Source organism: Lampetra fluviatilis, chromosome 34 (assembly GCF_964198595.1).
Source record: "Lampetra fluviatilis chromosome 34, kcLamFluv1.1, whole genome shotgun sequence".
Classification (NCBI taxonomy): Eukaryota; Metazoa; Chordata; class Hyperoartia; order Petromyzontiformes; family Petromyzontidae; genus Lampetra; species Lampetra fluviatilis.
In genome coordinates this window covers 10998511-11135950 of record NC_136308.1, presented here as the reverse complement: position 1 = coordinate 11135950, position 137440 = coordinate 10998511, and the positions used below count along the sequence as shown (strand labels likewise).

The 137440-nt window shown below is 52.7% G+C and overlaps 2 protein-coding genes across 4 annotated transcripts; both read right to left on the bottom strand.

Annotated features, from left to right (window-relative positions):
- Positions 1–67419: 67419 nt before the first annotated feature.
- BRPF1 (bromodomain and PHD finger containing 1) lies at positions 67420–96651 on the bottom strand. The gene is given in 20 exon segments (XM_078872512.1): positions 67420–68656; positions 71320–71474; positions 72117–72238; positions 73072–73202; positions 73734–73869; positions 74182–74438; positions 76106–76260; positions 76262–76368; positions 77402–77614; positions 77771–78103; positions 79043–79190; positions 83791–83937; positions 85259–85387; positions 86508–86642; positions 87605–87761; positions 88684–88878; positions 90475–91051; positions 91832–92054; positions 92335–94238; positions 95495–96651. Coding segments are annotated over 19 exon segments (4545 nt in total). The 5' UTR covers positions 93373–94238; positions 95495–96651; the 3' UTR covers positions 67420–68469.
- Positions 96652–97738: 1087 nt separating this feature from the next.
- LHFPL4 (LHFPL tetraspan subfamily member 4) lies at positions 97739–129213 on the bottom strand. 3 transcript variants are annotated; one of them, XM_078872514.1, is made up of 6 exons: positions 129131–129200; positions 127777–127888; positions 127147–127582; positions 105389–105625; positions 104980–104994; positions 97739–103911 (listed from the first exon to the last, which is right to left on the bottom strand). In XM_078872514.1, exons 1-5 carry the CDS (start codon positions 129181–129183, stop codon positions 104981–104983), a joined length of 852 nt encoding a protein of 283 aa, XP_078728640.1. In that variant the 5' UTR covers positions 129184–129200; the 3' UTR covers positions 97739–103911; position 104980. The 3 variants fall into 3 exon arrangements, with proteins under 3 accessions (XP_078728640.1, XP_078728639.1, XP_078728642.1); XM_078872513.1 differs by lacking the exon at positions 104980–104994; XM_078872516.1 differs by lacking the exons at positions 104980–104994; positions 127777–127888 and having other exon boundaries at positions 129131–129213.
- Between the last annotated feature and the right edge of the window lie 8227 nt (positions 129214–137440).

Genomic DNA, 137440 nt, shown 5'->3' with positions numbered 1-137440 from the left:
ATGCGGGCTACATGACCCAGCCAACGCAGCCTTGCCTGCCAGAGGAGCTCACCGATGGACTTTGCCCAGATCTTTCAAAGATTTGTGAGCTCCTCACACAATCCAGCCTGGTTAAACCCAGGATGGATCGTAAGCAGGCCAGCCTAAATGTTTCCAACCGGCGAAGATGCTCCATTAGGGGGGGTCCACGTTTCGCAAGCGTAGAGAAGGGAGGGAATGACCGTGGACGAGAAGACCTGAAGCTTCGTGCGGAGCGACAGACCAGGTAGCTTCCACACAGCGTTACGCAACCGATGAAAAGATATTGCCGCTCGACTGATTTGGAGTGAGACCTCTGCTGTTAAACTGGAGCCGGTCATAAGCACACTGCCCAGGTATGGGAAACTCTCCACTCTCTCCACAACTTCCCCATCACCGATTGGAGTTGTGGGGGTGGAGTGTCCGATGGTACAAAATACCCAGGCAGGTGCTTAGTTTTGGTGGGGCTGATGGTAAGGCCCCATCTCTTAGTGGCACGCTCCAGTCTCAGCAGCAGCGTCTCCAACTCCTCTTCTGAATGAGCAGCTATTACCAAATCATCGGCATACATAACGTGGTTGACCAATAGGGAGCCATCCCTTGATCGCACCCGGGCGTCGATCAGCCTCCCATTATATCTGTACCAAATGGAAATTCCCCCGGTACAGCTATTGAAGGCTTCACGAACTACGCAGTCGAAATAGATGTTAAATAATGTGGGAGCCAGAGGACATCCCTGTCGCACCCCAAGGTGTACAGGGAAAGGCTCCGACTCCCGGCCACGTAGTTTTACCCGGGCCCGCTCACCATAATGAAGGTCCTTAATGATCGTGAGCAGAGGGTCAGGGACTCCGAAAGCACGAAGAACAACCCAGAGCCCATGCCTATTGATGGTATCATAGGCCTTGAGGGTCAATAAAGCAGAGATGTAGGTCTTGTTGGAATTCCTACACCTCTGCTGTAGCAGACGGACAGAAAATATGGCATCTGTGCAGGACCGCCCTTTCCTGAAACCGCATTGGGGTTCCGCAAGCCTCTCCTCAGCGTGCCTAGCAAGGCGATGTTGAATACTCCTTGCCAGGACCTTTTCCGGCACACTGAGGAGTGAGATGCCCCTGTAGTTGTTACAGTCTGTGCGGTCCCCCTTCTTAAAGAGGGGGACCACCAGGGCATTCTTCCAATCCTGCGGTACCCGTCCAGCGGTCCAGACTGTTGTTATGATGTCATATAGGGCAGTCTGTGCACAAACGCCACCCTCCCTCAGCATTTCGCTTGGGAGATCATCTTTTCTGGTCTCAGACTCCGGATCGCCTTAAGTACTTCCTCAACAGATGGCACCTCAGCCAGCCACTCACAGGGGGTGACCTCTTCCAATATTTGAGGCACGGCAGCCTCAGCAGGGTTATCCCCACTTTGTGCCATGATGTTTTCCTGGCTGAGATATTTTCCCTCCCCCAGGACCTCACAGAAATGCTCAGCAAATCTGCAAACCTGTTCCTGGGGGTCGGAGATTGGATCACCGTTTTTTCCCTTGATGATGGTAATAGGTGTGGCGCTGCAGGTTACTTTTTTGATGGAGTTAAATAGTGATTTGTGATCGCGGGCCACTGAGGCAGACTCCATCTCCTCAGCAACCCGCGACCACCATCCATCCTTGCAGCGCCTTACGGCTCTCCGAACCTCCAGCGAAGGCTGCGGTAAACCTCCTCATTCTCCGACGTGGGATGCTGTAGCCGATGAGAGTGGGCCTGTCGCTTTTCTCAATTAACCTGAACACCTCCTCCGTCAGCCAGGGTTCTGGGGGAGGTCTGGACCGCATACCCAAAGCAGCCATTGCAGCTGCATGAGTCAGTCTTAAACCTCGCCCATTTACCCTCGACATAAGGTGGAGTGGGGGACGATGCTAACCCCAGCTGCAAGCGATGATGAAATTCTCGCTTGCAACTTTCATCAGCTAACTGAGACCAGGCCACTTTTGGTTAAAATGGGGTCCTGGGTGTACACCCACCACCGGAGTGGAAGAATGGCAGGCGCATCTTACAGATGACTAGTCGATGGTCAGAGGGCAGATCAGCTCCACGGTAGGTCCTGGTGTCAAGGGACATGGGCTCGCATCCGCTGGTCCGTCACTATGTAGTCCAGCAGATGTTCTTGCTTGGACCCGGCATGCATCCATGATGTTGTGTGGATGCGCCGATGCCGGAAGAGCGTGTTGGTAATTACAAGCCCATGGGCTGCACAAAAATCTAGCAGCCTCCTACCGTTGTTATTGAGCTGATCTGGCCCATGCCTTCCAATCACTCCAGACCAGGTGCCAGCATCATGACCAACTCGGGCATTAAAGTCACCCAACAAGATGACTCTGTCCCGAGTGGCCACTTTAGCCAGCACCTGTGACAGGAGGTCATAGAAGGCATCTGACTCATCGGCCTTGCCTGCATCCCTCCACGGATGTTCGTCTTCGGTGGGGGCATAAGTAACCACGACCACCACTCCTCGCCTCCGGTTGATGGGAAGGCGAGCCCAAAGTAGCCTGGGGCTTACAGCTTCCCACACCTCACCGCCACGCTCCCATGCCCCCTTCATTCTTTTGTTCAGAAGAAGAGCCACACCCTGTTGTTTGGCAGTCTCCTGCCCCGAGTGGAGGACTGTCCACCCCTCATGGTGGCAGGAGCCAGAACCGGTCCACCGGACCTCCTGAATGCCACAGAGATCCAGGCGGTACCGGTCCAGCTCCCGACAAAGGAGTGGCAGCCTCTCCTCCGCAGTGAGCGTTCGAACATTCCACGTGGCCATCCGCAATGGTTTTTCGTTGTTTCTGGAGGAGCCCCGAGGGTGAAGATTCAATCTGCTGGCTCCGCCATATGGGGTTTGGCCAGGAGACGTCATAAAAGCCTGACCCCCGGGGCCTCTGGCACAAGCTTATTTGTTACAGCTTTTTGTTTATATCGTAGTTTAGTGGTAGTTAATTGAAGGTGGAGGGGTTACCAGCCCCTCGCACCCGTCCAGAGCCCCCGTTTAGCCACTGTGGTGGTCACAGACGCCATGAGGGGAGAGGCCAATGGCTCTCCCCCCACAGCACTGCCCACGACAGTGTTGCCCGTCCGGCACCGCGAGGAGGTAGGAGGTTGTTTTGCACACACACATACACACGCACACACACACGTGCACACACACACACGTGCACACACACACACGTGTAACACACACACACGTGCACATACACACACGTACACACACACACGTGCACACACACACGTGCACACACACACGTGCACACGATCTCGATCTTAATGCGAACCAGCAGCGCGCGTTTGCTGCGTCACGCCACGGCTTCGTTTGGCAATCACCGGTGGCGTGCGGCGTCGGTAGGACGCCGTGGGTTGGGGGCGGAAGAGGAGGAACAGGAACCCCACGACTCGTGGCCCATCGGCCACAACTGGACGGCTTCCCCCTTTCACTGTCTTCCCTGCCTGGTGCCGCTTTATGTTGGGGGAGGGGTGGGTCGGTGGGTTCAGCCGCCAGCGCCGTCATGAAGGACGAGTAAACATTGACCCCCCCCCCACCGGCGTCGTGGTAAAAATAATCCGGGCAACGCGACAGACTGAAGAACGGCCAGTTCCAGGTGACAGCGGGGAGGGGGGGGGGGTGACACGGGGGACAGCGGTTTGGCTACCGGGGGGTGGGCGGAACCATCGCCACAAATGGAACTCTTCAGGGACACTGCCGGCTATGGATGTGAACGCGTCTCCTCTGTACCGCACGCAACCCCAGGGGGGGGGGGGACGTGGGGCAGGGTTGCCACTTCCGAGTTCACAAAAACCGTGACGTCTCGTGGGCAAGAGGATATCGTACACAAGCGGAGGGGGGGGGGGGGTTGGGGGTTAGGGGGGGTAGGGGGTGTGGGGGGGGCTCGGCTCTCCCAGTCCCTGCGTGCGTTCACCTCGCCACCTCCGCACGCCGAGAGATTCGGGCGAAGGTTGCGGATTCTGGGACTCTGAAGTCGAGATTTATCATCTCAGGGAGGGAGGGGGGTGTGAGAGTCTGCCTCGTTCGTGTCGTCTCGGTTGCGTCGTTTTGTCCGATTGTTCGTGTCGTTTGTTCCGTCTGCGTTGGTGGTGTCGGTGTCGTTCCGTCTCGTGATTCACGAGCCGACTGTCCAGCAACTCTGTTCGTTGCGGGTGCCTCCGCATGCCGGGTTAAAAGTAATAAGAAGAATCGACACTCGTTCGCGGGGGTGAAAATACTCTATGCAACATACCTGGAGCCAAAAACTAATCAATGTAAATAATCGATAGTTAATCGATAAGTAATCGATGAATAATCGTTACCCCCGTTTTCTCCGGAGTAGAAGACACGATCCGGGAAGTAAGACACCACTCCAGATGTCTTCCCGGTGTAAATAAAGTAACACCGTACACAGCTACCGGAGTATAAGACGCACTCCCAAACTTTTGCTTTAACGTAGCGTGATGGGGGGGGGCAGGGGGGGGGTTATTGAGTGCGTCTGACAATCCCGAGATTATTCTCATCGTCTATCCCTGGGCTGCTGGGGGGGGGGGGGCTAGGAAGGGAGGGGGTGATGCTGTGAAGGAACGAGGTGGAGGCTTGTGCACCACACACACGCGTCCCGTGTATTTGTACATATCGCAGCGAGACGAGGTGCTGTTGATGACGACGGGAACAATCGAGCATTGCAAGGAACTAAAAGAGGATGTGGGGACGATTGACGACCTTGGGTGGTGGCCTCGGTTACTTTCACCAGTGATGGTGGGTGGGCGAGTGTGTGGACGGGTGGGTGAGCGGGTGGGCGAGCGGGTGGGCGAGCGAGCGGGTGGGCAAGTGGGTGGGCTAGTGGGTGGGTGGGCTAGTGGGTGGGTGGGCCAGTGGGTGAGAGAGTGGGTGGGTGGGCGAGTGGGTGGGTGGGCGAGTGGGCGAGCGGGTGGCCGAATGGGTGAGCGAGCGGGTGGGCGAGCGAGTGGGTGAGCGAGCGGGTGGGCGAGTGAGTGGGCGAGCCAGTGGGTGAGTCTGCGGGTGAGTGGGCGAGTGTGCAGTCGAGTTGGGCGGGCGAGTGGGTGGGCGAGTTGGGCGGGCGAATGGGTGAGTCTGCGGGCGAGTGGGTGAGTGTGCGGGCGAGTGGGTGAGCGAGTGGGTGAGTCTGTGGGCAAGTGGGTGAGTGTGTGGGTGAGTTGGGTGGGTGAGTGTGCGGGGAAGTGGGTGAGTGTGCGGGGAAGTGGGTGGGCGAGTGGGTGAGTCTGTGGGCGAGTGGGTGAGTGTGTGGATGAGTTGGGTGGGCGAGTGGGTGGGTGAGTGGGTGAGTGTGCGGGGAAGTAGGTGGGTGTACGGGAGGGTGAGTGGCCAAATAGGGAGCGGTTAGTGGTAGCGGTTAGCTCCGCACTGCGCCACGAACCCTGGCGACCTGATGTTCGACTCCCGCTCACGACCAACATCGGCGATGATTATCTGAACCCTTCCTGGGCCTCCCCTAGGTCGACTCGGCCTCAAGTGCGTACATGGTGTGGTGTCAGCATCGCTACTGGGGGAGACAAAGGCGGTCGGGCGTGGATCGAGTGGACAGGATAAAGAGACATTGCGTGGTTGAATATTATCCATAATACACGGACTCCTCTACTCACGAATATATGCGAATTACGACATTTCAGAGATACGAACAAACCTGTCCGTGTCCAGTTGCCTGTTCAGAACGAGAGTTGTAAGTTCAACCGCCGTGCAATAGATGACGGTGGTTGCATCTACATCTGCAGAACGTGAAGACCCAGTGACATCTACATCTGCAGAACGTGAAGAATTAGTGGCATCTACATCTGTAGAACATTAAGACCCAGTGGCATCTACATCTGCAGAAGATGAAGAACCAGTGGCATCTACATCTGTAGAACATGAAGAATTAGTGGCATCTATATCTGCAGAACGTGAAGAACCAGTGGCATCTACATTTGTAGAATATGAAGAACCAGTGGCATCTACATCTAAATGAGATTATATAACTTTTAATGCCATTCTCAGGTTAAGTGTACACGCCATACAACACGTTTGAAATCTACAGGCATAAAGTTGGACTTAAGAACGAATCGACATACGAACAGACATATGGAACCCAACTAGTTCCCAAGTAGAGGAGTCTCTGTAGATTTTGTTGGGTTTGAGCGTGTGAATATAAATGTGTCGTTAAACCCGCCACCACCCGACACAGCCAATTAGTAAGGTTTTGTCACATAAACAAAACGTGGCCAATTCGTTACCAGTACAGCACACAGCGGTTGTGTGTTGGAGAGTAAACCCACAACATTTACAATATGAGCACCGTGACGTTTCGACTGTAATTACAAATCGGCATCATCAGGCGGACAGCCACAGAGTTGTGGACAAGTCCTCCTCCTGCCCGGTTCTTAACTAGCGGGACATGACGTGAGGTCACCACTTGTGAGTCAGTGTTGCGAAGGCCAGGGCGGGGGTGGGCCGGGGGTGGTGTTTAATTTTTGCGTAAAAATTACAATGCTTCGTGCATGTGTGGAGTCTAGTAGGAGGAGATGATGAGATGTCAACCAGCTGGAGGCGGCATCGCCGGCCGGCAAAGTGAGTGCCGTACGCTTTGCACGGACCGACCAGGAGCAGAACTAAACTATTTTTTCAGTGTTATTGTATACCAGGTAAGCGCCTTGGCTCTCATAAAGCAGATGGCTAGACGCAGTGGCTGCTGATATCATCGCGAGTCAATGTGTTGCTGCACAAATAATACTCGAAACCCCGTGATGTTGATTTTAGAACGTGGAGGGGAGAAGCTGGAGACAATCAAATGCACGCGACCGCGGGGAGAGAGACACCGAAAACTCCAAATATACAGCAGGGTTCAAGGTGGGGATCGAACCCACGGCATCCTGCCTACCAGGCGAGGTAGTTAACATCTCCTAGCTACCGTGGCAGCGAGCGCGGGGGCACGAGGTGCCACCTCTCCCCCCGCTGGTGGCCAAAGCTACGAGCTGGACCCCCCCCCTTGACAACCACCATGATACTTGATTTCAACAAGGGCGTCAAAGAACAACCAAAAACTTGAGAACGCTGTTTACATTATTTTTTTAATGAAATTTATTTCATTTACGTTCCACGTTTAATTTCAATTCAGTTAAGAGCAGTAACGTAATGTTACAAAGAGGTAACTACGACTACGGAGCTGTGGTGGCTGCATTTTGTGAAGATGGAGCGCCTCCTACAGCATTAAATGTTCACGACCGTGAGCGTACGGAAGATGTGGTTAGGGCAAGAGGAGCCGCGATGTCTAATAATAGCCTCTAGGGTGCGACCGTGCGAGACAAACCAAATATTGGGGCCTCACCTTGCTGCACCCCCTGAGCTGATAATGTAGTCACTACACCACTGATAATGTAGTCACTACACCACTGATAATGTAGTCACTACACCATTGATAATGTAGTCACTACACCATTGATAATGTAGTCACTACACCACTGGTAATGTAGTCACTACACCACTGATAATGTAGTCACTACACCACTGATAATGTAGTTACTACACCACTGGTAATGTAGTTACTACACCATTGATAATGTAGTCACTACACCACTGGTAACGTAGTCACTACACCACTAATAATGTAGTCACTACACCACTGATAATGTAGTCACTACACCACTGATAATGTAGTTACTACACCACTGGTAACGTAGTCACTACACCACTGATAATGTAGTCACTACGCCACTGATAATGTAGTCACTACACCACTGATAATGTAGTCACTACACCACTGATAATGTAGTTACTACGCCACTAATAATGTAGTCACTACACCACTGATAATGTAGTCACTACACCACTGATAATGTAGTCACTACACCACTGATAATGTAGTCACTACACCACTGATAATGTAGTCACTACGCCACTGATAATGTAGTCACTACACCACTGATAATGTAGTCACTACACCACTGGTAATGTAGTTACTACACCACTGGTAATGTAGTTACTACACCATTGATAATGTAGTCACTACACCACTGGTAACGTAGTCACTACACCACTAATAATGTAGTCACTACACCACTGATAATGTAGTCACTACACCACTGGTAATGTAGTTACTACACCATTGATAATGTAGTCACTACACCACTGGTAACGTAGTCACTACACCACTAATAATGTAGTCACTACACCACTGATAATGTAGTCACTACACCACTGATAATGTAGTCACTACACCACTGATAATGTAGTCACTACACCACTGGTAATGTAGTTACTACACCACTGGTAATGTAGTTACTACACCATTGATAATGTAGTCACTACACCACTGGTAACGTAGTCACTACACCACTAATAATGTAGTCACTACACCACTGATAATGTAGTCACTACACCACTGGTAATGTAGTTACTACACCATTGATAATGTAGTCACTACACCACTGGTAACGTAGTCACTACACCACTAATAATGTAGTCACTACACCACTGATAATGTAGTCACTACGCCACTGATAATGTAGTCACTACACCACTGATAATGTAGTCACTACACCACAGATAATGTAGTTACTACGCCACTGATAATGTAGTCACTACACCACTGATAATGTAGTCACTACACCACTGATAATGTAGTCACTACACCACTGATAATGTAGTCACTACACCACTGATAATGTAGTCACTACGCCACTGATAATGTAGTCACTACACCACTGATAATGTAGTCACTACACCACTTGTAATGTAGTTACTACACCACTAATAATACACTGTGTAACAATTTGTTTTTGTTCTTGGGTAGTAAGCCCACCAGTTGATCTTAGTTCCAGCTGCATAAGTACATATATATCTGCATTTTTCTTAGATGGCATCAAGATGCTGCAAGCATCCGGCAGTCGCATTTTGCTATATCTGTGGCCAATTTTTCAAGACAAGAGCGAAAAAGTGCTCTGTGGAATGTTGTATATGTTGGGTGTGAAAATTTTGATGTGTTGTATGCGTGCGTGGGTGAAATTATTATGTTGTATATGTGGGTTATGAATATTCAGTGAAAATAATAATAATCAATCGAAATTTGGCCAAAGGTGTAATTATCCGGAAATACTTTAATCCATGTAATTACGCACATTTAATTATGCCAATTCGAGAGGTAATTGTAGTAATTATGCGAGTGGGTGTAATTATGATAATGCAAGTCGTTATGATAACCAGACCCCGCCTCGGTGACGAGGGTGGGTTATCGATCGGAATAAGGCAATTAATCGTATGCAGTTATGCAGGTGTGGTGTAAGTATACAAGATTAACTTAGATTAACTCGGCCTCGTTGTCTAGGTTCGTCTCATTCTCGCTTATTTAGGTCCCCGGTTCGCCCCGTTATCGCTTTAACATTTACTGAGTATGTGTTAGTGTGTTTATTAAGGTCACCAAGTTCAGATCTCAACGCAGAAGCAGATCTTATGCATAGACTTCAGGAAAGAATCACACAACCACTTCTGTATTAATCAATTTATTACTAATTCAACTTCGACTATGATATAGTATGCGAACTCTCAATCCCGGAACGTCAACACGGCATCAATACAGTATCATCAATGATTGTCTGATTTCACTTGACAACGGCACATGGATCCCGCGTAACGCGATGGTTGTTAGTGGGAGAGAGTCGTTAAAACATGCAAATACTATGCTAAGAAAACCTTAACGTTAATGAATGAAAGATACTTGAAAGATTATACGGCGATAAAACACAATCAAAACAGTTATTATTCTTAAAGGCACCAATCTCAACAGATACATCGCAGGTTATCTGACAACAGAGTGGCTCGGCGGAAGGAGGTGCCAAGAATCAATTCGTATTGATGGATCTGTTGGGAATTTATGCGATTAAGAGTACAGTCCACTAAATATTAAAGATAATACTCTTACAAATGACGGATGGCCATCACTCGGTCTCGAGTTTTTCTTCACAGCCACGGATGGCTTATGGGTTCGAGTGGGTTTGAGTGGTAAGAGTTGTCTTCAATAGTCAGTGTTCGGAGTCGGTTCTTTATGTCAAACAGACGCCTGGTGGTCGTGTGGTGAGGGGGCGGTGCGCGTCATACGTATTAGTCGCTCCTCTGTCGCCGTGGGGAATTGGTTGGATGCCTGTTGATACGCTGTCGTAGTTCGGAACCCGGTCGGTAGGTGGCGCCCGCAGCTCGCTCGCAGCGCACCGTCGTCCTCTCGTCACCAGACCGCGACCCTGGCTGCCAGCAGGGGCTTCTGACGCGGCAGGTTGAGCTGTCAAGCGGGCCTTGCCCGCCTGCAGAGGAGACGGGGAGCTGCTTGAGTCGAGCCCCGAGAGCCAGCTGAACTCGGCTGAGTCCCAGAAGCTGAAGAGTCGAGCCGACCCGTTAGTCGCAGCTCGGCTGGTGAGTTCGACCCTCTTGGTCGAACTCGGCTGATGAGTCGAGCCGACCCTTCCGGTCGAGCTCGCTCATGAGTCGACCCGTTGGTCGCCCTCGTGATGAGTTGACTCTCCTGGTCCAACTCGGCTGATGAGTCGAGCCGACCCTTCCGGTCGAGCTCGCTCATGAGTCGACCCGTTGGTCGCCCTCGTGATGAGTTGACTCTCCTGGTCCAACTGGTTTCCAATGCTCAGAGTCCTTTCTTTTATGCCGAAAAATCCCTTTGGGTCCTGCCCACAAGGCGGGGTTTCTTTTGATTTACTGTGTCAAGATCTGTCCGTGTGTAGGTGTGTTCATGTGTGTGTCCGTACGTCCGTGTGTCCTTGTGTGTATCACCCACGGCATTTTCCGTTGTCATACTCCCTCCATAAAATCCATGAGCAAGCAATCAGATGTTACAAATTGCCTCGAAGTCGTCTCTCTGTCTGGGTGCGATTCATCCCTTGTTTGGCCTTCTTCATGAACCAAAACACAGACGTTACAAATCGTCTCATAGGCGTCTTTGTCCGTGTTGCACCACCTGGAGGGAGGGGCACACTCCCCCCGACCCTCGCTGACGCATGAAGAAATGATTAAAAGTTTTAACATTTGTCCCTTACCATTTCCCAGTTATGATTCTATGTGTAACCTAAGGTCTGTCATTTCCCATCGTGGTGCTTGACTCAAGTGGAGGTGTTTCCCCGAGCGTATACACACTCATATCCCGCGCTGCGGGGATACAAAGACGGCCGGGATCTCCCTTTCTCTCCGACCCTGGATTTAACATCGCTCTTTTATTAGGTATTTTATTTCGACCTGGTGGTGATTTATCCCGTTATGCTTCGGGTCGAGTTGTATCAATAACTTTAGCCTACCCTGTTGTTAAACTCCGACTTTAACGTTATTTTAATAGCAATACAGAATAATTGAGCTTTTCGACTTAACTAGGCAAACACAAACTTTTGGTAACCCCCCCCCGCAGCCTCGCTGTTCAGCTGAGCCTGCAGCCTTGAGAGAGAGAGAGCAACACCCTTATTTTCGTCTCACTGTGGTCATCCAACCTTCTGCTCTGGGAGTGTGATTAATTTCAGGACAAGGCCCCCTCACGTTCAGACGTGCAGTGGTTGTTAATCAGCCCCCTCTCCTGTATACACAACCTTGAGCTGAGTTTATCTTGGCTTTTTCAGCTGCAGAGAACAAGGCGTGTTCCTCCTCCCTGTGTGCACGTGTTCCAATTAGCTCGAAATCCCTAACACACAATCAGTGATGACCCCCCCGGCCTTCTGTGGCCGTGATCCAGACAAAGGCGCCTCTGCTCCTTTCATTGCCCAATTATTTGCCCATGTGCTGAGGTCATAGATGGTTGGGCTTTTTGCTTTAACTGTCTGGCTGACTCTCCCACTGTCTCTGCCCTTGCACGGGTGACATGCCCGTTTATCAGGCCTTATCTATCCCTGAAGCAAGGTTGCAATTCTGCCATCTTAGCCCTCCTCCCGTTCATTACTACAACACCTGGTGTTTTGCAGTTTGCTGCGCTTTAGTGTTTTCATTCATTATATATCAATGATGGAAGAAGGCTAGAATACAACATTCCGCCCTTTTAAAAATGGCCAGTGGTCAAATGGCCACGGGTTATTTTTAAAAAAATGTATACCCTTCTTCCATCATGAACCATCAATTGTCCTCAAGTTTTGCTGCTATTTCCTTACAACGCGCGCGTACGTGTCACAACTTACATGGTTATATGTGACAAGAGAAAAAAAAATTCTAAAGGAAGGTAAAACGATAAGGGAGGGAGAAATTATTCTATTGACTACGTGTTATAGGAGATATCGTTAAAAATATAGTTTCTACGGTTATTCTTGGGTGGCATCATCAGGCCTTGGCTCCCTTCTAGCTTGGCAAGGTACGTTAGCAGGAGCGTGAGCAGGAGGGCTGCCATTTCCTGGAAAACATGTTACACATTATCGTAGTGTGATATGCCCATTAGTTTAGTTCCCCAGAGATTGGTGTTTTATTCTGAGTTAATTTTTATGTCCTAAGGTTAAGCGTTATTATGTTTCCACTTAAGCTTTCTGGAATTCGTACTCTTTAGTTTTTATTTTTATTTTTTTGGAAGGTCGTATAGGTAGGAAACATATAATAATAAAAAAGTATTGTTTGTTGGTTAATTATCTTTGTTAAGTTTCTACTTTTCGGTACGGAAAACGTTAAGAAAACGCGAAGTTTCAACCGTTATTTATTCTGCCCTTATCTGTATCTCTAGATGTCTTGGGAGGCTAGTCCATACATCTTTTGTCCATTTGGATGTCCATGACCTCTTTGTGACCGAACTCTCAACATTTTAACCGCCCTCCATGTTTCATGGATTCCTGGTGTTCTTGTGAGGAGAAGTGAGTTGTTTTCATTAATTAATTAAAAAAAAGGTGTATATATAGATTAAAAAAATTATTATTTTTTTTTGAATTGTTCTTAATTAAAAAAAATAGACACAATAATCCGGCCGTTTGAAAATTATCAGGGGTCGATTTGGCCACTGGCGAATTTTCAAACCACGTAAATGCCCCTTTTCTTGTGTTATGAATCTATAAGCCGCCCTCACTCTCGGCGGTTATTTCTTACGACGCGCGCCTATGTATCACAATCGTAACATGGTTACTTTTGAAATAAGCAAAAAAAATAAAACACCACGTTAAACATCGGTACTAATCCATAACGCATTCCTTCCAAAGCGCGCATGTATCACAATCTTAACAAGATTACATTTGAAATAAACAAAAAAATACCACAAAACTTTAACATCGATATCCCCAGTTGCATGGTTCTCATCCCTCATAACTCCGACGGATATTAATTTTTTTTTCTTTTTGTTAAATCCTGGGAAACGCTATGTAGCGGTTTCGAACGCATTTTTGCGTTAATTCCCTCCTGTTACATCCTGGCAATCTTTTTACCAAGTTCCAAGTGTCTGGTTTACCACTTATCACTTTGATCATTCGATCACGGTTTTCCGGTTCGTTTTTGTAATTTCCCCTCTCACTCTCTCGCGTCGTGGGAGTGTGGGGTGTAAAATTGTGCTGCACATAATCAGAATTCGCGCACACAACCAACTTCTGTACTCCGTCCTCACTGGCATTCGCTCTCTCTGCGATTACATGCACATTTGCCGAGTCAGTGTGTCGATTTAATTCTGTCCCTCGTAATGTTGCCCTCTTTGTTTTTACGAGTGTGTTGGATTCCAACACCATTCCCGATACGTCATGGACATTCGTCTCCATTTTAGCACTCCTATCCACATAAATTTTGGTTTCCCTTGGATATTTTCCATTCAAAGGCTCATGCCTGCGCTCCTCAGGGCGTGTCCCTGCTGTCGGTTTTTGTACTGTCCGATCACGCTTCAATGCAACCCTGTCCTTGTATTCGATCCGCGCGTCATTTACGGGAGTACTGTCCACGCCTTTGCCCGCCCTGTCACCTGCAGCCTGCCTGTATTTCTCATTGAGTTTCGGGTTTAATACCTCGGCGGGTGGGACGCGTGTTGGCCGCTCGCTCGCGCTCACTATGGGTAGTTCATCATGTCTTTGGACCGCATTCTGTGTTATTCCTCTATTCCCTCCTGGTATAGCCGGTGGAGGAATTGGTCGGAATTGGATCGATTGTGTTTGACCTCCCATCCTGCGATTACTCTGAATGTTCGCATCCATACCTCCGCGGTCTGTGTAACACCTTCCCGCTAGGTGGTTATCTCGCCATCTCTGTGCGTAATTTTGGCCTCGTGTGTGTCGTGGCATGGGGTGTTGGTATGGTTCTGTTCCGAACCTCCCCCTCCTGCGATTCCTCTGAATGTCCGGCTTTATGCCGCTCTCATTCTCGTGCCAACCTCTCTCTGGGTTATTTTGCCATGTGTGCGTGCGTGTTTGCTCCGCCCTGCATTGTGGGACTGCTCGGTGATTTTTATTCCTCTCTGAGAGGCTGGGTTCCTTATCCCTCTCCCTGTGTTCTGGATCCGAATTATGATTCTTAGCTCTGTATAACCATGCCATGTACGCCTTGCTCTCTATGCGGCGTAAGGATGTGGTTTCTGGATTCACAACCATTCTCACCCTTTCGGTAATCTCTGGGCTCAAGGATTCAAAAAACATAATTTTGAACATTTTATCTCCTTCGTGGTATTGATTCACATCGCCTGCGTAATACGCTCTTTTAAATTGCACGAGGTAGTCACGTGGATCTTGGTCCATGCCCTGGGTCATCGATTTTACAGCATAAAACCCCTCAGTGAGTGTCGAATATTCTCCAAACTTCCGAATCACTGCCAGGCTCAGTTGTTTAAAATCATTTCTAACCTTGTGTGGTAGTGACTTTACCCATGTAATAGAATCTTTATTTAAGCTTCGTTTCAACAAACTCGCTTTTTCATCCCGTCTCATCAACCCTCTAATCATTGCCTCCTCTTCCACTGTCGCGATATGTGTGTGGATATCCATAGTCTTATTGTGGGGGTCAAAATCGGGAATTCTGACTAGAGCCTTGTCCATCAATTTAAGGGTTTTACTGTTGAAAAAGTATTCCGAAAGTTGATCGCCGTCAGCGTCATCATCAAACAAGTTATCATCAGGCAATCTGTCACTTTTATCTGTTCTGCGTGGGGCGTGATTAAGCGGTGTGCATTTTCTGTGTGCGTGCCCAGTGCCGTGTCGCTCGTGTTGCCATTTCCCTTCAGTTTTTGCCTCTGCCCTTAGCGGAGCACGTCCTATCAACTTTACTTTAACATTTTGCTTCCCTCTATCTGTGAAGTTGTCAATCTCACATGTTTTTGTTTGCATATGTATCTCTCCATCCCTTCTCTCGAATGAGTGTGATTTAATGTTACTTCCATATTTATTCTGTGGACCCACGTCTGTGAGTTCCGCTGGTGTCGCGAGCCCTGATTTCTCCTCCCTTACGATGGTGTGAGGACATTTTTCCTCGTTTATTAGAGACGATTTCTCTCCTGTTCCCTTTCCGAATTTTCCTTTATTCCACCATCCCTGACTGTATGCCTGTGTGAGAAGGAATGAGTCCTGTCCTGCCTTTCCTGTAGTTTTTGCATCGTGTTCGCCTTTGTTACATTTTATCCAGTCAATTAGTTTCCCCCGAGGTGTGTTCGTGTTATCGATACAGCTCCCTCCCCATATGTCTCTCTGACTGTACTGCTTTGTAACAGATTGGTCGGTACGTTTTAATACGAGCTCCCCATACCCCGTCACCCATTCAAAAATTATTCTTAATCCTATCATCTCAAGTGGCAGGAGTTACTTTGACATTCCTTTTCAGAGTACTTATACACAATTGTATCACAGGATGCGTCAGTTCAACTCGAGCAAATAATTTCAGCCCAGCTGTCTTTGTTATACTCTGCTACTCTGGTATTTCCCTTCAGAGCGCGTTTTGTTTTGTTTTACGCCCGTTTACAATCACAAAGCAACGTCAGTTCACAACTCTTTGATTAACACAACAGTGATTCGTTCCTGAATTCATGCATAAACTGTCTGCGAGAAATCCCGGACGAGCCCCCATTATGTTGTATATGTTGGGTGTGAAAATTTTGATGTGTTGTATGCGTGCGTGGGTGAAATTATTATGTTGTATATGTGGGTTATGAATATTCAGTGAAAATAATAATAATCAATCGAAATTTGGCCAAAGGTGTAATTATCCGGAAATACTTTAATCCATGTAATTACGCACATTTAATTATGCCAATTCGAGAGGTAATTGTAGTAATTATGCGAGTGGGTGTAATTATGATAATGCAAGTCGTTATGATAACCAGACCCCGCCTCGGTGACGAGGGTGGGTTATCGATCGGAATAAGGCAATTAATCGTATGCAGTTATGCAGGTGTGGTGTAAGTATACAAGATTAACTTAGATTAACTCGGCCTCGTTGTCTAGGTTCGTCTCATTCTCGCTTATTTAGGTCCCCGGTTCGCCCCGTTATCGCTTTAACATTTACTGAGTATGTGTTAGTGTGTTTATTAAGGTCACCAAGTTCAGATCTCAACGCAGAAGCAGATCTTATGCATAGACTTCAGGAAAGAATCACACAACCACTTCTGTATTAATCAATTTATTACTAATTCAACTTCGACTATGATATAGTATGCGAACTCTCAATCCCGGAACGTCAACACGGCATCAATACAGTATCATCAATGATTGTCTGATTTCACTTGACAACGGCACATGGATCCCGCGTAACGCGATGGTTGTTAGTGGGAGAGAGTCGTTAAAACATGCAAATACTATGCTAAGAAAACCTTAACGTTAATGAATGAAAGATACTTGAAAGATTATACGGCGATAAAACACAATCAAAACAGTTATTATTCTTAAAGGCACCAATCTCAACAGATACATCGCAGGTTATCTGACAACAGAGTGGCTCGGCGGAAGGAGGTGCCAAGAATCAATTCGTATTGATGGATCTGTTGGGAATTTATGCGATTAAGAGTACAGTCCACTAAATATTAAAGATAATACTCTTACAAATGACGGATGGCCATCACTCGGTCTCGAGTTTTTCTTCACAGCCACGGATGGCTTATGGGTTCGAGTGGGTTTGAGTGGTAAGAGTTGTCTTCAATAGTCAGTGTTCGGAGTCGGTTCTTTATGTCAAACAGACGCCTGGTGGTCGTGTGGTGAGGGGGCGGTGCGCGTCATACGTATTAGTCGCTCCTCTGTCGCCGTGGGGAATTGGTTGGATGCCTGTTGATACGCTGTCGTAGTTCGGAACCCGGTCGGTAGGTGGCGCCCGCAGCTCGCTCGCAGCGCACCGTCGTCCTCTCGTCACCAGACCGCGACCCTGGCTGCCAGCAGGGGCTTCTGACGCGGCAGGTTGAGCTGTCAAGCGGGTCTTGCCCGCCTGCAGAGGAGACGGGGAGCTGCTTGAGTCGAGCCCCGAGAGCCAGCTGAACTCGGCTGAGTCCCAGAAGCTGAAGAGTCGAGCCGACCCGTTAGTCGCAGCTCGGCTGGTGAGTTCGACCCTCTTGGTCGAACTCGGCTGATGAGTCGAGCCGACCCTTCCGGTCGAGCTCGCTCATGAGTCGACCCGTTGGTCGCCCTCGTGATGAGTTGACTCTCCTGGTCCAACTCGGCTGATGAGTCGAGCCGACCCTTCCGGTCGAGCTCGCTCATGAGTCGACCCGTTGGTCGCCCTCGTGATGAGTTGACTCTCCTGGTCCAACTGGTTTCCAATGCTCAGAGTCCTTTCTTTTATGCCGAAAAATCCCTTTGGGTCCTGCCCACAAGGCGGGGTTTCTTTTGATTTACTGTGTCAGGATCTGTCCGTGTGTAGGTGTGTTCATGTGTGTGTCCGTACGTCCGTGTGTCCTTGTGTGTATCACCCACGGCATTTTCCGTTGTCATACTCCCTCCATAAAATCCATGAGCAAGCAATCAGATGTTACAAATTGCCTCGAAGTCGTCTCTCTGTCTGGGTGCGATTCATCCCTTGTTTGGCCTTCTTCATGAACCAAAACACAGACGTTACAAATCGTCTCATAGGCGTCTTTGTCCGTGTTGCACCACCTGGAGGGAGGGGCACACTCCCCCCGACCCTCGCTGACGCATGAAGAAATGATTAAAAGTTTTAACATTTGTCCCTTACCATTTCCCAGTTATGATTCTATGTGTAACCTAAGGTCTGTCATTTCCCATCGTGGTGCTTGACTCAAGTGGAGGTGTTTCCCCGAGCGTATACACACTCATATCCCGCGCTGCGGGGATACAAAGACGGCCGGGATCTCCCTTTCTCTCCGACCCTGGATTTAACATCGCTCTTTTATTAGGTATTTTATTTCGACCTGGTGGTGATTTATCCCGTTATGCTTCGGGTCGAGTTGTATCAATAACTTTAGCCTACCCTGTTGTTAAACTCCGACTTTAACGTTATTTTAATAGCAATACAGAATAATTGAGCTTTTCGACTTAACTAGGCAAACACGAACTTTTGGTAACCCCCCCCCGCAGCCTCGCTGTTCAGCTGAGCCTGCAGCCTTGAGAGAGAGAGAGCAACACCCTTATTTTCGTCTCACTGTGGTCATCCAACCTTCTGCTCTGGGAGTGTGATTAATTTCAGGACAAGGCCCCCTCACGTTCAGACGTGCAGTGGTTGTTAATCAGCCCCCTCTCCTGTATACACAACCTTGAGCTGAGTTTATCTTGGCTTTTTCAGCTGCAGAGAACAAGGCGTGTTCCTCCTCCCTGTGTGCACGTGTTCCAATTAGCTCGAAATCCCTAACACACAATCAGTGATGACCCCCCCGGCCTTCTGTGGCCGTGATCCAGACAAAGGCGCCTCTGCTCCTTTCATTGCCCAATTATTTGCCCATGTGCTGAGGTCATAGATGGTTGGGCTTTTTGCTTTAACTGTCTGGCTGACTCTCCCACTGTCTCTGCCCTTGCACGGGTGACATGCCCGTTTATCAGGCCTTATCTATCCCTGAAGCAAGGTTGCAATTCTGCCATCTTAGCCCTCCTCCCGTTCATTACTACAACACCTGGTGTTTTGCAGTTTGCTGCGCTTTAGTGTTTTCATTCATTATATATCAATGATGGAAGAAGGCTAGAATACAACATTCCGCCCTTTTAAAAATGGCCAGTGGTCAAATGGCCACGGGTTATTTTTAAAAAAATGTATACCCCTCTTCCATCATGAACCATCAATTGTCCTCAAGTTTTGCTGCTATTTCCTTACAACGCGCGCGTACGTGTCACAACTTACATGGTTATATGTGACAAGAGAAAAAAAAATTCTAAAGGAAGGTAAAACGATAAGGGAGGGAGAAATTATTCTATTGACTACGTGTTATAGGAGATATCGTTAAAAATATAGTTTCTACGGTTATTCTTGGGTGGCATCATCAGGCCTTGGCTCCCTTCTAGCTTGGCAAGGTACGTTAGCAGGAGCGTGAGCAGGAGGGCTGCCATTTCCTGGAAAACATGTTACACATTATCGTAGTGTGATATGCCCATTAGTTTAGTTCCCCAGAGATTGGTGTTTTATTCTGAGTTAATTTTTATGTCCTAAGGTTAAGCGTTATTATGTTTCCACTTAAGCTTTCTGGAATTCGTACTCTTTAGTTTTTATTTTTATTTTTTTGGAAGGTCGTATAGGTAGGAAACATATAATAATAAAAAAGTATTGTTTGTTGGTTAATTATCTTTGTTAAGTTTCTACTTTTCGGTACGGAAAACGTTAAGAAAACGCGAAGTTTCAACCGTTATTTATTCTGCCCTTATCTGTATCTCTAGATGTCTTGGGAGGCTAGTCCATACATCTTTTGTCCATTTGGATGTCCATGACCTCTTTGTGACCGAACTCTCAACATTTTAACCGCCCTCCATGTTTCATGGATTCCTGGTGTTCTTGTGAGGAGAAGTGAGTTGTTTTCATTAATTAATTAAAAAAAAGGTGTATATATAGATTAAAAAAATTATTATTTTTTTTTGAATTGTTCTTAATTAAAAAAAATAGACACAATAATCCGGCCGTTTGAAAATTATCAGGGGTCGATTTGGCCACTGGCGAATTTTCAAACCACGTAAATGCCCCTTTTCTTGTGTTATGAATCTATAAGCCGCCCTCACTCTCGGCGGTTATTTCTTACGACGCGCGCCTATGTATCACAATCGTAACATGGTTACTTTTGAAATAAGCAAAAAAAATAAAACACCACGTTAAACATCGGTACTAATCCATAACGAATTCCTTCCAAAGCGCGCATGTATCACAATCTTAACAAGATTACATTTGAAATAAACAAAAAAATACCACAAAACTTTAACATCGATATCCCCAGTTGCATGGTTCTCATCCCTCATAACTCCGACGGATATTAATTTTTTTTTCTTTTTGTTAAATCCTGGGAAACGCTATGTAGCGGTTTCGAACGCATTTTTGCGTTAATTCCCTCCTGTTACATCCTGGCAATCTTTTTACCAAGTTCCAAGTGTCTGGTTTACCACTTATCACTTTGATCATTCGATCACGGTTTTCCGGTTCGTTTTTGTAATTTCCCCTCTCACTCTCTCGCGTCGTGGGAGTGTGGGGTGTAAAATTGTGCTGCACATAATCAGAATTCGCGCACACAACCAACTTCTGTACTCCGTCCTCACTGGCATTCGCTCTCTCTGCGATTACATGCACATTTGCCGAGTCAGTGTGTCGATTTAATTCTGTCCCTCGTAATGTTGCCCTCTTTGTTTTTACGAGTGTGTTGGATTCCAACACCATTCCCGATACGTCATGGACATTCGTCTCCATTTTAGCACTCCTATCCACATAAATTTTGGTTTCCCTTGGATATTTTCCATTCAAAGGCTCATGCCTGCGCTCCTCAGGGCGTGTCCCTGCTGTCGGTTTTTGTACTGTCCGATCACGCTTCAATGCAACCCTGTCCTTGTATTCGATCCGCGCGTCATTTACGGGAGTACTGTCCACGCCTTTGCCCGCCCTGTCACCTGCAGCCTGCCTGTATTTCTCATTGAGTTTCGGGTTTAATACCTCGGCGGGTGGGACGCGTGTTGGCCGCTCGCTCGCGCTCACTATGGGTAGTTCATCATGTCTTTGGACCGCATTCTGTGTTATTCCTCTATTCCCTCCTGGTATAGCCGGTGGAGGAATTGGTCGGAATTGGATCGATTGTGTTTGACCTCCCATCCTGCGATTACTCTGAATGTTCGCATCCATACCTCCGCGGTCTGTGTAACACCTTCCCGCTAGGTGGTTATCTCGCCATCTCTGTGCGTAATTTTGGCCTCGTGTGTGTCGTGGCATGGGGTGTTGGTATGGTTCTGTTCCGAACCTCCCCCTCCTGCGATTCCTCTGAATGTCCGGCTTTATGCCGCTCTCATTCTCGTGCCAACCTCTCTCTGGGTTATTTTGCCATGTGTGCGTGCGTGTTTGCTCCGCCCTGCATTGTGGGACTGCTCGGTGATTTTTATTCCTCTCTGAGAGGCTGGGTTCCTTATCCCTCTCCCTGTGTTCTGGATCCGAATTATGATTCTTAGCTCTGTATAACCATGCCATGTACGCCTTGCTCTCTATGCGGCGTAAGGATGTGGTTTCTGGATTCACAACCATTCTCACCCTTTCGGTAATCTCTGGGCTCAAGGATTCAAAAAACATAATTTTGAACATTTTATCTCCTTCGTGGTATTGATTCACATCGCCTGCGTAATACGCTCTTTTAAATTGCACGAGGTAGTCACGTGGATCTTGGTCCATGCCCTGGGTCATCGATTTTACAGCATAAAACCCCTCAGTGAGTGTCGAATATTCTCCAAACTTCCGAATCACTGCCAGGCTCAGTTGTTTAAAATCATTTCTAACCTTGTGTGGTAGTGACTTTACCCATGTAATAGAATCTTTATTTAAGCTTCGTTTCAACAAACTCGCTTTTTCATCCCGTCTCATCAACCCTCTAATCATTGCCTCCTCTTCCACTGTCGCGATATGTGTGTGGATATCCATAGTCTTATTGTGGGGGTCAAAATCGGGAATTCTGACTAGAGCCTTGTCCATCAATTTAAGGGTTTTACTGTTGAAAAAGTATTCCGAAAGTTGATCGCCGTCAGCGTCATCATCAAACAAGTTATCATCAGGCAATCTGTCACTTTTATCTGTTCTGCGTGGGGCGTGATTAAGCGGTGTGCATTTTCTGTGTGCGTGCCCAGTGCCGTGTCGCTCGTGTTGCCATTTCCCTTCAGTTTTTGCCTCTGCCCTTAGCGGAGCACGTCCTATCAACTTTACTTTAACATTTTGCTTCCCTCTATCTGTGAAGTTGTCAATCTCACATGTTTTTGTTTGCATATGTATCTCTCCATCCCTTCTCTCGAATGAGTGTGATTTAATGTTACTTCCATATTTATTCTGTGGACCCACGTCTGTGAGTTCCGCTGGTGTCGCGAGCCCTGATTTCTCCTCCCTTACGATGGTGTGAGGACATTTTTCCTCGTTTATTAGAGACGATTTCTCTCCTGTTCCCTTTCCGAATTTTCCTTTATTCCACCATCCCTGACTGTATGCCTGTGTGAGAAGGAATGAGTCCTGTCCTGCCTTTCCTGTAGTTTTTGCATCGTGTTCGCCTTTGTTACATTTTATCCAGTCAATTAGTTTCCCCCGAGGTGTGTTCGTGTTATCGATACAGCTCCCTCCCCATATGTCTCTCTGACTGTACTGCTTTGTAACAGATTGGTCGGTACGTTTTAATACGAGCTCCCCATACCCCGTCACCCATTCAAAAATTATTCTTAATCCTATCATCTCAAGTGGCAGGAGTTACTTTGACATTCCTTTTCAGAGTACTTATACACAATTGTATCACAGGATGCGTCAGTTCAACTCGAGCAAATAATTTCAGCCCAGCTGTCTTTGTTATACTCTGCTACTCTGGTATTTCCCTTCAGAGCGCGTTTTGTTTTGTTTTACGCCCGTTTACAATCACAAAGCAACGTCAGTTCACAACTCTTTGATTAACACAACAGTGATTCGTTCCTGAATTCATGCATAAACTGTCTGCGAGAAATCCCGGACGAGCCCCCATTATGTTGTATATGTTGGGTGTGAAAATTTTGATGTGTTGTATGCGTGCGTGGGTGAAATTATTATGTTGTATATGTGGGTTATGAATATTCAGTGAAAATAATAATAATCAATCGAAATTTGGCCAAAGGTGTAATTATCCGGAAATACTTTAATCCATGTAATTACGCACATTTAATTATGCCAATTCGAGAGGTAATTGTAGTAATTATGCGAGTGGGTGTAATTATGATAATGCAAGTCGTTATGATAACCAGACCCCGCCTCGGTGACGAGGGTGGGTTATCGATCGGAATAAGGCAATTAATCGTATGCAGTTATGCAGGTGTGGTGTAAGTATACAAGATTAACTTAGATTAACTCGGCCTCGTTGTCTAGGTTCGTCTCATTCTCGCTTATTTAGGTCCCCGGTTCGCCCCGTTATCGCTTTAACATTTACTGAGTATGTGTTAGTGTGTTTATTAAGGTCACCAAGTTCAGATCTCAACGCAGAAGCAGATCTTATGCATAGACTTCAGGAAAGAATCACACAACCACTTCTGTATTAATCAATTTATTACTAATTCAACTTCGACTATGATATAGTATGCGAACTCTCAATCCCGGAACGTCAACACGGCATCAATACAGTATCATCAATGATTGTCTGATTTCACTTGACAACGGCACATGGATCCCGCGTAACGCGATGGTTGTTAGTGGGAGAGAGTCGTTAAAACATGCAAATACTATGCTAAGAAAACCTTAACGTTAATGAATGAAAGATACTTGAAAGATTATACGGCGATAAAACACAATCAAAACAGTTATTATTCTTAAAGGCACCAATCTCAACAGATACATCGCAGGTTATCTGACAACAGAGTGGCTCGGCGGAAGGAGGTGCCAAGAATCAATTCGTATTGATGGATCTGTTGGGAATTTATGCGATTAAGAGTACAGTCCACTAAATATTAAAGATAATACTCTTACAAATGACGGATGGCCATCACTCGGTCTCGAGTTTTTCTTCACAGCCACGGATGGCTTATGGGTTCGAGTGGGTTTGAGTGGTAAGAGTTGTCTTCAATAGTCAGTGTTCGGAGTCGGTTCTTTATGTCAAACAGACGCCTGGTGGTCGTGTGGTGAGGGGGCGGTGCGCGTCATACGTATTAGTCGCTCCTCTGTCGCCGTGGGGAATTGGTTGGATGCCTGTTGATACGCTGTCGTAGTTCGGAACCCGGTCGGTAGGTGGCGCCCGCAGCTCGCTCGCAGCGCACCGTCGTCCTCTCGTCACCAGACCGCGACCCTGGCTGCCAGCAGGGGCTTCTGACGCGGCAGGTTGAGCTGTCAAGCGGGTCTTGCCCGCCTGCAGAGGAGACGGGGAGCTGCTTGAGTCGAGCCCCGAGAGCCAGCTGAACTCGGCTGAGTCCCAGAAGCTGAAGAGTCGAGCCGACCCGTTAGTCGCAGCTCGGCTGGTGAGTTCGACCCTCTTGGTCGAACTCGGCTGATGAGTCGAGCCGACCCTTCCGGTCGAGCTCGCTCATGAGTCGACCCGTTGGTCGCCCTCGTGATGAGTTGACTCTCCTGGTCCAACTCGGCTGATGAGTCGAGCAGACCCTTCCGGTCGAGCTCGCTCATGAGTCGACCCGTTGGTCGCCCTCGTGATGAGTTGACTCTCCTGGTCCAACTGGTTTCCAATGCTCAGAGTCCTTTCTTTTATGCCGAAAAATCCCTTTGGGTCCTGCCCACAAGGCGGGGTTTCTTTTGATTTACTGTGTCAGGATCTGTCCGTGTGTAGGTGTGTTCATGTGTGTGTCCGTACGTCCGTGTGTCCTTGTGTGTATCACCCACGGCATTTTCCGTTGTCATACTCCCTCCATAAAATCCATGAGCAAGCAATCAGATGTTACAAATTGCCTCGAAGTCGTCTCTCTGTCTGGGTGCGATTCATCCCTTGTTTGGCCTTCTTCATGAACCAAAACACAGACGTTACAAATCGTCTCATAGGCGTCTTTGTCCGTGTTGCACCACCTGGAGGGAGGGGCACACTCCCCCCGACCCTCGCTGACGCATGAAGAAATGATTAAAAGTTTTAACATTTGTCCCTTACCATTTCCCAGTTATGATTCTATGTGTAACCTAAGGTCTGTCATTTCCCATCGTGGTGCTTGACTCAAGTGGAGGTGTTTCCCCGAGCGTATACACACTCATATCCCGCGCTGCGGGGATACAAAGACGGCCGGGATCTCCCTTTCTCTCCGACCCTGGATTTAACATCGCTCTTTTATTAGGTATTTTATTTCGACCTGGTGGTGATTTATCCCGTTATGCTTCGGGTCGAGTTGTATCAATAACTTTAGCCTACCCTGTTGTTAAACTCCGACTTTAACGTTATTTTAATAGCAATACAGAATAATTGAGCTTTTCGACTTAACTAGGCAAACACGAACTTTTGGTAACCCCCCCCCGCAGCCTCGCTGTTCAGCTGAGCCTGCAGCCTTGAGAGAGAGAGAGCAACACCCTTATTTTCGTCTCACTGTGGTCATCCAACCTTCTGCTCTGGGAGTGTGATTAATTTCAGGACAAGGCCCCCTCACGTTCAGACGTGCAGTGGTTGTTAATCAGCCCCCTCTCCTGTATACACAACCTTGAGCTGAGTTTATCTTGGCTTTTTCAGCTGCAGAGAACAAGGCGTGTTCCTCCTCCCTGTGTGCACGTGTTCCAATTAGCTCGAAATCCCTAACACACAATCAGTGATGACCCCCCCGGCCTTCTGTGGCCGTGATCCAGACAAAGGCGCCTCTGCTCCTTTCATTGCCCAATTATTTGCCCATGTGCTGAGGTCATAGATGGTTGGGCTTTTTGCTTTAACTGTCTGGCTGACTCTCCCACTGTCTCTGCCCTTGCACGGGTGACATGCCCGTTTATCAGGCCTTATCTATCCCTGAAGCAAGGTTGCAATTCTGCCATCTTAGCCCTCCTCCCGTTCATTACTACAACACCTGGTGTTTTGCAGTTTGCTGCGCTTTAGTGTTTTCATTCATTATATATCAATGATGGAAGAAGGCTAGAATACAACATTCCGCCCTTTTAAAAATGGCCAGTGGTCAAATGGCCACGGGTTATTTTTAAAAAAATGTATACCCCTCTTCCATCATGAACCATCAATTGTCCTCAAGTTTTGCTGCTATTTCCTTACAACGCGCGCGTACGTGTCACAACTTACATGGTTATATGTGACAAGAGAAAAAAAAATTCTAAAGGAAGGTAAAACGATAAGGGAGGGAGAAATTATTCTATTGACTACGTGTTATAGGAGATATCGTTAAAAATATAGTTTCTACGGTTATTCTTGGGTGGCATCATCAGGCCTTGGCTCCCTTCTAGCTTGGCAAGGTACGTTAGCAGGAGCGTGAGCAGGAGGGCTGCCATTTCCTGGAAAACATGTTACACATTATCGTAGTGTGATATGCCCATTAGTTTAGTTCCCCAGAGATTGGTGTTTTATTCTGAGTTAATTTTTATGTCCTAAGGTTAAGCGTTATTATGTTTCCACTTAAGCTTTCTGGAATTCGTACTCTTTAGTTTTTATTTTTATTTTTTTGGAAGGTCGTATAGGTAGGAAACATATAATAATAAAAAAGTATTGTTTGTTGGTTAATTATCTTTGTTAAGTTTCTACTTTTTGGTACGGAAAACGTTAAGAAAACGCGAAGTTTCAACCGTTATTTATTCTGCCCTTATCTGTATCTCTAGATGTCTTGGGAGGCTAGTCCATACATCTTTTGTCCATTTGGATGTCCATGACCTCTTTGTGACCGAACTCTCAACATTTTAACCGCCCTCCATGTTTCATGGATTCCTGGTGTTCTTGTGAGGAGAAGTGAGTTGTTTTCATTAATTAATTAAAAAAAAGGTGTATATATAGATTAAAAAAATTATTATTTTTTTTTGAATTGTTCTTAATTAAAAAAAATAGACACAATAATCCGGCCGTTTGAAAATTATCAGGGGTCGATTTGGCCACTGGCGAATTTTCAAACCACGTAAATGCCCCTTTTCTTGTGTTATGAATCTATAAGCCGCCCTCACTCTCGGCGGTTATTTCTTACGACGCGCGCCTATGTATCACAATCGTAACATGGTTACTTTTGAAATAAGCAAAAAAAATAAAACACCACGTTAAACATCGGTACTAATCCATAACGAATTCCTTCCAAAGCGCGCATGTATCACAATCTTAACAAGATTACATTTGAAATAAACAAAAAAATACCACAAAACTTTAACATCGATATCCCCAGTTACATGGTTCTCATCCCTCATAACTCCGACGGATATTAATTTTTTTTGTTTTTGTTAAATCCTGGGAAACGCTATGTAGCGGTTTCGAACGCATTTTTGCGTTAATTCCCTCCTGTTACATCCTGGCAATCTTTTTACCAAGTTCCAAGTGTCTGGTTTACCACTTATCACTTTGATCATTCGATCACGGTTTTCCGGTTCGTTTTTGTAATTTCCCCTCTCACTCTCTCGCGTCGTGGGAGTGTGGGGTGTAAAATTGTGCTGCACATAATCAGAATTCGCGCACACAACCAACTTCTGTACTCCGTCCTCACTGGCATTCGCTCTCTCTGCGATTACATGCACATTTGCCGAGTCAGTGTGTCGATTTAATTCTGTCCCTCGTAATGTTGCCCTCTTTGTTTTTACGAGTGTGTTGGATTCCAACACCATTCCCGATACGTCATGGACATTCGTCTCCATTTTAGCACTCCTATCCACATAAATTTTGGTTTCCCTTGGATATTTTCCATTCAAAGGCTCATGCCTGCGCTCCTCAGGGCGTGTCCCTGCTGTCGGTTTTTGTACTGTCCGATCACGCTTCAATGCAACCCTGTCCTTGTATTCGATCCGCGCGTCATTTACGGGAGTACTGTCCACGCCTTTGCCCGCCCTGTCACCTGCAGCCTGCCTGTATTTCTCATTGAGTTTCGGGTTTAATACCTCGGCGGGTGGGACGCGTGTTGGCCGCTCGCTCGCGCTCACTATGGGTAGTTCATCATGTCTTTGGACCGCATTCTGTGTTATTCCTCTATTCCCTCCTGGTATAGCCGGTGGAGGAATTGGTCGGAATTGGATCGATTGTGTTTGACCTCCCATCCTGCGATTACTCTGAATGTTCGCATCCATACCTCCGCGGTCTGTGTAACACCTTCCCGCTAGGTGGTTATCTCGCCATCTCTGTGCGTAATTTTGGCCTCGTGTGTGTCGTGGCATGGGGTGTTGGTATGGTTCTGTTCCGAACCTCCCCCTCCTGCGATTCCTCTGAATGTCCGGCTTTATGCCGCTCTCATTCTCGTGCCAACCTCTCTCTGGGTTATTTTGCCATGTGTGCGTGCGTGTTTGCTCCGCCCTGCATTGTGGGACTGCTCGGTGATTTTTATTCCTCTCTGAGAGGCTGGGTTCCTTATCCCTCTCCCTGTGTTCTGGATCCGAATTATGATTCTTAGCTCTGTATAACCATGCCATGTACGCCTTGCTCTCTATGCGGCGTAAGGATGTGGTTTCTGGATTCACAACCATTCTCACCCTTTCGGTAATCTCTGGGCTCAAGGATTCAAAAAACATAATTTTGAACATTTTATCTCCTTCGTGGTATTGATTCACATCGCCTGCGTAATACGCTCTTTTAAATTGCACGAGGTAGTCACGTGGATCTTGGTCCATGCCCTGGGTCATCGATTTTACAGCATAAAACCCCTCAGTGAGTGTCGAATATTCTCCAAACTTCCGAATCACTGCCAGGCTCAGTTGTTTAAAATCATTTCTAACCTTGTGTGGTAGTGACTTTACCCATGTAATAGAATCTTTATTTAAGCTTCGTTTCAACAAACTCGCTTTTTCATCCCGTCTCATCAACCCTCTAATCATTGCCTCCTCTTCCACTGTCGCGATATGTGTGTGGATATCCATAGTCTTATTGTGGGGGTCAAAATCGGGAATTCTGACTAGAGCCTTGTCCATCAATTTAAGGGTTTTACTGTTGAAAAAGTATTCCGAAAGTTGATCGCCGTCAGCGTCATCATCAAACAAGTTATCATCAGGCAATCTGTCACTTTTATCTGTTCTGCGTGGGGCGTGATTAAGCGGTGTGCATTTTCTGTGTGCGTGCCCAGTGCCGTGTCGCTCGTGTTGCCATTTCCCTTCAGTTTTTGCCTCTGCCCTTAGCGGAGCACGTCCTATCAACTTTACTTTAACATTTTGCTTCCCTCTATCTGTGAAGTTGTCAATCTCACATGTTTTTGTTTGCATATGTATCTCTCCATCCCTTCTCTCGAATGAGTGTGATTTAATGTTACTTCCATATTTATTCTGTGGACCCACGTCTGTGAGTTCCGCTGGTGTCGCGAGCCCTGATTTCTCCTCCCTTACGATGGTGTGAGGACATTTTTCCTCGTTTATTAGAGACGATTTCTCTCCTGTTCCCTTTCCGAATTTTCCTTTATTCCACCATCCCTGACTGTATGCCTGTGTGAGAAGGAATGAGTCCTGTCCTGCCTTTCCTGTAGTTTTTGCATCGTGTTCGCCTTTGTTACATTTTATCCAGTCAATTAGTTTCCCCCGAGGTGTGTTCGTGTTATCGATACAGCTCCCTCCCCATATGTCTCTCTGACTGTACTGCTTTGTAACAGATTGGTCGGTACGTTTTAATACGAGCTCCCCATACCCCGTCACCCATTCAAAAATTATTCTTAATCCTATCATCTCAAGTGGCAGGAGTTACTTTGACATTCCTTTTCAGAGTACTTATACACAATTGTATCACAGGATGCGTCAGTTCAACTCGAGCAAATAATTTCAGCCCAGCTGTCTTTGTTATACTCTGCTACTCTGGTATTTCCCTTCAGAGCGCGTTTTGTTTTGTTTTACGCCCGTTTACAATCACAAAGCAACGTCAGTTCACAACTCTTTGATTAACACAACAGTGATTCGTTCCTGAATTCATGCATAAACTGTCTGCGAGAAATCCCGGACGAGCCCCCATTATGTTGTATATGTTGGGTGTGAAAATTTTGATGTGTTGTATGCGTGCGTGGGTGAAATTATTATGTTGTATATGTGGGTTATGAATATTCAGTGAAAATAATAATAATCAATCGAAATTTGGCCAAAGGTGTAATTATCCGGAAATACTTTAATCCATGTAATTACGCACATTTAATTATGCCAATTCGAGAGGTAATTGTAGTAATTATGCGAGTGGGTGTAATTATGATAATGCAAGTCGTTATGATAACCAGACCCCGCCTCGGTGACGAGGGTGGGTTATCGATCGGAATAAGGCAATTAATCGTATGCAGTTATGCAGGTGTGGTGTAAGTATACAAGATTAACTTAGATTAACTCGGCCTCGTTGTCTAGGTTCGTCTCATTCTCGCTTATTTAGGTCCCCGGTTCGCCCCGTTATCGCTTTAACATTTACTGAGTATGTGTTAGTGTGTTTATTAAGGTCACCAAGTTCAGATCTCAACGCAGAAGCAGATCTTATGCATAGACTTCAGGAAAGAATCACACAACCACTTCTGTATTAATCAATTTATTACTAATTCAACTTCGACTATGATATAGTATGCGAACTCTCAATCCCGGAACGTCAACACGGCATCAATACAGTATCATCAATGATTGTCTGATTTCACTTGACAACGGCACATGGATCCCGCGTAACGCGATGGTTGTTAGTGGGAGAGAGTCGTTAAAACATGCAAATACTATGCTAAGAAAACCTTAACGTTAATGAATGAAAGATACTTGAAAGATTATACGGCGATAAAACACAATCAAAACAGTTATTATTCTTAAAGGCACCAATCTCAACAGATACATCGCAGGTTATCTGACAACAGAGTGGCTCGGCGGAAGGAGGTGCCAAGAATCAATTCGTATTGATGGATCTGTTGGGAATTTATGCGATTAAGAGTACAGTCCACTAAATATTAAAGATAATACTCTTACAAATGACGGATGGCCATCACTCGGTCTCGAGTTTTTCTTCACAGCCACGGATGGCTTATGGGTTCGAGTGGGTTTGAGTGGTAAGAGTTGTCTTCAATAGTCAGTGTTCGGAGTCGGTTCTTTATGTCAAACAGACGCCTGGTGGTCGTGTGGTGAGGGGGCGGTGCGCGTCATACGTATTAGTCGCTCCTCTGTCGCCGTGGGGAATTGGTTGGATGCCTGTTGATACGCTGTCGTAGTTCGGAACCCGGTCGGTAGGTGGCGCCCGCAGCTCGCTCGCAGCGCACCGTCGTCCTCTCGTCACCAGACCGCGACCCTGGCTGCCAGCAGGGGCTTCTGACGCGGCAGGTTGAGCTGTCAAGCGGGTCTTGCCCGCCTGCAGAGGAGACGGGGAGCTGCTTGAGTCGAGCCCCGAGAGCCAGCTGAACTCGGCTGAGTCCCAGAAGCTGAAGAGTCGAGCCGACCCGTTAGTCGCAGCTCGGCTGGTGAGTTCGACCCTCTTGGTCGAACTCGGCTGATGAGTCGAGCCGACCCTTCCGGTCGAGCTCGCTCATGAGTCGACCCGTTGGTCGCCCTCGTGATGAGTTGACTCTCCTGGTCCAACTCGGCTGATGAGTCGAGCAGACCCTTCCGGTCGAGCTCGCTCATGAGTCGACCCGTTGGTCGCCCTCGTGATGAGTTGACTCTCCTGGTCCAACTGGTTTCCAATGCTCAGAGTCCTTTCTTTTATGCCGAAAAATCCCTTTGGGTCCTGCCCACAAGGCGGGGTTTCTTTTGATTTACTGTGTCAGGATCTGTCCGTGTGTAGGTGTGTTCATGTGTGTGTCCGTACGTCCGTGTGTCCTTGTGTGTATCACCCACGGCATTTTCCGTTGTCATACTCCCTCCATAAAATCCATGAGCAAGCAATCAGATGTTACAAATTGCCTCGAAGTCGTCTCTCTGTCTGGGTGCGATTCATCCCTTGTTTGGCCTTCTTCATGAACCAAAACACAGACGTTACAAATCGTCTCATAGGCGTCTTTGTCCGTGTTGCACCACCTGGAGGGAGGGGCACACTCCCCCCGACCCTCGCTGACGCATGAAGAAATGATTAAAAGTTTTAACATTTGTCCCTTACCATTTCCCAGTTATGATTCTATGTGTAACCTAAGGTCTGTCATTTCCCATCGTGGTGCTTGACTCAAGTGGAGGTGTTTCCCCGAGCGTATACACACTCATATCCCGCGCTGCGGGGATACAAAGACGGCCGGGATCTCCCTTTCTCTCCGACCCTGGATTTAACATCGCTCTTTTATTAGGTATTTTATTTCGACCTGGTGGTGATTTATCCCGTTATGCTTCGGGTCGAGTTGTATCAATAACTTTAGCCTACCCTGTTGTTAAACTCCGACTTTAACGTTATTTTAATAGCAATACAGAATAATTGAGCTTTTCGACTTAACTAGGCAAACACGAACTTTTGGTAACCCCCCCCCGCAGCCTCGCTGTTCAGCTGAGCCTGCAGCCTTGAGAGAGAGAGAGCAACACCCTTATTTTCGTCTCACTGTGGTCATCCAACCTTCTGCTCTGGGAGTGTGATTAATTTCAGGACAAGGCCCCCTCACGTTCAGACGTGCAGTGGTTGTTAATCAGCCCCCTCTCCTGTATACACAACCTTGAGCTGAGTTTATCTTGGCTTTTTCAGCTGCAGAGAACAAGGCGTGTTCCTCCTCCCTGTGTGCACGTGTTCCAATTAGCTCGAAATCCCTAACACACAATCAGTGATGACCCCCCCGGCCTTCTGTGGCCGTGATCCAGACAAAGGCGCCTCTGCTCCTTTCATTGCCCAATTATTTGCCCATGTGCTGAGGTCATAGATGGTTGGGCTTTTTGCTTTAACTGTCTGGCTGACTCTCCCACTGTCTCTGCCCTTGCACGGGTGACATGCCCGTTTATCAGGCCTTATCTATCCCTGAAGCAAGGTTGCAATTCTGCCATCTTAGCCCTCCTCCCGTTCATTACTACAACACCTGGTGTTTTGCAGTTTGCTGCGCTTTAGTGTTTTCATTCATTATATATCAATGATGGAAGAAGGCTAGAATACAACAGGAAGCATCTGCTAAGATGTGTGAGGCATACAAGGCATATTTCGGCATGCCTGTCAGGCATCAAGACAAACCCTGGGCACCTCATTTCACCTGCGAGCAATGCAAAAAAACTCTGGAAGGTAAGATGGACAATTGTTGCTCGGAATTTTATGTTGTGAAATTTGTTTAACAAAAATTACATTGTAAAAGTTTTCCAATGTTATTGAAAAAATATATCATATATGAAACATGTTGCGAGAATCTCTTACACATTAGTCATGGGTGAAATAAATGTATTTTTGTAGGATGGTATAGAGGGGAAAAGAGAGCCATGAAGTTCGCTATCCCAAGAATTTGGCAAGAACCCACTGACCACTCAAGCAACTGCTACTTCTGCATGGTGGACCCTTCCAAACGTAGGACTGGCAAGAATGCACCTGCTATCACCTTCCTTCATCCATCACCCCGGTGCCACACTGCCATGAGCTCCCCGTACCCACTCCTCCGGAGAGAGAGCAGCCGTCTTTAGAAGAGAGCAGCAAGTCAGAGCGCAAGGAAGACATTGTAGATCCAGATGACAATTTGAGAGGTGGAGCTGAGGAGATAAACCCAGACCTCAACGACTTGATCAGAGATCTTTGTCTCACCAAGTCCAATGCCAGGATTTTGACATCTAGGCTCAAGCAGTAGAACTTGTTGGATAAAAGTGTGCAAGTCGCAAATAATTTTCAACCTTGTGATTGCCCAGGGGTAGTGGTGCCGGCGACGACGGCGGAGGTGACAGTGATGACGATGATGGCGGTGATGGAGTTGATGTCGAAGTGCGGAGGAGCTGCGATTCCGTCACTGGTAATCTGATGCCACCTGGCAGGGGATGAGAGAATCAGTTTAATTATTCAGTTTTCATGTATATTTAACTGTGGCATAATTATTTGTTACCGCGTGTGATTTCAATGTCTGATAGGCAACAAATATTGTGCCAAATGTAACCAGAATTGTGCTGTTCTGGTTATGCATTGGGTGGCGTGTCGAGACGTGAAGCATCCATTAAGAAATATTTTCAGCGAGCAGTGTACATTTGTGACGGCGAACGACCCTCGGGATCGGACATGACAAAACTACTCCTGAGAATCTGTTATCTTAATTTGAAGCTTTCGTGACTGCAATCTGTTATCCGATTGGTTGAGTAATCGGACCGGTAATCGGTAGATAAATCAATCACTCAAATCACTCAAATAAAACATACAATAAGATATCGCAGCTCTAGCAGTGAGTGATGCAGGGTGTAGTGGTGCTGAGCGGTGCGGGGTTTGGTGATGGTGAGCGGTGCGGGATGTGGTGGCGAGCTGTGCAGGGTGTGGTGATGGTGAGCGGTGTGGGGTGTGGTGGTGGTGAGCGGTGCAGGGTGTGGTGGCGAGTTGTAGCGAGTTGTGGCGAGTTGTGACGTGTCTTGGTGGTGAGTTGTGGGGAGTCGTGGTATGCCACCGCTCACCTCCCCGTACGTGGGACGTCTCTCTGTGCCACGTTCCGCGTGCGAACCACACAGCGAGCAGCACCGCCCCGACGAACGGGAGGAGGAGGAGCAGGAGTCATTGGAGGGATCCTAGGAGTGCGCGTGGGGGAGGGACATGGGGAAGAGAGCCAAGCAGAGCGGCTTAGGACAGACATTACGGACTCAACTCCCCAGGAACTTATACCCTGGGATTCATTTTCTAAATGCTGCTAGAAAGCCTCACTATATCTTCCTTCCTTTGGAGGGCCCTGCCAAGTTTCCGCAGGAAGGGGGCGGTAATTGCTCTGCACAATGCCAATTGATTAACTCGACTGACATTGCTATGGAACCTACGAACAGGTTTGTGAGTGCAAGACGCACGGGGGGGGGGGGGGGGGGGGGGGGCAGCGTTGATGGCAGTGGCTATCGTTAGTTGGAGGACACCAACAGGGCGACCTGAACACCGGAACCCGGTTCCGGCTAAAAGAATGATCACAACTCACCCCGCGCGGCATTTCCCGTAACCTGACAGGCGATTCAATCCCAAAATGTACTGATTACGAAGATAACGTGAAAGGAAACAATTAAATGGTCCCCGACAGAAGTCTTGGACGGGGGAGTAAGTGATATGGTCCGAGTCATTGTGTGGCTGCCTAATGGCTGAGCGATCGCGGTAGAGACAACACGAGTGGCTTACAGGCGAATTGGTATGGAGAGAGATGAGGGCGATGGCGACGCACGCCTGTAATATGGCACCGTGGAGGCAGCAGCAGCGAGGGTTGATGGGTCTCGCACAGATGGTGTCAAACTCCCTTCCCGTGGGCGTCGAGGAGGAACCCGTGCCCTGGCTCCTCAGGAGAAAGCGGTGCAGCAAGAACGTGGACTCCACTTGCTACGTCCGTACGGGATAGTGGTGTGCCCCTAGCATGCGTGGGGTTTCTCCTGGTGCACTGATTCGTTGGCTGCGGACCGCAAACACTTGGACAATTGAACCTTATGGCGGACCCCAGGGTCTCGAATAAACGGAAGTCAAAATCTTAATTAATTAATTAATGTCATTCCATCCCACCACGCACATAAACGCCGTGACCTACCAGGCGCAGATCATTCTGTTGTCATGTTCAAGCGCAGCAGCGAGGACGAATGCGCAGGAGAGCTGAACAAGGGAATGCACTCCATGCTCGGGTATGGGCAGGATCACAAGTCTTATCCAAAGCTGATCAAACTGCCTACACGACTCAAGTCCTTTATCACCACGGTATGCACTATACAGTGAAACTGCTCTCTTATCTTCATTGTTATTTGTGACCTATGTTGTATATGTTGGGTTATGAAATTTTGATGAAAATAATAAAAATTAATAATTTTCCGAAAAATGAGCAAATCGCATTAATTATGTTAATGTGTGAGTCAATATGCATAAATTATGATAATGTGAGTAATTATATGCATAAATTATGATAATCACGGAGATAATCGTAGTAATTTATGCGGATGCTTGCGATTATGTTAATGTGTGCAGTTATGATAATTAGGCTCAGCTTCGTTTATCCAGAGTTATCATTCAGGATAACACGATTATCATCGATTAAACGTTTACCGATTATCCTAGTGTGTGTTATGATATTTTAGGTCTCCATTTTCATATCTCGTCACAGGATACAGTTATCAAGAATAAGATAGTTTTGCATGGACTTGGAAGGAACACTCGATATGCTTCTGTGATAACAATTTTATTCTAACAAGCATGTGACATTCTATCATGCAGGTTAAACATGCGTCCATAATTCATGAGCAAGATTATGCAATTAACGAACATGGATAACTAAAAATACTTCTTCATTTGCGAGACTATGCATTTAACTAAAATGAATGAATAAACACTTATGCATTTGCGAGACTATGCATTTACTAAATTGAATAACTCAAAACTCTTATGCATTTGCGATATTGTGCATTTAACGAACTGAATGGCTAAAAACCCTCCTAACAATCGTAACCTCTACCTTTCCACCAGGCATCTCATTAGTTCGTTTTTGTATCGATCACAATCGGCGACTGGCCGAGTTTGAAAACAAGCATGACACACTTCATTTTGCGGTAATAAAAAGCACTTATTGTATCCCAGAGGCGAAAGTATATGTCAATAGATTCATCGGCAAGTATAAAATCCTTTTAACGGAATGTTTGATATAATGGTGGGTGAGGGCGTGTGTGTGGGAGAGCGAATCTGGCTCTGTTTTAATTAATGCTTCGGCGAGACTCTATGAACAAGGAAACTGGTTTGACAAGATTTTCTCTGTGCTTCCTTGAGTCTGTATGTGGGGAGCGATACGACCTCTGTCCGTGCGAGTTGCAGCCGAGACTTTCTCCGCGGTGAGGTGAGCGGCGGCGCTTGGCGGTACTTGGTAGCTGACGGCGCGATGGCGCCTCTCTGCAGCTCTGACGGTGGCGCTCGTTCGGAAGACTTTGACTCTCTTTCTCCACGGCGGGATGACGAGTCGGTTTTGGTTGATGCTGGTTGCTCGGTGTCGCTCGGTGTCGCTCGGTGTCGCTCGGTGTCGCTCGGTGTCGCTCGGTGTCGCTCGGTGGCGCTCGGTGGCGATCTCCGCCTTTCCTGCGGGTTGTTCGCTGGTCGTCACTCTGACGAGGAGCGATGCTTCGTTCGTGGCAGGGTGGACGTTGGCGTCTTTGTTGGCTTCACTCGCAGCTCGGCGACTCAGGGTAGCGATTCTTCTCAGGTGATGCAGACCTCGGCTTGTAGCGGCACGTCGCTACCCCGCGAACCTCGTCATTCTGGATGACGAAAACTTCTTGACGATCTCTGGTGGGGCCCGTGGCCCGGACGATCTCTGGTGGGGCCCGTGGCCCGGACGATCTCTGGTGGGGCCCGTGGCCCGGACGATCTCTGGTGGGGCCCGTGGCCCGGACGATCTGATGAGATGTAGGCCGGAGCTCGTGAAGATCTGTGGTGGAGCCGGAGCCCTTGACGAGAAGGGGTCCCGAGCCCCTGACGATCTGCTTTGGATGGATTTTTCCTTGGCTTATATCTGGAAATTCCACTCAGTTTCCCGAGTTGTTCAAAGGCTGTCATAAAACATTCCTGTGGGGGTGAACATCTGCGTCCGTGTGTGTGTCGTGTGCGTGTCCGTCCGTGTGTTTCGCGTGCGTGTTTGTCCGTGTGTTTATTAGCTTTGAAGACACAGCTGTGTGTCGTTCTGGAAGAAAGGGTGGGGGGGGGGCCTCATGACGGCGCCACCTAAGTTATCCATTAACCAGCCCGATGATTCGCGTCGAGTCGAGTTATATATAAAAAAAAAATATTCGAATCCATGTTTTTGTTACTGAATAATATTTGTCGCGAAAACCTACGCGTTAAGCGAGCTTAATTATTCCCTCCCTTGCTCGGGGATCATATCTTTTGTCTCACACAGCTTAAGTTGTTTTGGTTTGGAAGTTGAAATGCGACTTATTTTCTGCTTGGTTCCATTATGCCCAAGTTATGCCGAAACCGTGTTCACGATGTTTCATCGTGACCCGATCTCCCATGGAAATGTTATTTGCTCGCGTGTGCAATTTTTGCTGTCTGTGTTGCGGGGAGACAAAGACGGTTGTTTCCATGGTGGAAGCACCCGGCGCATGCGCTTATTTATTTATTCGAAGACGTGTGTTAATTTACTTTGAGCCATTGCCCCAACCTTTATTGGTGTCATTTCCTGGCTTTTGGTGTGCGAGTGTAGAGATCCTCTTCGGAAAAACAAAGACGGCCGTGTTGCGTTTGGTTAATTATGAGAGACTTCTCCGCCCTTAGCTCCTCTAAGATATCCACTTTAATTCCGTACTTATTATTTGACTTCTTGTGATTATTTAATCTGATATCCCGGCTAGGAATTTTGTTTTGGAGCGACCCAAGCCATAATTATTCTTTGATGCTTCGGCCCGGCCGCGTAGAAATTATTTAAAGTAAATAAGGTCAGTATTTAATTAACAATTGATGAATCGCGACTCTGGTGCAGACTGTAGTCTGGTTTCCAATTGGAGTGAGGATGGATACTGTTTGCTTACTCTTCATGGCTAAGTTGGTAACTTGTTCATCTAACATGGTTCAAAACCCGTTTGTGCTTTTTATCGTCAATGTTGTTTCCTTTGTTAAGAATATAATTATATATTTTGTGGCCTGGTTTTGTATTTATCAAAGGGTTTTTTTAACGAAAGGATGTTTCTTCCAGAACCCCCCCCCCGCCTGCAATTCCCCCCTCCCTTGTTCCTCTTGTGTGAAATTAGGGGAGTTTTTATTACCTTTATTGCCCTTTTTCATGTCCTCTAGTCTTTTGATATGGTGTATGCGCATCTGTGGAAGTGTGGGGGCGTGTTCGTTCCCACGTTGCCGCGTGTCTATTAAAAAAACGATATTATATATGTTAGCAGAATAATTCTTAAAAAATATATTTAAAAAAATAAAAAGGGGGCATATACACAACACCTACCAATGTCTGCAGCCAGGATCAATCGATGACAATCCTATTACCTGCAGATATTTAACAGATGATACAGTGGCGGCTCGTCAATAGAGGGCGCAGGGGCGCCGCCCCCATCAAGATTCAAGAATATACATATACAAAAATTATATAAAAATACATAAATAAAATATTTTTTTCATACCATGTGCCGGCTGGTAGTAAGAAAAGCATCAGCATTTAATAAAAACTGGCTTTAATCGGTCAACTATTTTCTATGTTTTTCAATGTGTTTCATGCGGGGCGCCGGACAAATGGATGTCTATGTGAGACTTTAAATTTTCGGACAGCATGTGACCTGAAGCTGGTTTCTAATTGGTTTCTTAAAGATTCTCCTCGGGGCGCAAGTCGTTGCGTCCCTGGCCAATCAGAATTGGATACATGTTATTTTATCCAATCTGATTGGTTCTCGTCACCTGTCATTCAAATTTACGCTCTGGGCCACTACTGCGAGTGCGCAGGCGACACCACTTCGACACTTGCTAGGCTGATCAAATTTTTTGTGTAAACAATGGCAGCAGTTCATCCAAATTCTGTAATTTATTTACAAAAAAACCCTTTCACAAGGCTTTCGCTGGAAGAAATAAAAAAGATAAAGGATCTCGGACCGGACCAACCCGATTTACAAATCCAGCAGCAGGCCAGTGACAGAGGACGAAGCTACACACGAAGCTTCACCCGCGCTTGTTATGAGAAACGGAGGTGGCTGGCTGGATGTGATGTTAGCAATTCTCTTTTTTGTTTTCCCTGTCTTTTATTTCAAAGTGTCGGCACTGAAGTTTTGTGGACAATGACGGGGGTAAGAGACCTCAAACATCTCTCTGACAAATGCAAACGTCATGAAAGTAGCTGCAGTCATATTGATAATAGCATGAAACTAACGTTTTTATGTTCAAGTAGGAAACATGCTTTTTGGTACTTTGGTCTGAAATGTATATAAAAGAGAAACATTTATGTTCAAGTAGGAAACATGCTTTTTGGTACTTTGGTCTGAAATGTATATAAAAGAGAAACATTTATGTTCAAGTAGGAAACATGCTTTTTGGTACTTCTTTTGGTCTGAAATGTAAATAAAGATCATCAAAATTTATATTCAAGTAGTCAAAATGGTTTTTGGTACTGCTTTATATTTATTTGCCCCCCTCAATAAAATAAAAAAAATGCGCCCCCCCAAAAATAAATATCACCAGCCGCCACTGAGATGATATGTGTGGCACCATTAATTCCTCCTGTTTGATAATACTTCTCTTGCCCGTATGCATCTGTGCAGATAGGTTTTTTTGCGGTTTTGCCATCGTCACCACATACCGCCCGTATCAATGCGGATAAGAGGAGCGGCGACCCACTACTCTGTAGAGTAACATCGGTATAACCGCTTGTTACAATATGAACAGCGCATTGAAAACGCGCACTATTTTACACTTTACAAAGTGTGTTCACAAATCCACACTGAGAAACACGATGATTGACAGAGGGGTGTAAATAATTTGTTCGATAGTGTATTTAAATAGAGGTACTGCAGGTAAGCAGTTTTCAGTTTTAAAGGCATCGTTTAACAAGACAACACTTGCCACCATCCTTAAAACCAATTGGTGAAAAAAAAGAGCAAACATTTTGTTTATATTATGTTAACTTTATGGTTCTTTCGGTAAAGTCACGTAGAAAGAAAATACATTAAATAATAATAGAATGCGACGTTTCGATTGCAACACAAGCAACCATCATCAGGTACGAATGAATGATAAAACAGCAAACTTATAAATATAATGCAATACAACGCAGAGAGTCGGCTAACACAAGAGTCAACATCCTATCTGGTTGATGAACCTTGTTTGAAGCTTTCGTGACTGCAGGAATCCACTCTTTGGTTCTTGCGGTAAAGTCACAAAATCAACTAAATCACGACGTCTCGAACGCAGCACAAGCGTCCGTCTTCAGGCGAAACGTCGCGACTTACTTTAGTTTATTTCTAGCGACGTGACTTTACCGCGAGAACCAAAGAGTTTGGTAGATGGACGTTCTTCCAAAGAATGCTAAATTTGCGAGAGAGACTAAACTTAGACACGGAGACACACAAGTAGAGAGAGAACACACAGTGAAGATACTTGACAGGCCGCTGCTGCTGCTGATTGAAGGCCTCTCCACACCGTGATGAACACATCGTAAACGACTGTTAGGCCCAAAACGCCGTGAGGCCAGCACTAAACAATGGCTTAAACTATTGTCACAAAAATATAATTATCTTCATATTTTTAGTTCCAAATAAATACGAAATGCTAAAGTTACTTCATTTGCGCTGCTTACAATGTCGTCCAGCAGAGCATCGCATGGTCAAGACCGAGTTTAAGGATAGAAGGCCAATTTGAAAAGATCATCAATAAGAGAGGCTTCATCGATCTCGTGAACATAATGTGTCGTGCAATCCGCCACCACCCGACACAGTCAATTAGCAAGGTTTGCCACGTAAAGGCGACTAAAGGTAATAACTGTACATGTCGTGGGTTTACTCTCCAACACACTATTTGGTGTTTAGTTTACGTGACAAACCTTACTCACTGGATGTGTCGGGTGGTGGCGGGCTTAACGACACATTCATATTCACGCGATCCAATCCACAAACCTCTACTATCGATAATATTGGTCGCGAAAACCTCCTCCGCTTTGTTAAACTTGAAAACCTCAGATCGCGGTCGTTTACCAACGATGCGAGCCAGAGGCCTGGCGTAGGAGGCCTCCACCTCCTCCACCACCACCTCCACCACCACCTCCTCCACCACCACCTCCACCACCACCTCCTCCACCACCACCTCCTCCACCACTCGTAGCGGCAGCAGCTGGGCCCGCGTTGGCCTTGCCACTGATCACACGACGAAGCGATTCCTTGGGTCGTCGCGATTAACGGTCGCGATTCAAATCAGTAATCGATTTCTCTCCACTCCACACTCTCTACTTCGTATTTACTCTTCTATCGATCTGGCGTGCCCACTGTTGCTCGCTCTATCAGCCTCATTGTCAGGTGAGAGAGACATTTTCGCGGTGGCGATTCCATTCAAATAGTGCAATCGATTTATCTCGGGTAGTGTTAACGTGAGTCGATTATTAATCATGTGTCATTCCGTCTCCGTTTACAAACAAAACATTTGAAAAATAAACAGGGGACGTCTCATGGCGGACCTTCATCGATAGGACAGCCGCAGTTGGAGTTCAACCAAATAACGCTGCGAACCTGAGTCGATCAGGGCGCGATGAGGACTCGATTCGTTGTTAATCGATTAATCGAGTGGTGGTCACGTGGGCGGCGCGGGGCGTGGCCTGTGGTCTGTGGGCGTGGTCTGTGGGCGTGGTCACGTGGCCTGTGGGCGTAACCTGTGGGCTGCGGGCGTGACCTGTGGGCGTGGCCTGCTGGCTGTGGGCGTAGTGACATGTATTGTGGGCGTGGCCTGTGGGTGTGGGCGTGGTCACGTGGGCTGTGGGCGTGGCCTCACTTGACGCAGGGCTGGGCAGGTGGAAAGCAGCAGCGCGCCTCAATCTTGATCCTCATCCGATCGAACCTCCTCCTCCTCCTCAATCTTGATCCTCATCTTCCTCAATCTTCATCCTCCTTCTCCTCAATCTTGATCCTCATCTTCCTCCTACATCTTGATCCTTCTCCTCAATCTTCATCCTCCTCCTCAATCTTGATTCTTACTCCTCAATCTTGATCCTCCTCGTCGGCGATCTTCGTCGGTACCCGAAGGGCGATCTTCGATCTTTGCGTTGTACCGCCTCGACTCGCCTCTCGTGCCCCCTCCCTCCCCCCCGTGCGGACGAGCGGCCCCGCCATGGGAGCGTGCTTCTCCCGGACTCCGCAGCGCGAGCGTCCCAGCAAGAAGAGGTGAGTCGGACGCTAAAGCCCCACGCCGCTCCCCGTGTGAGTCGGACGCTAAAGCCCCACGCCGCTCCCCGTGTGAGTCGGACGCTAATGCCCCATGCCGGCCCCGTGTGAGTCGGACGCTAAAGCCCCACGCCGCTCCCCGTGTGAGTCGGACGCTAAAGCCCCACGCCGCTCCCCGTGTGAGTCGGACGCTAATGCCCCATGCCGGCCCCGTGTGAGTCGGACGCTAAAGCCCCACGCCGCTCCCCGTGTGAGTCGGACGCTAAAGCCCCACGCCGCTCCCCGTGTGAGTCGGACGCTAATGCCCCATGCCGGCCCCGTGTGAGTCGGACGCTAAAGCCTCACGCGGGCCCCGTGTGAGTCGGACGCTAAAGCCCCACGCCGGCCCGTGTGAGTCGGACGCTAAAGCCCCACGCCGCTCCCCGTGTGAGTCGGACGCTAAAGCTCCGCAGTATAAACACTGGGGAGGGGTTGGTGGTGACCATTGTTATAATCGTAGCCTCCTCATCCCACAACTTATCCACGGTCTCGCGTCTTATTTGAGTCACTCTACTGCTGGATGAGGACCCCCCCCCCCCCACACCGTGTGGGTCGTGGGGGTTATTTGACCATACTTCACCATCTTCTTGGTTCTTTCGGTAAAGTCACGTGACTTTACCGAAAGAACCAAGAAGATGAATCCCTGCAGTCACGAAAGCTTTAAATCGAAATTCATATTCTTGGTTCTTTCGGTAAAGTCACGTAGAAGGGAAGTAATAAAATAATAAAAATAAAACATAATGAAATAATTCTCACGACGTTTCGGCCACAACGCAAGCAGCCGTCCTCAGGTGAACATGTCTGTCGATAAGACAGAGTCTAAATGACACGTCTTAGGCTTGGAGTGTCTATTTAAGCTGTGAGGGGGGAGGAGGAAGACAGAGTCTAAATGAAGGCTCTCTTCCTCCTCCCTCACAGCTTAAATAGACACTCCAAGCCTAAGACGTGTCATTTAGACTCTGTCTTATCGACAGACATGTTCTTCACCTGAGGACGGCTGCTTGCGTTGTGGCCGAAACGTCGTGAGAATTATTTTATTATGTTTTATTTTTACTATTTTATTACTTCCCTTCTACGTGACTTTACCGAAAGAACCAAGAAGATGAATCCCTGCAGTCACGAAAGCTTTAAATCGAAATTCATACTTCACCACTCTGGGCAGTGCGGGGTTGTGAAGGCGGGGCACAGCATAGGTGGAGTATGTAAGTGCAGTACAACGATGTTTCTGCACAGACCTACAGATCACATTGCAGCCCCCGCAGTCTCCAGCACCTGCTGTGATCAGTGGTCGCTGATCCAAGCTCTGATCGCGCTCATTCACAGTGACAACAAATGCTGCTTCTGAGAATCCACACTTTCATCAGCGTTGGAGCAAACAAATATACTGGGCAGGTTGTTACATTCACTGTCTCATCGCCAACGTCGGGCTTGCTTGAACCAATACTGGTGAAATGCAAGGCCAATATTCAAATATGCTTAAAATGTCCCCCCGCAATATATTGCTATAAAATAGATTTCTGTTTATATGATTGTGGTTATGGTTGTACTTTATAAATCCCTAATCTCTGCCATTACTTACAATGAAACAAGAAATGGTAAAAAATAAAAAACAGAGCAATGTAATATAATACACTATTAGACATTGTTGTAAACAAATAAATAAAAAGTCCATCCCATGTGTTAGTGAATTTTCTAATATTTTAGGCAGGAAATTAGTTTTCAAATTTAGATTTTCTTTTCTGGGGGGGGACCTCCAGACCCCCTGGAAGATTTGCCCCCCCCCCCCCCCCCATGGCTACAGCCTTGGTGAAATGCCACATGTTTTATGAGATTGACATCCATTGCTTGGACGAACTCAATGCTGATATTAAAATCGAATCACGTATTGCAGACATTGTAAGAAACACCGCTGCAGGCATAACCGTGCCAAGAATGGCCTTGATGACGACGCCGATGCATCCTCTCCCACCACCACCGAACGCTCGGCGTCACCGGTGGTGCAGGAAGGTGCAGCCACCTCAGGCTCGTGTGGAAAGGTAAGAATCATCACCATCATCGTCTCACACGAACACAACATCTCGTGCATTCAGCCACATGGTAACCGACATATAACACATCCACCGCGGAGATGGAATTATAAAATAAGTTTGTGTGTAGGTGCCAGCTGGACTCTTTTGCATTGTCTGACTGAGAGAATTATTTTGCATTGTCGGACTGTGAGAGGGAGTGACAGATTGGGGAGGCCTTCATCCAACATCAGTTTGACTATGGCTGATTATTATATAACTGACAATTGTTGAATGATTCCTCTGTCATCATATCATCACCAGCTATTTTCTATCCACTCCCAAATGACGGCCCGACACACATCATCACTCCCCATCACATTCACGCAAAGCCGCAATGTTTCTGGCTCCTGCACGAGCACTGAACTCATTGCTCCATCTCCGCGGTGGCCGTCCTCTTTCCTTGTTGGCTGCCATTCAATTACCAACCCCGTCCATCTGTTCTCGCAATGTATCCTGCACAATCCCGTTCATCGGAACGGCCAATTGGATGGTTCAAACGTGAGTTTCTACGCGTCTTGGTGCACACTTTAGCTTGCGCTCCCTTATTTCTGCACTACACGTGTGCACTCTCTATCTGGTGCGTAAACCAAGAACGTGATTCCCTCGACAGGAGGCGCCGGCAGAGTGCCAGGTCATTGTGCCGCTCTCCCCACTTGACATCGCTGGACGACCATTGCCCGATGGGGATGTCGAGCCCCCCCACGCCTCCGCTGAGGCACCCCTTCTCCTGGTCGAGGAGAAGGGACCCAGCGTGGAGGAGGCGGAGCGACGCGACAATGAGCCGCAAGTCAGGTAGGGAGGGGAGTGGGAGATGCAGCAGCGGTAGCGGTGGGCGCTGGGGTCTGGTTAGGGAGCACCGGTCGTCTGGACAGGCAGTTAGACAATTACTGTAGGTTTGGGCCAGCATAGGTGTGAGTAGGTGTGAGTGTGTGTAGGTGTGAGTGAGTGTGAGGTGTGAGGGAGTGTAGGTGTGAGGGAGTGTAGGTGTGAGGGAGTGTAGGTGTGAGTGAGTATAGGTGTGAGTGTAGGAGTGAGTGTAGGTGTGAGTGAGTGTGAGTGTAGGTGTGAGTGCAGGTGTGAGGGAGTGTAGGTGTGAGTGAGTGTAGGTGTGAGTGAGTGAGTGAGTGTAGGTGTGAGTGAGTGTAGGTGTGAGTGAGTGTGAGGGAGTGAGTAGGTGCGAGGGAGTGAGTAGGTGCGAGGGAGTGTAGGTGTGAGTAGGTGCGAGGGAGTGTAGGTGTGAGTCTTTGTGTAGGCTCATGTATGAGTGTGAGTGTCAGCTAGCGCTCGTGTACAATGGTGTTGGTTCCAGCTAGCGTAAGGGTACGTAGAATGACACTAGCAAACACTTTTGTGATCATTTGTTGTTTCGTTTCAGCTCTGAGAATGTTATCCTCGAGATCATCACTGAGGAATGCTGCTCTGGAATCGCTGGACGACCATTGCCCGATGGGGATGTCGAGCCCCCCCACGCCTCCGCTGAGGCACCCCTTCTCCTGGTCGAGGAGAAGGGACCCAGCGTGGAGGAGGCGGAGCGACGCGACAATGAGCCGCAAGTCAGGTAGGGAGGGGAGTGGGAGATGCAGCAGCGGTAGCGGTGGGCGCTGGGGTCTGGTTAGGGAGCACCGGTCGTCTGGACAGGCAGTTAGACAATTACTGTAGGTTTGGGCCAGCATAGGTGTGAGTAGGTGTGAGTGTGTGTAGGTGTGAGTGTGTGTAGGTGTGAGTGAGTGTGAGGTGTGAGTGAGTGTAGGTGTGAGGGAGTGTAGGTGTGAGGGAGTGTAGGTGTGAGTGTAGGTGTGAGTGTAGGTGTGAGTGTAGGTGTGAGTGAGTGTAGGTGTGAGTGAGTGTGAGTGTAGGTGTGATTGAGTGTAGGTGTGAGTGTAGGTGTGAGTGTAGGTGTGAGTGTAGGTGTGAGTGTAGGTGTGAGTGTGTGTAGGTGTGAATGTGTGTAGGTGTGAGTGAGTGTAGGTGTGAGTGAGTATAGGTGTGAGTGTAGGAGTGAGTGTAGGTGTGAGTGAGTGTAGGTGTGAGTGAGTGTGAGTGTAGGTGTGAGTGCAGGTGTGAGGGAGTGTAGGTATGAGGGAGTGTAGGTGTGAGTGAGTATAGGTGTGAGTGTAGGAGTGAGTGTAGGTGTGAGTGAGTGTGAGTGTAGGTGTGAGTGCAGGTGTGAGGGAGTGTAGGTATGAGGGAGTGTAGGTGTGAGTGAGTATAGGTGTGAGTGTAGGAGTGAGTGTAGGTGTGAGTGAGTGTGAGTGTAGGTGTGAGTGCAGGTGTGAGGGAGTGTAGGTGTGAGTGAGTGTAGGTGTGAGTGAGTGAGTGTAGGTGTGAGTGAGTGAGTGTAGGTGTGAGTGAGTGTGAGGGAGTGAGTAGGTGCGAGGGAGTGAGTAGGTGCGAGGGAGTGTAGGTGTGAGTAGGTGCGAGGGAGTGTAGGTGTGAGTCTTTGTGTAGGCTCATGTATGAGTGTGAGTGTCAGCTAGCGCTCGTGTACAATGGTGTTGGTTCCAGCTAGCGTAAGGGTACGTAGAATGACACTAGCAAACACTTTTGTGATCATTTGTTGTTTCGTTTCAGCTCTGAGAATGTTATCCTCGAGATCATCACTGAGGAATGCTGCTCTGGAATCATGGTGAGAGTCTTGGTGCAGCGAGTTTAGAGTCTCAGCCTGGTCACCAATTATCACGTAACATTTGTTATGCCACTTGCTTTGGTAGTTTGGCACAGCAGTTTGCACGCTGCGCTGCGAACCCAGCAACCTCAGTTGGATTCCCAGCAAAGGCTAGATTCATTGGAGGGGGCTATCAGGGCTTCCGGACTGTACGTTTGTAACGACGTTTCAAACGTGCGGCATAGCCCGAACACGCAACCTTGGCACCCATCTACACGACATTCCGGCATACCCTGCTGACGAGACTCGGATCATCAACACCGGCCCAGAGATTCCCTGATGGAAAACATTGGTCCCACAAGCTCATAGGCCGATGAACTAAAACGTTAATTTCTCCATAGGCTGTGAAGCACATACGTGTCCTTTGATTTTTTTTAAGTCGGAAAACATTCATCAGCTATGAGAATGCATTTGACGCCACACCCTTATAAAACACAGCGTGGTTTGGTGCGGTTTGCTGTCTGCAGAGCATCGGAGATGGTGGCGAGGATGCACCGTGTCTGGCACACGAGTGCGAGCCGCTGGAGCAAGGTGAGGCGTCATTCCCTCTGTTATAACGGGCCGTGTGTGGATTTCCGGTTATAATGGACCGTGTGTGGGTCTTTGGTTATAAGGAGTTATGTGTGGGACCCTGGGAATTATGACCCATATGTGGAACCTTGGTTTTAATGGGTGGTGTGTGGGTCCCTGGTTTTAATGGGTGGTGTGTGGGTCCCTGGTTTTAATGGGTGGTGTGTGGGTCCCTGGTTTTAATGGGTGTTGTGTGGGTCCCTGGTTATAACGGGCGGTGTGTGGGTCCCTGGTTATAACGGGCTGTGTGTTGCATCGTCTGCCACAGCGGGTGGAGAGTGGGCGGAGAGCAGCGTCCCACAGCGCCGCCACGACGAGCTGCAGCGTCACTTGGCGGAGACGGTGGAGAGCCTCAAGGAGCTCAACGGCAGCCAGGACCTCGAGGTATGCGGGAGGTCGCGAGTTCAATCCCGAATCTGACAAATACTGTATATTTGCAGGTCACATATTCTCATGATTGCATGGATTTTTCTCCAGGTCCTCCGGTTTTTCCCTCCACATTTAGAGACGTGTGTATTAGAGTATTTGGCTGCTATAAATATCCATGCGATATTTCACTTAGTGGAGCTAGCAGTTGTAGCCGAGTCTCTTCTGAAAAAGAGCTATATAGCTCAGTAGGCCTTACCTGGTTAAATAAAACTAGTGTTAGTTTAATAGTTGAGTTTTAATAGTGTGAGTGTACCTGTGTGTGTGCGCGATGGGCAGACCAAGGTCATGAAGTTCGAGCTGGCCAAGGCCTCATCAATGCCCGTCAACCAAATCTCCAACACATCTGGTGAGGGCCGTCCCCTCCCATCTCTCTTGAAACGTCGAGTCTCAGTCTGCCCCAGCTCCCACAGTGTAGACGCACAATCAAGCAGCTTGAATGGCAGCCATTGTGTCACGACTGCGGTAGTGCAGCGCTATTATATAACACACGTCCCCCTGTTTCTACCTGTGCCCCCCCCCCGTGTCCTCGTGTGCAGGTTCTCACCTGCGCGTCATCACCGGCAAGCTGGACTTGCTGTTGAGCGGCAAGGCCGTCGTGTCGGGCACGCGCTCCACCAACGTGTCGGACCACCCGCAGGGCCTGCTCTATGTCCTGCACCGGGTGACTGAGAGGCTTGTGGTACGTCGACATGCCCCCTCGCAAAGCCCCGCCTCTTGCCTCGCATTCAAATGCATTTCGCATGCACGCACCTCCACGTTACCACCGTCGTTATCGCCGTCATCTACCGACATCTGCTTCTCACCTTTGCCTGTGTGGTCGCTGCTAGGATCAATTGACTTGAATGTGTTTTCATTTATTCTCACGGTTCATTCATCGATGCTTCTTATACCAGAAAGCCACAATTCGTCTCATTAAGGATTTTTTTCAACGGGGCTCCTCTTGCAAAATGTTGCACGTTTAATTGGGAAAGCTAAATGAGAAAGATTATTTATCACAAACTAAATAAGTACAGAAAATTGGTTTTCTTCGGTTGTTCAGGTTTTTTCACCTCACCCTCACTCCCCGTGCGTCTCTGCCACTACAGAAGCAGAGCGAGGAGGAGGTGGGGTGGAACCACGCGGCGGCGTTCCCCATCGCGGCTGTCACCGTGGAACTGTGGCACCGCCACCCAGCCCTCGGGGAGCTCCTGCTCGCTCACCTGCTGAGCAAGTGCCCCTACATGGGCCCTTTCTTCCCTCGTCCCACGCCTGGGCAGAGCCAGGAAGACGCTTTCAGGTGAGGGCACTGGGGACATGGGGTGGTGGGTGGGGGGTGGGGGGTGGTGGGTGGGGGGTGGGGGGTGAGCGGTGAGGGCAATGGGTGCACATGGCATGTGCGTGACGCCCGTGTCTCCCCCCATCACCCGCAGGATCCTCGGTTACCACTTCGAGGATGGGACACTAGAGGATGAAGACTTGTTCCTGCAGAGAATTTCGGGCATGGCGCGCCTGTACGCGGCCATCGTCTCTGCGCCCGTGTCCACCTCCAGTGGCGACAAGGTAGCCTCACCTTGCTCCAAGAATCAGACCTCACTCTCTTCGTCACGTACAGTTTGGTTCGCTCTGCTAGTGTACGTGTAACATTGTTTGCATGCGATTTGCTTAAATCGTAAGCCATTGGCTCCGTGTAGCGCAAGTACGAGAATGGGATTTTAAATTGACGAATCCCTCCCACACCTGCCACCCTCCTCCTACCCCACGCGTGCCGTGTGTGTGAATCGCAGAGCCACCCCCACGGCGTGAGTCACGGCTGGTCCTGGCTCACGCAGGTCCTGGATATGGAGCCCATGGCCAATGTCACCCCCACCGTGCTCTTCGGCTTTCTGGAGGTACGCAGGAGAGCACGCACGAGAGCACACTGGCATGAGCACACAGCTCGCTCACACAGCGCACGCACGGGCACACAGCGCACGCACGAGCACACACGAGCACACGCACGAGCACACGGCGCACAAGCATTGTGATAGAGACGAGGCTGCCCTGTGACTTGTTGACGTGCTCCTGGCGTGTGTGAGCAGGTGGCAGGCAGTGCCATGGAGGTTGCATATGGCGATCAGCTCTGGGAGCTGCTCGATGTGTTAAGGAAAGAATACATCCCAAGGTACCTCTCACCCAGTGGCAGAACCTAGTTTCCATCTCCCCTTCACAGAGACATTTGTATTTGCACGTGTTCCTTGCATTGACGCCTGAAGTCGCGATTTGCTTTCTGAGTTGTATTTTGTGGCAATAGACTGAATCACCTTGTCAAGTAACCAGCTAATATCAAAGTAGCATTGCACTTGTACAAACAAAAGGCTCCTTGCACAGCCGTAACTTTCCCCTGCGGATCATAAACTCTGGCTCTTGGAAGACTCTTCACCAGCCCAGTTTTGCACCCACAGCAATTGGCAGGGAGGCAGTAGCGATGTGATCGACGTGACTGAAGTCAGCTGTCGACAGCAGGCTCCCGTGACAGTGTGTCTCTGAACGAGCTTCAAGCTGTGGTTGGTGATGCTCACCGGTTATGGACTGGAGCCGGGAGTTTGTAAGAATCGATGGATGTGCAACTAAACTCGCTGCATCTGTTCTTGTCCTGCAGAATTGAGAAGGTGTCCATCCCGCAGCAGATGGGAGCTGTGGTCAGACTGAGGCTGTTCCTCGAGGTACCGGCTTTGACGACACAACTTTGACACATACATATTTATTCCAGTGTCGTTGTCAAGACTCGCACAGCAATATGTGTAACATTACCTTAAGTCATAACAGCCGCGGAAGTTGACATCACATAATGATATCTGAAGTCACTCAGGAGCTCCCTTTATCCATACTCTCAGCAATAGCCATCTTTATCCTGAGTGGGCACATTGCGAGGTGGTCAGGAGACGTCACTACAGCAGCATATTTAACTTAACTGTGCGGAGCTGTGTTTTATCCAAATATGTTGCGGGTTTTCTCCGGAGACTCTGGATTCTTCCCAATCGACAAACTTGCCTTTACGGAATTCGCCAAACATCCCAAAACGGCCATCCTGAAGTAGTGTTAACACTCAATGTGGCCGAAGTTACATTCATTCGGGGCATAGTTAGTACCATGTGTGTGGGTGTAATTATTGTCAAAGCATTTGTAAGTACATGTCAATCACATGAATGTTATAGTTCGAAAATCCAATTAGATGAAAACCTGAGTTGAACAAAGGTATTTTTTTCGTGAAGTTATCTGTGACCAGGATAATACCTTTAACTCGCTACACTTGAGACTCCGGTTTAATCACAGGTGGCTGAAACCTCAATTCAAACCCAGGATCTGAGTGGTGCTGGCTTTGTACTCGAACACATAATTAGCCCCATATCCACTTAGTCACTTAATGCAAATTTTTCCGTATCGGGAAGTTGGGAAACACTTCCCAGAAATAAATGAGTAATTCTCCTCTCATCGTGGCATGCGTACACACAAAGGGAGGGTTAATAGTTAATTGCCTGAATCAGCAGGTCTCCCCTTCACACGGGGTTTCTAGCACATCATCAGGGATGTGTGCCAGTCCTACCCCAGGCTTGTGTATAACTCACAAATGACATAATTCCCAACCGCATTACACCAGGGTTGGTGGGTGAGGTCATTACGATCATCTACCTCACACTTGAATGCAAGAGGATGGTTGAAAGGTGATTGGCCAGGAGGGTTGAAGGGGAAAGACAGGGGGAAGGGTTGAGGGAAGAGCTCGATGGTGGATCGGGACATTTGCCAGGCAACTCTTAACGTGTGTGCCGGACTGATCAATAAACACACAAATAGAACAACCACGCACGCGTCTAGAACTTCTCTACAAGTTCGCTTTGGGCTGAAAAAGCCTCTGACCGGCGTGCATTGCTTCCTGCACAAGAATCAGCAGCTACATTAAAATAACTTTGTAAACTATTCACTTTAACAGCACTCAAGAGACCAGAGCGAGGCATTCTATTGGCACGCTGCCACTGGTTGGCCCTTCAAAACCCACGTGGGGCTGCTGGGCTGCCGGGCTGCCAGGAGTGTTCACATTAATCCCTGTGTGTGTGTTGTGTTTGCCTGCAGGACTGTTTTGTTAAGCGGGAGATTCCTTTGCCAAGCGGGCATCTCTCAGAAGAATTTTGGAAGGCTTAACAAGATCACCCTTCACACCTGTACATTATGTAAATATATTTTTATGTAAGTAATTCCCATAATACAGGTTTTCTAGGTTAGATCGCGTAAGTGTATGAATGTGTCGTTGAACCCGCCACCACCGGACACAGACAATTTGTAAGGTTTGTCATGTAAACAGAACATGCAAATTCGTCACTAGTACAGCACACCGCTTTGTTGGAGAGCAAAGCCACAACATTTACAATCTGTGTACGACTTTTCGTCAGTAATTACAACGAGCCTCATCAGGCTACAGCCAGATTCATGGAGAAATCCTGTTCCGTTCCTTAAATAGAGGGGGAGATGTGATGAAAACACTTGTGTGTTCTTCTTGCACGAAGTGGGCGCGGGGGGGGGCATTCATGAATGCATTTAAATGACTGGATAGCCATTGACGTTTGGGTTATTTATAAGGCAATCAATGTACATTATGTACGAGCATTATGCAAGCCCATTGCTCTTGTACTTCCTGCCCTATTGTGTATACTAAAATAGCCGTACCGACGGTAATCACTATTGAGGCATGGTGACCTGTATAGGCATGCATTTAAACAATCTATTATTTGATGATTTGCTTCCAAGCAGCAGTAACACTAAGTCTGGAGCTATCCGAACGGTTAAATTATTTTTATTTTTCTCAATTTCAATCGATTCTCTAATTAGTCTTGCAAAACTAGTTACTAATAGTTACTACTGGCCAAGACTAATTAGAAAATATTTCGAAGTGAGAAATAAAAAAATAACTTGAACCGGATAGCGACAGATTTAGTGCTGCTTGTAAGCGAATCATCAAATGATACATTGTTTAAATGCAGGTCACCATGCTTCAATAGTGATTACCGTTGGTACGGCTATTTTATTACACACAATCAGCAGGATGTACAAGAACAATAGCCTTGCATCATGTGCATTGAGTACCATTGAGATAACCCCAACGGCAATGGGTACCCACAGTAATGTATATGCATTACGTCATCCTTCCCCCACTTCGCGCAAGAACGGCACACAAGTGATGTCATCACATCTACCCCTCTATTTAACAAAACAGGAGGATTTCTCCACAAATCTGGCTGTCGCCTGATGAAGCTCGTTGTAATTACTGGCGAAACGTCACGGTACTCAGATTGTAAATGTTGTGGCTTGGCTCTCCAACACATCGATGTGCTGTACTAGTGACGAATTGGTACGTTCTGTTTACGTGACAACCCTTACTAGTTGGCTGTGTCAGGTGGTGGCGGGTATATTGACGCATTTATATATTTACGCGATATAACAAAAAAAAAACCTGTATTATGGATGATTGTGGTCGCGAAACCCTACGTGTTCAACTGTAAATTATTTATTCGTAAATGAAATAAAAATCCTGAAATTGTTACATTTTGTCATGGTTGCTTGTATGCAATATCCACAATGGTTTGTGTTCCTGGTGTGTAAACAGCAAAAACTAACTGCAAAACACGCACAAATAATCACGAAGATGAATAGCAAAACAAAAACTCACTGGGCATGACACACCAACCGGGCCTTGATATGGGGCAAGACAGCGGCAATAACCACTACACCACCTCCAAACCACCACCCACCACCACTACAACACCACCACGCACCACCTCCACTACATCACCACCTCCACAACACTACCACCTTTACCACCACCACACCGCCACACTCACGACACCGCCACCTCCACCAGGCCCCCACCTCCACCATGCCACCACCTCCATCAGACCTCCACTATACCACTACCTCCAACAATAACAGTCGATCACAACTAAGCAGCAGTGACGCCAAGCGACCGGATTATTTTGGCTCCTGTAAAACCCAATGTGCAATACACGCTCGCTTCCGATGGGGATCTGGTTGTACCATAGACACCTGGACACTGCCGTAAACAGAACGCGAACAAACCATTCATTAACACGTACAGGGTTCCGTGTACAGGGTCCAGTGTGCAGGTTCCAGGATGCAGAGTGCAGTGTACAGAGTGCAGTGTAAATGGTCCTGTGTATAAGGTCAAGTTCCGAATGGCAAGGTCATGCATCAACATCATGGCACAATCAGCACACAGAACACGAGGCGAGATTAACACAATATGTAAGTAAATAACTTAAAGTGTGCAAAGAAGAACGATACATTGCACGTAAACGTGAAGAGATTTGAGGCCCAAAAGTGATTTAGAGTAGGGCAAGTGTGGTAAGGTGTTGTCCCAAACGCTGCTCGGCTATTCCAAACATCATGGGTTGCCATACGGAACAGGGGGTTGGGGGGGGGGTTTGGGGGTGCCTGAGCACGAGGAGCGAGGAGCTGCTACGGAGGCGTGCACGGGGATTGTGGTCCCGGCTGTCAAAGGGACGAGCCACTGGTCTGGACAACAACCGCCAGTGCTGAGAAACAGACGCCTAATGTTTATTTGCCATTTAAGACGGTGTCATTGATGAGTGTGTTGAGTCGTGTTTGTTGTTAATCGTCCTTGTTCGCCACTGTCAACGCAGCACGGACAAATAATCTGTTGGAATAGATTTGTGAACAAGAAGGCATCCTGTGCAGGTGTACTGCATTGTAACATCAACAGGGTCAGGTGTTGAGCCAATGCATTGCTGCGTGGAGTTTTGCACTCAACTCGGACCCATATCTGACAGAGTGGGGCCTTGCCTGTCACATCTGGTAGTTTACAAGCATTGATTCAAGCGATGAAACATTGAGGGTCAAACCTGTCCAGAGTATTGCTTGTTGTTGAACCAATGCTGCGTAAAACACTTGCATCGTTTATGTGCAGAGACAAATATGGTTCAGCTCGTGTCTGCGACTTAGAGCCACAACACTCATCTCTAACCTTCACCTCTAAACCCTTCACCCGAATGACTGTAACCCTTGACCCTAACCGCTAACGATGAGCACTAAACGGTGAGTCTGTAAGAGAGTACTGAATATGTCCACGAGAGGGTGGCAAGTAACCACAGCTAACTCGGACCCCTAACCACCGTCGTATAAACTTACTCGTTGGCGACTCAACCACAACACTAACACTCCCCCCAAACCCCTAACCCTGAGCCTAACACCCCTGATATAAACGTTACTAGTGGGCTTGTGGCTAAATCTGCGTCGTTACTTGTTGCTGCATGCTGCCGTATTTGTTTGATTCTCTACTTTAATTTTCCATAGTCGACACGAGTGTATGGTTGAAGCCAGAGGTGGGACAAAGTCATTGTTATGCAAGTCCAAGTCGAGTCGCAAGTCATCAAATTCATGACTCGAGTCTGACTCGAGTCCAAGTCACATGACTCGAGTCCACATCTCATAGGTGGGACAAAGTCATTGTTATGCAAGTCCAAGTCGAGTCGCAAGTCATCAAATTCATGACTCGAGTCTGACTCGAGTCCAAGTCACATGACTCGAGTCCACACCTCTGGTTGAAGCACCAGCCTCCTCTCTAGGCCCCTCCTCTTCAATGCACGATAACAATTTACTTATTTAGTTATCCAGGAGAGCCACACTGAGATGTCCTCCTACATTGGGTTCATATTTTAAGAGGTTTTATTTTGCCAATTGATTATGAGTGTTTATTATACAACGTGGGGAAGAAACCCAAGCACCTGGAGAAACCTCACGTGCGCACGGGGGCAACACTCTATCCCTGTACCGATGGAAACAAACTTCGGTTATTCCACTCGCTAAAATAATGCCCAACCTTCACCCATAATCTCACTTAAACCTTCATTATCTTTACATGAATCATACATTATGATCCCCACTTTTAATCACACGTGTTTATCAGTTTAACACGTGGTAGGCTTTAGCGACCAATATCATTCATCATATTTATTTTTTGGCTTAGATCCTATAAATATAAATGTCGTTAACCCACCACTAAACGACACACCCATAATTCTGGCAAATCGCCTGATGAAGGTGGTTATAAATCACCAGCGAAACATCGTACAGTACTCAAATTGTAAATGTTCCGGGTTTACTCTCCAACACACAACCGGTTCGTGCTGTTGTAGTAACTAATTGGCACGTCTTGTTAAGGTGACAGACCTCACTAATTGGATCTGTCGGGTGCTGGTGGGTTAACGACTAATTTATATTTACATAATCTAACCTCGAGAAACCTTTACTCTGAACACGTTTATTAGTTTCTTCGTGCACGAAGACCCTTTGCCGACACGTGGTACTCCATGCCCCGTGTGACCAGGCTGAAGCGACCTCCACTCACTCTCCCAAAGCGGAGTTCCTTCTAAGCCATCGCGCCATGAGTCCACTCGCGACGGACGGAGATCGAAGATGTCGAGCAGTGGAGGTGGCCGTGCGCGTCGGTCACGCTCAGCGCGAGCCACCACCACCACAGCACCAGCGGGTGCAGTTGCAATCCGCTACGGTGGTCTCAGAAAGGTTAAAAAGAGAAAACAAATCAATTAAATCACGACGTTTCGGAAGCAACACAAGCAACCGTCAGGTGTTGACTGCTCCAGCAAAATGACTGAGGCGTTTGAAGAGAGACAATGCGAGACAACGTGTTTATATAGGGTGTTATGGGGGGGAGAGGAGTCAAGGGGGTCGGGGGGGGGCATGTGGCAAGCAGTAGCTGACGGAGCGGCGGCTCGTTCTCTGTAGCTGACGGCGCGGTGGCTCGTTCTCTCTCTCCACTGCTGGATGACGAGTTGGTTCTCGTTGGTGCTGGTCGATGTGCACATGCGTGCACGTGTCATCGTGCTGGATACACAAAACAAAGGCTCGGCGACGTTTTTGCACGTGGTTTGATAATGTTTCGTGTTGCTTAACGAAGGTCGACAAGTCTGTCTGTCCGTCCACACGCTCGTGTTTCACGTCCGGCGGCCGTCGTTTGGGCGAAAAAAGGTTCCCCACCCCTGGGCATGGGGGACCCGAGAGGGCACGTGACAAGGAGGGGATAATGAAGGGGGCGTGCCCGAGGGCGGAGGGAGGCCACGCCCAGAGGTGAGGGCCCTGAGAGCCGAGCGGGGCGGTCTCCTGGAATCATCCCCTCGGGATGCGACGTCGCTTCGATCTTTGGTCTTTGGTCGTCACGTTGGGCATCGTGGGTCCGGCAGAGCGTTACTGTCTGACCCGGTTAAGTCGTTACCCTGTTGGGGTCTAGCGAGGTAGTTACCTTGTTTGGGTCTAGCGAGGTAGTTACCCTGTTGGGGTCTAGCGAGGTAGTTACCCTGTTGGGGTCTAGCGAGGTAGTTACCCTGTTGGGGTCTAGCGAGGTAGTTACCCTGTTGGGGTCTAGCGAGGTAGTTACCCTGTTGGGGTCTAGATAGGTAGTTACCCTGTTGGGGTCTAGTTATGTAGTTACCATGTTGGGGTCTAGTTATGTAGTTACCCTGTCGGGGTCTAGTTATGTAGTTACCCTGTTGGGGTCTAGTTATGTAGTTACCCTGTCGGGGTCTAGTTATGTAGTTACCATGTTGGGGTCTAGTTATGTAGTTACCCTGTCGGGGTCTAGTTATGTAGTTACCCTGTTGGGGTCTAGTTATGTAGTTACTCTGTTGGGGTCTAGTTATGTAGTTACCCTGTCGGGGTCTAGTTATGTAGTTACCCTGTCGGGGTCTAGTTATGTAGTTACCCTGTCGGGGTCTAGTTATGTAGTTACCCTGTTGGGGTCTAGTTATGTAGTTACTCTGTTGGGGTCTGGTTATGTAGTTACCCTGTCGGGGTCTAGTTATGTAGTTACTCTGTTGGGGTCTAGTTATGTAGTTACCCTGTTGGGGTCTAGCTAGGTAGTTACCCTGTTGGGGTCTAGTTATGTAGTTACCCTGTTGGGGTCTAGTTATGTAGTTACCCTGTTGGGGTCTAGTTATGTAGTTACCCTGTTGGGGTCTAGCGAGGTAGTTACCCTGTTGGGGTCTAGTTATGTAGTTACCCTGTTGGGGTCTAGCGAGGTAGTTACCCTGTTGGGGTCTAGTTATGTAGTTACCCTGTTGGGGTCTAGTTATGTAGTTACCCTGTTGGGGTCTAGCTAGGTAGTTACCCTGTTGGGGTCTGGCGAGGTAGTTACCCTGTTGGGGTCTAGCAAGGTAGTTACCCTGTTGGGGTCTAGTTATGTAGTTACCCTGTTGGGGTCTAGTTATGTAGTTACCCTGTTGGGGTCTAGCGAGGTAGTTACCCTGTTGGGGTCTAGTTATGTGGTTACCCTGTTGGGGTCCAGATAAAGTGTTATGTTGAGTAGCAACCTTGTTGGAGCCGTGTGATTGGCGTGTTGCCTCCCAGTTCAAGTGGAGCACACTCCCCTTGGGCAGACAGAAGGGTCCTTGCACCGCCATAACGGATGGCGATAACGCCACCCCAGCAGGCTGCTGATAGCCCTTGATCCGTCACCAAATCACCACCACCATCGTGTACCTTCTTCACCTCTCCATTCACCGTCCCTTCTTCTACTTCTCATCTTCAACTCGTCTTATTTATTTTGTTTTTAGAATTTTCTTTATGACTGTTTTAGCGGCTTCGTGTTTTGGGCAGTGGCAAAAACCGCCGCCCACTCACCATCCTTGCTACCTGCCGCCGCACAGAACTGGATGTGTGATTCCCAGTGACAAGAGCTGGTGAAAGGGGCCGTCCATAAATGAGGTCACGCGATTTTGGACGATTTTGGACCCCCTCACCTCGTCACACGGCGTCACAAAAAGTCAGACCCCCCCCCCCTCAAATATGACGTCACAAAGCTCTGCCCCCCCCCCTAAAAATAAAACATGCTACGCATTTCACAAGTAGTACTAATCGCATATCTGCATTTCCAATAAATATGCTAAATTCCTCTTGATATGCAAATTATTTTGTCAAGGCGCCCTTCCCCCCTCCATCCCAGCTTAAAGAGTCGCTCCAAACCTGGAGTGTGTCATTCAGACTCTGTCTACTCGACAGACCTGCTCTCCACCTGAGGACGGCTGCTTGCGTTGTGGCCGAAACGTCGTGAGAATTATTTTATTTTTATTATTTTATTATTTTCATTCTACATGACTTTACCGAAAGAACCAAGAAGATGCTTCAAATCGCTTTAAACTATTGTCATTGTAGTGCGTATTTAATGTGGCGCTGCACTCTGATGTTGTAGAAAACATTTATTAAAAAGTCTATTTAATTAAGTAGAACATGTTGCGCATTTTAATGTGACGTCACATTTCTCAAACCCCACCCCCCCTCGTCACACATCACAAATGTCTCACCCCACCCACCCTAGGTGCGTGACGTCATTTATGGACGGCCCCATATCGGTTCGGACTCTTTCTGTATTCGTCCGGTGTGATATCGACCGCCGATACGTCCAAAACAAGGAATCCAGGATTAGCGGGGTCTGTCTGGCCGGGCGAGATCGCGTGGACATTGTGGTGGTCGTCATTCCCGCCAACGCCCCACGCAGCAAAATCAAAACGGGTGGTCCCACGACACAAAACGTGCTTCCGAGTTGCTGCTTCAGCACCGCGGTTGCGTGTCGGAGAGCTCCGGGCGATCATCGATCATCCGGCGGCTGTCGAGGGGGCGAGGGGTGCGCTGGACTTACTAAAAACGCCAGATAATCACATCCTCGTTTTCTTGGTTCTTTCGGTAATGTCACGTAGAAGGGAAGTAATAAAATAATAAAAATAAAACATAATAAAATAAAATAATTCTCACGTTTCGGCTACAACGCAAGCAGCCGTCTTCAGGTGAAGAATGAGACACTACCAAGCTAGGAGCTTATATATAAGCTGGGTTGGAGGTGGAAGAGCACCTTAACAAAAAGAATGTGCATATGAAGAGGAATTTAGCATATTCATGGGAAATGCGTAGGAGGTGGGTGGGGGGGTTTCATAGTCATATTATGCCCATGCATTATGCAGGATCAACAGCACCAAGGGGGGGTGCAGGGAGTAGCATTAACAAAGGAAAAGAATGTTAATAGTATGTAGCTGCAGTTACTAAACAACCACGTAGAAAACTAAAGTATAAACTACATAAAAAAACTAAAGTATAAACTGCATAGCACCATCAGTATACTTACTATACTCTACAATAAGCTGAGTTACTAACAGCAAGTAATACATTACAATTCTACGTCGTAAAAATTATATAATATGCTTCCATCTAAACTTTATTCTCTTACATCACACGAGCATACACCGTACTATATACTGCCATAGATAAACCCAACATTAAATTATATACTGTATTGCTATAAACCACCTTATACATTTTAATATAACACTATGTATTATTCTACTCACCCTAATGTGTATCACACTGCTATATGTTTACTATACAATTACGATACTAAATATTACTTTGTACATTGTATTAAGCATATAAATGTTATACTATTTGTTATTATACACTGTACCATTGACCGTCGTGTCAATGGGTGAGTCGTGGGGGGAAAACTTGCAGCGGAGCAAAGAATCCATTCCCTGCAGAGAATACAATGCCAGTGAGTGGAACGCGGTCTGAAAGTCACCGTAAACGTGAACACAATCAGTTAAGATCTGAAATGGTTTATTACGTCCTTCCAATGATTGCTAAGCCAGAATCCATCTTGTCGGTTGAAATTGTCTCTGTGTTTGTATATGTGGATCGCCTCATGAACGAATCTCTCATGGTAGCCAGATGGCTTGCAGAGAACCTCTGTCTTGGAGAAGTCAATATCATGTGAGCCCACTGAATTGTAACAGTGATCTGCCACGGCTGAGGTGTTTGTCCTACCGTGTTTCAAGTCTGCTTTATGTTCACGGATGCGGTCCGAGACATGTCGTTTGGTTTCTCCAATGTAACTGCTACCACAGAGGCAACTTAGTTTGTAGACGCCAGGGTACTGTATGTCTGGAACCACATCTTTTACAGACGGGACCAGATCACGGATTTTTTGTACTGTGTTGAATCGGACCTGGATCTTGTGTTTTATCAGGATTTTGGAGATATTTTTTGTGACCCCAGCAATGTAGGGTAAGGTGATGGTCTTGAAAGGCTCCTCAACAGGATCATTCTTGATGGTTGAAGTGATGGCTTTGCGGTTGTGTAGTCGGAGTAACCATTAGCCTTAAGAGCTTGGCGTACGTGTTTGAGTTCACTGGCAATGTGTTCCTGGTCGGATATGCATTGGGCTCTATGGTATAGAGTCTTGATGAGGGAATTTTTCTGGGATGTATGGTGGTGGGAATCCGGTTTTAGGTAAGCCTCCGTATGGGTGGCTTTCCTGTAGACAGAGTGGCTCATTGAACCATCAGGTCTCCTTTTAATTAAGACATCCAAAAAGGGGTAGCTTGCCATCTTTTTCGACTTCCATGGTGAATCTGATGGCTGGGTGTATGGAATTGATGTGGTCGAGAAATTGGTCTAGAGCAGGCCAGCCATGTGGCCAGATGACAACAGTGTCATCTACGTACCTCTTCCATAAGGTCGGGCGTAGAGTGGCAGTCTGGATGGCGTCAGTCTCAAATTTCTCCATGAACACGTTGGCTACAACCGGAGATAGGGGGGAGTCCATTAGGGTGCCCTCAGTTTGCTTGTAGAAAGTTCCATTCCAGGTGAAGTATGTATTGGTTAAGCAGTGTCTCACCAGGGGGGGGTACCCCAGCGTTCAGTCATTGACGAACCAAGTCTTCAATGATTGTGATGGTGTCAGGTACAGGAACTTTGGTGAATAAGGAAACCACATCAAAACTGACAAGCAGGTCGTCTGGGGACAGGGAAATCCCCTTGATTGTCGATACCAGGTCAGTAGAGTTTAGTACCGCAGAGGTGGTTTTTCCAGTGAAAGGCCGTAGGATTTCAGACAAAAAACGAGCCAATTTGTAAGTGGGGGAGTTGATGGTAGAGACAATGGGACGAAGAGGTGTATCTTCTTTATGTATCTTTGGCAAGCCGTATAATCTTGGTGGCCTGGCTGCAGAAGGTTTCAACGAGAACTGTTTGGTCTGATCAATTAATGCGGTTGAAGCAGAAATGATTTTGTTGGTTTTAGAGACGAGGTTGTTGGTGGGGTCTCTTTTTATTTTTGTATAGCTGCCATCGTTGAGTAGTTCTTGGTTCAATGAGCCACTCTGTCTACAGGAAAGCCACCTATACGGAGGCTTACCTAAAACCGGATTCCCACCACCATCCATCCCAGAAGAATTCCCTCATCAACTCTATACCATAGAGCCCAATGCATATTCGAGCAGGAACACATTGCCAGTGAACTCAAACACATACGCCAAGCTCTTAAGGCTAATGGTTACTCCGACTACACAATCCGCAAAGCCATCACTCCAACCATCAAAAAGGATCTTGTTGAGGAGCCTTTCAAGATCATCACCTTACCCTACATTGCTGGGGTCACAAAAAATATCTCCAAAATCCTGATAAAACACAAGATCCAGGTCCGATTCAACACAGTACATAAAATCCGTGATCTGGTCCCGTCTGTAAAAGATGTGGTTCCAGACATACAGTACCCTGGCGTCTACAAACTAAGTTGCCTCTGTGGTAGCAGTTACATTGGAGAAACCAAACGACATGTCTCGGACCGCATCCGTGAACATAAAGCAGACTTGAAACACGGTAGGACAAACACCTCAGCCGTGGCAGATCACTGTTACAATTCAGTGGGCTCACATGATATTGACTTCTCCAAGACAGAGGTTCTCTGCAAGCCATCTGGCTACCATGAGAGATTCGTTCATGAGGCGATCCACATATACAAACACAGAGACAATTTCAACTGAGAAGATGGATTCTGGCTTAGCAATCATTGGAAGGACGTAATAAACCATTTCGGATCTTAACTGATTGTGTTCACGTTTACGGTGACTTTCAGACCGCGTTCCACTCACTGGCATTGTATTCTCTGCAGGGAATGGATTCTTTGCTCCGCTGCAAGTTTCCTACTGCTACTCACCCATTGACATATTTCGTTGCTTCCTCTTAGTATCTTTCACACGACGGTCAATGGTACAGTGTATAATAACAAATAGTATAACATTTATATGCTTAATACAATGTACAAAGTAATATATATTATCGTAATTGTATAGTCAATATACAGCAGTGTGATATACATTAGGGTGGGTAGAATAATACATAGTGCAATATTACAATGTATGAGGTATAGGGTGGTTTATAGCAATACAGTATATAATTTAACGTTGGGTTTGTCTATGGCAGTATATAGTACAGTGTAGACTCGTGTGATGTAAGAGAATACAGTTTAGATGGAAGCATATTATATACTTTTTACGACGTAGAATTGTAATGTATTACTTGCTGTTAGTAACTCAGCTTATTGTAGAGTATATTTAGTATACTGATACTATGTAGTTTATACTTTAGTTGTTTACGTGGTGGTTTTAGTTACTGCAGCTACATACTATTAACACTCCTTCCCTTTATTAATGCTATCCCCTATCCCCTCCCTTTGATGCTGCTAATCCTGCATAATGCACGGGTATAAGTAGTACTATTCACATACCTGCATTTCCCATATCCCCTCCCTTTGATGTTGCTAATCCTGCATAATGCACGGGCATAAGTAGTACTAATCACATACCTGCATTTCCCATATCCCTTCCCTTTGATGCTGCTAATCCTGTATAATGCACGGGCATGAGTAGTACTAATCACATACTTGCATTTCCCATAAATATGCTAAATGCCTCTTGATATGCATATTCTTTTGTCAAGGCACTCTTTCCCCCCCTTCCAACCCAGCTTATATATATGCTCCAAGCACGTGTGCTGTTTCATTCAGACGCTGTCGCCTCGACAGACCTGGTTTTCACCTGAGGACGGCTGCTTGCGTTGTGGCCGAAACGTCGTGAGAATTGTTTTATTTTTATTATTTTATTACTTCCCTTCTACGTGACTTTACCGAAAGAACCAAGAAGATTTGCACAATTTGTATGACGATATGGTTTTCAGGTTGTTATATGTTTGTTAACTGTGCAATTGGCAGAAACTGACACTTAGACAGGAATAAATATCCTGTAAGAAGTGACTATTTACTGTACGGTAACTTACCACTCCAATCTCGAAGACTGCATGACGGGGTGATGTACACGGTGCAGTATTTTTATTGTCAAGTCGTATGTAGTGTATAATGTATCGTATGTAATATGTAACGCTGACATCGAGCACACCAACTTGTTTCGTCACGCACGCGATGCCGATAGCCGCACTCGTTACTACGGTTTTGCCGCTTTTGCCGGATCGGCCCGCGACCGCCGAATAATGTTGGGAGCCGGATAATCGCGCTCCGGATATTCGTGGATCAACGGTAAAATCCACGTTGACAATCGGGTGCCGTGACGTTTCACTGGTCATGACATTATGAATATAAATTGTTTAAATATCTACAATGTGCAATTAAAAACAACGTAGATAGCGGCCTCCGGACGGAGACTCAGCTGTCCGGGTTGTTTTGACCATACTTCACCGCGCTGGTTACTGCGGCTGCAAGGAAATTGCAATGCTCTTCAATCAATCCCAGAGGAGAGCGTCACTGGGGGGGGGGGTCCCGAGCCGCGTTGCTTCAGAATCAGAATCATTATTCACAGTGCGGGAGGAATCCGATGAGCTATAAAGCTCTTTCCCACAGATGTCCGGGTCAGGGCACGGGGTGGGAACGCTGCAACACCGGGGGGGGGGTGGGTGGGGGGGGTCTCCACCACAGCGACGAGCCGCCACTGCCGCCGAGCTGCTGCTGCTGCTGGCAGGGCGGCCTCTGAAAGAGGCGACTTCGTTGCAGCTCAGTGGTGGGGCCTTAGGGGCCGTCCATAAATGACGTCACGCAATTTTGGACGATTTTTGACCCCCCCCCCCCGTCACACGGCGTCACAAAAAGTCAGACCTCCCCCCTCAAATATGACGTCACAAAGCTCTGCCCCCCCCCAAACCATATATCCATTTTGAAAATAAAACATGCTTCAAATCGCTTTAAACTATTGTCATTGTAGTGCATATTTAATGTGGCGCTGCACTCTGTTGTAGGGAAAAAATATTTATTAAAAAGTCTATTTAATTAAGTAGAACGTGTTGTCTATATTTATTTAAAGTTGCGCATTTTGATGTGACGTCACATTTCTCACCCCCCCCCCCCTCGTCGCACATCGTCACAAATGTCTGACCCCCAACCCCCCCGCAGGTGCGTGACGTCATTTATGGACGGCCCCTTACTTGGTACATTAAAATAAAAAAACGGACACCCTACAGCCGAGCTTTGACCTATTCAAGTCATGAGCACCGCACAAAGGATGGATTCAAGAATCCATTCCCATATCCGTCAATCCATACGGTTTACTCGTATTCTTGTACAGGGAAATACAAAAATTTCAGGTCCACACGGCGTTTGTGTTTCTCCCTCGTGATGGGACTTTGTCGGATGAACGTTGACAAGGTCCGAATTGGCCTGTAATGAAGTCGGCACCGATAAGGGATTGACAGGTGCGCATCCCTGGATTGAGAATCCCGGCGACATCGCGGCCACGAAGTCCTCGCGCCGCTTGGCGTCGCCACGCGGCCTCCTCCGCCGCCTCGACACCCTGGCGGCTCGGCCCACGCCACGCGGTGCACTCGGCGTGTTCCGGTCGCATCAGAGGCACCGGGGTTTTGAGCGGGTGGGGCGGTGACAGCAGAAGCAAGTGTCGGCGAGGGACACTGACAGTGGAGATCTGAAGCTTTCGTGACTGCAGGGATCCACACTCTTTGGTTCTTGCGGTAAAGTCACGCGCAGCAGCCCCTTTTGCCAACGTCAGCAATTGCCTCTTGCTGTGGTTGTCCCCCACCTGATGACGGACGCTTGTGTTGCACCCGAAACGTCGAGATTTATTGTATTTTCTACCTATGTGACTTTACCGAAAGAACCAAAGAGTATGGACATTGACAGTTCAATGAAGCGCAGGTGATCACAGCATAGATGCAGAATCGCCCTGAGAACAGACATCTCCACGCACACTTGTGAGTTCAGACGAAATGTTCAACAGCAGCGTGGCTTGGGCACCGAAACCTCCCGCTGAGCCTCCCGCACTCTGCACCGTGCCGGCGGCGTGCCTTCGTTTGGCTCCACGAGCCCCGAGAGAAGCCCGCAGGAGTGAACCACATGAACCCGTAGGAGTGAACTACATGAACCCGCAGGAGTGAACCACATGAGCCCACAGGAGTGAACCACATGAACCCACAGGAGTGAACTACATGAACCCACAGGAGTTAACCGCATGAACCCACAGGAGTGAACCGCATGAACCCGCAGGAGTGAACCACATGAACCCACAGCAGTGAACCACATGAACCCGCAGGAATGAACCACATGAACCCACAGGAGTGAACTACATGAACCCACAGGAGTGAACCACATGAACCCACAGGAGTGAACCGCATGAACCCACAGGAGTGAACCACATGAACCCACAGGAGTGAACTACATGAACCCACAGGAGTGAACCGCATGAACCCACAGGAGTGAACCACATGAACCCGCAGGATTGACCCGGCAAGAAACCGCAAGAGGCTGCACCATCAAGGAGCACGATTTATTGAAGTCCGCGCCGTGGGGACGGAAACACGGGGACCGGTCAGTGTGGTGCGGCCACCGTCGGGGAAACGAAACGCGGCGCCAATGGGGCGACGCACACGGCGCGACGAGCGTCCGGTCCGAGACGCGGCCAGCGGCCCCCCCCTGCTCCCGCCGTGCAGGAAGGGGGGGGCTCCGCAGCCACGGCCGCTCGCGTCCGCTCCGGCCCCGGCAAATCGACGTCGTCCGGACGACCTGCCGGCCCCGGCAAGCGCCCACGCCCGCCGCGGCCCGCTCGGTCCGGCCGCTTCTCTTCCATCGGCTCCGACCCCCGTCACCGTCCCTCGTCACCGTCCCGACCGCGACGGCCTCCGTCCGCGCCCTCGATCCCCCGGCTACCCCGTTCCGGACTCGCCGCCGCCGCTCCTCCATCGGAGCGACGTACGCTCCTCCATCGGAGCGACGTACGCTCCTCCATCGGAGCGGCGTGCGCTCCTCCATCGGAGCGGCGTGCGCTCCGCGCCGCCTCGCTCCGCGGCCACTCGACCGCATGCCGAGCGCGGCCGCTCCGGCGCCAACGGCTCTCCACTCCGGCGTCCGGGCCGCTCCCCACTGGGGCTCGCCGGCTCGGGTTTCGCCGCCGCCCCGGGGGATGCAGTCGCTTCACTCGCCCTCTCGTTCCTCGCGGGTGCTCACACGCACACACGGGGGCGGGGGCAGGGCGCCTTGGCAGCCCCCGAATCCTTTCATCGACGTCGGTCCCCGGCCCCCCTGCCCCGCCCCGGCCCGCCACCTCCACCGCACGACGTGGAGTTGCGTGCGGGCGCTTCCGAGACATTTTGCATCGGGGTGGAAAAGAACCCCCAAAGGCTTTCGCCCCGCCGCGGTCGCTCGGGCGTCGTCGTCGCCGGCGTAGGAGGAGGTGCAGATGGCGACGGCGATGCACGAGCGTCGCCACCGCCGCTTCTCATCCCCCCCTTCCCCGCCACGTGGCGGTGACGACATCCGTGGAGCGAGACGCCGCGCGGTGGGTGGGGGGTCGGGCGTCAGTCCGAGTCGCTGGAGTCGGACGTGGGGTCGCCCCGCGTCACCTTGCTGCGGTGCAGCATGGCGCGCTCGTATGCCACCTGCACCGACTTGCGGATGTTGGATTTGCGTCCCTCCAGCATCTTGGCTTTGTCGATGGCCTGCTCCACGCCCAGGGCCACCAGCTTGGAGCGGGGCAGCCACTGCCTGCGCGCACGCGGTGGGGGGGGGGGCACACGAGGGCAGCGTCGCGGCCGTTGGCGCACGGAGGGGACGGTGAGAAAGATGGCCCCGTGTCACGTACGCACGGCAGCATGACCGCCACCATCAATACCACCATCATTACCACCACATCACCATTACCACCATGATAACCACCACCATCATTACCACCATCGTCATTACCACCATCATTACCACCACTGTCATTACCACCACCACCATCATTACCATCATCCTCACCACGACCACCATCATTACCATCATCACCAACCACCACCATCATCATTACCACCATCATCATCACCACCGCCACCATCACCATCACCACTATCATCATTACCACCATCACCACCACCACCACCATCACCATCATTACCACCATCATCATTACCTCCACTACCATCGCCATCATCACTACCAGCATCTCCACCAAAATCACGACCACCATCGGCATCACCATCAGCATCTCCACCACCAGCAGCAAGGAAAAATATTGCCCTCTATACCCATACAGACTGTTGGGGCGAGGGCTGTTAGCGAGCAGCACCTACGAAGGCCGGCATGGCACATGAGGGGGTGGGGGCCAGCACCACGCCCTGCCGCCTTTGTCTCCCCAGTGGCGATGTTTACACATCACACCAGGTAGTCATGTGAGGCCGAGTCGACCTAGGGGAGGCCCAGGACCGGTTCAGATAATCGTCACCGGTGTTGGCCGTGAGCGGGAATCGAACTGCTACGCCACCGCTCCCCACACACTCGCACATGACAGGGCATGACACGGCAAGATGACGTGGCGCAGAAGGCACTGACCGCACAGGAAGGGAACACCGTGGTAGCGCGCGCGCACACACACACATCTGAAGTGCAAGCTCAAGACGGCGCGCTCGTGCGGCAGGATTCACGCCGGGGACTTAAGACGAGACGCCCTGCGAATGCTCCCAACTCGAGGTTCCGCATTCGTCCTTTTGTTAAAGTCCCGTCTCCCCCACGGTGCGAGCTGTAAAGCTCCGTTTGCGTTTGGACGTCAATAAAGCGGAGTAAATTACGAAAAAAAAAAAGTGGAATAGACAAAGAGGTGAATGGGTTTGTTGAGGTTGGGGAAAAAGAGACGATGGGAGGGAATTCCAAATGAGAGCAGTGTGAGGGAAAGCAGCAGAAAGGGAAGAGAAGTGACCTGCAGTGTGGTGAGTGCCTTGGTGAGTGGGTGAGTGGGTGGGTGAGTGCCTTGGTGAGTGGGTGGGCGAATACCTTAGTGGGTGAATTTGTGAGTGGGTGGATGGGTGAGTGCCTTGCCGGGTGGGTGGATCAGTGGGTGGGTGGGTGAGTGAGTAACTTCGTGGGTGGGTGAGTGGGTGGGTGAGTGCCTTAGTGGGTAAATAGGTGAGTGGGTGGATGGGTGAGTGACTTTGTGGGTGGGTGAGTGGGTGGGCGAGTGATTTGGCGGGTGTGGAAGTGGATAAGCGAGTGGGTGAGTGTGATGAGTGCGCACGGTGTGGTGGATGAGACAAAATAGCGAGCGTCTGGTGGAGCCCTAAGCTTGGGTGGAAGAATCAATGGGGGAAGTTCACAGGAACCGTGACCACGGTAGTAGCGATAGAGGAGCGCTGAGGAGGAGGCGGCTGCCCACCGATGAGTAAGCGAGTGAGTCGGTGAGTGTGGGATCAATCACCGCATCTGCTTCACTCTGTCGTGTGCAGCAGTGAGGATGGAACTGGGTGCCGCACCCCAGATTTGGCAGCAGCAGCAGTAAGACTCCAACTGAACCTCATGGCGGGACCCCGGGGTCCCATGAGTCCCCTGGCTCTCGCATCAACTGCGTTGCGACATCATTCTATGTCTGTTGAAGGCGAACGATACGGCAATCTATTCCTCTCGACGAGCTCTACACGATGCGCTAATCAAAGTTTCAAAGTTTTCTTTCTTCTGCGCATTCGTCCTCGCTGCTGAGCTTGGACGACACGACAACATGACAACAGAATGATCCGCGCCAGGCGGGTCGCGGCGTTTGTGTGCGCGGTGGGACGGAGTCGCCAAAAATAAATAAATTAATTACGATTTTGACTTCTGCTTATTTGGGACCCCGGGGTCCTGCCACAAGGTTCAATTGAAGCAGAATGTGTGCTCTGTAGCAACATGGTTATCGCTTCTCCGATATCTCCTGAGCCAGATAGGTAACAGCGCCATTCCACGGTAGGACACGGAGCCTGCTGCTGTGCCACGCAGATTGACGGTTCGACCGCGAATAAGAACAACGTCGTCGTCGTCATCGCGAGGTTTGGCCGCAGGCGGCGTGGAATTGCCTCGGTCTCACGCCAAGAAACAACCGGGCGGAAGACTCAACAGGGGTGACTTTCAACTGCCCCCTGTCGCCCCCCGGCCTGGGGTGGTCTCCCTGTGGCTCCTCGTGCGTACCAGGTGTGCCTGTGTCCCAGGTGTGCCTGTGTCCCAGGTGTGTGTGTGTGCCAGGTGTGTGTGTGTGCCAGGTGTGTGTGTGTGCCAGGTGTGTGTGTGTGCCAGGTGTGTGTGTGTACCAGGTGTGTGTGTAGCAGGTGTGTGTGTGCCAGGTGTGTGTGTGCCACGTGTGTGTGTACCAGGTGTGTGTGTACCAGGTGTGTGTGTGTGTGTGTACCAGGTGTGTGTGTGTGTACCAGGTGCGCTTGTTGTCAAAGAAGAGGACAAGGAAGAGGGGCTCCGTGGCCTCCATGATGCGCGTCTCGCCCAGCTTGAGCACGTCGAGCGGCGGCACGGGGATGGGCACGCCGTTGTGCAGGAAGCCTTCGCGCGGCATCTTGGGGTCGATGATCTACGATGCACGGACACACAGACGCACGAACGCCATCACCCCCCACGTGAGGGAGGTCGCTCCAAACAAACGCGGGCAGCCAACGGCAACGAATTACGGCGGGGGGCGCAGCGTCGTGACGCGTCGCGACGCGTTGCGATGCAGGCTCAAGCGTCGTAAACGGCGGTCACCACTGGCAAACACCGCAGAATGCCGAGTCGTTTAAAATTCGGACAGAGTAAACCCCGCGACAAACGTCCGTCCAAACGCAAACCCATTCACCGAACAAAAAAATATTGATGGCAAACGTCGCGACAGCTACGGTTTCCGGAACGCAGTCAAATAAAATGGAGATGTCAGCAGGAGAAAAGGGATCAACAAAAAAACAATTAACGAGGAACGAATGGAACAAAACGCGTGTGAACAGACCCCCCCCTGCCACCGGTAAAGCCTTGAAGAGGCTTTTGGGGCAAGCGCTCTTCGCGAGCACCTACGAAGACCGGCACAGCATGCACACGCATACGCACACGCGCGTACAAGCGCACAAGTACACACGCACACAAGTGGACGCGTACACACAGACACACACATATGCGCGCACCCGGTCCCACGCGGTGCTCCCCCCCCGTGCGTGCGGTGCCCCCCCCCCCCCCACCCGCTCACCAGGGCCGGGTACGAGGGATAGCCACGGCACTTGGCCCACACGAGGTCAAGCGCCTCCAGGGGGGTGTCGTCGTCGTCATCGTCGTCGTAGTCCCAACTGGCGCACGGCAGCCCCTTGCCACCTGCGGGGACGGCACGGCACGAGCCATGCTCGGCACCGCGACACTCAGCGGCGCGTCGTGCGGTGGCGTGCGACGTCGTGGGGCGTCGTTCGGCGTGGTGCGGCGTGGTGCGGTTTGGTGTGGAGTGGTGCGGTGTCGTGTGGTGCGGTGTCGTGCGGTGTGGTGCGGTGTGGTGCGGTGCGGTGTCGTGCGGTGTGGTGCGGTGTCGTGCGGTGCGGTGTGGTGCGGTGTGGTGCGGTGTGGTGTCGTGTGGTGCGGTGTGGTGCGGTGTGGTGCGGTGTGGTGCGGTGTCGTGTTGTGCGGTGTGGTGTGGTTCAGCGCAGGAGTCCCCCCCCTCCAACCCACTGTAAAAGAAGGTAAAAGCGCAGCCCTTTTCTCGCTCGCGCTATTGCCGGCGGAAGATTCCTCCACGGAGGGAGCTCCAGAGGGCGCTTTCCCGCCCTTCCACGCTGACCGGACAGACGCTTTGGGAGAGGTGGGTTCACCCAACCTCGCCCTGGAGCCCAGCATTGTTATTATTGTTGTTATTACAATTATTTGTTGTTGTTACACTTGTTTACCCAGCAAAGCCTCGGGAGGCGATGATTGCTCAACGTTTTCTAACCGTGATACCAGGCGCGTACGAAGAACACACTCAATCTGTAGGTGATTTTTCAAATTTGAGCCACGACACTGACCGGCACACCTTGACCTCATCCTCTCCTCCTCCCTCTCCTCCCCCCCCCCCTCTCCTCCTCCCCTCTACTCCTCCTCCCGCCCCGCCCCTCTCCTCCTCCCCCTCCTCGTCTTCCCCCTCCTCCTCTCCTCCTCCTGTCCCTACGCGCCGCGCGTACCAGAGTCGCCGCCGCCGCCGGCGCCCCCGGCGGTCTCGTTGTCGGAGCCCGAGGTCTCATCACTGCTGTCCTCGGTGAAGTTCACCCGAGAGAAGCTGGCCTTGCCTCGGCTCTGCTTGTCTGGGGACGCACTGCAGAAACGGAGAGACAGAGACGCCAACAAGTGGGCGGGGCGAGCGGGAGTCACGTTGCTGGGCGCCATGCGGCAAGAGGCTTGAGACGGCGCCAGCGACGCCGGACACCCAAGAGCTGTGGTGCCACGGGGGGGGGGAAGCCCGGGCCACAGGTCAACAACCGCCGTTCAAGTCCCCCGCACGGCGGTACTCCGTTTTATCAACCACCAAACCCGAGAGTTGAACTCGCCACCTTGCGATGGGGCGAGCCGCTCGCTCGACCGCGACGCCACCTGGCCGGATGAATGGTCGTCAAACCGTTGCCAGATGAAGGCCTCCCCCAACGCCACGTTGCTTAGGCGAGTTGTTTTGACCGTACTTCGCCACGCCCACGATCGGCGCGGGTCGGTGAAAGTGGCAGGGGGGCCAGGAGCGACCGTTTCGGACGTTACCCCCGGCAAGGATTCGAACTCGGGCGAGCCGGCATCGCGGTGCAGCGCGCTAACCACTCCGCCGCCACTCCGCGACGGTCGCGTGCGCCGCACGTGCCTCGTATTGTCGGTGGCGGCGCTGCTGGAGGAGCTGGTGGTGGACTCCGAGTCGGAGCTGCTCTGCTTGTGCCGGTAGACCAGGAAGCTCTGCGTGTTGGCGTCCTGGGCAATGCACTCGAAGCCCTCGTCTGCGCCTAGACGCATGGACGGCACGGGCGTGGACGAGTGCAAAGGAGTACGGCTCTGTCGTGAACGCAGCGTAGCCAGTGGTGATGGAGGTGAAGAGAGCGGTGCATGCGTGTGTGTGACGGAGGTGGGTGTGTGCATGCGTGTGTGACGGAGGTGGGTGTGTGCATGTGTAACGACGGTAAGCGCGTGATGCCGGCGCGCGTGTGACGACGGCGCGTGTATGCGTGCGTGACGACGGTGTGTGTGACAATGGCGTGTGTGTGCGTGCGTGACGAGGGCGTGTGTGCGGGTGTGATTGTGGCTGGCAAGGGCGGTACCGGCGTGCGAGAGGCGGCACGATGACCCGTCGCTGTCGCTCTCCGAGCTGGAGCTGCTGCGAGGGCGCTTCCGAGGGCCCGGTGTGGAGCCCGGGGGCGCGGAGGCCGCGGCCGCGGCGCCGGCGGGGACGCACCCCGGCCCTCCCGAGCCGCCCACGGACGAGGTGGACGACGAGGACGAGGCCTGGCCCGGCCCGGGGCCCGCCGGCGGCCCCGCCGCTCCGCCGGACTCACGGTGCTTGGGGGGACGTCCAGGCCTGCGCCACGGGGTCAAGCGGGAATCAACGCGGCGTCGTCGACGGCTCACCGGTGAACATTCGTACGGCCGAGGCATTGCGTGCGCGTGTACTTTACGCAAATGACATCGGCGATAGTGTGGCTAAATCTACTCGTTTGAATCAGTCGGGCGGCATTGTCTTTTCATCGGCTGCGTAACGCTGTGTGGAAGCTACCTGGTATGTCGCTCTGCATGAAGCTTCGGGTCTTCCCGGCCACAGTCATGCCCTCCCTTCTCTACGTTTGTGAAAGGTGGACCCCCCTAATGGAACATCTGCACCGGTTATAAACCTTCACGCTGGCTTGCCTACGATCCATCCTGGATTTAACTAGACCAGATTGTGTGAGCTCACAAATGTTTGAAATATCCGGACACATTCCCATCAGTGATCTCATCCGGCAGGCAAGGCTGCGTTGGCTGGGTCATGTAGCCCGCATGCCCAGCCATAGCATGCCCAAGCAGCTTCTGTTTGTCCGCATGGAGGGAGCTAAACCGCCACAATATGGGCTGGAGAAGAGATGATCTGATGCAGTACGGGGGGATGTGGAGCCGAATCAACTTGCCGATGGTACCAGCGGTGTCAAGATCGGCCTCAGTGGGGGAGGCTCGTGAAGGACGCTACTGGGCAGTTGGAGGCAGTCGCCCTCCAACAACAACGGAGGGTGGAAGAGTGACGCTCACAACAACGAGCGGAGCACCGGGTGGCTAAAGCACAGCAAGTTGGCACAGTAGGGGGCACAGGTGGTGCATCAGTCAGTCATCTCAGTCATCTCAGTCATCTCAGTCAGTCGACCCGTGGCACCTGAGTCTGCCTCGTGACCTCCTGCCAGCAGGCGTTCGACACTTCACGTGGCCTCAAGGTGCACATGGCCTGGCACAAGCGTCGTGGTGACGTCACCTCCACTTAGTGGCGAATGGCGGTTGTTGTTGTTGTTGTGTGTGCATGGGAAGCAGTAGTGTAGCGGTTAGCGCGCTGCGCTAAGATACTAGCGACCCGGGTTCGATTCCCGCTCAAGGCAAACACCAGTGACGATTATCTGAACCGGTCCTGGGCCTCCCCTAGGTCGACTCAGCTTCAAATTAGTACCTGGTGCGATGTGTGAACATTGTCACTAGGGAGACAAAGGCGGTCGGGCGTGGTGTTGGCCACCCACCCCCTCGTGTGCCGTGCCGGCCTTCATAGGTGCGTGCTCGCTAACAGCACTTTCCCCTACAGTCTGTTAAGGCTACACGTGTGTGTGTGTGTGCGCGTGCTTGCGCTCAAAGACCCACTCCCACCCCCCATAGCCTAAACAGACTCTTGGGGCTTGTGCTGTGGCCAGATCCAAGGCTGGCCGCCTTCGGGCAAATTCTAAATGTTGTGGTTTACACTCCAACACACCGGTGTGCTGAACGAGTAACGAATTGCCACGTTTTGTGTACGTGACAAACCGCTTACTAATTGGCCATGTCAGGCGGCGGCGGCGGGTTTAACGACACATTCATATTTAGGCGATTTAACCCAAAACAAACCTCTATGATGGATAACACTGGTCACGAAAGCCCCGCCGGCTCTGTGTTAAACAGACTCAGAGTCCCTAATGGACCGAGGAAGGGAGATTCCACACGGTGGGGTCTTTTCGTCTCTGCCGCTCGCGACCATCTGACCGGCGCTGCTGCTGCTGCTGGTGCTGCAGGGGGAAGGGCTTGCTCTTCTTGCTGAAGAGCACGAAGGTTCGGCGTCCCACGTCGGACGCGCGGCCTCCGCCTCCTCCTCCACCGCCTCCGCCGGCGCCGCCGCCGCAGCCGCCGCCTCCCGGCGACGGCGGCCCCCCCCCCGAGGGATGCCGGCCCCAGCGGGGAGCCCCCCCCGTCGTCGTCCCCTAGCAGCAGCCCCCGCGAGGCTCCGCCCACGCGCTCGCCCCCGTCGCCTGCGGGAGGGGGGGGGGGGACGCAACGACGACGGCCGCCACCGCCGTTAAGTTACGACGACGACGTCACTGCGCCGCTTGCGCCAGGCTAGGTGCACTTCCAGCGGACCCGGAGGCACACACGGGGGCACGTGGAGACACGCGCAGGCCGCGTGCGCATGCACGTGCAGGGGCATAACCATTCCTGAGTGCGCAAAGACACAGGCACGTACAGATGCATAAACGCTGAACACACACGCATCTACCGGTGCACACAGGTGAACAAATATACAATAAGTAATATTTAAAAATACTTTTTTAAAAACACGCTTTATTGAAATGGCCCCGAGGCTTGCCATAACGTAAGGGAAAGTGGTGATTCACAGCCAACGTCAGTTGAGCGTGGACAATTAGACCCAAGGCAAAGCATAACATATAAAAAAGATGGTTTAAATTTGTTTCTTTTTATTTTTAATGATAAAATATAGTATTGTCATCAGTATGACATAAGTATACCAAGTTTGCAGTCGATACGACATTGGGAAGTGGGTTAAAATTGAGTTACAAAGATTTGAGGATACGACAACAACAACAGAGTGAGTTAATAGAAAGCGTGTAAAAAGACAAAGATCCCCCGTGTAGCCTTAACAGCACTACGCCCAGCCACCTTTCCCCAGTGGCGATATTTACACACTGCACCATGTACTCATTTGAGGCTGACTCGACCTAGGGGAGGCCCAGGACCGGGATCAGTTCAGATAATTATCACTGGTGTTGTCCGTGAGCATGAATCAAACCCTGGTCGCCAGGTTCGTAGTGCAGCTCGCTAACTGTTACACGCGTATACACATGTACATGCACGCGCAAGCACACACACGCTTTCGGGGACCACTCACCAACGAGTCGCACACACGCACAACCAACACGCGCAAACACGCTAGGAGAAAGACGAGCGCACCTGCGTCCTCCCGGGTGTGACGGGGCTCGGTGCGGTGCGCTGTGGTGCGGTGCGCTGCGGTGCGGTGCGCTGCGGTGCGGTGCGGGAGCTACTCACCCACGGAGGCTGCAGCTGCTGCTGCCGCGGACCCGGCGTCGCCGTCAGCGAGCCGCCTCTTGCCGCCGTGGCGTCCGGCGCGACCCCGACCCCTCCCGCGACCCCCACCCCCGGCGCGACCCCGTTCCCCCCCGTGACCCCGCTCCCCGCCGTGACCCCGCAGCCCCTGGCCCCGTGGCCCCGGCGCCGCTGCTCGACCCTTGCCCCCGCTGCCTGCACAAGACCAGCGCGAGTCAAGCGGCGTGGGGAGCGGCCTCGCTTGCGGCGGACACGCGACAAACTCGCGCGCAGTGTCCCGAAGAGACGCGCGTGGGGCTGCGCACGCCGACAACGCGGACGGCGCCCCGCACGCTGCGCCCACGCACCCACCTCTCTCCGGCCCCTCCGCGCCGACGCCGCCGCCGCCCTCGTCTTCGGAGGACGAAGACGACGGAGAAGAGGTGGACGACGAGGAGGAGGACGAGGAGGAGGAAGAGGAGGAGGCCGAGCGGGCCGAGCCCCGGCGAGTCCCCCCCGGGAGGGTCGTGGGGGGAGGGGCGCCCCCCCCGCACCGGGGAACCCGCGGCCCCTCCGCCCGTCCCGGGCGCCGCTTCGACGCGACGCCGCCGGCGGCGCCGTGGCGCTCGCTCTGCGGCGGGCCCCCCCGGTGGAGGGAGCGGTCACCGCGGCCGGCCTTGCTCCCCCGCCTCGACGCCACGAGGTCTGTGCCGGGGTGGGGGGTGGGGGGTGGGGGGAGAAACGCTGGTGAGATCAACCACAACGTCACCTCGCTAATGATCTCGTCGAGCGTACAAAATCATCACGCAAACTCCAGTGGTCATCCTCACAGCAGCAGCCGCAGTTTTTGGCCAGCCTGAAATCGTGCGGCGCTTTCAGATGCGCTTCTGTTGCCGTTGGCAACACATCCGATGTTAGGAAGCCACTGGGAGCAATGATGCTCCCAGTAGCTTAAACGAAGTTCTTGAGAACTGCTGGTTGTTGTTGTTGTTGATTAGCACGGTTGGCTACGTACAGCGCGAAACAAGTTCAACGTACACACGTACGTGAGAGCAGTGACGCTCGGTTCACCGGCTCCGAGAAACTCGCAGTTTCCCCGTCCCTTAGAGCCGCAGCAGCCCTGTGTACAATGCGTGTGTGCGTGCAATGTGTGGGGAGCGGTAGTGTAGTGGTTAGCGTGCTGCGCTATGAACCCGGCTACCCGAGTTCGATTCCCGCTCAGGGCCACCAACACTGGAGACGATTATCCGAACAGGTCCTGGACCTCAACGAATTCGACTCGGCCTCAAACGAGTACTTGGTGCGGTGTGTAGTAAACATCGCCACTGGGGAGACAAAGGCGGCCGGGCGTGGTGCTGGCCGCCGTCCCCCTCGTGTGGCGTGCCGGGCTTCATAGGTGCTGCTACTCGCTAACAGCACTCGCCCCGACAGTCTGTTAAGGCTGTACGGGAAATATTTGTCTTCGTGTGTGTGTGTAAGCACAATTTCTGAGTAGGTGCGTGTGTTTCTGTGCATGTGTATTTCTGTGCGTGTCTGTGCGTGTCTGTGCATGCGTATCTGCGCGTGCGTTTCCGCACGTGCGTTTCTGCGCACGTGTCTGTGCGCGCGCGTCTGTGCGTGTGTGTCTGTGCCCGCGTGCCCCACCGTGGGCGGGCGGAGCGGCTGGCGCCGTGGGGAGGTGCATGCCGCTCTCGTAGTTGAAGCCGATCCGCTCCGCTGCCGCTTGCGCTTGCCGCAGGATCACGGCGCCCTGGTCCCTGAGCCGCACGGCCGCGCGGTAAAAAATCGTGTCCTGGGCACACAAAAGACAAAGATGACCCGTGTAGCCTTAACAGACTGTTGGGGCAAGTGCTGCTAGCGAGTAGCACCTATGAAGACCGGCACGGCACACGATGGGGTGGGTGGCCAGCACCACGCCCGGCCGCCTTTGTCTCCCCAGTGTCGATGTTGACACCGCACCAGTTACTAATTTGAGGCTGAGGCATCCTATCGAGTCCCGGGTTGGTAGTGTGGCGCGCTGACCGCTACGCCACCACTCCTCACACACACACACACCCTGCACCCACACCCCGCACCCACACACAAATCCACACACACATCCCTCACCCAACACAACAACAACCGCCATTCGCTACTAAGTGGCGGTGACGTCACCACGCCGCTTGTGCCAGGCTATGTGCACGTTGGGGCCATGTGAAGTGTCGAACGCCCGCTGGCAGGAGGTCACGGGGCAGACCCAGGTGCCACGGGTCGACTGACTGAGATGACTACTGTGCCAACTTGCTGTGCTTTAGCCACCCGGCGCTCCGCTCGTTGTTGTGAGCGTCGCTCCTCCACTCTCCGTTGTTGTTGGATGGCGACTGCCTCCAACTGCCCAGTAGCGTCCTTCACAAGCCTCCTCCACAGTGGCCGATCTTGACACCGCTGGTACCAGTCATCGGCAAGTCCACTAAGCTCCACGTCCTCATGTACCACATCACTCCATCTGTTTTCTAGCCCCTGCCGCGCCTGTTTAGCCCCCTCAATCCGGCCGAACAAAAGCTGTTAAGGCATGCGGTGACTGGGCATGCGGGCTACATGACCAAGCCAACGCAGCCTTGCCTGCCCGGGGGAGCTCACCGATGGGACTTTATCCAGATCTTTTAAGGATTTGTGAACTCCAACAACAACCGCCATTCGCCACTAAGTGGCGGTGACGTCACCACGACGCTTGTGCCAGGCCATGTGCACCTTGAGGCCACGTGAAGTGTCGAACGCCCGCTGGCAGGAGGTCACGGGGCAGACCCAGGTGCCACGGGTCGACTGACCGAGATGACCGAGATGACTGGCTGATGCACCACCTGTGCCCCCTACTGTGCCAACTTGCTGTGCTTTAGCCACCCGGCGCTCCGCTCGTTGTTGTGAGCGTCGCTCCTCCGCCCTCCGTTGTTGTTGGAGGGCGACTGCCTCCAACTGCCCAGTAGCGTCCTTCACGAGCCTCCTCCACTGAGGCCGATCTTGACACCGCTGGTACCAGTCATCGGCAAGTCCACTCAGCTCCACGTCCTCCTGTACCACATCACTCCATCTCTTCTCTAGCCCGTGCCGCGCCCGTTTAGCCCCCTCGATCCGGCCGAACAAAAGCTGTTTAGGCATGCGGTGGCTGGGCATGCGGGCTACATGACCCAGCCAACGCAGCCTTGCCTGCCGGAGGAGCTCACTGATGGGACTTTGCCCAGATCTTTCAAGGACTTGTGAGCTCCTCACACAATCCAGCCTGGTTAAACCCAGGATGGATCGTAGGCAGGCCAGCCTAAATGTTTCCAACCGGCGAAGATGCTCCACTAGGGGGGTCCACGTTTCGCAAGCGTAGAGAAGGGAGGGAATGACCGTGGCCGAGAAGACCTGAAGCTTCGTGCGGAGCGACAGACCAGGTAGCTTCAACACAGCGTTACGCAACCGATGAAAAGATATTGCCGCTCGACTGATTCGGAGTGAGACCTCTGCTGATAAACTGGAGCCGGTCATGAGCACACTGCCCAGGTATGGGAAACTCTCTACTCTCTCCACAACTGCCCCATCACCGATTGGGAGTTGTGGGGGCGGAGTGCCCGATGGTACAAAATACCCAGGCAGGTGCTTAGTTTTGGTGGGGCTGATGGTAAGGCCCCACCTCTTAGTGGCACACTCCAGTCTCAGCAGCAGCGTCTCCAACTCCTCTTCTGAATGAGCAGCTATTACCAAATCATCGGCATACATAACGTGGTTGACCAATAGGGAGCCATCCCTTGATCGCACCCGGGCGTCGATCAGCCTCCCATTATATCTGTACCAAATGGTAATTCCCCCGGTACAGCTATTGAAGGCTTCACGAACTACGCAGTCGAAATAGATGTTAAATAATGTGGGAGCCAGAGGACATCCCTGTCGCACCCCAAGGTGTACAGGGAAAGGCTCCGACTCCCGGCCACGTAGTTTTACCCGGGCCCGCTCACCATCATGAAGGTCCTTAATGATCGTGAGCAGAGGGTCAGGGACTCCGAAAGCACGAAGAACAACCCAGAGCCCAGTCCTACTGATGGTATCATAGGCCTTGACCAGGTCAATAAAGCAGAGATGTAGGTCTTTTTGGAATTCCCTACACCTCTGCTGTAGCAGACGGACAGAAAATATGGCATCTGTGCAGGACCGCCCTTTCCTGAAACCACATTGGGGCTCCGCAAGCCTCTCCTCAGCATGCCTAGCAAGGCGATGTTGAATAATCCTTGCCAGGACCTTACCCGGCACACTGAGGAGTGAGATGCCCCTGTAGTTGTTACAGTCTGTGCGGTCCCCCTTCTTAAAGAGGGGGACCACCAGGGCATCCTTCCAGTCCTGCGGAACCCGTCCAGTGGTCCAGACTGTTGTTATGATGTCATATAGGGCAGTCTGTGCACAAACGCCACCCTCCCTCAGCATTTCGCCTGGGAGATCATCTCTGCCCGGTGCCTTCCCTGGTCTCAGACTCCGGATCGCCCTCAGTACTTCCTCAACAGCCGGTACCTCAGCCAGCCACTCACAGGGGGTGACCTCTTCCAATATTTGAGGCACCGCAGCCTCAGCAGGGTTATCCCCACTTTGTGCCATGATGTTTTCCTGGCTGAGAGATTTTCCCTCCCCCAGGACCTCACAGAAATGCTCAGCAAATCTGCAAACCTGTTCCTGGGGGTCGGAGATTGGATCACCGTTTTTTCCTCTAATGATGGTAATAGGTGTGGCGCTGCAGGTTACTTTTTTGATGGAGTTAAATAGTGATTTGTGATCGCGGGCCACTGAGGCAGACTCCATCTCCTCAGCAACCCGCGACCACCACCCATCCTTACAGCGCCTTACGGCTCTCCGAACCTCCGAGCGAAGGCTGCGGTAAACCTCCTCATTCTCTGACGTGGGATGCTGTAGGCGATGAGAGTGGGCCTGTCGCTTTTTCTCAATTAACCTGAACACCTCCTCCGTCAGCCAGGGTTCCCGGGGAGGTCTGGACCGCGTACCCAAAGCAGCCATTGCAGCTGCATGAGTCACAGTCTTAAACCTCGCCCATTTACCCTCGACATCAGGTGGAGTGGGGGACGATGCCAACCCCAGCTGCAAGCGATGATGAAATTCTCGCTTGCAACTTTCATCAGCTAACTTAGACCAGGCCACTTTTGGTTGGAATGGGATCCTGGGTGTACACCCACCACCGGAGTGGAAGAATGGCAGGCGCATCTTACAGATGACTAGTCGATGGTCAGAGGGCAGATCAGCTCCACGGTAGGTCCTGGTGTCAAGGACATGGGCTCGCATCCGCTGGTCCGTCACTACGTAGTCCAGCAGATGTTCTTGCTTGGACCCGGCATGCATCCATGATGTTGTGTGGATGCGCCGATGCCGGAAAAGCGTGTTGGTAATTACAAGCCCATGGGCTGCACAAAAATCTAGCAGCCTCCTACCGTTATTATTGAGCTGATCTGGCCCATGCCTTCCAATCACTCCAGACCAGGTGCCAGCATCATGACCAACTCGGGCATTGAAGTCACCCAACAAGATGACTCTGTCCCGAGTGGCCACTTTAGCCAGCACCTGTGACAGGAGGTCATAGAAAGCGTCCGACTCATCGGCTTTGCCTGCATCCCTCCACGGATGTTCGTCTTCGGTGGGGGCATAAGTAACCACGACCACCACTCCTCGCCTCTGGTTGATGGGAAGGCGAGCCCAAAGTATCCTGGGGCTTACAGCTTCCCACACCTCACCGCCACGCTCCCACGCCCCCTTCATTCTTTTGTTCAGAAGAAGAGCCACACCCTGTTGTTTGGCAGTCTCCTGCCCCGAGTAGAGGACTGTCCACCCCTCATGGTGGCAGGAGCCAGAACCGGTCCACCGGACCTCCTGAATGCCACAGAGATCCAGGCGGTACCGGTCCAGCTCCCGACAGAGGAGTGGCAGCCTCTCCTCCGCAGTGAGCATTCGAACATTCCACGTGGCCATCCGCAATGGTTTTTCGTTGTTTCTGGAGGAGCCCCGAGGGTTAAAATTCAATCTCCTGGCTCCGCCAAATGGGGTTTGGCCAGGAGACGTCATAAAAGCCTGACCCCCCGGGGCCTCCGGCACAAGCTTATTAATTACAGGTTTATGTTTAATTCGTAGTTTAGTGGTGGTTAATTGAAGGTGGAGGGGTTACCAGCCCCTCGCACCCGTCCAGAGCCCCCGTTTAGCCACTGTGGTGGTCACAGACGCCATGAGGGGAGAGGCCAATGGGCATTGGCCCTCCCCCCACAGCACTGCGTGTGAACTCCTCACACACACACACACACCCCGGCACTCAGCATTGACACCGGCGCTCTCTGCGGCAGTGACACCTCTGCGGGTCGCCGCCAGCTCTTGGGGGCCGCACGCACCTTGGCGTTGTACTGCATGCAGTTGTTGACGATGAGTTGGAAGTCGCCGGCGAAGGTGTCCATGCCGCGGTACTCGTGCGAGTCCACGCGCTGCCGCATCGTGGAGAAGTCCATGGGGGTTTTGATGTGATCCAGGTAGTCCGACACCTACGCAGGGCAGAGACAAAGATCCCCACCCCCCCCGTGTAGCCCGTTACAGACTGTCGGGGGCAATTGCTGCTTGTGAGAATCCGTGAAGGCCGGCACAGCACACAAGGTGGGGGGGGAGGGGTGGCCAACACCACCCCCGGCCGCCTTAGTCTCACCAATGCTGATGCTCACACGCCACGCCAGGTAGACCGAGGGGAGGCCCAGGACTGTTTAAAATAACCGCCACCGATGTTAGCCATGAGCGGGAATCGAACTCGGGTCGTCGGATTCGCAGCGCAGTGCGCCAATCACTATACTACCTGTTCTATCCACTGCTGGATGAAGGCCTCAAACGAGCCATTGCCATCATGCGGGAACAGTGCTGCTGACCCAACATCTCACTCCGGTACACGAACTGACATCGTCGCTCCAACTCCACGGTGGTTGCTGTGCTAGGATGCGTTCTCCCCTGTCGCCATCGTCCCGGATGGTACGTAAGTTCAACTTCATTCGCACCGTACGTAGTCAACCGCGCTAATCGGAGGTGAAGGGGAAGGACAACAGACTCATGGGTCTCTGTGTGAGTCTACGGGTCTCTGTGTGAGTCTACGGGTCTCTGTGTGAGTCTACGGGTCTCTGTGTGAGTCTATGGGTCTCTGTGTGAGTCTATGGGTCTCTGTGTGAGTCTACGGGTCTCTGTGTGAGTCTATGGGTCTCTTTGTGAGTCTATGTGTCTCTGTGTCGGTCTACGGGTCTCTGTGTGAGTCTACGGGTCTCTGTTTGAGCCTACGGGTCTCTGTGTGAGTCTACGGGCCTCTGTGTGAGTCTACGGGTCTCTGTGTGAGTCTACGGGTCTCTGTGCGAGTCTACATATGTATTTTGAACTTCTTTCACATGTACGTAGCCAATTGCGCTAATTGTAGGTGCGGGGCTAAATGGGGGGGGGGGGGGGAGGACAACAAACTAAATTACAACACCAAAAAGCAGTTCTAAAGAAATTAGTCAATCTATTTTCAGACGCTGTCTCCCCGACAGACCTGGTCTTCACCTGAGGACGGCTACTTGCATTGTGGCCGAAACGTCGTGAGAATGATTTTATAATGTTTAATTTTTATTATTTTATTATTTCCCTTCTACGTGACTTTACCGAAAGAACCAAGAAGATTAGTCAATCTAGACGGTGATTTTAAAGCGCATCATAGCTCCCAGTGGCTTCGGCATATCGGAAGGAAGAGCGGCGTTCCAGAAGGCCTCTACGCGGCATGCCGCACAGCCCAAGCCGCTGTCGCTTCTCGTCGAGTCGATGCAACGACGGCGGCCCCCACCACTCCCCGCTCACCTCCTCGAGGCACACGGGCTCCGAGAAGATGCTGCCCGTGTCTCGCTCCTGCAGCAGCTCCAGGGTCCGGCGTAGGAAGATGACGAACGGGATTAGCCGCGCCTCCATCACGGCCTCCTGCGCTCGGATCTGCACAGCGCGAAACACGTGGACGGACGTCACGCCGGCGTCACCGCACACGACCACGCGTCACCACAGGGGACACACACGACCACGCGTCACTGTACAGACACACACACGACCACGCGTCACTGTACAGACACACACACGAGCAAGCGTCACCGCAGGGGACACACACGACCACGCGTCACTGCTCAGACACACACGACTACGAGTCACTGCACAGACACACACACGACCACGAGTCACTGCACAGACACACACACGACCACGAGTCACTGCACAGACACACACAACTACGAGTCACTGCACAGACACACACACGACCACGAGTCACTGCACAGACACACACGACTACGAGTCACTGCACAGACACACACACACGACCACTTGTCACTGTACCTACACACACACGACCACTCGTCACCACACAGACACACACAGGCACACGCGTCACTGTACGGACACACACAGGCACACGCGTCACCGTACCGACACACATAGACCACTCGTCACCGTACGGACACACACAGGCACAGGCGTCACTGCACGCGACCACACGTCACCACATGGACACACATTATCACATCTTACGACACGTCACCCATTAATGATTACGTATCATTACCCATGAACACATATCAACACAGCAGACACGGTTGAACATTCAAAAAACATTACAGCGTGCTACCACACACAAAGACAAAGATCTCCTGTGTAGTCTTAACTGACTTGTTGGGGCAAGTGCTGCCACAGCACAAGCAGAGGGTGGGTAGCCAACACCACGTACGGCCACCTCTATCTCCGCGGTAGCAATGCTGACACATTGCATCTTATACTCATGTGAGGCCGAGTCGACCTAGGGGAGGCCCAGGACAGGTTCACAAAATCATCGTAGTTTTCCATGAGCGGGAATACAACTCAAGGTCGTCAGATCCATTACCATACACGGCCCGGAGCACGGGGATTGGCGGCTGAGTGTGCGGCGTCTACACAAGGGTCACGCGCAACTCGGCGTGTCGCCGTGCACTCGCGTCGCCGTGCCGACGTGCGCTCGCGTCGCCGTGACGACGTGCGCTCGCATCGTCGTGCCGACGTGCGCCCGCATCGCCGTGACGACGGTCACCACCTGCTCGCGCTTGAGCTTCTCGCGCTTGCGGATGAGCTCGACGAGCAGGCGCGCCCGCTCCAGGTCGTGGCGCAGACGCTGCCACGACTTGAGCTGCTCCTTCAGCGCGTGCCTCTTCTCTCCTAGGTGCTCGCGCTGGGGTCACGCCGGGCCGGGGGGCGACGGGGGGGGAGAGGTGGGGGAGAGGGGGGGAGAGGGGGGGGAGAGGGGGCGTGAGGAGGCTGAGCCGCTCCGTGTGATTTGGTGAGTCGCGGCCGGAGGTGTGTTTTGTCATTTTTCCTCGGGCGTCATCCCAATTGCGGTATCGGTGTCGCGTCGTCGCGAGAGACGCAGCAACATGTGTCACCACACGGGGGACACGCCATGCTAGAGCTGGCCTAATCAATGACGATATTCACACGCAGGTTTCTTTCTCCCGTGTCAGAAAACGGCCCGCAGAAACAGCTATCGCAGAGCTACCTCCGAGCGACCCTCGTGGTTCGCACAGTAAGAGGGCGCCGACTTACAAACTGCTTCGCAGATAACACGTTCGTCACATAACAGTCAAAACCTATATTGAATTCTCAAAGCTGGAATTTTTGCCAAATAAGTGCAGAAATGATTATTCTACGTGATGCTTTTGTGCGCAGTCGCTGGTCACCAGGCCTAGAACAGCGACTCACTGCACAAGAGAACCCGGTGGGGTTTCATCGCAACCCGGGTTTGAACCCATGACCTCAGCGGTGCCCGCACAGCACCGTGACTTCTAAGCCAACCCAGCAGCCCTTGCAAGCACAAGGCATCGACTTATTCATCGATTCAACAAAATAAAATGTTGAAGTATCCTGATAAGTAAAATTGAGCTGTGCGACACGTGATAATTTGACAATTTCTACAACTTACGTGGAACTTTTTTTTACGTTCTAATCCCTCCCCAAAAAAACTCAGACCAAACTAAATCTCTACAAACAAAACAAAATAAAAACTACGGCAAAAAAAAATAAGTTACAATTTTCAAAGCGCAACGGATGACCACGGATTGCGACAGTTCGCCGAAACGTCTGTGTTAGAGGCTCAGCGAATGTTCACTGTGAATCTTGAAGGGCAGCCGCCGTTACCTGCTCCATGGATCGCTGCGACTGCAGGTGGGACTGCAGCCTCCGCAGAAGGGGCACGCCGTTGCGGGACTGCCGCTTGAGCGTCCAGTAGCTGTGCATGCGCTGCATGAACTGGCTCTTGCGCTGCATGGACACGCGGCTAATGATCTTGCTCAGCCTGCGGGTCAGCGAGGTAGGGTGAGGGCGGTAAACGAAGGCACGGCAACGCACGGCATCAGGGCACCGGCAAACTGCCCCGCTGATAAGAGGGGTTTCTAAGTGCCATGCATCAGAGCTCTGGGTTCAAACTCACACCTCCATTTCTCCAGATTCCAACCCATACTAGAAGTTGGGCTAATCAATTACTGTCTTAAGACGCAGGATTTTGTTTTTGCATCACAATTAATGAGGTATCATTTACTCTACCTATTACCGGCTCATTACTCAATGAATACAATAACTCAAAAAAATGTGTATATATGTTACTCTTTGGCTCTTTCGGTTAAGTCACGTAGGTAGAAAAATAACAGATCACGACATTTCGATCGCAACACAAGCAATCGTCATCAGATGGGACAACCACAGCAAGAAAAAACTGATTCCTGCAGTCAAGAAAGCTTCAAATCAAGATTGTAGATATGCTGTTCTTCCTTGTGTTCCCACATGTGTGTCGCTGCCCGGGAAGTGATGGCGAGGGCTTGGGGGCGTAAATTGGCGGCGTCACGCTGGGCACGCTCCCCTTGCCGGGGGGGGGGGCTTCTCACCTTTCAGAGGCCGGCATTTTTGGGGGCATCCGCCATTGTTTTTAAACGGGCCTCAGAATGAGAATGTTTATTTTATCTGAGTAAAACCACCCCCTGAGCGATTCAGCTCCTTTTTCAATGGTGACTCGGCCAGCCCCGAACTATCGCGCAATAAGGATCGGTCGATGAGAGCAGACTTCATCGATTTATTTACATGTACAGGGCCTAACCCACGCCTCTAGCCTCCAGGGCTTATCGCCGGCTCCCAAAATGCTCCCACCCCGCCCGCCTCTCCAGCCAGCCCCCCCACCCCCGTCATCGCACATCTGTCCGAGACGGCCGTGTAACACCGCGCACCTGTGGGGAGGAATGCACGGCACGGACACGATAGGCACAGCGGCGCGCCGCTCCGCCAGGATCTTCCGCGCCTTCTTCATCTTCTGCTTCGACTTGGCCTTGGCTTTCTTGGCCGACCAGCCCGGGGTGCAGCCTCCGGCCGCGCCGCCCTCCCCGTCCTCGCCGTCGCTCTCGCTGCCTGTCAGCAGCAGCGGCCTACGAGACGCGGGGAATGAACGGCGATGCAGAGGCATCCGTGAAGCGCGGCGGGAACGTGACGGGAGCGTGACGGGAGCGTGGTGGGAGCGTGACGGGAGCGTGGTGGGAGCGTGACGGGAGTGTGACGGGAGCGTGGTGGGAGCGTGACGGGAGCGTGGTGGGAGCATGACGGGAGCGTGGTGGGAGCGTGGTGGGAGCGTGGTGGGAGCGTGACGTGAGCGTGACGGGAGCGCGACGGGAGCGTGACGGGAGCGCGACGGGAGCGCGACGGGAGCGTGACGGGAGCGCGACGGGAGCGTGACGAGAGCGTGGTGGGAGCGTGACGGGAGCGTGGTGGGAGCGTGACGGGAGCGTGGTGGGAGCGCGACGGGAGCGCGACGGGAGTGTGACGGGAGCGCGACGGGAGCGTGACGAGAGCGTGGTGGGAGCGTGACGGGAGCGTGGTGGGAGCGTGACGGGAGCGTGGTGGGAGCGTGACGGGAGCGCGACGGGAGCGTGACGGGAGCGTGGTGGGAGCGTGACGGGAGCGTGGTGGGAGCGTGGTGGGAGCGTGATGGGAGCGTGGTGGGAGCGTGACGGGAGCGTGACGGGAGCATGGCGGGAGCATGGCGGGAGCGTGACGGGAGCGTGGTGGGAGCGTGGTGGGAGCGTGATGGGAGCGTGGTGGGAGCGTGGTGGGAGCGTGACGGGAGCGTGACGGGAGCATGGCGGGAGCGTGGTGGGAGCGTGACGGGAGCGTGACGGGAGCGTGGTGGGAGCGTGACGGGAGCGCCCAACGTTGAACAGGAGCATCCCCACCGGGTCGCCCTGGCATGAGTCGTGCCGAACCATGACACTCCACGTCGCTTAATCTTATGGCTTGCCATGTCACACCACGCCATGCCACACCGCAGCATGTTACATTACACCACGTCACACCGCACCACGCCACACCGCACCACACCGCAACACGGCACACGTCACACCGCACCGCACCACACCGCAACACACCAGACCGCAACACACCACACCGCAACACGGCACACGTCAGACCGCACCACGTCAGACCGCACCACACCACACCGCAACACACCGCAACACACCACACCGCAACACACCACACCGCAACACACCACACCGCAACACACCACACCGCAACACACCACACCACGCCACACCGCAACACGCCACACCGCAACACACCACCCCACACCGCAACACACCACCCCACACCGCAACACGCCACACCGAAACACACCACACCGCAACACACCACACCGCATCACGCCACCCAACATCACGTCACATTGCACCACACACCGCACCACACCGGACTGCACCACACTGCAACTCACCACGCCGCAACGCCGCACCACACCAAGCCACACCGCTCCCTGCCACACCGCACAATGAGCTCTGCAACTGGTAGCCTACGGAGCTCGTCTAGACAGAGAAGGCTCTTGAGAGTGGGCCGCCGAGTGATACGGCTCAGATAAGGGCCTCAACTGCCTCACCTGTACACTCACACAGGTGAGAGAGCTTCGGCTATGCCTCACCAGTTCACGCAGGACACGAGCGAGACGGAGACGCGCACAAGGACGAGGGGACACGTACCGCCGCACACTGCCGGGCGGCGTGTGAATGTCGCAGTAGGCCGTCTTGCGGACGCTGAAGGACGTCCCGTTGGCGCCCGTCTCGCGCACGGGCTCCATCTTCATGTAGAGTCCCGCCTGCTGGGCGCACGTCACGTGGAAGGCCGTGTAGCAGTTGGCCTTGTGGCACTGGATGCAGGCGCCCGAGCCGCGCTGCTTGCACACGTAGCAGGTGAGCTTCCAGCGCGCCGGCGGGATGTGCTCGATGCTGTCGATGGGCTCCAGGAAGACGGTGTTGGCGAAGCACACCTCGGGGATCCACAGTGCGCACACCACGTGCGCCCAGCGCCCGTCGTCCGTCTGCTTGAAGGCGCCGCCCTTGTTGGGGCACAGCGCGCAGTCCACGGCCCGCGAGGGCGACTGCAGGCAGCGGCGGCACAGCCACTGGCCCTCGGGGATGTAGGGCACCCCGTAGCACTCCTGGTGCACCGCCAGGTTGCACATGTCGCAGAAGAGGATCACGTTGCTGTTCTGGCACTCGCCGTCGTTGCAGATGCAGCAGAGGGCGTCCTCGTCCGGCGGGGGCAGCGGCACCGACGCTGCGCCGGCGGCGGCGGCGGGGACGGCGGGCGGGCGGGCGGCGGCACGCACACAAGGTGAGAGACACAGGTTAGAGACGCGTACGGGTGAGAGACACAGGTTAGATAATGTGCACAGGCGAGACATGCATATAGGTGAGAGATACACAGGTGTGAGACAAAGGGCTACAGACGCATAGAAGTGAGAAAGGCACCAATCATGCATCCGTAATCCACTTAACGCTGGGTTTCAATCGCAAAGTTTTGGACAATCCTTATGATCAATTTGGCTTGGCTTTCACTTGGGTAAAACAGAGCTAATCTATGAGCACGATGAAAATTTGATTAAATCATTAAGAATTAACACAATCTTGGCTCTTTCTAGCTGATGGCCACTACAATACTGTGTGCAGCACCTAGGAATGCAGCTTGCATTTAGATGCTTGACACACAATCAATGCGTGTTGTGGGTGGGAAGTCAATTACGAATTGTGGGTGGGTCCATTGGGTGGGTTTAGGTGGGTGGGTTGTGTGGGTTTGGGTGGGTGGGTGCATTTGGGTGGGTTGGGTGGGTTTGGGTGGGTGGGTGGGTTGGGTGGGTTGGGTGGGTTTGGGTGGGTGGGTTTGGGTGGGTGGGTTGGGTGGGTGGGTTGGGTGGGTGGGTGGGTTGGGTGGATTTGTGTGGGTGGGTTGGGTGGGTTGGGTGGGTGGGTTGGGCGGGTTGTGGTGAGTGGGTTTTGGTGGGTGGCAGTGGTGGTGGAGCCGCCGCCGATGCGGTCGGCTCAAACGATGGGCCCTCACCCCCGGAGAGGTCGGCCGCGTTGGCCCCTGCGCCGGCCCCCGCCGCGTCGCCTTGGATGCCGCCCGGGGGCTTGGCACGGCTCTCGAAGCACGACTCCTTCTCCAGGCGGTCCATGAGCAGCTCGAAGGACTCCTGGGTGACGGGCGGCAGGCCCTCAGCGTGCCGCCGCTCGTTCATCATCTCCAGCCACGCGTAGTCCTCCTCGTCCATGTGGTACTCCACCTGAAGGGGGGGAAGCCCCACGGGGGGTAACGAGCATGCGAGTCACCCGGCCCCCTAACGCTCGTCCGCCCCCTCCCCCACGTCCGCCCCCTCCCCCACGCCCCCCCCGTGTTCGCCGCCAAGGAGGGGGGGGGTCGTTAATTTTGTCATTGGCAGGCGAGAGAAACGTTCAAAAAGAGGTGTCGTGCGAACGCGCGAGCTTACGCTGAACGAATCGACGCGAAACGCCGTGCCGTGTGTACGCGCGCACACGCATGGACGCATGGACGCGCACACGCACCTCCTCGTCGAGCTCTTCGCTGGACTTCTCGATGTATCTGTAGTAGGCGCTGGGGCGCGCGGGCGCCACCGGCGCGTCGTACTCGATCACGCGGAACATCGCCTCCGGGATCTTGCACGGGGCCGGGCCCCCCGCCGGCGCGCACGCCGCACCGGAGGGGGCCGCTCCCCCCGAGCCGGACCCCGAGCCGGAGCCCGGCCCGGCGGGAACCCCGGGAGCGGCCTGGCCGGGGGTGGCCACCGCTCCCTGGTGGGCCGACGTCCACGCGCCTCCTCCGCCGGCGCCCGGACCCCCGCCGCTCCCTCCTCCTCCGTCCCTCCTGCGCTCCTTGTGCTTGTGCCGCCCGCTCTTGGGTTGCTGCTGATGCTGCTGCGCCATTCCGTCGGCGTTCTCTTTGTTGCTGGCGCCGGTCTCCGCGGCTCCCCCATCCTTGTGTTTCGTGCGCTCGTGTTTCACCTCCCTCTGCGCGCCTCCTCCTACTCCTCCTCCTGCTCCTTCGGTGGCCTCCTCCTCCTCCTTGATGCCGGCGACGCCGTTCTTACCGTCGCCGTTCTCGTGGCCGCCGGTGCCGTTGTTGTGGTTGCGCTGTCGCCGCTCGTCCCCTCCGGCGGCCACCACCGCCGCCTCCTTCTCCTCTGGCTGCGGCGCCGTCTCGTCCTCGTCCACGATCTCGATGGAGTCGAAGATGCTGATGCGGTGGATCCGACCGTCCAGGTCGACCTCCACCAGGCGCTGCGCCTGCGCGTAGGTGAGGGCGTCGCGCCCCGGAGAGCGAGCGGAGCCGCCGCCGCCCGTGGCCCCCGGGGACGGAGCCCCGGAGGCCCCTCCGCCGCCGCCGCGGCCCTTGCGGCCCCGGGGCTTGCGCGCCGGCGTGGGCGCCCCCGCGCCGTCCCCATGCTCGTAGTGGAAGAGGTGGTACTCGATCCCACTGTAGGACTTGTAGATCTTGCGGCACGAGGAGACGGGGCATTCGTAGGGCGGCTTGGTGGCGCGGAGGTTGCAGCAGTAGGTGCGCACGTCGAAGTCCAACCCCACCATCGCGCTGTCTGTGTGTGTGTCTGTGTGTGTCTGTGGGGAGCGGTGGTGCAGCGGTTAGCGCGCAACGCTATGAACTCTGCGGCCCGAGTTCGATTCCCGCTCACGGTCAACACCGGTGATGAATATTTGAACCGGTCCTGGGCCTCCCCGAGGTCAACTCAGCCTCAAATGAGTACCTGGTGCGGTGTGTAAACATCAACACTGGGGAGACAAAGGCCGCCGGGCGTGGTGTTGACCACCCACCCCCTCGTGTGCCGTGCCGGCCTTCATAGGTGCTCGCTAACAGCACTTGCCCCAAGTCTGTTCAGGCTATATGGGGGATGATCTTGGTCTTTTTCTACGTATGTGTGTGTGAGCACAGCCACGCCACACCCTGCGTGGGTCTGTGAAAGTATCTGTGCGAGGTACAGGCCACAGCACCCTCCTGCCTGGCCCCACCACGTCAGTACCACTAAATCCCCTACATAGAAGACCTACGTGTTCGCATGCAAAATGGGTTGTCGCGGTGGTTAACGCATTTGCGCTACAAACGCAGTGGCCCAAGTTCAATCCCCAGCCACGTCTCACGACTCCCTCCTGGGGCCTCACTTAGATCGACTCGGCCTCAAATGGGCTCCCGGTGCGGTGTGAAATTTCAGCAGTGGAGAGACGAAGGCAGCCGGGCGTGGTGGGTGTAGACACAACCACCGCCTCTCCTCTTCGTGCTCCGCCGTGGCCAGGGAGAGAGGCAAGCTGTCGCAGGCGACAAGTTGCACCGCGCTCATCAAGCTTGTGCCGAATTACTCTGCCGCGTGGAGTTGCACGTGCTGTGACATCCAGTCTGCAACGCCGAGTCGCGCGTCCTCCGTGCTGGCGACTTGCCGCTGCTGTAGAGAGGCTTGTCCGTGTTCAACAGAAAATGAATATCAGTCAATACCCGTGCGGTTCTGGGGCTCACCGCGATATATTATGGCATGATGTAACCACGTGCTTGCTGTGCGTGCATGCGTAGGTGAACGTGTGAGTTATCCTTACGTGCTGTGTGTGTGTGTTGAACGTGAGCTATCATTACGTTCTGTGCGTGTGCTGTGTATATTGAACTTGTTAGTTGTCTTTACGTGCTGTGTGTGTGTTGAACGTGTGTTATCATTACGTGTTGTGTGTGTGCTGTGTGTTAACGTGTGAGCTATCCTTACGTGTTGTGTGTTGGACTTGTGAGTTGTGTTGTGTGTTAACTTGTGAGTTATCTTTACGTGCTGTGTGTTAACGTGTGAGTTATCTTTATGCGCTGTGTGTTACCTTGTGAGTTATCCTGACGTCCTGTGTGTTGGACTTAAGAGCTATCCTTACGTGCTGTGTATGCTGTGTGTGTCGTGTTAACTTGTGAGTTATCTTTACACGCTGTGTGTACTGTGTGTTAACTTGTGAGTTATCTTTACGCGCTGTGTACTGTGTGTTAACTTGTGAGTTATCTTTACACGCTGTGTGTACTGTGTGTTAACTTGTGAGTTATCTTTACACGCTGTGTGTACTGTGTGTTAACTTGTGAGTTATCTTTACACGCTGTGTGTACTGTGTGTTAACTTGTGAGTTATCTTTACACGCTGTGTGTACTGTGTGTTAACTTGTGAGTTATCTTTACACGCTGTGTGTACTGTGTGTTAACTTGTGAGTTATCTTTACACGCTGTGTGTATTGTGTGTTAACTTGTGAGTTATCTTTACACGCTGTGTGTACTGTGTGTTAACTTGTGAGTTATCTTTACGCGCTGTGTGTACTGTGTGTTGACTTGTGAGTTATCTTTACACGCTGTGTGTACTGTGTGTTAACTTGTGAGTTATCTTTACACGCTGTGTGTACTGTGTGTTAACTTGTGAGTTATCTTTACGCGCTGTGTGTACTGTGTGTTGACTTGTGAGTTATCTTTACACGCTGTGTGTACTGTGTGTTAACTTGTGAGTTATCTTTACACGCTGTGTGTACTGTGTGTTAACTTGTGAGTTATCTTTACGCGCTGTGTGTACTGTGTGTTAACTTGTGAGTTATCTTTACACGCTGTGTGTACTGTGTGTTAACTTGTGAGTTATCTTTACGCGCTATGTGTATGCCGTGTGTGTGTGTCGTGTCACCGTGCAGTATTTACGTTACTCGCAGGGTCTTGGGGTGCGCTGTTTGTCCACGGGCTGAGTCGAGGCTGCTGCTGGCGGCAGCTGAAGCGTCCAGAGCCCGGGCGACGCAGGAGGGTGTGGGGGGGGGGTCTCTCTCCCTGCCTCTATGGCTCGATGTCGTGTCTCTGTGTCTCTTTGTGACTCTGCCTCTTGTCCACGTGAGTTACTATATGCCCCGATGTCCCCGTGTCTGTCTTTACGTCTCGCTGTGGCCCTATGCGTGCTGTGTGTAATATTGTCTGTGTCCTTGTGTGTGTCTCTCTCTCTGTCTTTCTATCTGCCTCGGTGTCTCTCCCTGTCCTCAGTGTCTCTCTGTGGTGTATGTCTGGTTAACCACTCTGTACGCCGTCTAAATATCGTGTCGTAGGTATACAACGCCTCTCCACATCGCTGCGTCTCTCTCTAAATGTCCATCTCCCTCTGTGTATGCTGCACACCGCCACGTCTCATGTATCTGGGCCCTTGCGTGCCACTATGTGTGTGTAGATACTGCGTCTTTGTATCCCTGTGCCTAGGCATCTCGGTGCAATATCTCAACACACCTCTGAATGTTCTCTACGCATCTCTGCGTATCTGTAAACTGCAGTGTGTGTCGCTACGTGTCCACGTGGTCTATCTACTCTGTCTCTCTGCGTGTCTCTACGTTGTCTCTCTACGCCCCTCTCTGTCTCTCTGCCTCTACGTTGTCTCTCTGCGTGTCTCTCTACGCTGTCTCCGTGTCTCTCTCTACGTGGTCTCTGTCTCTCTGCGTCTCTCTACGCCCCTCTCTGTCTCTACGTGTCGCTCTGTCTCTACGTGGTCTCTGTGTGTGTCTCTCTCTACTCCCCTCTGTCTCTACGTTGTCTCTCTACGTGTCTCTCTCTACATGACTCTCTCTACGTGTCTCTCTGTCTCTCTACGTTGTCTCTGTGTGTGTCTCTCTACGTGTCTCTCTACGTTTCCTCTCTACGTGGTCTCTGTGTCTCTCTACGCCCCTCTCTGTCTCTACGTTGTATCTCTACGTTGTCTACGTGGTCTCTCTCTCTGTGTCTCTCTATCTCTCTCTACGTGATCTCTCTCTGTGTCTCTCTCCGCTCCTCTCTGTCTCTAAGCCTCCGGTCGCTCCGCGCCATGGCGCCTCTTGCCCGATCGCGTCCGGGTCACGGGGGCGCGCGTGACGTCACCGGCACGTGACCGGAGGAAGCGGCCAGCTGGGGGGAGGGCACGTGACTCTCGCTCGGCGACCACGTGACCCCCCCCCCTCCGGAGGCCATTTAAACTCGGAGCACGTGGCTCATGGATGTCGAGATTATCGGCAAGCGCCAGGGGCTGCTGCCAGTCTTTACAATCGACTCGACATGCTCCTCACTAACACTGTGGCCTTGTAAGGAAATATACATGTAATAGGCAACGTTTCGGGCAATGGCCCGTCTTTAGAGCACATAGATAAGGAGAGATGGGAGTGGGTAAGATTTGGAGACTGCACTATATACTGCGGGCCTGATAATAATTAAACATTTTTCATTACAGTGAGTACAAATGTATAAACATTGATTCTTGCACGTGATGCGATGCATTTAAATATAATGCCCAGCCCTGTCAATCCACTGCTGGACGGATGCCGTTGTCAGTCATTGGGCGGGCGTTGCTGGCCATCCATACTTTACCAAGCTGGTCAGTGAATGTTGGAAGGTGGGGGCAGGACTGGTTGAGATACTCGCCACAGATGTTAGCCGTGGCTGGGAATCGAGTTCATCGCAGCGCAGTGCGTGAACCACGACATGAACGCTCCCCAAACCTTAACACAAAGATCCCCGTGTTGGACTTCCAGGTTGTTTGGGCAAATTCTGTGAGCAAGGACCTCCAAAGGACAGCACGACGCACGAGGGCGTGGTGTGTCCAGGACAGTGCGCTAACCACTTCGCCACTGCTCACCCCAATGCATCATGTACCGTGAGATAACAAATCTACATTAACCAAGGCTAGTTGTGTGGCCATTTAAATATCTCAATCTGCAATTAATGATTAATTAATCAGATATCATCTTGAAAGAGGTGAGAGTATGCACTGCACTTTCTACTCCACCGTGACTGGCCGATCAGCTGTGGTGTGCCAAATAGACAGAAGCAGAAGAGATTTAACAATGTGCCCAAATTGTCTTTGCTTAACCGATCGTGGTCATCAATGCCGGGGAAGCGTGAACTCGCAGGCTCGCACAGCAAACGACACGCGGCGCCAAATTCGCTTCAACGCATTTTTATTTCTGTGAAAATCCAGTCACCTTGGCAACACCACGTCTTTAAGACCCTGCCCTGGCCAGACCCTCCCCATCTCCCTCCATCATCACCACCCACCATCACCATCGTTTCACGTTGCACCTTCCGACCAGGTGTCTCAGCATCGACCCACCCCATCTCACCACCAATGTGAGCAGCTGAAAGTTTGTGTGGGGGGGGGGAGAAGGGGGTGGGGGCAGGGGGACATCACCTCTCAATGTCGCCACCTCTTGCACTGCCCAAAAGAGGGCCCAATTCTCAAGTCAGCCGAAGTCTTATCACAACTGTGCACTTTACCAAAATACAAAGCAATTCCTGCCACCAATTCCCGCGAGAAGTTGGCACATCCCTCACCGACCAACGGGCCACCACCTCTGCTCCTCAGCCCGAGTGTCCCGTGACCAAGCCGGCCTCAGGGTCATCCCGGCTGGACTCTTGTCAGGCGGTCAGCGAGCGAGCGAGGCGGTCGAGGGAGGGAGTTTGGTCACCGGGCCAAGGCGCCAGGGCGACGTCGTGGGATGGTCGGCAGCGGAGCCGCAGCTCGGGAGACGAGGCCCACGAAGCGGCAGTGTGCGGGAGTTGAGTGCTCAAGGATAAATCGTGTTATAGTAGTCAAGAGTATACAATCTATATCTCCATTAGTCTATATTATATATGTATATATATCTCCTATGTATAAAGGTCCCGCGAAACCATCACTCATTATCATCGTCGTCATAAACAGGAATAAGTTGTTAGGATTGTTTTGTTTGTTTTCTTCTTGGTATTTCTTACACGGGTGCACGGATTTTAGAAATTAGAGTTGGAGAGCGTCAGCATCGCCTTCCTAATCTTCACCACCAATCGAGCTTCATTTTTGATGCGGTATTTTCTGGAGCTCAGCCCTCGAACAGCTCCAGCTGAAATGAAGCCCTGATCATCACCATTATCACCACCATTTATCAATGTAATTATCGCCGCCGCCACCACCACCACATCGTCATCATGTTCACCACCATTATCATCATCAGAAACATTATCGTCACCATCACTACCATCATCATTATTATATTTGTCACCATCATCATCATCGTTACCACGATCATCGGAATCATCATGACTCTCCATGGTCCCGTGGCCGCAGCTATCAGCTGCCAACGTTTGTACAAAAATAATCGAGGCCGGTTGGGAGCCGCAGTCAAAGTCTCTGATGGAGACGCGGCTCCCCCCCACCTCGATCAGCTCCGGTTGAGTCGAGGTGGTCACGTTACCCTATAGAGCCCGGCAGCAGCACTCACACACACACTGACACACACACTGACACACACACTGACAATTATCCCCCGTATAGCCTTAACAGCCTTTTTGGGGCAAGTGCTGTTAACGAGCACCTATGAAGGCCGATACGGCACACGAGAGGGTGGGGTGGCCAGCACCACGCCCGGCCGCCTTTGTCTCCCTAGTTGCAACGTTTTACACATCACACCAGGTACTCATGTGAGGCTGAGTCGACCTAGGGGAGCCCCAGAATTGGTTCAGATAATCGTCACTGGTGGTGGATGTGAGCGGGAATCGAACTCGGGTGGCCGGGTTCATAGTGCAGTGCGCTAACCGCTACACTACCGCTCCCCACACACACACTGACACGCACAACTACTGTTCGCCACGAAGTGGCGTTGTCATCACCACACAAACCCCCATACGCACAAAGAGAAACACGCGCACACACATAGAGATGCACCGACAGAGACACACACTTACTTAGATACAAAGGTGCACATATACAGGCACACTTATAGAGACACGCTTACATACACATAGATGCATATATAGGTGCACCTACAGAGACATACACACAGAGATCCCCCCTCCCCATAGCCTTAATAGACTGTTGGGGCAAGTGCTGTTAACGAGCGCCTATGAAGGCCACCACGGCACACGAAGGGGTGGGCGGCCAGCACCACGCACGGCCGCCTTCGTCTCCCCAGTGACGATGTTTACCGTACCAGGTACTAAATTGAGGCTGAGGCGACCCAGGGGATGCCCAGGACCGGGTCGTCGGGTTCATTGCTCAGCGCGCTAACCCTTTCGCTGCCGCTCCCAACACACGTATACATGTGGAATGACAATAGAGCCTGCATGCGGTATGTGGGGACTAGTGGCCACGGAAGGTAATGGCAGGGAGGTCAGCCGACAGTACGAAAGGACTAGTGGCCATGGGAGGTAATGACATGGGTATCAGTCGTGAGTCCGAAGGGACTGGTGGCTACGGGAATGTTCGAGAAGTGAGCGTGGTCAGGTGACGGAAGAGGGCGGTGGAGTCTGCCGGTAGAACGAGCGTCCAGAGTCGGCGAGAATGTTCGAGAAGGGGGGCGTGGCCTGATGTTTATATATAAAGGGTATGTGCGGGAGACTCGGGGCTGTTGCAGTGGGATCTCACACATGCACACCGACAGAGATGCACATATACAGGCGCGCTAAGGCCATGTGAAGTGTCGAAGACCCATTCGCAAGAGGTCATGGAACAGACCCAGGTGCTATATTGACTAAATGAGATGACTGGCAGATGCAGCAACGTGTGCTCCCGACTGTGCCAACTCTATTTTAGCCGCCCAGCGCTCAGCTTATTGTTGTGAGCGTCGCTCCTCTGCCCTCCGTTGCTGCTGGACGGCGACTGCCTCCAACTGCCCAGTAGCAGCGTCCTTCACTCGCCTCCTCCACAGGGGCCGATCTTGACACTGCTAGCATCGGTCGGCGGCAAGTTCACTCAGCTCCACATCCTCCTGTACCTCATCAGTCCATCTCTTCTAAAGCCCATGCTACACCCGTTTAGCTCCATTTATACAGTCGAACAGAAGCTGCTTGGGCATGCGGTGGTTGGGCACGCAGGCTACATGACCCAACCAACGCACCCTCGCTTGCTGGAGGAGCTCACCAATGGGACCGTGTCCAGATCTTTCCAAGATTTGTGAGCTACTCACACAATCCATTACGGTCAAACCCAGGAAGGATCGTAGGCAGCGCCGGCCTGAATTTTTGAAACTGGCGCAGATGTTTATTTAGAGGATTCCACGTTTCGCAAGCAAAGGGATGTCATAACTGTGTCCGAGAAGACACGGATCTTTATATGGAGCGACAGGCCAGGTAGCTTCCACACAGCGTTACACAGCCGATGAAAAGTTAATGCTGCTCGGCTGATTCGAAGTGAGACATCGGCTGCCAAAAGAAAGCTGGACACAACACAAGCACACTGCCCACAAGTGCCCTATCACTGTCCAACAACACACTCACGTGCACTAACACACAGACGTACGGACACCACACACATGCACGTCTAAACACATACATACAAAGATCCCCCGTATCGCCGCCTTTAACAGACTGTTGGAGCAAGTGTTGTTTGAGGGCACCTACGAAGCCCGGGACGGCACACGAGGGGGTGGGTGGCCAACAGCACACCGGGCCGCCTTTGTCTCACCAGTAGTGATGTTTACACACCAGGAACTCATTTGAGGCTGAGTCGACATAAGGGAGGCCCAGGACCGGTTCAGATCATCGTGATTGGTGTTGGCTGTTGAGCTAGAATCAAACTCGGGTCGCCGGGTTCGTAGTGCAATGCGCCAACCAGTACACGTACATACACATATACATACGCACACAGACAATAGCTCGTACAGACACACACGCATATAGCCTACATAGACTGCTGGGGCAAGTACTCTTAGCACCACCCACATGCAGAATGACGGACTAATACAATCACAACCATCCTCCGTATTAGCCTTAAACAGCAAGTGCTATTAGGTAGCACCTATGAAGGCTGGAACGGCACACGAGGGGGTGTCTGTGGCGAGTTCCATACCCGGTCGCCTTTGTCTCCCTTATTCTGATGGTTACACACCACACCAGGTACTTACTTAAGGCTGAGTCGACCTAGGCAGGCCCAGGACCTATACAGATATTCCTTACCGATGTTGACTAAGCGGAAATCGAGCTTGGATCGCGGAGTTCGTAGCGCTGTGCACTAACCATTGCGCCACCGCTCCTCACACACACCACACACCGACACACCTAAACAAATACCACGTGTACAGCCGTCGACTCCTCCTGGGGCCCATATGCACACACAAACGCACAGATACATCGTTACACACACACTAACACTGGTATGCACTCACACACACACATACGAACAACACTGGTATGCACACACAGATTCACACACACACACACATACGAACACTGGTACGCACACACAGATTCACACTCACACACATATACTAACACTGGTACGCACACAGATTCACACTCACACACGAACAACACTGGTACGCACATACAGATTCACACTCACACACATATACTAACACTGGTATGGACACACACATTCACACACATATACTAACACTGGTATGCACACACAGACACACACACTCGCGCTCTTACACGAGCAAAACCCCCCACACCCCAACAGGGGATGCGCCTCGTGCGAGGATGGTTCACTATGGCCACGCCTCGTGCGCGTCACACCCCGCGTGTCACACCACTGGCGTCACACCACTGGCGTCACACCACTGGCGTCACACCACTGGCGTCACACCACTGGCGTCACACCACTGGCGTCACACCACTGGCGTCACAACCCGCGCGTCACTCCACTGGCGTCACTCCACTGGCGTCACTCCACTGGCGTCACTCCACTGGCGTCACTCCACTGGCGTCACACCACTGGCGTCACACCACTGGCGTCACACCACTGGCGTCACACCACTGGCGTCACACCCCGCGCGTCACACCCCGCGCGTCACACCACTGGCGTCACACCCCGTGCATCACACCACTGGCGTCACACCACTGGCGTCACACCACTGGCGTCACACCCCGCGCGTCACAACCCGCGCGTCACTCCACGCCTGTGTGCGTCACTCCACGCGTGTGTGCATCACACTCTGCGTCGCACTCCGCGTGCGAGCGTCACACGCCGTGCGTACGCGTTGCGCTCACGGCCACAGCCGACACAAGGGGCTCCCCCGCTAGAGGGAGCTCTAGAAAGAGCGCTCCCTCGAGTGGGACTTTGGCCTACTCTTCCACGCTGGCCCAGACGTTTTGGAAGAGGTGCGAGTACCCCCCACACTTTGCCGTTCGGAGCCGTGCATGTTCCCTGTCGTCATTTCCTCCCGTACGGAAAGCTGTGACCTCCTGGTCATGAGCGCGAGCCCTCCGCAACTGCACATGGCCTAAAAAGTGCACCTAGCCTAGCACGAACGCCGCGGTGTAAAATGGCGGCTGTTGTCGCGGTGTCGTGTACAGCATGCGTATTGCATGCAGCTTGGTGTGTGCGTGGGTAGTGCATTGTAAGGGAGTGTATTTATTACATGCGGCAGGAATGAAAATAATATGAATGCCCTTCATTCCCCAGAAAAGCCTCGCTGGGTCTCGAGACTCATTTTCAGGAGGGTCCTGCTACATTGGGATGTTTGGCCAATTCCATCGACGTGGGAGAACACCGCGGATCCTGGGGAAAACCCCATCGCACACACGAAGGGCGTGGACACCGAAACGCTCTGCACAGGCGATTCGAGAATCCATTGCTCGACTGCCATCTCCTGCCTACCCATTGTGGTTGTATCATGAACTGTAATAGTACACGAATATGCATGTATGCATTGCAGACTATGCTGCGTGTGCATATGTTTCACACGCCTGTGCGCGCACGTGTACACGCGCACGTGTACACGCGCACGTGTGCGCGCACGGGGACACGTGCGTGCGTAAGTGTGTGAACACAGTACGGGGTGTGTGTGTGTACACGCGCACACACATGCATCCAGATCCATGGTACGGGTAGGGGGAGTAAAAGGAGGGAGACGCCCCCCCACCTCCTCCACAATAAAGAGTGGGGGGGGGGAGGCAGGGAGAGGTGAGACCACCAAGGATGGATCAAGGCCCCTAACAAGGGAAAAGGGGACCCCCCACCCCCATAAGAGGGTCAACCCCTGCACTCCTCGTGTTCAGAGGGGGGGGGGCAGTGGGGGGTGGGGGTTCGTGGCGTCGAGAGGAGGGCTCGGGGATTGGAGGAAGGGAGGGGAGGGGGTGCAGTGGGGTCCCGGCCGGGCCGCCAGGTCAGACGGACTTGCAGGTCACTTCTTCGTCGGGCCCTGAAAGAGAGAGGCGTGGGGGGTATGGGGATGATGACGAGCGTGCTCGCGACTCTGCCGTTGTCCGTGCACACAAATACACACAAAGGTCCACCCCTGCCCCCCCCCCCCCGCCGTGTGGCCTACACAGGATGTTGGGGCGAGTGCCGTTAGTGAGCGCCTATTATTAATATATGGCTAGCATGGCCATATATTAACACAACGCAACACATCTACGCTTTTAGGGCCGAGCCAACTTAGGGGAGGCCCAGGACAGTTCAGATGTTCCCCACTGATGGTGATCATGAGCAAGAATCGAGTTGTGGTGGCTACATTCACAACGCAGGGTGCCAACTGCACTGCCACTCCCCATACACAGACAGAACCCTACAAAGACAAAACAAAGATCCCCATATAGCCTTAGCAGACTGTTGTGGCAAGTGTTGTTAGCGAGTAGCGGGATCGAACTCAGGTCGCCGGGTTTTGTAGCGCTAACCGCTACACTACGGCTCCCCACACGTATACATGCACACACGTTTACATGCATACCTTCACCGCCACACCAATGAGGAGGACTTCATAACATCTCACACCTCTCAGAACCTCTCACTCGCAAAATCTATTTATTTTAGCAGCTAAGGCACAAAGACAAAGGCTCCCCATGTAGCCTTAACGGGCCATTTGGGCAAGCGCTGTTTTAAACTAAAACTAACCTATTGAAACCATTTTCTTTTTATGTTACTAGGTAAGGCCCACTGAGCTATATATGAGCTCTTTATCAAAAGCGACCTGGCCACACATGATAATTCATCAACAAAGTGGCTTATCAGAAATGTATAGCAGCCAAATACTCTAAACGCGTAATGTTGATTCTAAATGTGGAGGGAAAAAACGGAGGATCCGGAGAAAACTCCATGCGACCACGGGAAGAGAGACGCCACAAATTCCAAATATACAGCAGCAGGCGTCAGGGTCGGGATCGAACCCACGACCTCCTGTGTACCAGGCGAGGTAGTTAACATCTTTCCAACCTGAGAACCTCTGAGGCTCAGACCGCGCAAGCCCCAGGGGCTGGGTTGGCACCCTCACCTCAGGCCATGTTGTCTGAGCGCACGGCGATGTGGGGAGGAGCGGAGGAGGGGCAGAGAGGGGGGAGCAGAGAAAGAGACACAGAGAAGGAGGCCAAGAGAAGGAAGCACAGAGGGAGGCAGACACAGGGAGAAGAGCACGGTCAGTAGGGCGCAGGCTGTAGGTTAGCCAGGGCCAGGGTTCGGTTTAGCGTTACAAGAAGGGGGTAGGGGTGGGTTGGGGTTTTTGGGGAGGGGTTCGGGTTCAGGGTGGATGGTTAGGGATGATAGTTAGTGAGTTTTGGACTCGGGGTTGGGGTTGGACTCAGGTTTGAAGTTCAAATCAACGTTAATCGAGAATTGTGGATAAATAGCATAACGGTCGTCATCACCACCATCATAACCACCATCGCCACCACTGCGGGGCTCACCCTTGGAGTCGGAGCGGAGGTCCGGGGGCAGCGTCGCGTTGCCACGGTTGCCCAGCACGAAGGCGAGGAAGGCGAGGATCATGGCGTCGAGGATGGCGATGATGGCGAGGATGTAGGCCCAGCGCACCGAGCACTCGCCCAGCGTGTACTTGCTGGCGTGCTCACCGCACAGGGCACGCACCTCTGCCGCGTCCCAGCCATCGGGGAACACCAGGCAGCCCAGCACAAGGCATCCGGCTACATGCACCATTGACACGGGGGGGGGGGGTGGTAGGTGGGGGTGGTGTAGCAGGTTAGCGAGTGCTGCGCTACGAACCAGGCTAGGACACCGGGTTCGATTCCTGCTCACGGCCAACGTCGGCGACGGTTATCTGGACCGGTTCTGGGCCTTCCCTAGGCGGCCTGGAATGGTACTGGCCACCCACCCCCTCGTGTGCTGTGCCAGCCTTCACAGGTGCCATTCGCTAACAGAACTTGCCCCAACAGTCTGTTCAGGCTACACGAGGGTTCTTCAACACCCGCACCACCCGGACAGCACCCGAGGGCAGAGAGCTCCGGGCGCTGAGGGCACCGAGGTTTTAGCTTTGAGCCCCAAAGTCCTGAACTTGGCGGTTCGAAGCGCTGAGAATTTGTGCTCAAAGCTCTCAGAGCACTGACCACGTATCTCCGAGTGCCGGCGTTCATGCTGCAACGCGTTTTGGCTACAACGCGTTTCTCTTCCGTCCGGTAACACTTTTTGGACAAACTACTTTCTCGAGTTGCGAGACCGAGCGGTACGGGAATTCTGGGTACAGGCGTGGAGTGACACGGCTGGTCCAGAATGCGGGCTGCCCACATGCTTAGACGTATTAGCCAGAATCTGTAGGAGTTATCCCATACAATTTAAGTTAGCTGTAATCGAACCTATAAAGCTCAAATCGGCATTGGTCCTCAGTTGTGTGCAGTTCCGTTTGGTCCCCCCAGACTACGTCTATTAGACACGTACCTTGCACCCCTCAGGCCAGGCCCTGCTAACTCAACCGTTTCATTCTACGCTGAGCGGTAGCAGGGGCCATCTTGAGTGGTGCCTAAGATTTGGAACTCTCCTCCGCCGGCCCTCAGATTTGGTTCCGAGCACCGAACAGTTCAGGAAACTCTGCAAGACTCCTATTAGCTTTTCCTTGAATAGGTCCTCTCATTTTTATAGTTTTACATGAGGCTTGAAGGTATAGGTAGGACTACCTTCGTTTACTTTACACTGTACAGTATTGCGATGCCCTCTTTAGTAGGGGCGAGTTTTTACTCAATCTGAATGAATATGGTGCGTGGGTTGGGACGGCGCGCGGAGTGAGACAGTGCGAGGGGACGTAGGTGTCCCTGTTCTCGCTTCTCTGTCCCGCCATGGGATAACCACGGGGCTGATTTTTAAATGTAAATCTGCTTCAAAACTTGGATCACGGTGTTCATTTATGCAACTCATCGCTTAGTGCATTTTTCCGTAATGCAGCACTTTTCAGGAATGCATTTACCACGCCGCGCAAGAATTCGCTGTCCCGAGCAATGAAGTCCAAGTGCTAAACTCTTAAGACGTTGAGCGCCGAGGCACCGAGGTTCGGGGAACGAACCTCTGAATACCAAACACTGAACTCTTAAGTACGGAGCACCTATAACCTCAACTGATTGAGTCCTGCGCTTTACCCTGAATACTCGACGCTGAACACCGGGTGAGAGCTCTGTGCAGCAAGGAGGCCCGCAGCACGAAGGTTTAGCATTGAACGATCGAGTCCAAGATTCGAGCTTTGAACAGCGAGATTCGAGCACTGAAATGGGTTGCTCTTAGCGCTGAGCCCCGGTATTGGTGGGGGGGTGGGCAGTACTCGGTGGCTCAGAAGACAACTCGGAATTCTGGCTCGGGCCCTCCGAGCGCCTACACGGGACACAGGTGCACGTGATGTACGGGGTGAGGAGTGGGGTGAGGAGTGGGGTGAGGAGTGGGGGGAAGGGGGGAGATGTGAGGCCCTTGTTCCTCAGCTCCACTGTTAACGCGAGACCACGAGCAAGAGCTCTGGAGAGGGTGAGAGAGGGTGAGAGAGTGCTGGAGAGAGCAGGAGAGACAACGGGACAGCGGTAACACGGGGGGGGGGGGGGCAGAGAGGGAAGGAGGATTGGGAGAGAGATGGCGAGAGAGAGGGGGAGAGAGGGCGCTATTCGTATGAGTTCCCCAGTTGACCTTTATAAATCTTACAAACCCACTTCTATTTAATTTCTTTCTTTCCAGATTTTACTCACCAAGAGTAAGTAATCTGCCTCTTTCACATACAGGTCGTACTATTTGTGTGTTTTTCTATTTTTCTTTACTTTCTAAAGCTTAACAGCTCAGGGTGAGGCATAGCCTTTTGAAACACGGTGGTGTTTCTTAGGCGCTGTGCTCAATCCCATAGTTAATTCAAGCATCGTTTTCATACTTTACAGGTTTTTTTTAACTTTGCTTATTGTTCCGGTATTCTTCTGCTTATGTTGTTAATCTCAATTTTGATTTAAAGCTTTCGTGACTGCAGGGATTCATATTCTTGGTTCTTTCAGTAAAGTCACGTAGAAGGGAAATAATAAAATAATATAAATATAAAACAATAAAAATTATCACGACGTTTTGACTGCAACACAAGCAATCGTCATCAGGTGTGAAATCCACACCAAGAAAATTTGAAAAAATAATTCTTGCTGTGGATTTCACACCTGATGATGATTGCTTGTGTTGCGGTCAAAACGTCGTGATAATTTTTATTGTTTTATATTTATATTATTTTATTATTTCCCTTCTACGTGACTTTATTAATCTAAGTTTACGAATCTCAAACTATATGAGATTTGTTATAACTTGTTTCTTGTGTGAGCCAAGAGTAGGCATTTGCCGTGGTAGCACAGAGATGTAAGGCCACACAAGCAATTGGAAAGCTATTGTTGACTTTGCGGCTTAAGCAACCTAACAGGACCCTGCGGGGTGGGCTGGTAGGAACGAATAACCAAAGAATATAAACATAATGTATTATTACACTTGTTTAGCCAGGAAAGCCCCACTGAGTCTAAAGGTTTTTCTAGGGTCTTGCCAAGTGTTTGCAGTAGGGGGCGATGTTGCTACACCTAATCGGATGATACGAAGGGAGAGTTTGAGGCCTAGTTCTAGGCTTTAGGCCTAACTGTAGGCTTTAGGCCGCTGTGAGTTAATTTTTAATTTAAATGTTTTAATTATTTATGTAAAAGCTTTAAATGTAAATGTTGCTATTTAAAAACATCAGGGAATGTAACATTGTTAAACATTAACTCCCTTTCACACACGCGGGGGTACGATACGAAGGGAGAGTTTGAGGCCTACTTCTAGGCTTTAGGCCTAGCTGTAGGCTTTAGGCCGCCGTGAGTTAATTTTTAATTTAAATGTTTTTATTATTTATGTAAAAGCTTTAAATTTAAATGTTTCTATTTAAAAGCATCAGGGAATGTAACATTGTTAAACATTAACTCCCTTGCATACACGCGGGGGTACGATACGAAGGGAGAGTTTGAGGCGTAGTTCGAGGCTTTAGGCCTAGCTGTAGGCTTTAGGCTGCTGTGAGTTAAATTTTAATTTAAAAGTTTTAATTAAAAGCTATCTCAGGGAATTATAAGGGAATGTTACACTTGTTTAGCCAGGAAAGCCTCATTAATTTAAATGTTTTAATTAAAAGCTATCTGAGGGAATTATAAGGGAATGTTACACTTGTTTAGCCAGGAAAGCGTCACTGAGTCTAAAGGTTTTTGTAGGGTCATGCCAAGTGTTTGCAGTAGGGGGCGATGTTGCTACACGGACAGACGGACGGACGGACGATATAATCTATTGTAGGCTGGTTCACTTCGTTCCTACCAGTAATAGTTAATGATTAACTATTAGGTGGCTTCCATGGTGTGCAGAATACATTTATTTATTTAGCACGTAAATTTACAATTAGATCTCAAAAATATTTTATTTATATATAGATTCACATACTTTTTCTCAATAGGTTAATTTATTCAATATATAAATAAAAACAATTTGTTTATTCAATAAATAAATGTATTAATTTATTTTCCTTTTTCTTTCTTTTTTTTCTTAAACGAGGATTATTTCTTGATCCTCAGTTTACACTCTCTCGAGGAGAGCTCTGTATAGAAGCGCAACACCACGGTCAGGCAGGTTTTGAAGGTAGGAGGAACAATATGGCCACCTACGCACAGGTCACGAGGCCCCCCACTTGGGCCTCTGCTCCAAGGCCAACCTCCCCCAAGCGCGCAGCGGCCACTTCCACCGCGCGAAAACGGCATCCGCTGCTACGCCTCGAGCTCCGTCACGATCGAGGAGTACATCGCGGCTCTGGCCGCCATCGTCCCGCCAGCCACCGTCACCCACGCCTCGAAGATCAGCGGGAAAGCCGTCTTCTACCTGACGACGAAAAAGGTGGCCGATGCGGTCGTCGAGAAGTAGATGACCGTGGAGGGACTCGACGTCCAACTGGAACCCGTCGCTTCGGTGGCGGCGCGAATCGTCGTTTCGAACGTGCCGCCCTACATCCCCGACAAGGACATGCTGGAGCACGTGTCCAAGCTGGGGTGCAGAGACCCCGCCCTGAAACACATTTGATCTTTCAGGAGGCAGGTGCATGTCCTGCTGACTCCGGGACAACAGGAGGAGGGCTCTTTTGTGATTGTCTATGTAGGCATTGCCCATAGACTGTTTTATGCCAAGGATTGCATCAAATGCAATCTTTGCAAAGAAGAGGGGCACTTCCGAAGGGATTGCCCTAAACCGACGACAGCAAGGGTCGAAAAAAAGAGCGGGGAGGAGGGAGGCAGAGCAAAGGGGTCAAAGCAGCAAGAGCCCCCATTGCAACAAGGCCCCCAACAGCCCACATCGGACCCGCCAGCCACGCAGCCTCCTACACCTGGGGCCGTGGCCCCAACATCGTCGCCTCAAGCAACAAATCGCAAGAAGAAAAATACAGAAGGACCCGGATCGCAAGGGTCAAATTCAGAAGAGGAACCTCTCCCAGACCTCGAACCGAAAGAAGCAGTGAAACCCCCCACACCAGGGGAGGAAGCAGAACAGCTGCCAGACGCTGAAGACGGGGTTTTCGCCACCCCGGACACCACGCCGAGTGACGCGCGGGCAGCGAGGGAGAAACCTGCCGAGAAGAAGAAGCAGCGTGCGTCTGGGGAAGGGTTTCCACAGCAGGAGACAGTGGACGATAAAGGCGACATCGCCACGGATATTGACCCATCTACTGTGGTCATAGAGACTCACTCCCCACCAGCTATGTATGAAGCGAGGACAAATACTATTTGCTCCGCCCGCGACCAAGAGGAGGAAGTCGGTGGAAAGACATCGAGCACACTGACCAAGGGCGAGGACGAAATGGATGGGAACGAGGAGGAAGGTCCCCTTCCCACTGCTGACCCAAAACCAGTGGAAGAGACACCGGGCCATCCACCTGAAGAGCCTGAGCAGGAGCCATCCCAGGCCTTCCCTGACACTGGGGGAGAGGACGCCGCTGAGCCATGCGCCAGCCCAGCTGCTGCAGCTCTTCCAGTGGAGCCGGACGCCGGGGAAATTGACTCAGATCGGGACGACTGCTTCAGCGTGGGGAGCGAGCAGCCAGGGGTCTACACTCCTTGACCCTCAGACTTCCCTGGTCTCCCCGGAAGATCTCTGGCACTTCCTCGACGAGACCAACGGGAGGATGGACAGAGCGGACATTGCCTTGGCTCGATGGAAGGACAGCAAGGCAATAAAGGCCTCTGTGACTCAAGCCGAGAGACTCCTCGCCAAGCAGGGACTCGAGTCCTGGGGCAAGCAGAGGGCAAAGCTGAGATATTTCCGCAAACAAATTACTAGGTAAGAGGCCACGGAGACAAGGAACAAGCAATGCCTATGTACATCAGCTCCCTAAACGTGAACGGGTGCAGGAAGGCAGTGCGGAGGCTTTCCGCAATGTCTCTTGTGAGGAAACACGCTGCCTCTGTCTTCTTCATTCAGGAGACGCATCTCACAGTCGAGGACGAGGATGACTGGAGGAAGGAGTGGGGAGGGGACTCCTTCTACAGCCACCTTGACAACACCTCCTGTGGAGTCGCGACCCTGTTTGCTAAAGGGTTTAATCCCAAGCTCATCACCCAGACCAAAGTGGTGAAGGGAAGGCTGCTCAGGGTAACGGTCAGGGTGGGCGATGTCACCACCCACCTACTGAACGTATATGCGCCGGTGACCAACAAGGAGAAGAACCAGTTTCTGCACTTCCTGAGGAGGCACCTGACCGGGATCCCGGACGACGAGTGCGTGATTGTGGGGGGCGACCACAACTGTACAATCGGCGCCCTGGATCGTTCGGGGAGGCAGCCGGGGGGAGTTGGGCCGAAGAGGGAAATGCAGGGACTCCTGGAGGATGCCGCCTTGGTGGATGTGTGGCGCATACATCACCCGGGCCAACGCCAGTTCACGTACACGAGGACGAGGCGCGATGGCTCGGTGACACAGTCCAGACTCGACAGATTTTACATCTCCAAGAGCTTTGTGACATGCGTCATAACGTCTGGCATCAGGGCGGCACCCTTCACGGACCACAACCTCATCGTGCTCCGTGTCAGGCTGGAGAGGGCCCACGAGGGCGCGTCCCACTGGCATTTTAACAACTCGCTGCTGGAGGATGGCGCCTTCATAGAAATGTTCGAGGACTTCTGGGAAGAGTGGCGAAAAACCAAAACGTAGTTCGACTCTCTGGCCCAGTGGTGGGATATGGGTAAAATGCACACTAGGCTGTTGTGCCAACAATACACCTGGGGGAGCACCAGACTGAAGAACGCAGACATCACCGACATGGAAGCCCGAGTCCTCGATTTGGAGAGTCGCCTCGCCGAGGACAGTGACCCTGCTCTTCTCCGAGAATACGAGGAGAATGGGGAGCGTCTCAAAGGGCTACAGGAGGAGCAGATGAGGGGGGCGTTTGTGCGATCCCGGGTGAAGCTCATCACCGATCTTGACACAGGATCCCCGCTTTTCTACTCCCTCGGGAGGCAGAACAGGAGACGCAAATCTATGGAGTGCCTCTTTGATGGTGACGGTGTCCTAGCGCACGAACTCCAGCAGAAATCGACCATCATCAGAGACGTCTACAGCAGCCGGTTCTCCCTTGAAGAAACATCCGGAGCGGCCCAGGCGGAGGCATGGAGTGGTCTACCCACCCTGGGGGAAGACGGGAAAGAGCTGCTAGAGCAAAAGCTCACCAGGAATTACCTTGACGCAGCTGTAAGAGGACTGGTCCCAAATAAATCCCCAGGGTTAGACGGGCTAACAGGGGAGTTTTACGCCATTTTTTGGCTATCCCTACGGAAGGACTACAGAGAGGTGCTGGAGGAAGCCTATGTCACCGGGGTGATGCCTCAGTCTTGGAGGAGGGCGGTGCTCACTCTGCTTCCCAAGAACGGAGACCTGAGGCACCTACAAAACTGGCGTCCGGTGTCCCTCCTGAACACCGACTACAAAATATTGACGAAGGCTCTCTCCCTGTGACTGAAAGGGGTGATTGCACAAGTCGTAAACAGGGACCAGTCCTACACCATCCCCGGACGAACCATCCACGACTGCATCTTCCTGGTCAGGGACCTCATCGTGGTGTCCCAGAGGTTGGGCATCACAATCGCGTTTCTGGCCCTTGACCAGGAAAAAGCTTTTGACAGAGTGGACCACAAATACTTGCTGGGAACCCTCAAGACCTTTGGTTTTGGGGATGGCTTTGTCCGAACGATCCGCCTACTCTACACCAAGTCAGAGTGCATGATCAAGGTCAACGGTGCCCTCACTGCCCCGGTCAAATTCGAGCGAGGAGTGAGACAGGGATGCCCATTGTCGGGCCAACCTTATGCCCTGGCATTAGAGCCTTTCCTGAGTCTCATAAGGTGGAGACTCAGCGGCCTGGTGCTCAGGGATGATGAGGAGGACGATGTCCTCCTCATCCTGCGTTCCCTGGATGATGTCACCCTGCTGCACGAGTGCCAGGAAGTCTTTTCGAAGGCCTCCTCATCCAAAATGAGCTGGCAAAAGTGCAGCGGCCTGCTGGTGGGAGCGTGGGACATGACCGAGTGTCCGGAGAATGCAAAAGCCATCAATTGGAGCACAACATCGCTGCACCACCTGGGGATGTTCCTCGGACCAGAGGAGGAACCACCGCAAAGGAACTGGGTCGAGTTGGAGGAGAAGGTGAAGGAGTGGCTGGGCACCTGGAGACGCCTGTGCAAGTTCCTCACCTTCAGGACAAAGACGTTGGTGGTGAACCAGCTGGTGACGTCCATGCTGTGGCACCGACTCTTCTCCCTGCACCCCCCCATGAGCCTCGTCAACGCGCTTCAGAAGTGAGTCTTCGACTTCTTCTGGTCGGGCGGAGGACACCGGGTCGCGGTTAGGGTCCTGGCCCTGCCACTGGACGAGGGCAGTCACGGGCTGGTTTGCTTGCGGAGTCAGCTGGCCACCTTCCGACTGCAGGCCGCGCAAAAGTTCCTGCACGCTACCCCTGCACCAGCCTGGAGCGTCACGGCCTCCTTCCTCCTGAAACAGCTGGAGGGTCTGCAGTGCTCCAAACAACTATTCTACATGGACCTACAGGGCCTCCCACTGGGACAGCTGACACATTTCAACAGGAGCGTCCTGCAGACATGAAGTTCCCTCGCCGTCAGGAGGCTGAATCAGCCGCGATCGGCCGGGGATCTGGTCTTCGATCCGATCCTCAGGAACCCACAGACAAAGCTGCCATCCACCACTGCCACCCCTGGCATGGAGGCGCCTCGCCAATGCGCGGCTCACCAGGATGGGAGATCTGGTGGAGCCTGGAACACTGGGCCGGTGGCTCGGACCAGCAGACATGGCCGCAAAAACAGTGCTGCAGTCGCTCCGGGTGGCTGCCCGGATCCTGGCCGAAGCCAAGGGGGCCTTCTCAGCGGCAGCGGGGAGAATTCCCCCCATTGGTGTTGGAGATGACGAGGCCCCTCTCAGTCCCCCTCCACCGGAGCTCTCTGTCGTGCCACTGCATCGCCAATGCCGACAAGCGAAGGCGGATTACAACCTGTGCCGGCTGGAAGACCTACCGGAGGTGGCCTTCGCAAATGTAAAGAGGAAGGTGCTCTACTCCTACATGGTCCGGTTTCACCAACAGGACACCCTGAGGAGCCACAAGGACCATGCCTGGAGGAAAGCCCTGCCCTGCATCTCTCCAGAGAGGCCTCGCTAGAGGCAACTCTACTCCAGCCCGACGTACAACCGCATCGGTGACCTCAGCTGGAGCATCACCCACGGCATCGTCACCACCAACGCCTCCCTGGCGCGCTTCACCAACACGTCGCCGTAGTGCCGGTTCTGCGGTAAAGTGGAGACGGTGGTGCACCAATACGTGGATTGCAAGAGCCTTGACTTGTTGTTCAAGGTCCTGAGAAACATCCTCCTAAGGTTCAGCCTCCACTTCTCCCCGACGGTCCTCATCTTTGGATACCAAAAGGGCGACGGATCCCAACATCTTCAGGGGCTGGTCAACATGCTCGTCGACTATGCCTTCCTCGCCATATACAGGGCGAGGAAGGTGGCCGTGGAGGGGAAACGTCCAGCCAGCAGCCTGGGCATCTTCCGCGCTCTGGTCGGAGCCAGGGTGTGGCTGGAGTTCCGCCATGCGCGGCTGACCCACGCCGTGCCGGCCTTCAAGGAGCAGTGGGCGCTGGAGGAGGCCGTGTGCTCGGTGGCAGATGACGGAGAGCTCTGCATGCAGTTATGAGCTACCCGTCGAGGGCCGTTGGACTGCGAGAAGGGCTGCGTGCAGATGCAGCACTTGTCGTAGTTTAAAAAAGAGAGAGCGAGAGGGAGAGCGAGAGAGTGAGCGAGAGTGAGCGAGAGAGCGAGCAAGAGGGGGGGGGATATAAAGGAAAGCATTAAAAAAAACGAAATGATGAACGAAGCAAAGTGCCGACTACACCGAACATCTTCTTGTTTCCTCTGATTGTAAAAAAAAAGAGAATGGCGAGAGAATGCTGGAGAAAGCGCGAGAGAGCGAGAGAGAGCGAGTGAGAGAGTGCAGGCGAGAGCGAGAGAGACAGAGAGGCCACAGCAACATGAGGGAGATGGACAGAGGGAAGGAGGATGGGAGAGAGGGAGAAAGGGGGCAAGAGAGAGAGGGCGAGAGAGAGAGTGAAAGAGAGGGCAAGAGAGAGCGAGAGAGAGGGCGAGAGAGAGAGAGAGCGCGAGAGAGGGAGAAGGCGCGCGTGAGGCGAAGATTAATGAGGCGGCACAGCGAGGAACGAGGCCAGGGATGGACGGGGGCTGGGGGCGAGGTGGCGAGCAGTGTGGGGGGTGGGGGGTTTAGTAGGAGTTGAGGGGCTGCAGAGGTGAGGAGCTGGGGAGGAGGGGGGGCTGGGGAGGTGGGGGGATGGGAAGAAGGGGGGGCTGGGGAGGAGGGGGCTGGGGAGGTGGGGGGCTGGGGAGGAGGGGGGCTGGGGAGGAGGGGGGATGGGAAGGAGGGGGGGCTGGGGAGGTGGGGGGATGGGAAGGAGGGGGGGCTGGGGAGGTGGGGGGCTGGGGAGGTGGGGGGCTGGGGAAGAGGGGGGCTGGGGAGGTGGGGGGATGGGAAGGAGGGGGGGCTGGGGAGGTGGGGGGCTGGGGAGGAGGGGGGCTGGGGAGGAGGGGGGATGGGAAGGAGGGGGGGCTGGGGAGGTGGGGGGATGGGAAGGAGGGGGGGCTGGGGAGGTGGGGGGCTGGGGAGGTGGGGGGCTGGGGAGGAGGGGGGCTGGGGAGGTGGGGGGCTGGGGAGGTGGGGGGCTGGGGAGGTGGGGGGCTGGGGAGGAGGGGGGATGGGAAGGAGGGGGGGCTGGGGAGGTGGGGGGATGGGAAGGAGGGGGGGCTGGGGAGGTGGGGGGCTGGGGAGGTGGGGGGCTGGGGAGGAGGGGGGCTGGGGAGGTGGGGGGATGGGAAGGAGGGGGGCTGGGGAGGTGGGGGGATGGGGAGGTGGGGGAATGGGAAGGAGGGGGCTGGGGAGGAGGGGGGATGGGGAGGTGGGGGGCTGGGGAGGAGGGGGGCTGGGGAGGTGGGGGGATGGGAAGGAGGGGGGCTGGGGAGGTGGGGGGCTGGGGAGGTGGGGGGCTGGGGAGGTGGGGGGCTGGGGAGGTGGGGGGCTGGGGAGGTGGGGGGCTGGGGAGGTGGGGGGGCTGGGGAGGTGGGGGGCTGGGGAGGAGGGGGGGATGGGGAGGTGGGGGGCTGGGGAGGTGGGGGGCTGGGGAGGTGGGGGGCTGGGGAGGTGGGGGGGCTGGGGAGGTGGGGGGCTGGGGAGGAGGGGGGGATGGGGAGGTGGGGGGCTGGGGAGGTGGGGGGCTGGGGAGGTGGGGGGCTGGGGAGGTGGGGGGGATGGGGAGGTGGGGGGCTGGGGAGGTGGGGGGCTGGGGAGGTGGGGGGGATGGGGAGGTGGGGGGCTGGGGAGGTGGGGGGCTGGGGAGGTGGGGGGGCTGGGGAGGTGGGGGGCTGGGGAGGTGGGTGGCTGGGGAGGTGGGGGGCTGGGGGGATGGGGAGGAGGGGGGCTGTGTGAGTGTGATGGAGATGGCTGCTCACGGAGGGGGAGGCGTCCGGGCGGGGCGAGGGCCCCGTGGTGGAGGAGCGGGGGTGGAATGGAGACACGGTGGGGGTGGACGCCACGTATGGTGGTGGAGCGTGCGGTTGAGCGGTCGCTGGGCACGCGGGGGGTGAGGGGTGGGCGGCGTGGGGGTGGGGGGGAGTCTTGTTCCTCCTGTCCACGGGGTCTGCGGGGTTTAGAATGGAGCAGGAATCACCACAGAGGTACTAACTAGAACAGGTACTAACCACAGACGTGTTAACCACAGAGTTGTTAACCACAGAGGTGTTAACCACAGAGGTAACCACGCCACAAGTGGGGTTACGGAAAAGACCCTCCATCATCACCACCACTCACCTCACTACCATCACCACCACTCACATTACTACCATCACTACCATCACCACCACCACTCACCTTACTACCATCACCACCATCACTCACCTTACTACCATCACCACCATCACCGCCATCACTCACCTTACTACCATCACCACCATCACCACCACCACTCACCTTACTACCATCACCACCATCACCACCACTCACCTTACTACCATCACCACCATCACCACCACTCACCTTACTACCATCACTACCATCACCACCACTCACCTTACTACCATCACCACCATCACCACCACTCACCTCACTACCATCACTACCAACACCACCACTCACCTTACTACCATCACCACCACTCACCTCACTACCATCACCACCATCACCACCACCATTCACCTTACTACCATCACTACCATCACCACCACTCACATTACTACCATCACTACCATCACCACCACTCACATTACTACCATCACTACCATCACCACCACCACTCACCTTACTACCATCACCACCACTCACCTTACTACCATCATCACCATCACCGCCATCACTCACCTTACTACCATCACTACCATCACCACCATCACCACCACTCACCTTACAACCATCACTACCATCACCACCACTCACATTACTACCATCACCACCATCACCAATACTCACCTCACTACCATCACTACCAACACCACCACTCACTTTACTACCATCACCACCATCACCACCACTCACCTTACTACGATCACCACCATCACCACCATCACTCACCTTACTACCATCGCTACCATCACTACCATCACCACCATTCACATTACTACCATCACTACCATCACCACCACTCACCTTACTACCATCACCACCATCACCAACTCACCTCACTACCATCACTACCAACACCACCACTCACTTTACTACCATCACCACCATCACCACCACTCACCTTACTACGATCACCACCATCACCACCATCACTCACCTTACTACCATCGCTACCATTACTACCATCACCACCATTCACATTACTACCATCACTACCATCACCACCACTCACATTACTACCATCACTACCATCACCACCACTCACATTACTACCATCACCACCACTCACATTACTACCATCACCACCATCACTACCATCACCTTACTACCATCACTACCACTCACCTTACTACCATCACTACCATCACCACCACTCATATCACTAACATCACTACCATCACCACCATCACCACCACTCACATTACTACCATCACCACCATCACCACCACCACCACTCACCTTACTACCATCACTACCACTCACGTTACGACCAACATTGCCATCACTACCACAATTCCACCCACAGTACCACCATGTACACCAACACCACCTTCACTTCCACTTTCAGCACTGCCACTTCCACCACCACCACTTCCACCACCACCACCAAATATACCAGCACAACTACTACGTATCACACGTAACACCATCACCGACACTATCATCAATTCCACCACCATCAGGCACGCCTGGGTATTAATTAAAAGCCGAGTCGATGTAGGCGAGGCCTAGGGCAGGTGCAGAAGCCACGCCAATAGATGGACTTGGATGGCCTGGTTCAGCAAAACACACACACGGCAAATACCCCATATCGCCACCGCCACCACCACTACCAACCACCTTCAGTGCCACCACCACTACCAACCACCTTCAGTGCCACCACCACCACCACCATCAACCACCACCACCACCACTACGAACCACCTTCAGTGCCACCACCACCACCACTACCACCTTCAGTGCCACCGCCACCACCACTACCAACCACCTTCAGTGCCACCACCACTACCAACCACCTTCAGTGCCACCACCACCACCACTATCAACCACCACCACCACTACCAACCACCTTCAGTGCCGCCACCACCACCACTACCACCTTCAGTGCCACCACCACCACTACCAACCACCTTCAGTGCCACCACCACCATCAACCACCTTCAGTGCCACCACCACCACTACCAACCACCTTCAATTCCACCACCACCACTACCACCACCACCACCACTACCAACCACCTTCAGTGCACCACCACCACTACCAACCACCTGCAGTGCCACCACCACCACCATCAACCACCTTCAGTGCCACCACCACCACCACTACCAACCACCTTCAGTGCCACCACCACAACTACCAACCACCTTCAGTGCCACCACCACCACCATCAACCAATTTCAGTGCCACCACCACCACTACCAACCACCTTCAGTGCCACCACCACCACTACCAACCACCTTCAGTGCCACCACCACCACCACCACCACTACCAACCACCTTCAGTGCCACCACCACCACTACCAACCACCTAAAGTGCCACCACCACCAACACTACCAACCACCTTCAGTGCCACCACCACCAACACTACCAACCACCTTCAGTGCCACCACCACCACTACCAACCACCTTCAGTGCCCCCACCACCACTACCAACCACCTTAAGTGCCACCACCACCAACACTACCAACCACCTTCAGTGCCACCACCACCAACACTACCAACCACCTTCAGTGCCACCACCACCACTACCAACCACCTTCAGTGCCCCCACCACCACTACCAACCACCTTCAGTGCCACCACCACCACTACCAACCACTTTCAGTGCCACCACCACCACTACCAACCACCTTCAGTGCCACCACCACCATCAACCACCTTCAGTGCCACCACCACTACCAACCACCTTCAGTGCCACCACCACCACCACTATCAACCACCTTCAGTGCCACCACCACCACTACCAACCACCTTCAGTGCCACCACCACCACTACCAACCACCTTCAGTGCCACCACCACCACCACTACCAACCACCTTCAGTGCCACCACCACCACCACTACCAACCACCTTCAGTGCCACCACCACCACCACTACCAACCACCTTCAGTGCCACCACCACCACCATCAACCACTTTCAGTGCCACCACCACCACTACCAACCACCTTCAGTGCCACCACTACCAACCACCTTCAGTGCCACCACCACCACCACCACTACCAACCACCTTCAGTGCCACCACCACCAACACTACCAACCACCTTCAGTGCCACCACCACCACTACCAACCACCTTCAGTGCCACCACCACCAACACTACCAACCACCTTCAGTGCCACCACCACCAACACTACCAACCACCTTCAGTGCCACCACCACCACTACCAACCACCTTCAGTGCCCCCACCACCACTACCAACCACCTTCAGTGCCACCACCACCATCAACCACCTTCAGTGCCCCCACCACCACCACCACTACCAACCACCTTCAGTGCCATCACCACCACCATCAACCACTTTCAGTGCCACCACCACCACCATCAACCACTTTCAGTGCCACCACCACCATCAACCACCTGCAGTGCCACCACCACCACCATCAACCACCTTCAGTGCCACCACCACCATCAACCACCACCACCACTACAAACCACCTTCAGTGCCACCACCACCATCAACCACCTTCAGTGCCCCCACCACCACCACCACTACCAACCACCTTCAGTGCCACCACCACCACCATCAACCACTTTCAGTGCCACCACCACCACCATCAACCACTTTCAGTGCCACCACCACCATCAACCACCTGCAGTGCCACCACCACCACCACCATCAACCACCTTCAGTGCCACCACCACTACCAACCACCTTCAATTCCACCAACACCACTACCACCACCACCATCAACCACCTTCAGTGCCACCACCACCACTACCAACCACCTGCAGTGCCACCACCACCACTACCAACCATTTTCAGTGCCACCACCACCACTACCAACCACCTTCAGTGCCACCACCACCATCAACCACCTTCAGTGCCACCACCACTACCAACCACATTCAGTGCCACCACCACCACCACCACCACTATCAACCACTTTCAGTGCCACCACCACCACTACCAACCACCTTCAGTGCCACCACCACCACTACCAACCACCTTCAGTGCTGCCACCACCACCACCACTACCAACCACCTTCAGTGCCACCACCACCACTACCAACCACCTTCAGTGCCACCACCACCACCACTACCAACCACCTTCAGTGCCACCACCACCAACACTACCAACCACCTTCAGTGCCACCACCACCAACACTACCAACCACCTTCAGTGCCACCACCACCAACACTACCAACCACCTTCAGTGCCACCACCACCACTACCAACCACCTTCAGTGCCACCACCACCACCACTACCAACCACCTTCAGTGCCACCACCACAACTACCAACGACCTTCAGTGCCACCACCACCACCATCAACCACTTTCAGTGCCACCACCACCACTACCAACCACCTTCAGTGCCACCACCACCACTACCAACCACCTTCAGTGCCACCACCACCACCACCACTACCAACCACCTTCAGTGCCACCACCACCAACACTACCAACCACCTTCAGTGCCACCACCACCAACACTACCAACCACCTTCAGTGCCACCACCACCACCACTACCAACCACCTTCAGTGCCACCACCACAACTACCAACCACCTTCAGTGCCACCACCACCACCATCAACCACTTTCAGTGCCACCACCACCACTACCAACCACCTTCAGTGCCACCACCACCACTACCAACCACCTTCAGTGCCACCACCACCACCACCACCACTACCAACCACCTTCAGTGCCACCACCACCAACACTACCAACCACCTTCAGTGCCACCACCACCAACACTACCAACCACCTTCAGTGCCACCACCACCAACACTACCAACCACCTTCAGTGCCACCACCACCACTACCAACCACCTTCAGTGCCCCCACCACCACTACCAACCACCTTCAGTGCCACCACCACCAACACTACCAACCACCTTCAGTGCCACCACCACCAACACTACCAACCACCTTCAGTGCCACCACCACCACTACCAACCACCTTCAGTGCCCCCACCACCACTACCAACCACCTTCAGTGCCACCACCACCATCAACCACCTTCAGTGCCCCCACCACCACTACCAACCACTTTCAGTGCCACCACCACCACTACCAACCACCTTCAGTGCCACCACCACCATCAACCACCTTCAGTGCCACCACCACTACCAACCACCTTCAGTGCCACCACCACCACCACTATCAACCACCTTCAGTGCCACCACCACCACTACCAACCACCTTCAGTGCCACCACCACCAACCACCTTCAGTGCCACCACCACCACCACTACCAACCACCTTCAGTGCCACCACCACCACCATCAACCACTTTCAGTGCCACCACCACCACTACCAACCACCTTCAGTGCCACCACCACCACTACCAACCACCTTCAGTGCCACCACCACCACCACCACCACCACTACCAACCACCTTCAGTGCCACCACCACCAACACTACCAACCACCTTCAGTGCCACCACCACCACTACCAACCACCTTCAGTGCCACCACCACCAACACTACCAACCACCTTCAGTGCCACCACCACCAACACTACCAACCACCTTCAGTGCCACCACCACCACTACCAACCACCTTCAGTGCCCCCACCACCACTACCAACCACCTTCAGTGCCACCACCACCATCAACCACCTTCAGTGCCCCCACCACCACCACCACTACCAACCACCTTCAGTGCCACCACCACCACCATCAACCACTTTCAGTGCCACCACCACCATCAACCACTTTCAGTGCCACCACCACCATCAACCACCTGCAGTGCCACCACCACCACCACCACCACCATCAACCACCTTCAGTGCCACCACCACCACCATCAACCACCACCACCACTACAAACCACCATCAGTGCCACCACCACCACCATCAACCACCTTCAGTGCCACCACCACTACCAACCACCTTCAATTCCACCACCACCACTACCACCACCACCATCAACCACCCTCAGTGCCACCACCACCACTACCAACCACCTGCAGTGCCACCACCACCACTACCAACCATTTTCAGTGCCACCACCACCACTACCAACCACCTTCAGTGCCACCACCACCATCAACCACCTTCAGTGCCACCACCACTACCAACCACATTCAGTGCCACCACCACCACCACCACTATTAACCACCTTCAGTGCCACCACCACCACTACCAACCACCTTCAGTGCCACCACCACCACTACCAACCACCTTCAGTGCCACCACCACCACTACCAACCACCTTCAGTGCTGCCACCACCACCACCACTACCAACCACCTTCAGTGCCACCACCAACACTACCAACCACCTTCAGTGCCACCACCACCACCACTACCAACCACCTTCAGTGCCACCACCACCAACACTACCAACCACCTTCAGTGCCACCACCACCAACACTACCAACCACCTTCAGTGCCACCACCACCAACACTACCAACCACCTTCAGTGCCACCACCACCACTACCAACCACCTTCAGTGCCCCCACCACCACTACCAACCACCTTCAGTGCCACCACCACCATCAACCACCTTCAGTGCCCCCACCACCACTACCAACCACCTGCAGTGCCACCACCACCACTACCAACCACCTTCAGTGCCCCCACCACCACTACCAACCACCTTCAGTGCCACCACCACCATCAACCACCTTCAGGGCCCCCACCACCACTACCAACCACCTTCAGTGCCACCACCACCACCACCACCACCATCAACCACTTTCAGTGCCCCCACCACCACCATCAACCACTTTCAGTGCCCCCACCAACACTACCAATAACCTTCAGTGCCACCACCACCACTACCAACCACCTTCAGTGCCCCCACCACCACTACCAACCACCTTCAGTGCCACCACCACCATCAACCACCTTCAGTGCCCCCACCACCACTACCAACCACCTGCAGTGCCACCACCACCACTACCAACCACCTTCAGTGCCCCCACCACCACTACCAACCACCTTCAGTGCCACCACCACCATCAACCACCTTCAGTGCCCCCACCACCACTACCAACCACCTTCAGTGCCACCACCACCACCACTACCAACCACCTTCAGTGCCACCACCACCACCATCAACCACTTTCAGTGCCCCCACCACCACCATCAACCACTTTCAGTGCCCCCACCACCACTACCAACCACCTTCAGTGCCACCACCACCATCAACCACCTTCAGTGCCCCCACAACCACTACCAACCACCTTCAGTGCCACCACCACCATCAACCACTTTCAGTGCCACCACCACCACTACCAACCACCTTCAGTGCCACCACCACCACTACCAACCACCTTCAGTGCTGCCACCACCACCACCACTACCAACCACCTTCAGTGCCACCACCAACACTACCAACCACCTTCAGTGCCACCACCACCACCACTACCAACCACCTTCAGTGCCACCACCACCACCATCAACCACTTTCAGTGCCCCCACCACCACCATCAACCACTTTCAGTGCCCCCACCACCACTACCAACCACCTTCAGTGCCACCACCACCATCAACCACCTTCAGTGCCCCCACAACCACTACCAACCACCTTCAGTGCCACCACCACCATCAACCACTTTCAGTGCCACCACCACCACTACCAACCACCTTCAGTGCCCCCACCACCACTACCAACCACCTTCAGTGCCACCACCACCATCAACCACCTTCAGTGCCCCCACCACCACTACCAACCACCTGCAGTGCCACCACCACCACTACCAACCACCTTCAGTGCCCCCACCACCACTACCAACCACCTTCAGTGCCACCACCACCATCAACCACCTTCAGGGCCCCCACCACCACTACCAACCACCTTCAGTGCCACCACCACCACCACTACCAACCACCTTCAGTGCCACCACCACCACCATCAACCACTTTCAGTGCCCCCACCACCACCATCAACCACTTTCAGTGCCCCCACCAACACTACCAATAACCTTCAGTGCCACCACCACCACTACCAACCACCTTCAGTGCCCCCACCACCACTACCAACCACCTTCAGTGCCACCACCACCATCAACCACCTTCAGTGCCCCCACCACCACTACCAACCACCTGCAGTGCCACCACCACCACTACCAACCACCTTCAGTGCCCCCACCACCACTACCAACCACCTTCAGTGCCACCACCACCATCAACCACCTTCAGTGCCCCCACCACCACTACCAACCACCTTCAGTGCCACCACCACCACCACTACCAACCACCTTCAGTGCCACCACCACCACCATCAACCACTTTCAGTGCCCCCACCACCACCATCAACCACTTTCAGTGCCCCCACCACCACTACCAACCACCTTCAGTGCCACCACCACCATCAACCACCTTCAGTGCCCCCACAACCACTACCAACCACCTTCAGTGCCACCACCACCATCAACCACTTTCAGTGCCACCACCACCACTACCAACCACCTTCAGTGCCACCACCACCACTACCAACCACCTTCAGTGCTGCCACCACCACCACTACCAACCACCTTCAGTGCCACCACCAACACTACCAACCACCTTCAGTGCCACCACCACTACCAACCACCTTCAGTGCCACCACCACCACCATCAACCACTTTCAGTGCCCCCACCACCACCATCAACCACTTTCAGTGCCCCCACCACCACTACCAACCACCTTCAGTGCCACCACCACCATCAACCACCTTCAGTGCCCCCACAACCACTACCAACCACCTTCAGTGCCACCACCACCATCAACCACTTTCAGTGCCACCACCACCACTACCAACCACCTTCAGTGCCACCACCACCACTACCACTACCAACCACCTTCAGTGCCACCACCACCACTACCACTACCAACCACCTTCAGTGCCACCACTACCAACCACCAGGCTTGCCACCACCACTACCAACCACCAGGCTTGCCACCAACAATGTTGTTGGCTTGGGCTCCGAGGTGGCCAGGAGATGGACATGCTGCACAGCAGTGGATTCCAGGATTCATCTGTGCGGAGTTGCGAGCGTGCTATCCCCTCGTTCTCCAAGCTCTTCGGCTGCCTCCATCCACGGTCAAACATCTCACTTGAGCCTCCTCCTCCTCCTGCTGCTGCGGAGTCGATTTGAGACTCCTCAAGGGAAGCTATCGTGGGCGATTAAAGGGCACTGCCACTCACTCACTACCCAAAGACACCCTCAACAGGATCGTCAGCATCGCCACCAGGGGAGCCACTCACAGATCCACTCCTATGGCCATCAGAAGCAGCATCATCACCACCAGTACTGTCGGTGCACCATCAGTAATTACCCCCACCACCATCACCCAATCACCACCTTCACCCATTCAACACCACCACCGTCAACAAATTACCACCATCACACAATCACCACGGCCACCATAAACAAATCACCGCCACGACAACTATATGGCACATCACAAAACCAGTACCACCAGCAGATCCGGACTACCAAAAACACCCATCATCATCCTCCACCACCGCCACCCTACTCCTCCATCATCATCATCCTCCATCATCCTCCTCCATCATCCTCCTCCATCATCCTCCTCCATCATCCTCCTCCATCATCCTCCTCCATCATCCTCCTCCATCATCATCCTCCATCAGCATCATCATCTTCCACCTCCTCCATCATAATCATCCTCCATCATCACCCTCCATCATCACCCTCCATCATCACCCTCCATCATCACCCTCCATCATCACCCTCCAGCATCATTCTCCTCCATCATCATCATCATCCATCATCATCATCCTTCTCCATCATCATCATCCATCATCCTCCTCCATCCCTCTATCCCATCCCTCCTGCGCCCGCCGCCGTCGCACCGGACGTGAGCTGCATCCAGGCGCAGATCTTGTAGACGGTGGCCGTGTTGCAGAAGAAAAAGAGGGCGAAGCAGACGACGCAGGCGGACGCGAGCACCATGGAGGTGGCGACGAAGAACGAGGCGGCCTTGAAGGCGCCCGAGGGCACCGACGAGAAGTCCATGAAGCTCCCCTCGCACCGGAGGTCGCTCTTGGCGGGCCCCGTGCCCACGCAGCGATGGACGAGGCCGAAGAATCCCGCCTGGGGCGTCTCGGGCCCGTCGCCCACCCAGTAGGGCTGCACGAACACCACCACGGTGATGATGGCGAAGCAGATGGTGAAGATGGACCACAGCACGCCGATGGCGCGCGAGTTGCGCACGTAGTTGGTGCGGTACATCTGCGCCGCCTCCTGCGCCGAGAAGATGGCGAACGGAGTCTGCAGCATCTTGGAACGCTGAGATGGTGGGGGGGGGGGGGGTGAGAAGGTGGTGATGAAGAATTGGCGAGGAAGAGGAGGAGAATGTGGTGGTGCTGCTGCTGGAGGAGACACGGACCCGGCGCCTTTTCTCCTCCCTTCTCTTCCTGCCAGCGCTCAGACAGTTGCCATGGCGTTACTCGCCTCCTCCTCACCTCACCTCCTCACCTCACCTCCTCACCCCTCCTCCTCACCCTCCTCTTCCCGCTCTCCGCTTCTTGTATCTGCTCCTCCCCCGACTCCTCGGCTCCCTTCGCTGTCGCTCCCCCCGCTCTCACCACGCCGCTCCTCGCACGATGGAGGAGGGAGAGGGGAGGGAGGGAGAGAGTGGGAGGGGAGCAGGGAGGGAGTGGGGGGGGAGCAGGCCGGGAGGGAGGGAGGAGGATGACTATTCACTCCTTCTCACTCAATTCAGTGCGAGATGTCAACGCAAGTGAAACCGCCCTCCCTCGTGAATCCTGCCGCGTGGCGATGCCGATGGCCACTCGCACGCCGCCTCCTCCTCGCAGAGTCTCTCGCTTTGTGCAGCCGCGCTTCGCCCAGCACTCATCCACCATCTCCATTCATCAGCATCTCACCCATCATCATCTTATTTCCATGAATCATGAGCATCGTAATCTTAAGCATTATTCATCATCTCTCATCATTAATCATTAGCATCAGGATCATCATTTCTCATCCACCGTAATCATCTCTCCTCCTCCATCATCATTTTAAATCCATCTACATTATAATTTCTCCTCCATCATTATAATGTTTCCATTAATCATGAGCGTCATCATTATTCATCATCTTTCCTCCATCATAATAATCATCACCATCATAATATTTCCATTATTATCATCATCATCTCTTCCCCATCATCATCATCTCTCCCCACGTTCCATCTCGAACGCGGGAGGTCCCTTGGACTCCACGGATCATCCCTCTCACCCATCCCCCTCCATCTCGCCCCTCCCTCTCGCCCCCCCCCCTCCATCTCGCCCCTCCCTCTCGCCCCCCCCCATCTCTCTCCCCCCATCTCGCTCCCCCTCCCTCCCTCTCGCCCCTCCCTCCCTCTCGCCCCCCCCTCCATCTCGCCCATCCCCCTCCCTCTCGCCCCTCCCTCTTGCCCCCCCCCATCTCTCTCCCTCCCATCTCGCTCCCCCTCCCTCTCGTCCCCCCTCACCTCCTCCTCACCCCTCCCCGCGTCATTAGAATCCCGGCAGCCCCCCAGCCCCGCCTCTCGCACTCATCAATCATCGGGTCCCTCCCCCACCCCCCTCTGTTATCCCCCCGCGATTACTTTCTGTGGAAATAAAAGCTGCGATTTAAAATTCCCCGCGAGGATTAGGGGGCTCAATTGGGGATGCGTCTCCCATCTCCCACCACCCATCGCCACGTCTCTCATCTCACATCACTCATCACCACGTCTCTCATCTCACATCAGACATCACCACGTCTCCCATCACCCATCGACAATCATCACCCATCACTACATCTTCCATCGCCCATCACCAGCATATAATCAACCATCACCGCATCTACCTTCGATATCTCCCGTCACCCCGTCTCCCATCACCACATCTCCCGCTCTTCATCACCCATAACTCTGTTTCCCAGGTTTGGATCGGGGGGAGGGGGTCGAGAGGGGGGGGGGGGTCCACTGAGACAGGGATTCTCCCGCATCATGGTGGGGGGGGGGTAGCCCAGTTGCTATGGCGACGCGAGAGCGAGTTGCCCTGGGAACGGAACGTTGACGTCACGATTCGCGTGAGGATGGAGATGAGCCATAGCCGTCACACAGAGACGCAGAGAGACACACAGAGAGACACATATAGACACACAGAGATACACAGAGACACACAGAGATACACAGAGACACACAGAGATACACACAGAGAGACACACATAGACACACAGAGACAGAGAGACACACATAGACACACATAGACACACAGAGATACACAGAGACACACAGAGATACACACAGAGAGACACACATAGACACACAGAGAAACACAGAGACACAGAGAGACACACAGAGTCACAGAAAGACACAAAGACACAGAGAGACACACAGAGACACACATATACACACATAGAGACACAGAGAGACACACAGAGAGACACACAGAGTCACAGAGACACACATAGACACACAGAGAGACAGACATAGACACACATAGACACACAGATACACAGAGAGACACACAGAGAAACACATAGACACACAGAGACACACAGAGACACACAGAGCGACACACAGAGACACACAGAGCGACACACAGAGACACACAGACACAGAGAGACACAGAGACACAGATATACACACAGAGACACAGATAGACACACATAGACACACATAGACACAGATAGACACACAGAGACACACATAGACACAGATAGACACACAGAGAGACGCAGAGAGACACAGAGAAACACAGAGACACAGAGATACATAGGGATATATACAGAGAGAGAGAGACACACACACATATAGAGAGAGAGAGACACACAGATACACACAGAGAAACAGAGCCACACAGAGAGACACACTCACAGAGAGACAGAGAGAGACACACACAGGGACACAGAGACACACACACAGAGACACAGAGAGAGAGACACACAAAGACACACAGAGACAGAGAGACACACAGAGAGAGAGACACACACAGAGACACACACAGCCCTGCCCTCAGAGAGACACACACAGCCCTGCCCTCAGACACACACACAGCCCTGCCCTCAGAGACACACACACACAGCCCTGCCCTCAGAGAGACTCACACAGCCCTGCCCTCAGAGACACACACACACAGCCCTGCCCTCAGAGACACACACACACACAGCCCTGCCCTCAGACACACACACACAGCCCGGCCCTCAGAGAGACTCACACAGCCCTGCCTTCAGACACACACACACACAGCCCTGCCCTCAGAGACACACACACACAGCCCTGCCCTCAGAGACACACACACACAGCCCTGCCCTCAGAGACACACACAGCCCTGCCCTCAGAGACACACACACAGCCCTGCCCTCAGAGACACACACACACAGCCCTGCCCCCAGAGACACACACACAGCCCTGCCCTCAGAGACACACACACACAGCCCTGCCCTCAGAGACACACACACAGCCCTGCCCTCAGAGACACACACACACAGCCCTGCCCTCAGACACACACACACAGCCCTACCCTCAGAGACACACACACAGCCCTGCCCTCAGACACACACACACAGCCCTGCCCTCAGAGACACACACACACAGCCCTGCCCTCAGAGAGACTCACACAGCCCTGCCCTCAGAGACACACACACACAGCCCTGCCCTCAGAGAGACTCACACAGCCCTGCCCTCAAAGACACACACAGCCCTGCCCTCAGAGACACACACACACAGCCCTGCCCTCAGAAAGAGACACACAGCCCTGCCCTCAGACACTCACACAGACCTGCCCTCAGACACATACACACACACAGCCCTGCCCTCAGACACACACAAACAGCCCTGCCCTCAGACACACACACAGCCCTGCCGCCAGAGACACACACACACAGCCCTGCCCTCAGACACACACACACAGCCCTGCCCTCCGACACACACACACAGCCCTGCCCTCAGACACACACACAGCCCTGCCCCCAGAGACGCACACACAGCCATGCCCTCAGAGACGCACACACAACCCTGCCCTCAGAGACACACACACAGCCCTGCCCTCAGAGATACACACACAGCCCTGCCCTCAGAGACACACACACAGCCCTGCCCTCAGAGACACACTCACACAGCCCTGCCCTCAGACACACACACAGCCCTGCCCCCAGAGACACACACACAGCCCTGCCCTCAGATACACACAGCCCTGCCCTCAGAGACACACACATCCCTGCCCTCAGACACACACGCACAGCCCTGCCCTCAGAGACACACACACAGCCCTGCCCTCAGAGACACACACACACAGCCCTGCCCTCAGACACACACAGCCCTGCCCTCAGAGACACACACAGCCCTGCCCTCAGACACACACACACAGCCCTGCCCTCAGAGACACACACAGCCCTGCCCTCAGACACACACACAGCCCTGCCCTCAGAGACACACACACAGCCCTGCCCTCAGACACACACAGCCCTGCCCTCAGACACACACACACAGCCCTGCCCTCAGACACACACACAGCCCTGCCCTCAGAGACACACTCACAGCCCTGCCCCCAGACACACACACACACAGCCCTGCCCTCAGAGACACACACACACAGCCCTGCCCCCAGAGACATACACACACAGCCCTGCCCTCAGAGACACACACACACAGCCCTGCCCCCAGAGAGACTCACACAGCCCTGCCCCCAGAGACACACACACACAGCCCTGCCCTCAGAGACACACACACACAGCCCTGCCCTCAGAGACACACACACAGCCCTGCCCTCAGAGACACACACACACAGCCCTGCCCTCAGACACACACACACACAGCCCTGCCCTCAGAAAGACTCACACAGCCCTGCCCTCAGACACACACACACACAGCCCTGCCCTCAGAGACACACACACAGCCCTGCCCTCAGAGACACACACACACAGCCCTGCCCTCAGAGACACACACACACAGCCCTGCCCTCAGAGACACACACAGCCCTGCCCTCAGAGACACACACACAGCCCTGCCCTCAGAGACACACACACACACAGCCCTGCCCCCAGAGACACACACACAGCCCTGCCCTCAGAGACACACACACACAGCCCTGCCCTCAGAGACACACACACAGCCCTGCCCTCAGAGACACACACACACAGCCCTGCCCCCAGAGACACACACAGCCCTGCCCTCAGACACACACACACAGCCTTGCCCTCAGAGACACACACACAGCCCTGCCCTCAGACACACACACACAGCCCTGCCCTCAGAGACACACACACAGCCCTGCCCTCAGAGACACACACACACAGCCCTGCCCCCAGAGACACACACATACAGCCTTGCCCTCAGACACACACACACACAGCCCTGCCCTCAGCGACATACACACAGCCCTGCCCTCAAAGAGGGACACACACACACAGCCCTGCCCCCAGAGACACACACACACAGCCCTGCCCCCAGAGAGACACACACAGCCCTGCCCTCAGACACACACACACAGCCCTGCCCTCAGAGACACACATACAGCCCTGCCCTCAGAGACACACACACACACAGCCCTGCCCTCAGAGACACACACACACAGCCCTGCCCTCAGAGAGACTCACACAGCCCTGCCCTCAGAGACACACACACACAGCCCTGCCCTCAGAGAGACTCACACAGCCCTGCCCTCAGAGACACACACAGCCCTGCCCTCAGAGACACACACACACAGCCCTGCCCTCAGAGAGAGACACACAGCCCTGCCCTCAGAGAGACACACACAGCCCTGCCCTCAGTGACACACACACACAGCCCTGCCCTCAGACACTCATAACAGCCCTGCCCTCAGACACATACACACACACACAGCCCTGCCCTCAGACACACACACACACACAGCCCTGCCCTCAGACACACACACAGCCCTGCCCCCAGAGACACACACACACAGCCCTGCCCTCAGACACACACACAGCCCTGCCCTCCGACACACACACAGCCCTGCCCTCAGACACACACACAGCCCTGCCCCCAGAGACACACACACAGCCCTGCCCTCAGAGACGCACACACAGCCCTGCCCTCAGAGACACACACACAGCCCTGCCCTCAGAGACACACACACAGCCCTGCCCTCAGAGACACACACACAGCCCTGCCCTCAGAGACACACTCACGCAGCCCTGCCCTCAGACACACACAGCCCTGCCCTCAGAGACACACACATCCCTGCCCTCAGACACACACACACAGCCCTGCCCTCAGATACACACACACACAGCCCTGCCCTCAGAGACACACACACACAGCCCTGCCCTCAGAGACACACACACACACAGCCCTGCCCCCAGAGACACACACAGCCCTGCCCTCAGACACACACAGCCCTGCCCTCAGAGACACACACAGCCCTGCCCTCAGACACACACACAGCCCTGCCCTCAGACACACACACAGCCCTGCCCTCAGAGACACACTCACAGCCCTGCCCCCAGACACACACACACAGCCCTGCCCTCAGAGACACACACATACAGCCCTGCCCTCAGAGACACACACACACAGCCCTGCCCTCAGAGACACACACACAGCCCTGCCCTCAGACACACACACACACAACCCTGCCCCCAGAGACACACACACAGCCCTGCCCTCAGACACACACACAGCCCTGCCCTCAGAGACACACACACACAGCCCTGCCCTCAGACACACAAACACAGCCCTGCCCCCAGAGACACACTCACACAGCCCTGCCCTCAGAGACACACGCACACAGCCCTGCCCCCAGAGACACACTCACACAGCCCTGCCCTCAGAGACACACACAGAGCCATGCCCTCAGAGACACACAAACACAGCCCTGCCCCCAGAGACACACTCACACAGCCCTGCCCTCAGAGACACACACAGAGCCATGCCCTCAGAGACACACAAACACACAGCCCTGCCCTCAGAGACACACACACAGCCCTGCCCTCAGAGACACACACAGAGCCATGCCCTCAGAGACACACAAACACACAGCCCTGCCCTCAGAGACACACACACAGCCCTGCCCTCAGACACACACACAGCTCTGCCCTCAGACACACACACAGCCCTGCCCCCAGAGAGAGACACACACAGCCCTGTCCTCAGACACACACATACAGCCTTGCCCTCAGACACACACACACACAGCCCTGCCCTCAGCGACATACACACAGCCCTGCCCTCAAAGAGGGACACACACACACAGCCCTGCCCCCAGAGAGACACACACAGCCCTGCCCTCAGACACACACACACAGCCCTGCCCTCAGAGACACACATACAGCCCTGCCCTCAGAGACACACACACACACAGCCCTGCCCTCAGAGACACACACACACAGCCCTGCCCTCAGAGAGACTCACACAGCCCTGCCCTCAGAGACACACACACACAGCCCTGCCCTCAGAGAGACTCACACAGCCCTGCCCTCAGAGACACACACAGCCCTGCCCTCAGAGACACACACACACAGCCCTGCCCTCAGAGAGAGACACACAGCCCTGCCCTCAGAGAGACACACACACAGCCCTGCCCTCTGTGACACACACACACAGCCCTGCCCTCAGACACTCACACAGCCCTGCCCTCAGACACATACACACACACACAGCCCTGCCCTCAGACACACACACACACACAGCCCTGCCCTCAGACACACACACAGCCCTGCCCCCAGAGACACACACACACAGCCCTGCCCTCAGACACACACACACAGCCCTGCCCTCCGACACACACACAGCCCTGCCCTCAGACACACACACAGCCCTGCCCCCAGAGACACACACACAGCCCTGCCCTCAGAGACGCACACACAGCCCTGCCCTCAGAGACACACACACAGCTCTGCCCTCAGAGACACACACACAGCCCTGCCCTCAGAGACACACACACAGCCCTGCCCTCAGAGACACACTCACGCAGCCCTGCCCTCAGACACACACAGCCCTGCCCTCAGAGACACACACATCCCTGCCCTCAGACACACACACACAGCCCTGCCCTCAGATACACACACACACAGCCCTGCCCTCAGAGACACACACACACAGCCCTGCCCTCAGAGACACACACACACAGCCCTGCCCCCAGAGACACACACAGCCCTGCCCTCAGACACACACAGCCCTGCCCTCAGAGACACACACAGCCCTGCCCTCAGACACACACACAGCCCTGCCCTCAGACACAAACACAGCCCTGCCCTCAGAGACACACTCACAGCCCTGCCCCCAGACACACACACACAGCCCTGCCCTCAGAGACACACACATACAGCCCTGCCCTCAGAGACACACACACACAGCCCTGCCCTCAGAGACACACACACACAGCCCTGCCCTCAGACACACACACATACAACCCTGCCCCCAGAGACACACACACAGCCCTGCCCTCAGACACACACACAGCCCTGCCCTCAGACACACAAACACAGCCCTGCCCCCAGAGACACACTCACACAGCCCTGCCCTCAGAGACACACACACACAGCCCTGCCCCCAGAGACACACTCACACAGCCCTGCCCTCAGAGACACACACAGAGCCATGCCCTCAGAGACACACAAACACAGCCCTGCCCCCAGAGACACACTCACACAGCCCTGCCCTCAGAGACACACACAGAGCCATGCCCTCAGAGACACACAAACACACAGCCCTGCCCTCAGAGACACACACACAGCCCTGCCCTCAGAGACACACACAGAGCCATGCCCTCAGAGACACACAAACACACAGCCCTGCCCTCAGAGACACACACACAGCCCTGCCCTCAGAGACACACACAGAGCCATGCCCTCAGAGACACACAAACACACAGCGCTGCCCTCAGAGACACACACACAGCCCTGCCCTCAGACACACACACACAGCCCTGCTCTTAAGTCTGCTGCAGGCATGTCACAGGTATTGCTCTGCCACGATCGATGCTCTCAGTTTGTCGTCCACATGACCCCGACCACGCGCGGCGGCTGTCGCTCGCCACGTGGCCACGACGCGCGTCCCACCGGTGGTGGTGGCGGTGTCGGCGGTGAACGCGAGGCGAGACTCCGCGTGGTGACCAGAGGAGGCTGCTAAGCCCCGCAGGACCTCTCCATGCTCCGAGGTGCTCCCTCACTGACCTCGCTAGATGATCGGGGGGAGAGGGGCGGGGGTCACGCGCCGTGCGCAACTGAGGCCCCCGCTGATGGAGCTGCACAGGTCTGGTGGTGGTGGTGGCGCCCTGCAACTTGCTGAGACCCCCCTCCACGGTGGGACCCAGCTACGTGGTGAGACCCCCTCTACGGTGGGACCTCTCTCCACGGTGGGACCCAGCTCCGTGGTGAGACCCCCTCTACGGTGGGACCTCCCTCCACGGTGGGACCCAGCTCCGTGGTGAGACCCCCTGCACAGTGGGACCTCCCTCCACGGTGGGACCCAGCTCCGTGGTGAGACCCCCCTCTACGGTGGGACCTCCCTCCACGGTGGGACCCAGCTCCGTGGTGAGACCCCTGCACGGTGGGACCCCCCTCCACGGTGGGACCCAGCTCCGTGGTGAGACCCCCCTCTACGGTGGAACCCCCTCCACGGTGGGACCCAGCTCCGTGCTGTGTCCACGCTGATTTTAATTAAAACCCCGAGCGAAGGCAGCGGTGTCAGGTGTGTGGCGCATTAGGGCCCCTTCATGTGAAGCCCCCTTCCCCCTCCCCCCGGGTCTCCCCGCGTCCCCTCGTGGCACGAGGATTAGCGGAGCCCTGGTGAAGGAAACCCGAGCTGAGCGGCGAGCCGGCGAGCGTGGTGACCACCATCAGCAACATCACTCACGTGTCGTCGTCATCATCATCAGTCTCTCGATATTTCCGTAATGGACAGGTAAGCCCCCAGCGCACTAAACCCGCGAGATGAAATGTGGACGATTGAGTGGATGAGTGAGTGGGTGGGTGGCTGAGTTAGTGGGTGGGTGGCTGAATGAAGGAGTGGGTGGTTGAATGAGTGGGTGGCTGAGTTATTGGGTGGGTGGCTGAGTGAGTGGGTGGGTGGCTGAAGGAGTGGGCGGCTGAGTTAGTGGGTGGGTGGCTGAGTGAGTGGGTGGATGGCTGAGTTAGTGGGTGGGTGGCTGAGTGAGTGGGTGGGTGGCTGAATGAGTGGGTGGCTGAGTTAGTGGGTGGGTGGCTGAG

Excerpts from the sequence above, each read along its gene's own strand:
- LHFPL4 (XM_078872513.1), bottom strand. The coding sequence starts at position 129,183 with ATGAAGAGCGGGAGATGTGGTGATGGGAGACGGGGTGACGGGAGATAT. Across the intron at positions 105,626-127,146 it reads CTGGATGCAGCTCACGTCCG|CCGGATGCCTTGTGCTGGGC; the intron begins GTGCGACGGCGG and ends TGGTGCATGTAG. Across the intron at positions 103,912-105,388 it reads CCTCCGCTCCGACTCCAAGG|GGCCCGACGAAGAAGTGACC; the intron begins GTGAGCCCCGCA and ends TCTCTCTTTCAG.